Source organism: Thalassophryne amazonica, chromosome 10 (genome assembly GCF_902500255.1).
Source record: "Thalassophryne amazonica chromosome 10, fThaAma1.1, whole genome shotgun sequence".
Lineage (NCBI taxonomy): Eukaryota > Metazoa > Chordata > Actinopteri > Batrachoidiformes > Batrachoididae > Thalassophryne > Thalassophryne amazonica.
The window spans coordinates 28,690,753-28,834,931 of record NC_047112.1 but is presented as its reverse complement, the minus strand read 5'-3'; the positions used below and the strand labels follow the sequence as shown (position 1 = coordinate 28,834,931).

General features: G+C 41.2%; 3 protein-coding genes across 7 annotated transcripts; 2 read left to right on the top strand and 1 right to left on the bottom strand.

Annotated features, from left to right (window-relative positions):
• Positions 1 to 9,333: 9,333 nt before the first annotated feature.
• Positions 9,334 to 11,388, bottom strand: xcr1a.1 (chemokine (C motif) receptor 1a, duplicate 1). Its single transcript, XM_034179661.1, has 2 exons — positions 11,257 to 11,388; positions 9,334 to 10,992 (listed from the first exon to the last, which is right to left on the bottom strand). The coding sequence occupies exon 2, from the start codon at positions 10,971 to 10,973 to the stop codon at positions 9,963 to 9,965; it is 1,011 nt and encodes a 336-aa protein (XP_034035552.1). The 5' UTR covers positions 10,974 to 10,992; positions 11,257 to 11,388; the 3' UTR covers positions 9,334 to 9,962.
• A 6,703-nt stretch (positions 11,389 to 18,091) lies between these two features.
• fyco1a (FYVE and coiled-coil domain autophagy adaptor 1a) lies at positions 18,092 to 58,877 on the top strand. 5 transcript variants are annotated; one of them, XM_034179647.1, is made up of 18 exons: positions 18,092 to 18,148; positions 24,024 to 24,135; positions 24,904 to 25,010; positions 25,329 to 25,454; positions 26,305 to 26,411; positions 34,211 to 34,354; positions 36,081 to 36,174; positions 36,316 to 38,799; positions 40,330 to 40,422; positions 42,268 to 42,386; positions 42,472 to 42,639; positions 45,401 to 45,553; positions 45,738 to 45,976; positions 50,038 to 50,191; positions 54,098 to 54,169; positions 54,246 to 54,456; positions 58,167 to 58,276; positions 58,406 to 58,877. In XM_034179647.1, exons 2-18 carry the CDS (start codon positions 24,075 to 24,077, stop codon positions 58,479 to 58,481), a joined length of 4,518 nt encoding a protein of 1,505 aa, XP_034035538.1. In that variant the 5' UTR covers positions 18,092 to 18,148; positions 24,024 to 24,074; the 3' UTR covers positions 58,482 to 58,877. The 5 variants fall into 5 exon arrangements, with proteins under 5 accessions (XP_034035538.1, XP_034035542.1, XP_034035541.1 ...); XM_034179650.1 differs by having other exon boundaries at positions 18,094 to 18,148; positions 24,057 to 24,135; XM_034179649.1 differs by having other exon boundaries at positions 18,094 to 18,148; positions 24,005 to 24,135.
• A 9,618-nt stretch (positions 58,878 to 68,495) lies between these two features.
• ghrhrl (growth hormone releasing hormone receptor, like) lies at positions 68,496 to 135,082 on the top strand. Its single transcript, XM_034179659.1, has 13 exons — positions 68,496 to 68,608; positions 107,751 to 107,856; positions 111,278 to 111,385; positions 116,236 to 116,327; positions 118,130 to 118,233; positions 121,646 to 121,778; positions 121,928 to 122,081; positions 126,407 to 126,467; positions 126,745 to 126,814; positions 127,134 to 127,225; positions 130,371 to 130,500; positions 132,808 to 132,849; positions 134,467 to 135,082. Exons 1-13 carry the CDS (start codon positions 68,555 to 68,557, stop codon positions 134,566 to 134,568), a joined length of 1,248 nt encoding a protein of 415 aa, XP_034035550.1. The 5' UTR covers positions 68,496 to 68,554; the 3' UTR covers positions 134,569 to 135,082.
• The last annotated feature ends 9,097 nt before the right edge of the window (positions 135,083 to 144,179 follow it).

Sequence of the window (144,179 nt, the reverse complement as noted above, 5' to 3'; positions counted from 1 at the left end):
TGTCTTTCATTACAAAATCTCCTTTAACAGTGGAATGTCCGGATAAACTGCTGATCCCGAACTCTTCTGAAAGTTCTCTGTTCTCTCACGATGTCCTGGGTCAACAGAGGCTTAAATTTGGAGGTTTTCAGCTCAAAACAGGCTGACAACGGTGGCTCGGAGTGCGGCGCGATGTCCCACTCCGTGGGAAGTCCTTAAAGCGACAGTAACACTCCATAATCTCTCATCAGCCGTTAAAATTTTCACCGAAAACCAGCTGAATTTCTCGAATGGTGTCCACTTCGATGTGCCTTACAGGTTCTGAAAAAATTTTGATCAAGCAAAGCGCCAGTCTCTCAGGAAGTTGTCAGACAAAGGGATTCTGACGGGAGGGGTGGACCACTCCTCACTCAAAGCCTACCCACAGGCGAATGACGTAACCGACAGGCGTGAAAAAACTCACGCATGCGCACGAGGGTTCAAGGTTGGCTGATGTAATCGCACGTGATTCAAATCCATATAGTTTTTGAAAAAAATAAAAAGGTACGTTACTTTTCTCACAGACCTCGTATAATAATAACACTGATGATAATAACAATAATAATGGTATGTGTTGGGAAAGTGTAGGAACACGGACCCACAACAGGGGGCGCAAATGAACGGACAATGGAATAGGTCAAATAACAACACTTTACTGTTGCGAACGTGCACAACAAAAACAACAAATTACAACAATGGACAAAGTTCAATTCACAAAGGTGTCGTGTGGGCAGGCTCGAAGATAGGAGACGCCTCTCCAAAGTAGAACCGGAACCACACGGTTTCCTCCGCCACAGGACCCCGGGAATACTGGAGCCGCCAAGTTCCGAACTCCCAGGTGGCCACTGCCTCCGCGTGTCGGACCTGGTACTGCTGGCGAGGAACAAGAACACAATTAAACGTGGGCGCGTTTGCACCCAGCAACCTGCACGGCAGGGAAGCTACCTCCACCTCTCGTTGGAGAAAAAAGTCTGCAATCACTCACAAAAATCACAAAGGTTACTGTCAAGCAGTCAGCTGAGATTATTACCTTCCAGGTAGAACGATATCTCGGCGATGAGGTGGAGATGCCGTCCTGCTGATATACACCAGTGATAATTGCCGTCAGCTGTCTCAGGTGATGGGTGACAGCTGTTACCGAGGCAGCTCCTGTGGGGCGGCGGCGCCCTCTGGTGCCTGGAGCCCGCACTCCAGGCAGGGCGCCCTCTGGTGGTGGTGGGCCAGCAGTACCTCCTCTTCAGCGGCCCACACAACAGGTATGTATATGATAACAAGAACCTAAACAATTTATAAATACATTTAGACAATAAATTAACATTAAGAAATTACATAATTAACAGGAAATAAAACGCTTGAGTTGGTCTTTGAAAAACTGTTGAGGTCTAAGTATCTATTATCTGGAAATCGTTTGGTTCCCCAGGGCTCCATGTTGGGACCAAAATGATTTAATTTATATATCAATGATTTTGGTTTGATATTAACAAATTGTCACTAAATTGGTCTAAAATGAAAATGATGTTATTTGGAAATCATAAAAAGGATGTGCATATACAGTTAAATATACTTGGGGTAAACACAGCATGTGTGAAAGAGAACAAGTTGTTTGGTGTGATTATTGATGATAGAATTAACTGGAAAGCTCATATTCAACATATTCAAAAGAAAACATCCAAAAGTATTGCAGTATTAAATAAGGCAAAGAACATTTTTGATGGCAAATCACTACATACGAGGGCTGTCAATAAAGTATAGGTCCTTTTATTTTTATTTTTCAAAACTATATGGATTTCATTCATATGTTTTTACGTCAGACATGCTTGAACCCTCGTGTGCATACGTGAGTTTTTCCACGCCTGTCGGTGACGTTATTCGCCTGTGAGCACTCCTTGTGGGAGGAGTCGTCCAGCCCCTCGTCGGAATTTCTTTGTCTGAGAAGTTGCTGAGAGACTGGCGCTTTGTTTGATAAAAATTTTTTCTAAACCTGTGAGACACATCGAAGTGGACACAGTTCAAAAAATTAAGCTGGTTTTCGGTGAAAACTTTAACGGCTGATGAGAGATTTTGAGGTGATACTGTCGCTTTAAGGACTTCCCACGGAGCGAGACGTCGCGCAGCGCTCCCAGGCGCCGTCGTCAGCCTGTTTCAAGCTGAAAACCTCCACATTTCAGGCTCTATTGATCCAGGACGTCGTGAGAGAACAGAGAAGTTTCAGAAGAAGTCGGTTTCAGCATTTTATCCGGATATTCCACTGTTAAAGGAGATTTTTTTTAATGAAAGACGTGCGGACGGCGCGGTGTAGCGGCACAGGAAAAACACCTCCGTGTTGATAACCATTTGTAAAATCCAGGCGGCTTTTGATGGCTTTCAGTGGAGTGAGTATATGAGAAATTGTTTAACAGCTGGACATGTTCCAACTTGTCCTTAAGGCTTCCAACAGAGGTGTTTTTCCTGTGGCGGAGCGTCGCAGCGGCTGCGAGCCGACGCTGCAATCCGTCCGCACGTCTTTCATTAAAAAAATCTCCTTTAACAGTGGAATATCCGGATAAAACGCTGAAACCGACTTCTTCTGAAACTTCTCTGTTCTCTCATGAAGATTTTCACCGAAAACCAGCTTAATTTTTCGAACCGTGTCCACGTCGATGTGCCTCACAGGTTTAGAAAAAATTTTGATCAAACAAAGCGCCAGTCTCTCAGCAACTTCTCAGACAAAGGAATTCCGACGAGGGGCTGGACGACTCCTCCCACAAGGAGTGCTCAAAGGCGAATGACGTCACCAACAGGCGTGTAAAAACTCACGCATGCACACGAGGGTTCAAGCATGTCTGACGTAAAAACATATGAATGAAATCCATATAGTTTTTGAAAAAAATAAAAGGACCTATACTTTATTGACAGACCTCGTACTCTGCATTGTGCTTTGATTACACCTTACTTGACCTACTGCTGAAGTCTGGGGCAATAACTATAAAACTACAGTGCAACCATTATTCAACCTTCAAAAAAGAGCATTAAGAATAATTCACAATGCAGGGTATCGGGATCATACCAATCCATTGTTCATTAAATCGAAGATATTAAAACTTTATGATATGATTTCATTCAAGACTGTTCAATTGATGTATAAAGCGAAAAATAAGCAAGTACCATTTAGAATTCAAGAATATTTTACGCAAAGAGAAGGAATGTATAATTTAAGGGGTTTGCATCATTTTAAAATTGCTGGCACTAGGACAACCAGGAAATGCTTCTGTGTCTCCATTTGTGGTCCTAAAAAATGGAATAATCTACCTGAGAAACTCAAGCGATGTCCACATAATATCAACCGGTTTAAATATTTATACAAAGAAATGGTATTCTCCAGATATGTATTAGATGAAAGTGGTTGAGTTGTGTTGTAAGAAGGTGTTATACTTGAACCTTTTCTACTGAATTATGTAGATGGTAACCAGCTTGTACTGGGAGCTTTTTGGGAAATATTTGTTTTCTTTTAATTTTAATTATGAGCTGCTGTTGTTCAGATTTTGTTTAGAAATTAACATTTATGAACAGGCACATATGCCTGATTTGATTTGACTTCATGGAGGGGTGTAGGCGTTGATAAGCTTTGCTTCGCCTTCGCCTTTAGACACCCATGGATCCCCACGGGCAATGTGCTATGTATTATTATTATTATTATTATTATTATTATGCTTTGTCATGCTCTGCCCCATGCCTAGTTTATGCCATGATTTTGTCCCTTGTTTGCTTTCTTGTTCACTTATCCACTGTCTTTGATCATCTGTTTGTTTTACTTTTGTCATATGTTGAATTATCTGTTTATGGTACTTTTGCCACATGTGAATTCCATTCTAGAAAAGTATTGTTGATCACTTTTCAGTTCTTACATTTGTTTCCTGGTTTAATTATTTGTTCCTTCATGTTGGGTCTTCTTCATTTTATTTCTTATTTATTAGGCCTTGGATTTTGTCCGTCTTTGGTTTTGGTGTTTTCTTTTTATCACTGTAGTTTTAGGTTCATCTTCTTGTCAGGTCCTGTTTACTTTGCATTTGTCAAACTGCACTATCTTGCACCAGCTTCCATCCATCCATCCATCCATCCATCCATCCATTTTCTTCCGCTTCATCCGAGGTTGGGTCGCGGGGACAGCAGCTCAAGCAAAGCCGACCAGACCTCCTGATCCACACACACCTCCCACAGCTCTTCCAGGGGAACCCAGAGGCGTTCCCAAGCCAGCTGAGTCCCTCCAACGTGTCCTGGGTCTTCCCTGGGACCTCCTCCCAATGCCCTATGGGACGTGCTTGGAACACCTGTCCAGCGAGGCGTCCAGGGGGCATCCAAAAAAGATGCCCGAGCCACCTCAGCTGGCTCCTTTCGACGTGGAGGAGCCGCGGCTCGACTCCGAACCCCTCCTGAGTGACCGAGCTCCTCACCCTATCTCTAAGGGTGCACCCAGCCACCCTGTGGAGGAAACTCATCTCGGCCTCTTGTACTCACGATCTTGTTCTTTCGGTCATGAGCCAAATCTCATGACCATAGGTGAGGGTCGGAACGTAGATCAATCGGTAAATCGAGAGCTTTGCCCCCTGCACCAGCTTCCCTCATCTTCATTGTAATTCTGTGCTCTATTTTACTGCACTCTCTTGCTTCCTGCCTTCCCTCATCTTTGATTCATCCAGCGACGCCCCCTTTCTGAATGTTCTCCACACCTGTGTCTAGTTTTCCCTAATTACCACCAGTGTATTTAAACCCTGCTTAAATTTTGTTTTCTGCCAGTTCGTTTTACCTTTTTGTTTGCCTTCCAGCCTCCTTTCATAGCATTGTCGTGTTTATTTTATTGCCTGGCAGTGTTTGATCCTGCATTGTTTTTTGACCTTGGTTTTGTCACTGCTCATGAACTCTACCGACCTGTGATTTTGAACCTTGCTTGCTGTATGACCTCGTCTCTGCCCACCGATCCCCTGTACCTCTGCCTTGTTGACTGCCTACCTGTGTACAGCACCATTGCCTGTGTTTCCTGGATAAAACCCTTCGAAAAATCCTACACCTGCTTTCGAGAGTCTGCATTTGTGACCACCTCCTGTTTGTGCCACGTCACCCTTGCTGCTTGACAATATGGACATATTAAAGTGCAGGGTTTTTACTTTATGGCTCAGATAGTAATGAAGAATATCTATGTGGTCTAAGTTAATTATATTTTATTCATTTATTTTGAACAGTGAAAACACATCTCCATAAACGTTATTCTATTTAAATATTTTAGCTGTTTTGTGAAATATTTGGGAAAATTTAGCAGATGATTGCTGCAATAACAGAAAACTACAATTCCTGTTACAACAAAAACATTATTTATTTTACAGCAAAGCTTGAACAAGAGTAAAATATCACATGCAGAATGTGATTTGATATTTTTGCAAGCAGCTAATATTTCAAACCAGAAATTTATTTCACAGTATTGATATATTCACATCATATTAGAAAACTACAAGTCACATTGCTGAAATGTTTTAAACCAGTTTTTTAAAATAATAATAATAATAATAATAATAAAAACACTTATCCATCATACACTCAACAAAAATATAAACGCAACACTTTTGGTTTTGCTCCCATTTTGTATGAGATGAACTCAAAGATCTAAAACTTTTTCCACATACACAATATCACCATTTCCCTCAAATACTGTTCACAAACCAGTCTAAATCTGTGATAGTGAGCACTTCTCCTTTGCTGAGATAATCCATCCCACCTCACAGGTGTGCCATATCAAGATGCTGATTAGACACCATGATTAGTGCACAGGTGTGCCTTAGACTGCCCACAATAAAAGGCCACTCTGAAAGGTGCAGTTTTATCACACAGCACAATGCCACAGATGTCGCAAGATTTGAGGGAGCGTGGAGTTGGCATGCTGACAGCAGGAATGTCAACCAGAGATGTTGCTCGTGTATTGAATGTTCATTTCTCTACCATAAGCCATCTCCAAAGGCGTTTCAGAGAATTTGGCAGTACATCCAACCAGCCTCAAAACCGCAGACCACGTGTAACCACACCAGCCCAGGACCTCCACATCCAGCATGTTCACCTCCAAGATCGTCTGAGACCAGCCACTTGGACAGCTGCTGAAACAATCGGTTTGCATAACCAAAGAATTTCTGCACAAACTGTCAGAAACCGTCTCAGGGAAGCTCATCTGCATGCTCGTCGTCCTCATCGGGGTCTCGACCTGACTCCAGTTCGTCGTCGTAACCGACTTGAGTGGGCAAATGCTCACATTCGCTGGCGTTTGGCACGTTGGACAGGTGTTCTCTTCACGGATGAATCCCGATTCACACTGTTTATGGCAGATGGCAGACAGCGTGTGTGGCGTCGTGTGGGTGAGCGGTTTTCTGATGTCAATGTTGTGGATCAAGTGGCCCATGGTGGCGGTGGAGTTATGGTATGGACAGGCATCTGTTATGGACGAAGAACACAGGTGCATTTTATTGATGGCATTTTGAATGCACAGAGATACCGTGACGAGATCCTGAGGCCCATTGTTGTGCCATACATCCAAGAACATCACCTCATGTTGCAGCAGGATAATGCACGGCCCCATGTTGCAAGGATCTGTACACAATTCTTGGAAGCTGAAAATGTCCCAGTTCTTGCATGGCCGGCATACTCACCGGACATGTCACCCATTGAGCATGTTTGGGATGTTCTGGACCGGCGTATACGACAGCGTGTACCAGTTCCTGCCAATATCCAGCAACTTCGCACAGCCATTGAAGAGGAGTGGATCAACATTCCACAGGCCACAATTGACAACCTGATCAACTCTATGCGAAGGAGATGTGTTGCACTGCATGAGGCAAATGGTGGTCACACCAGATACTGACTGGTATCCCCCCCCCCAATAAAACAAAACTGCACCTTTCAGAGTGGCCTTTTATTGTGGGCAGTCTAAGGCACACCTGTGCACTAATCATGGTGTCTAATCAGCATCTTGATATGGCACACCTGTGAGGTGGGATGGATTATCTCAGCAAAGGAGAAGTGCTCACTATCACAGATTTAGACTGGTTTGTGAACAATATTTGAGGGAAATGGTGATATTGTGTATGTGGAAAAAGTTTTAGATCTTTGAGTTCATCTCATACAAAATGGGAGCAAAACCAAAAGTGTTGCGTTTATATTTTTGTTGCGTGTTTATTCTCTGGTACTGGATGAAACCAAGATTCTAAATGTATCATCCAGAAATTTGCAGACATCCTTTGAAAACTTATCTTCAAATGCAAAAATTTACACTGCATTACGAATGTATATGTTCCATTTACAACCCAAATTTACGATATTTTTCTACACATTAACAATATATTAGGATTTTGTATGGAATTAACCAAATAAATCATATTACTATACAGTCAGGTCTTTTCATGTTAATAAAATGCTGAGCATTGTACTTTACAGGTTTACAGCCCAATGAATGATTCCACACAAAAAAATAAAAATAAAATAAAATACCAGGGTGTAACAATCAGCAAACATTGAAGTGATGAGCATGATAGTCTTGTTAAAAAAAATGGGAAAGTTCACCCAAAAGAATTTTGTGAAGTTAAATTAAAGAGTTGTCACATATAATGTATTTGGATTAGTCTTTTAATGCTCTTGATGGTAAATTATTTCACATTTAGCTTCTACTTTATTTTTTCCACAGTACTGTGCACACAAATTTCAATAATTTGCATCGATCAAATTGGTTTACCCAGACGTGCACTATATTAATATAGTTAAGCATTATAAATAGGGTTCGGTAATAAAACAACCATGTTAACATTCCACAATAAAATTTACATTGATAACGATTATAAGCTTCAGACATTTATACTGGGTATGTGCAGATCTAACAGCCAATTATAGAGGACAAAATAAATGTGTGACTAACATCTGCAGTTGTTAGAGTTTATTACTGCAAGTGTTGCCTGAGCTACAAAATAAATGGCTAGAAACAGCTATTGACACACAGGAAGAGATAAACTGCAACTAGCCAGTGATACAGAATATAACCCTGAAAGAAAACTTGCGTCAGGAGATAAAACTGATGAATTTTTTTATATATGTAAAAAGAAAGTTGATCTAACTAGGGGTTACAGTTGCTCTGGTATTTATAGCCAGATAATAAAATAAAGACACAGAAATGCCGTTGTGGGAGAGAACATTTCTACACTGAAGCCACAATCAACCAAAACAACAGCAATAATAATAGGCAGCACGGTGGCTTAGTGGTTAGCACTGTTGCCTCACAGAAAGAAGATCGTGGGTTTGATTCCCACCTGTGGCCTTTCTTTGTGGCATTTACATGTTCTCCTTGTGTTTGTGTGGGTTTTGTCCAGGTGCTTCGGCTTCCTCCCACAACCAAAGACATGCAGGTTAGGTGGACTGGAAACTTTAAATTGTCCGGAGGTGTGCATACGTGTGTGAATGTGGTTGTGTTGGGATAGGCTCCAGACATCCCCCCACCCCACCCCCACCGTGACCCTGAACTGGAGTAAGTGTGTATTGAAAATGGATGGATGGATAACCTATATTAGAATAGCCAAGTGGCTGCTGTGTGCGTGTGTACGGCTTCAATCACAGACAAACTGGGGAGAGCTGACATTTGTCATTTGGTATGTTTATGAATTTTGGATCAAGAATGAATGCTGCGAAAATGGAAAGTTGATAGGACTAATATTTTTGGAGAAATTAGTAAAATTAACAACAGTGTTGTTAGTGTTGTAGCAACATGCTAGTAATAATAATAATAATAATGATAATAATAATAATTTAATAATTATGTAGTATGTTATAATCTTGCTTTTCAGAAGAAAATACAATAAAAGATAAAAGTGTAACTTTAACTTTCTAGTTTCTTCAGGTTTCAGTTCTCAGGATAGCCTTCAAACTGGCAACATTATTAAATTATATATATTCATATATACCATTATTGATCAGATATTAATTCATTTTCTATATTCCACTTGAGGGTCACAGGAAGAGCTGGAGCCTATCCCAGCAGTCACTGGGCAAGAGGCGGGGTACACCCTGGACAGGATGCAAGTCTGTCGCAGGATTGTTACCTAATATTTAACCACAGCTTTATGAGATGTATTTTTCATTTGTTATAATCAGAAATTGCAAGTTGTTAGTTTGCATCAAATGTGCAAAATCACATTTGCAATGTAATAAATACTTTACCAACAATAAAATTATGTGTAATTTTTTGTAATATGCCATAAACTACACTGCAAATTATTTGGTTCTTATCTAAAAAAAAAAAAACCTTAGAGAGATGTTAGATATTTATCTTGTTTTAAGAGCCAATTTCTTATTTTCAGTGTTCAACATGCTTATTTCTAGATTTAACAGTCTTAATTCAAGAATCTTGTCAAGTGAAATGATCTTGCTACATGGACAGATAATTTGACTTGTTTTGAGTACCTTTTCCCTCAGATTTAGGGTTTCTATCTTGTTTTTAGACACCCCTTTTTTGTAAAGGTACTTTATAATAACTCGACTTCAGCAAAAAGTAATTTTTTTCCCTAATCAAAACAGAATACACCTTTAATGATTTAGTTTACACACCCACACCAATATATATAGCAAGACAAACAAATCAGCACCTCCAGTCACCGAATCTGCGTGTCCTTGGAAGCGAGAGCAAGCCGAAGCACCCGGAGGGAATCCACCCAAACACGAGAACATGAAAAGTCCACACAAAAAGGGCATGCTGGAAAGCAATCCCACAACCATCTTGCTGTGAAGCAATCTTGGTAACCACTAAGCCGCCCTTATTATTGGTCAATATGGAAAAAGTATTGTGATGATATTTTTCCCATATGGCCCAGTCCTAACCATAAGTATCAATATAACATTGAACTCCATTTGTGAATGGTAGAAAATTAATTGTGAAATATAAACGACAACTAATACAATGACCCCTGTGAGATGAGGTGTTGCATCCTCATTTGTTCTTTTTCCACCGGAGCTGGACGACTAGACACTCGTTTCAACAGTAACTTCAAATGACTTCTAAACTTGACACCGACAAATGCATAAAAAATGGGGTTCAGGCAGCAGTGTGAGAAAGCAACGAGTCGGCACAAATGGAAAGCATACTCGATTTGGTTACTTGTCTCGCATGCTTCAAATGGTGGGACCACATGTTTAGCCAACATCTTCAGAAAGATGATTACATTATACGGGATCCATCCCAGGAAAAACACAGCTACGATGCAGAATATTAGCTTCACCGCTCTCTTCCTCCTCTGAGATCTTGTTCTTGTGATTTTTAGCAATATTTGGATGTAGCAGAAAGCCATCACTGCAAAAGCAGCCAAGAAGAAAACATTCTGCTGGCATACACCGATAGTCTCCCACAGGATGTCTTCATACTCACAACCCTTGTCTATTTCATTGGTGTGGCGGATTTCGGTGATAGAGGAGTACAACAGAGAGGGGACGGCTGCTCCAGCACTGACTATCCACAGAGCAAGAGACACAAGAATCCCACATCTGACTCTCAGTGTGCTGAGCTCAGAGAGGGGATGAACAATAGCCAGATACCTGTAGATTGTCATGATGCTCAGGAAGAGAACGCTGCTATAAAACCCAGTGAAGAATACAAAAGTCACAGCCTTGCAGAGGGACTCTGGAAATATCCAACCCCATATGTGGTAAATTGCCCAGAAGGGGAGACCGGTGGTGAAGATGAGGTCAGAAATGGCCAGGTTGAGGATGAAAATGTTGGTGACAGACTTGAGGTTTTCATATAATGCCAGGATGATGAGGACCAGAATGTTCCCCATGAGGCTCAGAGTGATCACAACAGACAAGAAAAAAGGAATGACAATGGATCCAAACCGGGCCACCTCGTCTGAATCGCACATGTCATCAGTATCATCATAAAGGTAATCGGGATTCGATGAGTTGTTCATTTTTTTGTTCAACTGTGACCTAAAAATAAAACATAACAGTTGTTAGCTTACATGTAATATGTTCCATCCTACACATTAGGTTTCTTTGTTTGTTTGCTTTGCATTTGTTTTATTCTTGCAAGCAAACAACTGAGACAAGATGCAAAATAAAACAATAAAATTCATGTTAAAATGTCATACTGCCTGAGAACACAGTTACATCATTGGACGATATGGTAATGTACATTTAGAACTGGACTTCCATAATAGCAAAAAGTGGTTGTAATACTGGAAAATAACCTACCTTGTTTTTGTCAGATTGATGCTGAATGTGACACCATTCAAAAACCAATGGTGGAAATTCCCAGTTTTCAAAAATACCCTGTAGGTATGTGTACTTAAACGATGCGAAAAGAAGAAGTGCTTATTGGTTCCACTTTCTCTTAACCTGAAAAAAAAAATGGCTCCATATCACTATCATCTCAACGCAGCAGTACAGGAAATGCAACCACACCTACAAGTCAGGAAAAACTTGCTGTTTTTTAATGAAGCCACTCCTCATAAGACTTTTTAGTGCTGAGGATGTCAAATGTGTCAGGTTTAGCTTTGCCTCATTTTATGTAACCCTAACCTTTAAGATTTATGTAATTTTGTTTGAATTGCCTAATAATTATGTTACCTATGCCATTTATCTTGTATAGGTAACATAATTATTATGCAATTCAGACAATATACTTTATGTATTTTAAATAAATACTGTCATTACTGTTGATTCAGAGTAATTATATTTTATTAATACTAAATACATAAAGCTGAGGATTATGCATTTCAAATAAATAGGATTTATTACAGTAATGAATATGCATCATGTAAGGTTTATATGGTAGGTTTGTATTAAAATTATCTAAAAAAAAAGTAAACAGGAATTTGTCATGTAATAAAATTACATACGAGGTCTGTCAATAAAGTAACGGTCCTTTTTATTTTTTTCGAAAACTATATGGATTTCATTCATATGTTTTTACGTCAGACATGCTTGAACCCTCGTGCGCATGCGTGAGTTTTTCCACGCCTGTCGGTGACGTCATTCGCCTGTGAGCACTCCTTGTGGGAGGAGTCGTCCAGCCCCTCGTCGGAATTCCTTTGTCTGAGAAGTTGCTGAGAGACTGGCGCTTTGTTTGGTCAAAATGTTTTCTAAACCTGTGAGGCACATCGAAGTGGACACGGTTCGAAAAATTAAGCTGGTTTTCAGTGAAAATTTTAACGGCTGATGAGAGATTTTGAGGTGATACTGTCGCTTTAAGGACTTTCCACAGAGCGGGACGTCACGCAGCGCTCCCAGGCGCCGTCGTCAGCCTGTTTCAAGCTGAAAACCTCCACATTTCAGGCTCTATTGATCCAGGACGTCGTGAGAGAACAGAGAAGTTTCAGAAGAAGTCGGTTTCAGCATTTTATCCGGATATTCCACTGTTAAAGGAGATTTTTTTAATGAAAGATGTGCGGACGGGTCCGCGCGTCGGGACGCAGCCCGCGCGGTGCGGCGGCACAGGAAAAACACCTCCGTGTTGATAACCATTTGTAAAATCCAGGCGGCTTTTGATGGCTTTCAGTGGAGTGAGTATATGAGAAATTGTTTAACAGCTGGACATGTTCCAACTTGTTCTTAAGGCTTCCAACAGAGGTGTTTTTCCTGTGGCGGAGCGTCACAGCGGCTGCGAGCCGATGCTGCAATCCGCGACGTCACCGACAGGTGTGAAAAAACTCACGCATGCGCACGAGGGTTCAAGCATGTCTGACGTAAAAACATATGAATGAAATCCATATAGTTTTTGAAAAAAATAAAAAGGACGTATACTTTATTGACAGACCTCGTAAATCTTAAACGTTAGGATTAAATATTTCTGTGTGTACATCTGCCCACACAGTGTGATTTCTGGCCTTTTCAGATGAAAGATTAGCATTGTGAAAGAAACGTGGTGGTGTCGTTGGTTGTTGCCCTGAAGTGACCTGACTCTGCTTCACCTCGTTGAATGGCGCGTTCCATCTTTATTTATTTAAAAAACATTTTTTTGTCATTTTTTTCCAGAAAGAAACAAAACACCAGCACAACTAAAAAGAACAGGAATATGCGGTACAACTCGGACATTCATGAACATCCAATCCCAACATACAAACCACAGGCCACACAAAATTAACACACACACACACACACACACATTCACACACACACACACACACACACACACACACACACACACACACACACACACACACACACACACACACACACACACACACACACCCATGAAAATCAGCTCAATCAGGTCCAAAGGTTTTCAATGATCCAAGATAGGCGATACAAGGTTGCCACAGTTTTAGAAACCCAACAGCCCTCCCTCTGAGTCTAAACTTGATTTTTTTTCTTCAGGTTTTTTTAAACAGATCTTGCAACCATAAAGAAATGGATGGGGGACATGGAGCGTTACAGGATAATAATATTCTGCGTTGTGCTAGCAATGAGGTAAAGGTAATTACATCCACCTGGTAGTTAGTAAAAGACACAGTGGGGACTCCAAAAACATGAGAGATAACATCAAAAAGCGAAATCCAATATGGTAGAAGTTTGGGACACAGAAAAAACATATGACTTAAATCACAGGGAGAGGAGTTACATCTGTCACACAGATCAGAAACACTGGAATAAATTTTAGATCATTTGTTTGGACTTTGATACGTGCAGCCTGTGTACTACTTTAAATTGAATAAGGTAAAGTCTTGCACAAGATGATGACGTACAAATTCCGTGTACGGCCTTATCCCAGAAACCTTCCCTGAACTCCAGACCCAACTCTTGTTCCCAATTACAGATCATTTTATTGACTGGATGATTGTCCATTGAAAGAACAAGATTATATATCCATGACATAAGAGCTTTCTTACACAGTAAAGTTTGCAGAGCAAAATAAACTCTGCCCGGACTACATTTGTTCCCACTCCAAACAGAGTTAAATAAACTCTATCACAGTGTTAAATCAACTCTACCATTCTGTGAATGACTCTTATTGCAGTTGAAAAACTTGATTTCACAAGACGATAGAGCTGATTTCACTGTAATAAGTTCAGCGAGGTCTTCCCAAGGATGTTTAGGGGGCTGAGTGGGGAACTCCGGATAAATAGTAGCTAGTTTCAGTTTGTACAGGGGTCAAAAGTTAGAGTTGCTCCAATTTTGTTTAAAGGTGATTCAGATTATTGGTTGAGTTAAAAGGGTTTCAAAAAGAAATAGTTTGCACCATGTATCATGCGTAGCTATCACGTTACGGGGTAACATATGTCACATGTCATAGAATTCAATAGACGTCAATATTATTTGACCTTTACTTTAGAGACCAAGCATTCAACACAGTCCAAACTATTCCATTTATTAATCCAAGTAGCTCAATCAACAGTTTGCACAATTTTTTACTAAAATTGGAGCAACTTTAACTTTTGACCCCTGTACAAACTGAAAATGACCTTTGTCACCATTCTTAAGGTTTTTACCCCATAACTCCATAACATTCAGTCATAGATAGTCCAAACTATACCTTTTTGGAATCTTTATGATCAGACAAATAATGTGGCATAGTTTCTGTCTTCTCCCAGGCAGGAATACAGTGTGGGGCTCTCCTCATGTCTTCTCCCAGCCTGGGAGAACCGCATGCACGGACTGATTGATCGTGCACATAACAATCCGGACTATGCACTAGAATCATTGTTGCCACATCAGAATGTTATCAGGGTTTTTTTTAAGAAGTAAACTGCGCTGTTCTTGTCTTTAACATTTCAGGAGAGCGAAAGTATAATGACTTGGAAGATTAGTGAGGGTTTTTTTCTGCTGTTTTTCATGTAAGAACTTGAATCTTCCAGATCCGGAGTGTATGTTTTTTTAAGCCACTGCATCACTTTAATAGTCTCTAGTGCGACCTCACCCAGATCATTTTTGGAATTAGGCTACAGACAGCTGAATAATGTTTACAGCCAGGGCTCTGAAACACTTTATGCTTTAATTCCACATGCGATTCAATTCCCACTTATGCTCACTCATGTTAAATAAGCCTTAACTTCCATGTAATTGAACATTTTATTTCAAAATGACAATTTAGATCCTGCTAAATGTTTTAGTTCTTTATGCCACGTTTAATGCTGCAGCTGCTGATTCTTTTCATTATTACTCTGATTTTTTTCAGAATGAATTTAGTGTCTAAAATGTCAAATATTTGACTTTATGATGTTTCATCCATGAAATGGTCCAAAAATATAAAGAGAACTGAATTGGCAATGATCTAAATGGAAGGAAAGCAAAAATCCTGTTTAACATTTTTTTTTCTGAGAGGAGTTTAATTAATTAACTACAGACTGTAGTTATTAATTACATTTTTAAATAATGGTGGTGGTATTTATTTATTAATTTAAAATTTTATATTTATTTCTTGTCATGTTCGGTGCCATTGTTAATGCAAAATTATTTATATCCAGCCATTTTCAAAACATGAATAAATTATTATTAAATAATAACTCAGTATTAATTTAATATTGAGTATTGAGAAGTTATTTTGGAAATAAAGGGAAGTGCACTGACAAATTCTGAATTAGTGTTCATTTCGGGAAGGCGGGGGGCACAACAAATCATTTGTGCTTAGGGCACCCAAATGGCTAGCACCGGCCCTGTTTCTTAGTGACCTCCGCCAACAAAGTTGGTGATGGTTATCTTTTTCCTCCTGGTTGTTTGTGTGTGAACAGCCTGGAGCCCCCAATTTTTTCTATATCGTTACAATTTTTTTTTTAAACTGAAGATTGATATCCTGATAGACAAGAACTGATTCAATTTTCAAGGTCACAGGTCAAAGGGCAATGTCAGGAAAAATCTTGGAAAATGGGAAAAATCCCTATCTTTAACACTGAATGAATTTTCAAAAATTCATAACTCTGTTAAAAAAGATCAAATTTCTTCCATATTTGAGAATGTTATGTAGGATGGTATCCTTTATTGACTGACAAAGATAGATCCAGATCTGATCCAGATGACAGATTATGTGGCCATTTAATACACATTTTACATTATATCGTAATCAAATATGCCCCAGTCACTCTCATATTTGAAAGTGAGGCGCAGACTGTCACTCACTATCACCTGACAAAGGTTGGTCCAGATCTGGTCCAGATTGTATATTTTGTGGACATTTGAATTTAATATTGAAAAGCCCATTTGGTGTACATTTTGCAGTATGTTTCATTCAAAAGTGCCTTAATCACTCTCATTTGTGACAACGAGGTGCAAACTGGCACTGTCTATGAATAGACTAAGTTTGATCTGCATCTAATCTGTATTGATATTTGATTTTAACATTGAAAAGCCCCTTTGATCTATTTGTATTATGTTTTAGCTTATGAAAAGCTACTTCTAACAGGACTTGACCTTTGAAATTTTTCCAAGGTAAAAATTATTGGAATTGGGAACTAGTGTTGGTGTAGGTTTACACTCTACAAGCATGGTGCTTTAGTTTGTTTTTTATTTTATTTTTAATAAATTTGAAAAAAAAACTTTTTCATGTTGTCATTATGGGGTATTGTGAGTAGAGTTTTGTTTTACTTCATTTTGGGATAAGGTTGTGACATAAAATGTGGAAAAAGTTAAGTGCTCTGAATCTTTTCCGGATGCACTGTAAAAAAGGTTTTCGGTCTGCCATCTTGGATTTTAACTACTCATTCTCTTTTCAAAGTGCATAGTACTTAGCCTTGAGCTGATCCAAATGCTGATCAAAATCAGTGTGCGCGGATCAAAGAGAATTAATGCGTAAACCGTGGCCATGCACTGCAGTTTGGACACTGTCCAGCTTGGATGACAAACTTTCAAAAGAAGGCTTAAAGTCAGTGGACAGTGCAGCTCTGTGGTCTTCCAGCAGAAGAGTAATCTCCGCCATAGTTACAACTGCAGCAAGCGGTGAAGTTTCTCTGTCTCCTTCAGACTTACTTTTAGCAGTCACAAAATGTCTTTGTCATGGTATTATGAAATTATTTCATGATTATATCTTGAAATTTGGGGTGACGCGGGGAGGGGGGTTATGGGTTGGATTAAGTTTATGGGGTAAGGTTAAAAATAGTGAACTAAACTTGACCACATCATGCATTTCGTGACTGTATCATGAACAAAGGTCCAAGATCGGGCTGTGCACAATGGCATAACACAAAACTACCCATATGAACCACTTTCCTTCTTTTCAGACTCATTATTTTGGGTGAATCACTCAGTAAATGGGTAATTTCTGTGCCCGCCATTGCTGTTGCTTTTAGCGGAAAATGTTACTTCACGATTTTCACACCAAAAAAATTGTAGCGCATCCATGAAGTCCACATCTGGCACACTGATCATGTGACCTGCATAGCTACGTGGTCTCCATCCTTGGGAGACAGTCCTTGGACAACTTAAAAGATGAGTAACCTTGACCTATTTTAAGTGGTCATAAGGTCACACTCTTTCATTCATTACATCCATTATCTCTGTTGTCGCAATGTTACATTTACACGGTGTAATCTCAGGATAATGAACTGGACATTGATGGTACCTGACCTTGGCCTATTTTCAGGAAATTTGCTGATCCTCGACCATGTGAAAGCATGTCTGAAACGCACACATTCACTAACTGGAAAATGGCGCCACAATGACATCACGCTGTCTTCCTGTCCTAGAAAAATTGCAGTGTATTTATGGAAATACAGGCCACTGAATAGACATGGCGCAATTACTGAGAAGTGACACAATGTGGAATATTTAACATTTATATAATATTGCAGATAAATCTGTCTATCTATCTATCTATCTATCTATCTATCTATCTATCTATCTATCTATCTATCTATCTATCTATCTATCTATCTATCTATCTATCTATCTATCTATCTATCTATCTATCGTAATCTGATTTCAGCGTCACGTGAGTATTAATCAATATGAAATTATTTTTTTTAGCTATTTTTGACTGTTTATTCTGCTACGTTAATCAAACTACGTGATTTATTCATCCCGCCTACTAACTTTGTTACCATTCGATCTAATAGCAAATGCCGTCAACTCATTGGTCAACGTTATGTCACTCACAGGTAACAAGTTTGTGTGTGATCCCAACAGGGCTGTGATGGATTTGTGACTTTCTGTAAAAGTATGTGAAACTTATCTTTATTTTGTGATTATTAAATTAAGTTGAAACATATGAGGCTAAAGTTTTTCTAAGCTATTGTCTGCAGATGATGTCACGGCCATGACCAGTCGTTGACGCTAAATAATCACTGGTATTTGAGAGCAAAAAAGTTTGCTTGCGCTAGTTGTTTAAGCTTGCTAGCTAATGTTTATAACACTGAAGCTAATGTTTACAACACTGAAGCTAATGTTTATGAGGCCACATTTACACAGTTTTATATATTATTCAGGCTGTATTTAAGAGTTAGATCAGTAAACTTTAACGTCATTATTGAGGCGCATTAAAGGACCATACTATCCCATTTTTTCTGTTTTAACGCAGGATTTAAATAAGAAGGAAACTCGAGAGTTAATCCTAACTTTTGACCTTGAAATTTGTCAGTGGCCTTCTGTACATAAACACCATGATTTCCATCTTTCTCGTACGATAATTCCAGCGGTTTCATATTGGATTCCGTTACACTCATTGGGCCTCATGTATCAATGTTGCGCACTTGTGGCGTAAATTTACGGCGTAAACTTGAAATACACCAAAGTTGCCGTGACATGTATCAAGCAGTGCGCACCTGCCCATTTCTGGCGTACGCCTGACGTGATCTTGATAAATGCGGCGGGTGGAAACGATCGTAATTATAATAAACACGCCCATAAATATTCAGACTCTGCTTCAGACACACCCTCATTTTACGACATAGAAGCCGGAAAGACGGCAATGAAAAAGAACTCCACCAATCATGATGCGCAGCGTTGCATCAATTGTTTTGTAGTATATAATCAAAAAAGTGTTACAGTGGTCTCTCATTAATCACTGGAGTTACGTTCTAAAAAATAGCCCGTAATACGCGAAACCGCGACGTAGTCAGTGTTATTTTTTACAATTATTATAGACGTTTCAAAGCTGTAAAACCCCGCACTACACAGTTTATACACTTTCTCAATCAGGCATGAACATTTTCTCACTTTTCTCTTGTGTGTAAACACTCTCAAAGTTCAAACCTTAGTAGAAAAATAAGACCAACCTGTTTTCAGGCCCAAACATTTGTTTGAGAAATAAAAATAGAACATTTTCCTATAAATAATTATGATGGCATTTAGAACTAACGAATTAATTTTAACGATCAACGAACGAGGTCGGACACATAAGAAATTATTAATAGTGACTGACCAGTATGTCACAGATCGGGCCTCTGCGTCCTGACGCTGCGCCTTTTCCCCCTCACATCTGGCTGCAGCAGGTGTTTGTTTCCGAGTGACAAACACAGTTATGAGTAGTTGTTGGCGCTCTTTTTTCTTCTGGGCAACAAGATTCTTATGAATCTTATGAATGGCGTACACCCCATATACGCTCAAATATCGCCGTACGCAACGTTGATACATGAGGCCCATTGGATGCAATGTAGCAGTGTGAAAAAGGAGTATAGCTATTTTGTAAAAGTTAACCAAATAGATGAAATGTCTTTGAAAACTGTTAGTTTTTGCGTTATGGTGTAAAGTCCATATAACATCAACAGACAGAGAAATCTCCTTAGGGTGGTGTTATGTGTATGTAATTGGCAGAAGTTATATTATTAGAAATCATTTTCCAAAACATACAACTGGAATGATGATTAAATTTGATTTTGTTACTTTCAGACTAGACCCTCATGATATGAGGAAAACCTGCGATGTGCAATATCACTATCCAATATTATGATGACAGTATGTTTGCGATTAAATGAACCAACATAATTGCTGTTCCATTTCCCCTGAGACACCACAGTTCGACCAAAACACAAATGTAGAACTTCTACCGGCTTTCCATTCTACTCACTCAGCACTTCAGGTTCAAATCTCATGTCAGGTCATGGGTTGTGCACATAAAATGATTTTTCTTATTCATTGTGCCTTATAGGCACTCTTTTGTAATGTATTTTTTGTGTATGCTTATATTGCAATGACAGTAAAAATGTGATTAATTGTGCAGCACTATTCAAGACTGTCATGTGGTTCAGTTCATGCTGATATTCTATGAAAATCTGCTTTTTGATACTTTTGACCTTTTTAAGGTTGGAAATCCATATTATCACCAATTAATTTGTTGGGGATTACTAGTTAAAAATATTATTATGCTAGATTATTTAATCATTTTTTATTATTATTATTATTATTATTATTATTATTATTATTTTACTGTGGAGTGGTCCACCCTAGTGAGTGCAGAGCCATTGCAGGGGTGGATGTAAAGTGTGGTTGAATCGATATATACTGTAGCTGATGTCATCAAACATTTATTCCAATAAAATGACATGGCTTCCTCCCACATCCAAAGACATGCAGGTTAGGTGGATTGGAAACTATAAATTGTCCTTAGGTGTGGGTGCAGGTGTGAGTGTATTTGTTTGTCTACAACCCCTGGCAGTAATTATGGAATCACCGGCCTCGGAGGATGTTCATTCAGTTGTTTAATTTTGTAGAAAAAAAGCAGATCACAGACATGACACAAAACTAAAGTCATTTCAAATGGCAACTTTCTGGCTTTAAGAAACACTATAAGAAATCAGGAAAAAAAAATTGTGGCAGTCAGTAACGGTTACTTTTTTAGACCAAGCAGAGGGAAAAAATATGGACTCACTCAATTCTGAGGAAAAAATTATGGAATCACCCTGTAAATTTTCATGCCCAAAACTAACACCTGCATCAAATCAGATCTGCTCGTTAGTCTGCATCTAAAAAGGAGTGATCACAGCTTGGAGAGCTGTTGCACCAAGTGGACTGACATGAATCATGGCTCCAACACGAGATATGTCAATTGAAACAAAGGAGAGGATTATCAAACTCTTAAAAGGGTAAATCATCACGCAATTTTGCAAAAGATGTTGGTTGTTCACAGTCAGCTGTGTCTAAACTCTGGACCAAATATAAACAACATGGGAAGGTTGTTAAAGGCAAACATACTGGTAGACCATGGAAGACATCAAAGTGTCAAGACAGAAAACTTAAAGCAATATGTCTCAAAAATCGAAAATGCACAACAAAACAAATGAGGAACGAATGGGAGGAAACTGGAGTCAACGTCTGTGACCGAACTGTAAGAAACCACCTAAAGGAAATGGGATTTACATACAGAAAAGCTAAACGAAATCCATCATTAACACCTAAACAGAAAAAAACAAGGTTACAATGGGCTAAGGAAAAGCAATCGTGGACTGTGGATGACTGGATGAAAGTCATATTCAGTGATGAATCGCGAATCTGCATTGGGCAAGGTGATGATGCTGGAACTTTTGTTTGGTGCCGCTCCAATGAGATTTATAAAGATGACTGCCTGAAGAGAACATGTAAATTTCCACAGTCATTGATGATATGGGGCTGCATATCAGGTAAAGGCACTGGGGAGATGGCTGTCATTGCATCATCAATAAATGCACAAGTTTACGTTGATATTTTGGACACTTTTCTTATCCCATCAATTGAAAGGATGTTTGGGGATGATGAAATCATTTTTCAAGATGATAATGCATCTTGCCATAGAGCAAAAACTGTGAAAACATTCCTTGCAAAAAGACACATAGGGTCAATGTCATGGCCTGCAAATAGTCCGGTTCTTAATCCAATTGAAAATCTTTGGTGGAAGTTGAAGAAAATGGTCCTTGACAAGGCTCCAACCTGCAAAGCTGATCTGGCAACAGCAATCAGAGAAAGTTGGAGCCAGATTGATGAAGAGTACTGTTTGTCACTCATTAAGTCCATGCCTCAGAGACTGCAAGCTGTTATAAAAGCCAGAGGTGGTGCAACAAAATACTAGTGATGTGTTGGAGCGTTTTTGTTTTTCATGATTCCATAATTTTTTCCTTAGAATTGAGTGATTCCATATTTTTTTCCCTCTGCTTGGTCTGAAAAAGTAACCGTTACTGACTGCCACAATTTTTTTTTCCTGATTTCTTATAGTGTTTCTTAAAGCCAGAAAGTTGCCATTTGAAATTACTTTAGTTTTGTGTCATGTCTGTGATCTGCTTTTTTTCTACAAAATTAAAACAACTGAATGAACATCCTCCGAGGCCGGTGATTCCATAATTTTTGCCAGGGGTTGTATATGTGGCCCTGTGACAGACTGGCGTCCTGTCCAGGGTGTACCCTGCCTCATGCTCTATGACTGCTGGGATAGACTCCAGCTCCTCGTGACCCTTAACTGGCGTAAGCGGTTGAGGGTGAGTGAGTGAGTAAATGTACAAATAAGATTTTTGACAAGAACTACTCTTAAGTTTGATAGTATATTATATTAATGTTTTTGTTTTTAAATGTTGCTAACATTTGACAAATATGAAATTATCCTAATGTACAGGCAGGCCATCAGTGTTTTTGGGAGGAGGTTGGCGAAAGGCAGAATTTCAGAACGACGGGTTTTACTGAAGTTGATAGAGTGGAGCGTTGAAAGGGTGTCCTGTTCATGCGTTGGAATCCAGTAAATTCATGTTGGAAACTTGAAAAAACATAATGTTCAATAATTAAGTGTTTTGACTTGCACACAAATAGACCAGGGTAGTCATATAAGTTCTGCCTTTCCCTCTGTGGTGAGCAGAGGTGTGGATTTGTCCTCTGCCCTCATCCATTAGCTGGCTGTGATAACACATATTGAACATTGGTCAGCTAAAACTTGTTGAGAAACCATTTGTATTGACATTACATGGTCTCCTAAATACATACGCGTGTTAAATTGTTCATGCAAGAGTAATAAAATGGGACTTAACAGCAGCTGTCACACTCAAGTGGCATTACATTGCAAGAATAATATTTGTGAAGAACTGAATTTCAGGTTTGTGATCTTTTAGTAGTATTGAAGTGTAACATATATTTTAAGTAGTGGGGTTTTATAATATTTTCAGGTTTGTTTTTTAGCACTACAGAATCATGTGTTGGCTTTTAAAAGTTGGTGGTTTTCCGTCAACCGTACTGAGTAATGTGAAGCGTCGTTTGTTTCATAGTGATATGTTGTCTGGATTTTCTCACTCGTAATTATTATTATTATTATTATTATTTTTATTTTTTTTATATTTTTTGGGGGGGTGGGGGGTTAAGCAGTTTGTGCACTTGCTTCCAAAGCAGAAGGTTCTCTGTTTAAGCTCATATGTGTTCATTCTTCATGTAATGTGAAGTTGCATCAGGAAGAGCATCCAGCATGCCACATCAACATGCAGATCCATATCAGATTTGCTGTGTTGAGAAGCTGAAAGGACTTTTCTCAGTGTCATCTTATTACTCTGGCACAATGCAGATAAATAAATAAGTTTTAAAATTCTATTAATCCCTATTGACACAGTCACAAAGTAGAGTAAGTTCTTTCAGCTTCTTCCTTTTTGCTCGGGATCAGCACAGCAGATCCAACACAAATCTCGAGTGTTGGTTTGGCAAATGTTTTATGTTCGATGCCCTTCCTGACGCAACTTCACATTGCATGGAGAATGGACAGGGATGGTCTTGAACTAGGAACCTTCTGATTTCAAAGTATGCGTACTAACCTCTTGACCACTACAATGATATTGGTGATGTGATTTGTTTTGTACATTCTTGATAGCAAGAAAAGAGTGAAATGTTACACTTGTACGCATTCCAAGGATACATGGATTTATCAGTATCTGGTGACGTGCTCAGATAACACATCTCTCTAATTTTAGTAGTCGAGGTCTCTTAGGAGAGAACAGACAGTGGATTTGCTGGCAACATGTTCAAAATTACACTGGACGAGGTTCCCGACATGCAAAAGAAATCGTAGTGTACATTAGACATACAACTGAGTGGCCATGAGAGTGTGTTGGTACATTCTTGTTAATCTTTTGTTCAGACTTTCTCTGATTCAGCAGACTCGATGTGACCGTGTGACCTCTGGTTGCTAGGGAGACAGCAGTGGGGCCATGGCTGCTGGGTCAACAGTCAGAGAGAGCCAACTCCAGAGGATTATCCGAGATTTGCTTGGTACGCCAGATTTGTGTGTGTGCTTGCATGTGTATGAGTTTGTGAGTTGACACCCAGCAGACAGTTCATGGTTGCAGTGTTGTGGCTGAAGAGAAGAGAATGGAAAATCAGGAAGATATGTCATGATGCCTTTTGGTCTCTGGATCAAGTCTGAGAATAGAGTCTTTTTACCTGGAACCACCTCAGATCTCCTGGTAAAATCTTTTGCGAAAGACTTTGTGTCTCTGTAATATTGGTGTGGTGAAAGCAGAGAGCATCTTTCAGCATGCAGCAAGACCAACAGTGTGTGCTGAGAGTGCACCAATCACAACTGTCCTTCCAGTTTTTAAGATGGATACGAGGCAAGTGGCTAATATGCAAACTGACCAAGATGGTGGATTATAGCAGTGGAATACATGGGAAAAGGTTTGATGATTACACACAAGGACTCTGAGTGTGTGGAGGCTGTTTGTGTGCGTTTGTCTGTGTGTATGAGATCAAACATGCAGGAAGAGCTGAAAATAACAGTGACATTTTGTGTGAGTATACCTTCTTAAATTATTATAAAGACAGTTTTCTTCCTCACTTCTTATTTGTTTCTTGCTGATTTTGTCTAAATGAATTCTCATTTTTTGTTTCACCTAAAATACTTTATAATTGCTTTTGTATGGCTACAGAATATGTAACATTTTTAAATGAATTATGCCTGGCAGATTTAATTTGGTTACCCAATAAGTGTTGTAATTGCTCCTCTTTGAATAATTTTGAACTTTGTTCTCTGAATTGCAGATGCTGTTGGAGAGCTTGTAAAGGAGTACAAGGAAAGTGGGGAGCCCATTACAGATGACAGCACCAACTTGCACAAATTCGCCTACAAACTGGAATATCTGCTGCAGGTGTTATTTTGTTCATCACATGCAAACAAATTGATTTGCAAATAAGATATTTTCAAGCTCCAGCAAAATGAATCAGTGAAATATATGCAAGCTATAGGACTCTCCATAATCAGTAGTTTATTTTATTTGTTGACTAAATGATGAAACCATTACAAATTCATAAGTATTAGTTACATTATAGATGATAAATTCAGATTATTGGTTCAAAAATATACAGCTATTAAATAAATTCCCATTGTTTCTTTGTTTTTCAATTAGTATCATCTCTCAGATATGACATATTAATGGTTTCCCATTTGAAATGTGTTCATCTATCAGTTTGACCAGAAGGAGAAGACCACATTTCTTGGCCCAAGGAAAGACTATTGGGATTACTTCAGTGACTGTCTGGCAAAGATCAAAGGAGCAAATGATGGGATTCGTTTTGTTAAATCTATTGCTGAGGTATGGATATCATTTTCCTTTCTTAATGACACAGCAATCGTACCACAAACCGGGGGGTGCATAACAAAAAACAAAGTACATAATACAGTGTATTCCAAAATGGAGTAAATTCATTTTTTCTCTCAAAATTGTACTCACAACACCCCATAATGACATGAAAAAATGTTTTTGGAAATTTTTACAAATTTATTAAAAATAAAAAAACTAAGAAATTGCATGTACCTAAGTATTCACATCCTTTGCTTAATACTTTGTTGATGCACCTTTGGCAGAAATTACAGCCTCAAGCTTGGTGCATCTATCTTTAGGCAGTTTTGCCCATTCCTCTTTGCAGCACCTCTCAAGCTCCATCAGGTTGCGTGGGGAGCATCGATGCACAGCCATTTTCAGATCTCTCCTTAGATGTTCAATCGGATTCAGATCTGGGCTCTTGGCTGGGCCACTCAAGGACATTCACAGAGTTGTCCTGAAGCCACTCCTTTGATATCTTGGCTGTGTGCTTAGGGTCATTGTCCTGCTGAAAGAGGAACCTGTGATGTTTCACCCTGAGTCGTCATAACAGATCTGAGATGGATCTGAATGTTCATTTGGCATGAGTTTTATGCCGGATGCAACGCTACATTACATGTACATACATTACATACATCTTGAATGATTTATGATAAGGAGAAAATTTGGCTCAAAGTGGCTCTGTTCCCCAGAATGTCCTTTTTTTGGGGCCCTTAAAGGTCGAGAAGGAAAGCATTAATTTTGAAGAAAATTTGGATTTTGTCAAATGCTAATGTCATCTACCGCTGGGCCAAAAACTATTTTCATTTGTGTTTAACAAACTATTACTATGTGTTTGTAGCTCAAGACCTCTTTGGGAAAGGGACGAGCATTTATTCGCTACTCCCTTGTACACCAGCGGCTAGCTGACACACTGCAACAGTGCCTTTTGAACCAGAGGGTCACCAGGTAAAATTTTGAACCCATGCCTTTAGGACAGCAACTTCTGCATTTTTATTCATGTTGTTTATATGCATATGAAGATTAGTATAAACCATGAATCACTTTTTTAAAGCTAAATCCTGGTTAATTGGGATGACAGCCTAAGTTTATAAAGTACATTTGGGTCCATCTGTATTTTTGCATCAAATTACAATAGAACTTAAAACAAATCATGTATGAAGTAAATTTAATATTACTATTGCATGCCACACCAACGTTTCACATTTTCAAAAATTGGTTTGTTTCTTGGTTAATTCTACAAACAAGCAGTGTAAGATGACATGACACTGAATTTGCAAAGCACTTTTTTTTTCTTTTCTTTTTTTTACTGAAGGCAAATCAAGAAATTCTGTTTAAGATCGAGATTAGAACCTGTTTTTGTTTGTCCAAACATAATGTGTTGGCTATACAGCATAGATTTCCAAACTATTCACACAATTTTTTAACCAAACAAATTAAATTTTAATTTTTCTGTGAATTCATAGCCATGTTGTCAGTGGTGGAATGCAAACGCTGCAGCAGATTGTTTCCCTGCAAACAAATTTTTTATGGAAGTAGGCGAGAACAGTAATGCTATTAAAGTTAAGTGCTCTGAGAGAAGGAAGTCATAATGAAAGGTGAATGAACTAAATAAACGGATGTTCAACATGTGGTCTGAATCCAGACTACACATAGGTTACTGCTATGTTATGATTTGGTGTTTGCTTTACCTCCTCAATAAAGCTGGTATGTAAGTGCGTCAATGCTTTAAAAATAGAGGGGAAAAAAGTGAATTTCTTATTTGTTTTATGGCAGAAAATTTTACTGTCAGTCGATCCCAAACATTTTGAAAGCCTTGCTCTACAGTACTTGGCCAGGGTCCTCAATCCCTAAGTTCCTCCTGGTATGTGGTTGAGCACCTTGCATAGCAGCACCCTGACATCGATGTGTGAATGGGTGAATATGAGGCATCACTGTAAAGCACTTTGACCATGAAATAACTATACAAATACAGTACATTTACCATTAAATAAACAAGTCTGCTTAAGTAGCAATACTGTTCCACTTCAAATTGGAGACTGTTATTTCACTGTCATTCTTCTCCTCGTCATTATTACTATCATTCTCTAAGTGAAGACCCACTTTTATTCTCTGGTTTTTAACCCCGCGTGAGTTGTGTGGTCCTTTGTTTTATTGTTTTTGTTTTTAATTAGGCAGATTTTATTGGTTTTATCTTTTGTATGCTGTATGTATTTATTTATTTATCTTGCATATTCTACTTATTTTTATTGTTAATTTTCTTAGTTTTAACTTATTGCGGTTTTGTCTATCGTGACTCTGTGTGCAGCACTTTGGAATGTTTTTGTTGTTAAATGTGCTATATAAATAAAGTGAATTGGATAAGTATTTATTATAATAGCTCTGTTCTATTTCATTCCTCCTGACCGCCAGAGGGCGGTGCTTTAGCACCTGGATAACTACATGTGCGCAGCACAGAGGTCGAGAATATATACCAACAAAGTCACACCATTGAATGTGACCTGGGTGACGTCACTGGTTGTCTTTATATACCAGACGCACCCAGCACTCACTTCTTTTCTACATTCTCGCATTCTTAGAGGTTGAGAACGCATTTAGCTGCGATTGCCGCTCTTGCTTGTAGCCTCGCAACCCACCTTCGGTTGGAGCTACGTGCACTGCACACGTCCTCCAGAGGCTGCGAGACACGGCTTCACCGTTTTTTGTATTCTTTGACGCCTGTCGTGAGTACACCTTCCTAAACGCCGGGTGCGCGCCTTGCCGCTGCCCTGCTGGATATTTTCCTCTGTGCACATTAGCTATGTTGTTTCGATGAAAGCTGGCTATTTGTTTAGTTGTGTCGCTAACCCCGTTAACTACGTGGTAGTGTGTGTATCAGAACCAGTATAGTGTACTGTGTTGGGCTTGCCGTGAGTGTTTTCCACTCCTTGAAGTACTTTGTCTGCACTGCCGCCATTTGCTAAGTTTAACAGCTCCGCTAGCAGCTAGTGTTGTCGTCGTTGCTCTAAGTGACTTAGCACTTGGGCTGTGAGTTTTTTCGGCTGTGTGCATCGTGTTATTACTGTGGCTGTGAGTGTTTCACGCTCCGGGCCTTGTATTAGCTTTTACACTGTGAGTGTTTCAAGCGCTGTGCCTCGTGCCGAGTCTGCGGCTGGAGTGCTTCACGCTCCGTGCCTCGTGTCGAGTCTGCGGCTGGAGTGCTTCACGCTCCGTGCCTCGTGTCGAGTCTGCGGCTGGAGTGCTTCACGCTCCGTGCCTCGTGTCAAGCCGACGGCTGTGAGTGCTTCACGCTCCGTGCCTCGTGTCGAGTCTGCGGCTGTGAGTGCTTCACGCTCCATGCCTCGTGTCGAGTCTGCGGCTGTGAGTGCTTCACGCTCCGTGCCTCGTGTCGAGTCTGCGGCTGTGAGTGCTTCACGCTCCGTGCCTCGTGTTACTATTTCCACTGCGTGTGATTCACGCTTTGTCTTTCCATTTGTAACCATCAGGGCTTGCGTTAGCCATCTGCACGCAGTCCACAATGTTGACAGGGCCTTTGTTGCATGGCTGTAGTACCTGTTTGGCTCCCTTGAGCCCAGATGATGGACATATGTTTTGCCCCTCCTGTCTTGGGATCGGACACCTGAGGGAAGCCCTGACTGGCGATGCCTGCCTTAATTGTGCCTGCATGCCACTGGCAGAGAGATCTGCTAGACTTGCGGCATTGGAAAGTGGAATATCTAGTGCGACTTTGGCCTCCAGCCCCAGGAAGGACCCAAAGCACCGTAAACGCCCACATGCAGGAGCCCCTTCTGCTAAGAAGGTTACTCATGACCATGCTTTGGCTGAAAAGGTCGAAACGTTGACTTCTGAGTTTGCTCAGATTAAGTCCTTGCTTCTGAATCTACAGCCTAAGGATGCAGTGACAGTTCCTGCTGTCCCTAATGAGGCTGATCAGACCAATGTAGTTACTCAGCAGGAGGACGATGTCGTGTCTATTGCTGCAATTGATTCCTTGTACATGACAAGTGATATAAACTGTGTGGAGGATGAGGATGAGAGGAGTCTTTCTCCAAGCCATTCATTAGTGGGCTCTCATACCTCTGAGGCAGAGTCCATGCCGCAAACCGAACCTGGACTATCCTTTGTCAAGCAAGCTGTTCAGTTGGCTTTATCCAGGCTTGGGGTCGGAACCACCACTTCAAGTGCCTTTTTCAAAGTCACTCAGAAGCCTGAGTTCAACGTTCCAGTTTCACAACCATATATCGAGGAGCTCCACCGATGTTGGGCGGACCCCAAATCATTGACCCATCTATCACAGGACTGCAGAGCCCTTAGCTCTATGTGTGATTCAGCGCAGTATGGTCTGAACCGTATGCCCGCCGTTGACAGCATTATTGCGAACCTGGTTGTGGCTCCAGCTGATGCTGCTCGGCCGGATGCCTGCTGCCCACGCCCTCAGTGTAGGGTCACTGATGACCTCCTCACCAAAAGCTATGACATAGCTGCTCGCATCGGTTGCCTAGGCAACTCACTGTCCCATTTAGCCCTTGCCCTCTCAAAGTCTTTGAGGGAGGCAGAGGTTGATGATGCTACGCAAAGTCTTAGTGATGCCTCACTCCAAACCTTTGCTTATATGTCCAGAGAGCTTGGCAGACTGATGTCAACCCTTACCATCACTAGATGTCAGGTGTGGTTTGCGCAGTCCCCCCTTTCCGAATCCTGCAGAGGCACACTCCGTTCGCTGCCGGTTCTTCCAGGCCAAGTATTTGGACCTGCGGCCCAACAAACTTTAGAGCGTGATGTCGAGGCTAGTAAATCTCGGCAACAGTTTGTTGACCTACACCGGTCTTCCAGACCTCAGCCAGTCAGACGTGCTACAGCTTTTCACTCTACATCCAGGCTTCCACCGACTCCCAGAGCTGCACGTGCTTTTGCAGTTGAGGGCCAGCTCTCCCAGCAGCCTGCCTTTCGTGAGCCTACGGGCAGACCCCCGAGAACTGAACGGTTTCGCAGAGCTTCCAGTAATCGCGCCCAGAGGTCCTCAGGGATGCGAGGCAGAGGTGGTCGGGTCTGACTGCCAATGTTTGGCCCCCAGCCGTTTTTCACGAAATCAACTCAGCCACTGGGAGGCTCAAGTTCAAGACCCATGGGTCATTTCAACCTTGTTCGAAGGTTACAGAATTCAGTTCGGATGTCGTCCTCCAAAGTTCAATGGGGTGAGGATGACTGTTGTTTCCAACTCGGTGCAGTCTGCTGCCCTACAACGGGAGATTTTGGAACTCCTGGAGAAGGGGGCCATAGAGCCAGTTCACAGATCAGACCAGCTCAGGGGGTTCTATTCAATTTACTTCCTTGTTCCAAAGAAGGATAGCGGCTTTCGTCCTATCCTCGATCTCCGACGTCTGAATCGTTATATCAAAGTGCTGCAGTTTCACATGCTCCGCACAGTAGACGTCCTTCAAACTATCACACCAGGAGACTGGTTCACAAGTGTCGACTTAAAAGACGCCTATTTCCATGTGCCAGTGGCGCCTCATCACAGGCAGTTTCTCCGCTTTGCTCTCGAAGGTCAGGCATACCAGTTCAGGATGCTTCCTTTCGGCCTCTCTCTTGCCCCTCGTACATTTACCAGATGTATGGCTGCAGCACTAGCCCCGCTGCAAGCTCTTGGATTAAGAATCCTACCCTACTTAGACGATTGGCTTGTCTGCGCTCCGACTCAGGAGCAGGCGCACAACGACACAGCTCTTCTACTGAACCATGTCTCTCATTTAGGACTCACAGTGAACTTTGCAAAGAGTTCTCTTGTTCCCAGTCAACAAACGACCTTCATCGGCATTTCCATCAACTCCCTGACTATGACTGCATCGCCATCCCCGCAGAGAGTGGACGATGTAATTTGTCTCGTCTCACACATTCAACGGGCTGTGATGCTGCCTTTTGGTTTGCTGCTCCGTTTGATGGGCAAATTGACTGCAGTGTCGCTAATGGTACCTTTGGGACTTCTGTTCTTACGTCCCCTACAGATTTGGATCAACAACCTAGGCCTCAACTCGAAGTTGCATCAGCACAGGCTTGTACGACTCTCCAACCAGTGCCTTCTGCACCTCAAACCCTGGGGGAACGTGGACTTCATCTGCAAGGGTGTCCCTCTAGGCTCTGTTCCTTCTCGCCGAGAGGTGGTTGTTACAGATACATCACTCAAAGGTTGGGGGGCCGTGTGGAATCACAGGATGGTGAGGGGTGTCTGGAGTCCCCAGGAGAGACTCCAACACATAAACATGCTGGAGCTTCGCGCTGTGCGACTGGCTCTCAGGCATTTCCTCCCAGCCCTGAGAGGAAGACATGTTCTTGTCCGGTCGGACAACACGTCAACAGTCTATCACATAATCCATCAGGGGGGCACCAGGTCCAATCACTCATTGGCAGAAACTCGGAAGCTTCTCTTATGGGCGTTGCCTCGCCTTCAGAGTGTCAGAGCAGTTCATCTGCCCGGTGTACAGAACAGCGCAGCGGATTTACTCTCCAGACAGAAACCACCACCGGGAGAGTGGAGACTGAACCCGATTGTGGTCCAAATGATCTGGCAGAAATATGGTGCAGCGGAAGTGGACCTTTTCGCTTCAAGCACCTCGACACATTGCCCACGATGGTACTCCCTCTTGGAACCAGACAGCCCGCTGGGGCAGGATGCATTGGCTCACCTGTGGCCGGGTTGCCTCCTTTATGCCTTCCCTCCTCTCCCGCTGCTGATGTTGACACTGCACAGGATAGATCAGAGCAGCCACAGGGTGCTGCTGGTTGCTCCATTCTGGCCTGGGAGGATTTGGTTTCCCATGATTTACAAACTCCTCGAGGGAGAACCTTGGGCTCTCCCGGAGAGGAAGGATTTGTTGTCACAGCTACAGGGGAGGATTTGGCACCCTCACCCAGAACGCCTTCAACTGTATGTGTGGCCGTTGAGGGGCCAGACTCCTTGTTAAGTTCTTGTGACCAGGCTGTTGTTCAGACTATCCTTAATTCACGTGCTGCTTCTACCAGGGCTTTGTATGACAACAGATGGAAGCTGTTTGCGCGGTGGTGTGAGAAACAAAAGTTAGACCCGGAGCATTGCCCTGTGCCTATTCTCCTCAAATATTTACAAGAACTGCTGGAGAAAGGACTTTCTGTCGCTACCTTGAAGGTTTATGTTGCTGCAATCTCTGCCCGGCACGTTTACGTTGATGGCCGGTCAGTGGGTTCACACCTCTTAGTGTGTCGTTTTTTTGAAAGTTGCTCTACTTTTGCGGCCTCCAAGTCTTGCACGCGTACCTTCATGGGACCGTCCTCTAGTCCTGGAAGGTTTAAGCTTATCCCCTTTCGAACCAGTTGAAAATGCTGATCTTAAATGGGTGTCAGTGAAGACTGCCTTTCTACTTGCACTGTCTTCGGCTAAGGGGGTGGGAGAGCTCCATGCCCTATCAGTCACTGGGGACTGTTTGCAATGGAATTCTGACGGATCTGGGGTTACGCTGTGGCCTAATCTGTCCTTTTTACCCAAGAGAATTTCAACTTTTCATGTTAACCAGCCAGTTTCCTTGGCTGTGTATGTCCCGCATTCTGATCCAGGATTATCTGTTTCAGGTTCCCTGTGTCCTGTCCGAATGTTGAAGCAGTACATTAGTGCGACTGCCGGGATCCGGAAAACGGATGCCCTGTTTGTGTGTTACGGTGATCACAAAAGAGGCTGTGCTGTCTCAACACAGCGACTCTCACATTGGGTCGTGGATGCCATTTTAAAAGTATACAGGACAAGAGGTCTTCAGCCTCCTAAGGTTACGTGCCATTCCACCAGAGGGGTGTCCACCTCCTGGGCTGCACTGAGAGGTGTCCCTTTGAGTGATATTTGTGCTGCTGCTACGTGGGCTTCGTCCTGTACCTTCGCCTGCTATTACAGACTGAATGTGGCCGCTCCTCCTGCGGTGACTTTGGCGGTGTTGTCTGCCTCCACTCCCCACTGCTGATGCGAGGTGAGTGTGACTCTTCGTGACCTTGTTGGTATTAAGTCATCCAGGTGCTAAAGCACCGCCCTCTGGCGGTCAGGAGGAATGAAATAGAACGAGAGTTACGAATGTAACTACGGTTCTATGAATTCCGGATGACCGCCAGAGTTGCTTGTCACTCAGAGTCTTGCGAGTTCATTCCGAAAAGAAGCGAGCGCTGGGTGTGTCTGGTATATAAAGACAACCAGTGACGTCACCCAGGTCACATTCAATGGTGTGACTTGTTGGTATATATTCTCGACCTCTGTGCTGCGCACATGTAGTTATCCAGGTGCTAAAGCACCGCCCTCTGGCGGTCATCCGGAATTCATAGAACCGTAGTTACATTCGTAACTCTCGTTCACTGTTTATGCATCCATACACATTACAGCATAAAACTCACCTTACAGGAAATGCTGCTAAACGACACAATACTGCACAAAATGATCAATACTGCTTAAATTGCACATCTGCACTTCCTCTAAACTGTACATTCCTTAAATAGTGTATATAATACATTCGTCACTCTAATAATGTGTATTTTATAATGTATTTTTTTAAATCGTCTGACATAAACCTTCTATGTGCAAATTTTCTAGGTAGAATGAACAGAGTAAGAATTTCATTGTGTGGTATAACTGCCTGTTTTTACTGTGCATGTGACAATAAAAAACTCTTAAGTTAACGTAATGTTTTAACTATTATTCTTATTTTGCATTCTGTTTCTTCACTCTTCTCTCCCCTTAGTGACTGGTACTATGCAAGAAGCCCCTTCTTGAAACCCCACCTCAGTGTTGACATCATCAGTCACCTGTACGAGCTAAATGAGGTCCAGTTTGATGTGGCCTCCAGAGGTCATGACCTTGATGCTTCCTGGCCCACCTTTGCAAGGTTAAGCAAACAAAACAAGTCTTGAAATCATGTAAAGTAGGATGGGAACAAAGGTCAATGAACTAATTACAAATTAATTTAAATCAGTCATCTTCATTAGTGTCTGAAGCTATACAGTGAGGAAAATAAGTATTTGAACACCCTGCGATTTTGCAAGTTCTCCCACTTAGAAATCATGGAGGGGTCTGAAATTTTTATCTTAGGTGCATGTCCACTGTGAGAGACATAATCTAACAAAAAAAATCTGGAAATCACAATGTATGATTTTTTTTAATAATTTATTTGTATGTTACTGCTGCAAATAAGTATTTGATCACCTACCAACCAGGAAGAATTCTGGCTCACACAGACCTGTTAATTGTTCTTTAAGAAGCCCTCTTATTCTGCACTCTTTACCTGTATTAATTGCACCTGTTTGAACTTGTTACCTGTATTAATTGCACCTGTTCACACAATCAATCACACTCCAACATGTCCACCATAGCCAAGACCAAAGAGCTGTCTAAGAACACCAGGGAGAAAACTGTAGACCTGCACAAGGCTAGGATGGACTACAAGACAACAGGCAAGCAGCTTGGTAGAAGACAACAACTGTTATGATTATTTATTAGAAAGTGGAAGAAACACAAGATGACTGTCAATCTCTCTCGGTCTGGGATTCCACGCAAGATCTCACTTTGTGGGGTAAGGATGATTCTGAGAAAGTTCAGAACTACACAGGAGGACCTGGTCAATGACCTGAAGAGAGCTGGGACCACAGTCACAAAGATTACATTAGTAACACAGGATGCTGTCATGGTTTAAAATCCTGCAGGGCAGCAAGGTCCCCCTGCTCAAGCCAGCACATGTCCAGGCCTGTTTGAAGTTCACCAGTGACCATCTGGATGATCCAGAGGAGGCATGGGAGAAGGTCATGTGGTCAGATGAGACCAGAATAGAGCTTTTTGGAATCACCTCCACTTACCATGTTTAGAGGATGAGAACAACCCCAAGAAAACCATCCCAACCGTGAAGCATGGGGGTGGAAACATCATACTCTGGGGGTGCTCTTCTGCAAAGGGGACAGGATGACTGCACTGTATTGAAGGGAGGATGGATGGGGTCATGTATTGTGAGATTTTGGCAAACAACCTCCTTCCCTCAGTAAGAGCATTGAAGATGGGTCATGGCTGGGTCTTCCAGCATGACAATGACCCCAAACACACAGCCAGGGCAACTAAGGAGGGGCTTTGTAAGAAGCATTTCAAGGTCCTGGAGTGGCCTGGCCAGTCTCCAGACCTGAACTCAATAGAAAATCTTTGGAGGGAGCTGAAACTCCAAACCTGAAAGATTTTGAGAAGATGTGTATGGAGGAGTGGATCAAAATCCCTGCTGCAGTGTGTGAAAACCTGGTAAAAAACTACAGGAAACATTTGACCTCTGTAATTGCAAACAAAGGCTACTGTACCAAATAATTAACATTGATTTTCACAGGTGTTCAAATACTTATTTGCAGCAGTAACATACAAATAAATTATTTAAAAAATCATACATTCTGATTTCTCTCTTTTTTTTTTTAAGAGTATGTCTCTCACAGTGGAGAAGCACCTAAGATGAAAATTTCAGACCCCTCCATGATTTCTAAGTGGGAGAACTTGCAAAATCGCAGAGTGTTCAAATACTTATTTTCCTCACTGTAAGTGTATGATTGAGTTTGTTGGACTGTAGTCTCTTTTCTGATCAACAGGAGGACACTGGGAATTGCAAGCTCACCTGCTCACATGTGGAAAGCACCCAGTCGCTGTTCAAGTATAAACAGTCTGGCCAGCTCCTACTCACAGGTAATGCTCAGTCATCTCTTGTGATAATTGCTTGAAGCTGTTTTGTAATTTGTGTTATTTGTTTTTGTTCAGTTTCATGATGTTCATCAACTCTTCCTTTATAATTTCTCTCTCCCACTGCTTCCTTTTGTAACACTTTAGCAAGCGCCTGAGTTTCCCGGTAGTCCTGACTATGGTCAGGGCCTTCTGAATGACCTGAATGGATCTCTACCTGCTTGCAGTGAAGATGTGAGTGCAGTAGAAGACCTTCGCATGGAGCTTGATCAGTCAGAGCTGAAGCAGCGAGAGCTCTTAGATAGGATGCAGCAGCTAGGTGAGGAGGCTGCTGAGCTCAGAGGAGTAGTTGTGGAGTTGCAGAGGCAGCTGGATATATCCCTTGCTGCTCAAGAGGAGAAACAGGGTTTGCAAGGAGACCTCAGAGCTCTTAAACAAAGAGAAGAGATGTTAAACAGGGAGCTTGAAGCAGTTAAGACTCGAGAAGCTGTCAGAGAGGCTGAACATCACGTCTTGCAGGAAAAACTGTCGGCTGCTGAGGGAAAAAACGTTGACCTGTTGGCAAAACTTGATGGGGTTCTGAATGAGAAGGGCCAGCAGGCAGCCAGAGACTTTGATTCTGCTCATATGATACACGAGCTGTTGGACAAGTTGAAAGAAGCAGAGAAAGGGAAGATTGAAGTTGTGGCTGAGTTGGAGGAGAAGAAAAGACAGGTAGAAAAGTTAGTGGAGGAGCTGAAAGTTAGGGAGGCAACTGCAAGTGAAAGGGAAAAAAGGCTTGAAGCATCAGTTGCATCTTCTTCTGAGGAAAAGGTCAAGCTGGAGGCAAAATTGGAGGAGCGGCATAGTGCCTTTGATAACCTGCAGGGGGCCCTGACACTGCGAGAGAAGGAAGCCAGCAGTCTACAAAAGCAGCTTCAGGACTGCCAAAGATCTTTAGAAGAGAAAGAAGAAGAGCTGCTGGAGGTGAAGAAAAGAGCAGAAAAGGATGTTGGTGATTTTAAGGAGTGTTCAGAAGCCGAGGTTGCAGCCCTTAAGGAGCAGCTTAATAAGAAAGAAGCAGAGCTGACTTTCAGCTGCCAGACACTACAACAGCTAGAAGCCAGGAACCAAAGCCTGACCACAGAGATGGACACACTAACCACTAACATTAATGACATGGAGGCTAAAGCCAAAGAACAGGCCTTAAAGACAGAACACTACAAACTAGAGTGTGCCAATCTAATGGAGCTAAATGAGAAGCTGTTGACTACCGTGAAGAGTAATGAGGAGCTGATGAAGGAGATGGCAGAAAACAAAGCATTAATTGAGTCTGAATTAGTAGCTGCAAGGGCTTCTGAGAAACGACTTCGAGGCCAGCTGGATGATACCAAGATGACAGTGAATGACAAAGAGACAAAGTTGCGTGAGGAGAACCTCAACTTGGATGAGACTCTGCAACGTGCTGTCATGTCTGCAGAGCTCTCAGAGGCTACATCAAAGCGGCTGGAACAGGAGAATCAGAGTCTTAGAGAAGAGCAGAACACTGTGAAAGGAGCACTTAACCACATGCACGCAGAACTGAAGAGTGTTCATGTGCAGATTGAAGAGCTGGAGAAGAATCTTGGAGTGTCTCATAGGAATGAAACCAGTCTTCAAGAACAGCTCAAAGCCAAAGAGGCTCAACTAGAGACTGAAGGGAAAATTTTAGTGGAGCTCCAGTCCAGGGTAAATGCTTTGGAGACAAAAGAGAAGGAACTTGAAAAAGCCAAGGCCCACATTGAAGCAACTTGTGCTAGACAGACAGAAATAATTGAAAGGGTTACAGCAGAGAAGCAAACAATAGAGAAATCTCAGTTGGAGAGAAACACTATGCAAGCCAAGGAGAAGGAGGAAGTTACTAGCAAACTGGCTGTGCTTGAGGCACAGTTGGAGATGAGCATGAAAAATGTGCAGAGGCTCCAAGATGAGATTCTAGATCTCAGGGTGCAAGTAGAGAAGTCTAAGGAGGAGAACTTAAAATGCCAAGCACAGCTTCAGATGTCTGAAGCCCAGAGAGATGAGCTCAGGACTCTAACTGAGCAGCTTAAAGCTCAGGCAGAAGAACTTAATGAGAAGCATGTAAGAGAGCTTTTAGAAAGGAAACACAGAGAAGATGCTCTGATCAAAGAACATGACGAAGAAGCATTTGTTCGAGCTGAGCTCTCTATCTCTGAGGCTGTCATGCGATCGGAGCTGTCCAGCCTTAAGGTTGAAAATGACAGGTTGGCTCTTGAGAACAGTGAGACACGTGAAGGTCTGCACCGAGCTAACACTGAAATGGCCGAATTGGGAATGAACATCTGTGCACTGATTGCAGAAAAGGAGCAGACCAAAAATCACAGAGCAGAAGATGCGACCAGGATCAAAGTGCTGGAGAAAGAGGTGGAGCGACTAGAAGATTCCATTATGGGGCTACAGATGGAGAATACAAAACTAAGAGAAGAACTGACACAGAGCGAGAAGCTTCCTGGAAGTATACTGGAACTTCAGGAGCAATTGGAAAAGGCTAACAACCAAGTCAAGACCCTAAGGGACTCTAGCCGAGAGGAGATAAAGGCCTTCAAGTTTCAAATGAGCTCAGAGAGCATGACTCAGCAAAACCAAATAAAGGTGAGTTTAGCTAGGCTCTGCGAGTAATGTGTTGTAGAGGTTCTTCATTTTCACACAGTGATTTGGTATTATATAACACCTAAATAGATCCTTGTCATTTGATTGGTGGTTTGTATGTCACATATTAGTCATTTGTCCCATTTGTAGTTTTGTTCAATTTACCGTGCAGTTTTGGTTCCATACGTTTTGCACTATTGCACGCCACAACTGCTTTAACATAAAAACATGACATGCAGCAGTCAAGCATTGACAGGCTGCGCGCTCACACTAACACTCTCACAACCTTTGACAGGTCGACGGCGCTTAGTTTAAAAACAAACTTGGCGGGGTTTGTTTTGGTGACAGATGATGATTTGAATGAGCTTATTAACGGTGCGCATTCTTCCAATACAAAAAAACTAAATTAAAAAATCCATTACGCCATAAGCCATCTGGTCTCATTTGCAGTATTCACAGGGACGTCTCTAGCTGAAGTAGAAGTGTTGTCGGACGAAGAGCTCAACAAATTTGTCATGATTTTTCACTGAACTGAGGAAAGCAGACGGCAGTCTGTAATTTTAGATTGGATTGTTTTTTAACTATCTGACTGCTTTTGGAAGTTGATTGAGAACAATTTTGGATTGGATTGCTATTTAAAGTTCGTGTTGGACTGTTTGGAACCTCTTGACCTCAAAGGACCAGTGACGCACACCAAATATAAGTCCCTTTTCTCATATTTATAAATTCGTTTGTAATTCTCCAAATTCGACTTCGTTTGTATGGAGTCAATCAAAAAATAATGTTGTTGTTTTACCAGGCAGTTCTAGAGAGCCTAGTCAGATATGGCATGACTGCCTGGTACGGCAACCTCTCTGTACAACTTAAAACAAATCTTAACAGACAAATTGACAATGCAATGAAGATAATTGGGAAGAAACAATATCAGTCCCTCAGTTCACTCTACGAAGAGTCTGTTCTGAAAGCAGCTCAGAGGATACTGACGGATACAGCTCATGTCCTCCATACAGAGTACACTCTCCTTCCCTCTGGGAGAAGGTATAGAGTCCCTCGGAGCAGACTGAATAGACTCAAAAACTCATTTGTCCCCATGTCTATCAAATTGCTAAACAATAATGTCTAAAACCGGAATTGTGCAACACTTATGGTGTTTCTCTTGATTTCCTGTCATGTTAATTTGTTATAGATGGGGCTGTGTTTGTATTTGTATTTGTTTGTTTTCCTTCTGTGAAGGCACTTAGCATGAGTCCAAGACAAATTTCCCTAAGGGGATAATAAAGTATCGTATCGTATCGTAAATTAATAAAATTTCAAATGCCAAGGATCTATTTTAGGTGAATTTATGAAGAATCTATTTTCAGTGAAAGATGAAATGTTCCATTCATCGAGGTCTCATTGAATGGAACATTTCATCTTTCACCTAATAAAGTATTCTTACCATTGCAATCATAAACATTCACTATTTGTATTATATTGCCTTTTCTGGTTTGATGGTATAATTATTTCTACTCTTCTTTTACTCTCACTTTTCAGAATGTCACTGAACAACTAGCTAAAGTGAAAGCACAACTGCAGGAAGAGAGGAAGAATGCATCCATTTTACAGGCCAAAGTTTCTGAGCTGCAGGTCTGTGTCCTTTGAATATCAAATGGCATACGATGGTGGTAGAATATACAGTATTGCCAGATGTCTCTGGTATCTGAATCTGCAATGTGAAAATGCAGTATGTCTAAAGCATATACTGCGAAGGCAAACCTAAACATAGATATTTGGATGCAGCAGAGTGCAGTTATATATACACACACATCCCAAACCATACTTGATCTATTAATGGATACCGATTGAAAGTGTAAAAGTCTGTAGGCAGGCAGAAAGAGACTGCCTGAGGGTGGAAGTCTGTTTGACTTGCAACTTGGCTAAAGCCAAGGTTAAAATCCTCTCGCAGGCATTGGAGGAGACTCTGTGCGTGCGTGCGTGTGTGTGTGCGTGTGTGTGGGACTGGAGTTTTAGATTAGGCATGCCATTGTGTATGGTTGCAAAATACTACAATAATAACTGCAACTGTATAGGGAACTGAATACCAAATGTTGGCATTTAGTCGCAACTGAATACTTGATATTGACTTTGAAAATCACCTTTCTGAATTTTAAAAATTATTTTAAAAAGTTAAAAGATATGTAAATTGGGGGAAAAAATTGTTATAGTCGGGATTGATGTTCACAGTTTTGTGAGCAGAGCTTCCAAAATTGTCTTGGCGGATTGTGTTAAAACATGTTAATATCAATTGTTAAGGGCCCCTTTACACATAACAGGAAGTTGGGCAAAAAAGCAGGAACCGGCGGAAAAACCACAATAAAAAATTACTTCGACAACCATAAAAACTTCCACCTGCTGTCACGAGGGACACACGGTCGTACAGGCTTGAACTAGTGTGCCTAGATAGAGACAGTGTCACCTCAGCACGTGGCGCCATTTTGGTTCCAGCTGTGCCACCAAGACACCCAGACAACCCAGGAGAAGTTATGGGCTTACATGGCTGTGATTGGAGAAATTGTGCACAGTGCAAGTTTTGCATTTTGCATCACTACTCTTAGCTTCATAGTGGAGTAGAACAGAGAAGGATTTTCTTTCACCAAAACAGATCATATCCAGGCTTGCATCTCAGATGTACCTTCTGGCAAAACTTTCAGGTCTTCTTTTTAAGAAAATCCTCCTCAATACCACTTCATCATGAAGATGGATACTGGTGATACTCGTGGCCTTTTTGTGTGGAGTTTGCATGTTCTCTCCGTCTTTGCGTGGGTTTCCTCTGGGTGCTCCGGTTTCCTCCCACATCCAAAGGCAAGTGGGTTAGGTGGATTGGAATCTTTTGTCCATAGGTGTGCGAGTAGGTGTAAATGTGTTTGTTTGTGTGTTTGTGGCCCTGCGTCAGACTGGCGTCCTGTCCTGGGTGTACCCCGCCATACGCTCTATGACTGCTGGGATAGGCTCCAGCCCCCCGCGACTCTTGATTGGACTAAGCAGTTGAAGATGAGTGTGTGTATATATTATCATGCTGTGCAAATGCTGCGAACACGATCAACTGCCAGTGCGACCTCATCTTGACCACCATTAGAATGGGTTACAGGTGCGAGCAGCACACAAATGTAGAGTGCATGTGCTGTGCTCGAATGGTTGTAGCGACAGCTGTACTAGACGTTTGATGCAGCTCCAATTTTTCACAAGCGGCATGTGGTTCTTCCTTCATGCGCCAGTCGGCTTCAATGGTGTTATGTGTGAAGGGGCCCTTAAGAACTTACAGCATGAGAATTTGACTTATATTGTAGCTTTGCCAACATCAAAATGGCTAACCTTTTATGAAATGAAAATAGAATGATGGTTTGAATTACTTAAATGTATTTAAACTGTATAACACCTATTTTTGCATTGATAGATCTTTTTAATGTATACCATCTCATTTTTATAAAGTAGGCTGGAAATGAGCAGTACTTACAGCTAACTGTCAAGAAAGATGCTCAGATCGCAAAGTCAGAAGCCACCATTCGTGAGAGTGAGAGTGAGATTCAGCAACTAAAAGACTCACTAAAAAGGTACAGTCATGTTCAGTCACATTATGATTGAGAGAAAAGAATCGTTATCCACTGGTATATTTGCTCTGTATCTACCTTTTTGCAGTGCTGAAAATTCACATTCTGATGCCCAAATGCTCTATGAGGAACTGAAGCAGAAACTTGAGACATTAGAAGCTGACAGGAAAAGCCAGTACCTCAAGATGTCAGCAGAGATTGATGACCTCAGCAGCATAAAGACCAACCTCGAAGAGCGACTCATTGAGCTTATAAAGTATGGCCTGTCTGTCATTTGGTAATGGAAATCTGCCAGTAATCTAGATAATATACAGACTGAAGTTTATTTCTCAGAATGTCCCAGCTTTGCACATTTGTTGATCATTGCAGATTTTACTCAACAAACTTTTTTTCAGGTGACTCTTAGAGAAACTGCACTTTTTAAGTATTGTAACATTATTTGTTACGGCTCCAGCAGCTCCATCAAGGGACCCCAAATTTCCTGCTGGAGCTGTTGCCCTTGTGACCCAGTCCCAGATAAGTGGTTGAAGATGAGTGAGTGTATTTGTTATGGCATTAGGTATTTTTGGTAATTTCTATAAACTAGGTATAAAGACTCATTGGTATAAAGACAGTATGGGCTATGGATTGACCTGACTGACCTTTCCAGGGTAGTTCTGAAGTTCAACAAAGAGTGTGCAGCATTTGGTCCAAGTTGAGTTGAAAATCAAATTCCTCAACATTGACCTTTGCCAAAATGAATTCTTTAAGGGTGATTTTGGGGTCAACCTTCACTGACATTGCAAGTTTGGTTGAACTCAGCAAAAGCACCTGAGAGGAGATGACCAACAAACAAACAGCCAGACATGACCTTACCCCTAATGAAGACCTTTGGCAAATTTGATCTTGCTGGGCCCATATGTGCGCTACGTTTGGTGCAAATTACAGTGAAATGGACAAATTTTGACCTTTGAAGCCAATGAGCTTGACACCAGTGGTTGTCCTTTAGAAAATTATAAATTACATGTGCAGACTTAGAATCCACCTCCACGTCTGCAAGTTTGTTGCAAATTGGAGTAAAAAAAAAAAATTGACCTTTGATCCCAGTGACAATGACCTCAGTGATTGACCTTTGGCAAATTTGACCTCACTCGGGCAATAACAGAACCCACCTCCATATGTGTATCAAGTTTGGTGCAAGTTGGAATGAAAACTTAAATTTGGACCTTGACCCCAGTGATTGACCTTTGGAAAATTTGATCTTAGCAATTCCAGAATCCACCTACATACAGTGAGGAAAATATGTATTTGAACACCCTGCGGTTTTGCAAGTTCTCCCACTTAGAAATCATGCAGGGGTCTGAAATTTTCATCTTAGGTGCATGTCCACTGTGAGAGATATAATAAAAAAAATAAATAAATACGGAAATCACAGTGTATGATTTTTTTTTTAATAATTTATTTGTATGTTACTGCTGCAAATAAGTATTTGAACACCTACCAACCAGCAAGAATTCTGGCTCACACAGACCTGTTCATTTTCTTTAAGAAGCCCTCTTATTCTGCACTCTTTACCTGTATTAATTGCACCTGTTTGAACTTGTTACCTGTATAAAAGACACCTGTTCACACACTCAATCAATCACACTCCAACCTGTCCACCATAGCCAAAACCAAAGAGCTGTCTAAGGACACCAGGGACAAAACTGTAGACCTGCACAAGGCTGGGGTGGATTACAGGACAACAGGCAAGCAGCTTGGTAGAAGACAACAACTGTTATGATTATTTATTAGAAAGTGGAAGAAACACAAGATGACTCAATCTCCCTCGGTCTGGGATTCCATGCAAGATCTCACTTTGTGGGGTAAGAATGATTCTGAGAAAGCTCAGAACGACACAGGAGGACCTGGTCAATGACCTGAAGAGAGCTGGGACCACAGTCACAATGATTACATTAGTAACACATGATGCTGTCATGGTTTAAAATCCTGTAGGGCAGCAAGGTCCCCCTGCTCAAGCCAGTACATGTCCAGGCCCGTTTGAAGTTCACCAGTGACCATTTGGATGATCCAGAGGAGGCATGGGAGAAGGTCATGTGGTCAGATGAGACCAGAATAGAGCTTTTTGGAATCACCTCCACTTACCATGTTTAGAGGATGAGAACAACCCCAAGAAAACCATCCAAACCATGAAGCATGGGGTGGAAACATCATACTCTGGGGGTGCTCTTCTGCAAAGGGGACAGGACGACTGCACCATATTGAAGGGAGGATGGATGGGGTCATGTATTGCGAGATTTTGGCAAACAACTGCCTTTCCTCAGTAAGAGTATTGAAGATAGGTCATGGCTGGGTCTTCCAGCATGACAATGACCCCAAACACACAGCCAGGGCAACTAAGGCTAACACTGATTTTCACAGGTGTTCAAATACATATTTGCAGCAGTAACATACAAATAAATTATTAAAAAAAATCATACATTGTGATTTCCGGATTTTTAAAAAAAAAATTTTTAGATTATATCTCTCACAGTGGACATGCACCTAAGATGAAAATTTCAGACCCCTCCATGATTTCTAAGTGGGACAACTTGCAAAATCGCAGGGTGTTCAAATACTTATTTTCCTCACTGTACTAGTTGCTGCAATGCTGTAGGTGCACTTAGAAGTGGTGGCCTAAAGGTTAGAGAAAGGGCATTGTGAGCAGAGGTTTGAGCCCTTGACATAGAAAAAGAAAAAAGAATGAATGTTGTTCATTCATTCTTTTTTCTTTCAACATTAAATTGCCCTGAGCAAAAACCAAGTTGTTCCCAGTGTGCAACTGAATATATTTGCATGACAGTCATTTTTTAATCTATGTTGTAGAGGTGTATGAGTCCACTGTACACAGTATTATGTGTTGATCGAACTTGTTTTACAGTGTCCAAATGCAGAATAATAAGTTCAAATCCTGCCACAGAGCAGGAAATGAGACAGAACCAAGTGATATAAAATATACATGAATGTTTCTTTTATTTCTTTATGTGGCATTCCATCAGAGACAAGGATGCTCTGTGGCAGAAGTCTGACGCTCTGGAGTTTGAGCAGAAACTTCGAGCAGAGGAGCGCTGGTGGATGGTAGATCAGGAGTCCACTCACTGCTATGGATGTCAGGGCCAGTTTTCCTTTTGGCTGCGCAGACATCACTGCAGGTACTCGTACAGTCTGCACTGGGACCTGCTGCAAACTATTCTTTTCAAGGCTGAACACGTTTGGTTATCAGATTTGTACATCATGCATGCTGTCACTCATAATGTAAGATATCAGAAATAGATACAGGAGCTTAAGCGCCTCTTGTATTTTTTCAGTTTATTCATTGTGTTTGTTGAATTTTAGGCTTTGCGGTCGTATTTTCTGCTACTATTGTAGCAACAACTTTGTGATGACCAGGCAAAGTGGGAAGAAGGAGCGCTGCTGTAAGGTGTGCTACAGTCAGCACAGAGCCGTGGTGGAGAGGTTCACGGTGGCAGAGCTGACTCCTGCGGACACTCAGCCTCCACCGCCACACGGACCCGGACCTGGACCTCAGACCTTTCCTGAGCCAGCCCCGTACAAACCCACTCCAAGCGTAACAGGTAAGAGACCTACCAAGGAAGAGAAACAACTCTTTCATGCACACACGACTTAAGTATGCTTGATGATTTTACATTTAGTTTCTCTGCAGGTTTCCACATGAACTTCGTAATTCATTGACAACTTTAAACTCAACAGTGTTTTAGTTGGCCTTTTCTCATGGTCAGAAACACTACTGTGTTTTACCAAAAAATTAAAAGGGAACTTCCAAGCAGAAGTGAAAGTTTCATTGTCATGTAAACCAGCAACAGAAACATTTATTGTAAATGCCCTTCTCTAATTAGGTAGAAGAGAAAAATTCCTCTTTGGGTCTAACTGAACCCTGCTGTGTCTGTCTGTCTGTGCACTGATTTACAGCGTGTCTTTCTACTTTCATTTCTCATTCCTACATATTTGACCAGTTAAAAGATTAACATACACAGTTATAAATACCTTTAGTTGTAATGTTTCATTCTGCATTATTTCACACGTTTGTTAAACAAAGTAAAATAGACCAATCTTCAGTGTGGTTCAGTTTTAGGCATACTAGATTATTGATAATTCATTGTGTTGTGACCTTCGTTGGATTATATGAAAATCTAATTCGAAATAACCAAACATTTCTAAATTAATACAATCAAAATACATTTTTTCCCCATTTCTTTCATAAAGCTGATCAGTTATCAAATTATAAACCTCTTTTTCAAATAAAAACACAACAAAAACAACAGCAACTTTGTTGTACAGATGTACAGCATCTGTATGCAAACACAGATGCTGATCATCACTCAACAACAAAACAATTAATGACAACTTCACTTAAATTATATCACCTAAAAAAAGGTATGTAGTTTTCATCCATTTGTTATAACCTCTTACTCCCAGCAGTCACTGGGTGACAAGTGGGATACACCCAAGACAGGACACCAGTATCTCACAGGGCTGCATATAGAGAGGCAAACACATTCACACTTGCACCCACATCTACGGACAGTTTAAAGTTTGACCTAGATACTATACACTGTATTAGTATTAGTAACTGGACAAACCCTGCATGATGTCACCCAATGCTGGCCCTAACCAATTTGGGGCCCTAGGCAAAATTTTTAATTGCGCCCCCCCACCCATATATACACGCACACACACACACTGATCCACTGTCGATTTTGCACGTTTTCCCACCTACAAAGAATGGAGAGGTCTGTAATTTTTATCGTAGGTACACTTCAACTGCGAGAGACAGAATCTAAAGAAAATTCAGAAAATCACATTGTATGATTTTTAAATAATGAATTAGCATTTTATTGCATCAAGTAAGTATTTCATACAATAAAACAGACCTTAATATTTAGTAGAAACCTTTGTTTGCAGTTACAGAAGTCAGACATTTCCTGTAGTTCTTGACCAAGTTTGCACATACTGCAACAGGGATTTTATATTAGGGTTGTCACGGTACATATTTGTGTTTTAGATGGCATGGTTCGGTAGGAGTTTGGTTTTTATACGAGGTCTGTGAGAAAAGTATCGTACCTTTTTATTTTTTTCAAAAACTATATGGATTTGATTCATATGTTTTTACATCAGCCAAGCTTGAACCTTCGTGCGCATGCATGAGTTTTTCCACGCCTGTCGGTTGCGTCATTCGCCTGTGAGCACGCCTTGTGGGAGGAGTGGTCCAGCCCCCTCGTCGGATTTTCATTGTCAGGAAATGGCGGAATGATTTGGGCTTTTTTCCATCAGAATTTTTTCAGAAACTGTTAGAGACAAGCAGCTGGGACATGCCCAGCTGTCCACAATTTATCTTATACTCACTGGGCTGGTAATCATTGAAAGCCGAGATAGGCATGTCCCCACTTGTCCCCTGGCACTCCGAAATGGAGGTGTTCCTTTGTCTCGCTTGATCAGCGAATCGGTCCTGACGCGCGAAGTCTCCGCGCGGCTTTCCATGACAAAATCTCTTGTTAAAAGTGAAATCTGCCGGAAAATGGCTGATGTCCAGCTCTTGTGATAACCAGAGAAATTGCTCACGATGGTCCCGGCTCCACACAGCAATCCGTTTAGAAATGATGTGGTATTTTCTGCCTCTCGATGGCGGCTTGGAGCGCGGCGCGCCGTGTGCCATTGTGGGGTGTCCTTAAAGCTGTAGTAACAGTCCTTATTCTCTGTGAAGCCTGTAAAATTTTCACCAAAAGCCAGATAAGTTTTTCGAATGGTTTCCAGCTGCCTGTCTCTAACAGTTTCTGAAAAAATTCTGATGGAAAAAAAGCCCAAATCATTCCGCCATTTCCTGACAATGAAAATCGCACGAGGGGGCTGGACCACTCCTCCCACAAGGCATGCTCACAGGCGAATGACGCAACCGACAGGCGTGGAAAAACTCACGCATGCGCACGAAGGTTCAAGCTTGGCTGACGTAAAAACATATGAATCAAATCCACACAGAAAGGCCGGGAATCGATCTCACGACCTTCTTGCTGTGAGGCACCAGTGCTAACCAGTAATCTACTGTGCCACCGAGTCGCTCACTTCAACTGTCTGGTTCGCTGATCACCTCAGACACACAGACCACTGCCCGAGGGGTCTGCCACGCATCCTGCACAGAGCATGAAACTAGAGTGACACACACAGTCTTTATAAATGAGATGAAATGTCAGTGACTTGCGGAAACAAATAAGCATGTGTTTATAAGCTCTGAGAACAAAGAGACGAGCCGAAATACGACACCTTCTAAAGTTCTATCTAATCTAATCATACTGTGCGGCGTTGTTCCGTGTATCCTGTGTGCAGTTCTGTGCACAGAACCGTCGCGTTTATGCCATAGGGATCAGTGCATAGGGATCCCTGGTTCTCAAGACCAGACATCTAAGTGGCTCTACTCTACTCTTCTATTCTGCTCTTCTTTTTTTTTTTTTAGATATTTAGATATACCTTAGTATACACTAGTATAGTTCTACCTTAGGTCTCTGCCCAGAAGAGTGCAGAACAGAACAGCTAAGATACTTCGTAGAACGCTCAAACTCTCAGGCCTCTGGTAGAGGACCCAAATTTGAGGAACACACATACCACCCTCTCTGAGGAAGGGTTGAGATTTATATATGTGTAGGTTTTCATTATTCTTCAAATTTTAGACATGAGTAAAATACTGTATCCAGCAGGGGTGTCTCAAGCTATATTATTAACTCCCTTACATGTAGTGCACATTGCTAAATTCTGTCACACTGGGTCAATGGACACATCGTTGTTGTTGTTGTTTAACTGATGGGAAGCAGAGCATGTAGCTGAGTGGATAAGGACCAGGCCTGCCAATATGTAGACCTGGCATTGAATCCCACTCATGCTACCTGTCTCTGTCCTTGGACTAGACACTTACTCTACTTTGTCTCAGCCCACCCAGCTGTAAATAGATACCGGCCTCGGATGCAGAAGTAACCTGCTTTGGATTGGCGTCACGTCCAGGGAGACTCATAGCCTCTCATCTGTTTGATGCTGTGGAACCTGGAGATAAGCATCGGCACCAACTGGCCCCGGGGCCTATATAGGACTTACTACTGATGGGACAACCACTTTATTCGGGAACTTATACCTGAGTTATCGTATGCATGCTTTTCACTGGAGGATGAGGCAATTTTTGAAATAATTGGCCTTTTTTTTTTTTTTGGTCTTTGCCACACTTTTTAGTGCATCAGATAGATTACATGGGTGGATGACTGTTTAAAAAAAGCAGTGATTTTTGAGGTGCTAGTTGTGGCACCACTGTTATTAGTTTTCACCAACAAGACAGAGTTGTTAGTGATCAATCAAAATAGTAATTTAACAGACTTGTATCATTTATGAAAGACAAAATATTTTTTGCTGAAGTTGTCTGTCAACAGAAATATTAACATGTACACTATAAAAGAGATCAAGTACGTTTTTAAAATCACAGTAGCACAGTATAAATGCTACTGTACCGTATGTTTTGACCACTAGATAATTGTTCTTGACGGAATTGCAAACTGTTTAATTTGCAGCATTCAGAAGAAGATCAAAGTTGTTGCTCTTGTTTAGTCATTTCAGGAAATTTGTACATTCAGTCTCTTTTCAGTTTCAGAATCAAGCAACATATCTGATGATAGTCCTTTTGACTTTATCACCGAAGAGGAAGTGAATGATGTCTATGACAGCGAAACCATTTCACACAATATAGGAGGCACCACAGAGGGAGAAGAAGATCAAAGGTCTCCAGGAGCACAGGACACGTGAGTGGGAAATACATTTGGGTGCAAAGCACACCTCTGGGGATTCAATTCACTTCATTTATACAGCACCAAATCACAACATAAGTCTTCTCAAGGCACTTCATATGAGTAAGGTCGAACCTTACCCACCCCCTGAGCAAGTGCTTTGACAGCAGTTGTAAGGAAAAACTCCCTCAGATGTTTTTGATTACAAGAAGAAACCTCGAGCAGATGAGAACCTCTAGGGTGACCATCTGTTTTGGCCATACCAACATGAAACAAGCGCAAGAAAGAATTGTCAGACATGCACAGACATGAATGTTGTAGCTCAGGAACCATATCCGTATACAGTCCATTGGTCGCAACAACAAATGATCAAAAACATTGATCACATTGTACGTTCAAAAACCACACGTCGGACTCATGTTTCCAGAAGCAAAACGTAATCAGATGCTTTTTTTTCAAACTTAATTTACAAAAACTCTCGATGGGAGACATCAAAGTTAAAAAAAAAAAAAATTACAAGACAGCTCTGTGGTGTTTGCACAGGCACAAGAATATCAAACAGGTTTGATTTTCATCTGACCATACAATCGGCGATCAGGAGATGTTAAACGCAGCTTGTTACTCCATGTATACTAAACGATGCAGGACGTGCGATTAACCTGAAACTCGGTGCGATCCAAAAAATTCTCACATGAATGAAAAATCAGCTGAAAAAGGGCCAAAACTCGCACTGGCACCAGTAGTTGGCAGTGTTCTATTTGACACCGGTTATATCAGAGATATCATTACAACTTGGCTTTTTTTTTTTGAAAATGGCTGTTTTTATTTTTTTACAAGTAAAAAATGGCATATTTTCAAAAGCACATTTATCTGTAAACACCGACACACGACACACCTCACATTAACGTGTTGGTTTACATAGAATTAATCAACCAATCAGTGTAGCGGAGGCACATTTTCCCCATACTGCCATCTGTCTGTGTTTGTTACAAAACTTCAGAATTAGTGCATTATTCAACATTAAAAGATATGTTATATCTTAACTTTACACAAATGACAGAATTGACATTAATGGAGTTATTCTATCAGTATTCATTTTATTTATACACCAAACCATAAGTCAGCATGACTTTATTTTCCAAGACCTTGGCCTGATGGCAGCGCTGTGATTGGTTAGAGTTGAGCTTTCTGGCTTCTCTCAGTTGTGTCTGTGCTGGAAGCCGTGTAGTAAACTGGAGCTTCCACCAGGTGGCAGGACGCTGAAAAACAAAAGTGCTGACTCATTGCTAGGGTCTGTTGTCGCTTTTGATGCTTCCAAAAGTGATTGCGGTGTTAAAACTTAAAATCAGCTTGTTAGTAGTTGCAATTATATTGGAGACAATACTGGAATTTATCGGTAATTGATTATCTGTAACTTCCAATACATTTTTGGGTGGTTTATCATTTTATCTTTATTGAAGATAACTTTTCAGTTATCTGATTATCTGTTATCGAGTTCATTTTTTGGTTATCTGTGCCCACCACTGCTGACTGCTCACATTGTACGTTCAAAAACCACACGTCGGACTTGCGTTTCCAGAAGCAAAATGTAAACAGAAGCTTTTTTTCAAACTTTATTTACATTTCTTATTTTTACAAAAACTCTCAATGGGAGACATCAAAGTTTTAAAAAAAATACAAGACTTTACATGAGTTGAAGAAAGGGGGGAAAAAGAAACAGATGCTGCTCTCCCAAAGAGATGATCACTGTTTATGCTCTCTCCATTTCCGCATCGGTGTTTGCACATGCACAGTGTGAGAGGTTGGACGCTTGTAGAGCTTCAGCAGTGGGATACCCTCACGACGGCCGACCAGAATATCAAACAGGTTTGATTTTCATCCGACCATACGATTGCCGATCAGGAGGTGGTCGTTAGAGGTTAAACGCAGCTCGTTACTCCATGTATACTACACGATGCAGGACGCGCAATTAAGCTGAAACTCAGCGTGATCCAAAAAATTCTTGCACGAGTGAAAAATCAGCTAAAAGAGGGCCAAAACTCAGACAGTGTAAGCCCAGCTTAAGCACTGAGCGTCTGGGCATCAGCAGATCATGGCAGTGTTCTATTTATTTTGACACCGGTTATATCAAAAGGTTATCTAATTACAACTTTTTTTTTTTTTTTGAAAATGCTTTATATATATATATATATATATATATATATATATATAAATGGCATATTTTACAAAAGCACATTTATCTGTAAACACCAACACACAACACACCTCACATTAACATGTTGGTTTACATAGAATGAGTCAACCAATCAGTGTTTGCAGAGGCACATTTTACCTATAATCTCTTTGGCATTTGTCTGTGTTTGTTACAAAACTTCAGAATTAGTGCATTATTCAACATTAAAAGATATATGTTATATTTTAACTTTGTACAAATGACAGAATTGACATTAATGGAGTTATTCTATCAGTATTAATTTTATTTATAAACCAAACCATAAGTCAGCACTGCTTTATTTTCCAAGACCTCCGCCTCATGACAACACTGTTATTGAGTTGAGAGTTGAGCTTCGCTGCTCCTCTCAACTGCGTTGCTGCTGGAAGCTATGTAATAAACAGGAGCTTCCAGCAGAGGGCAGGACACTCAAAGACAGAAGTGCTGACTCATTGTTTGGGTCTGTGGTCGCCTTTGATGCTACCAGAAGCAATCGTGGTGTTAAAACTCAAATTCAGCTTGTTAGTAGTTGCAAGTGTACTGGAGACAATACTGGAAGTTATTGGTTATCTGTAGCTTCGATAAATTAAATTTTTGGGTTGTTTATCGGTTTAGCTTTATAAAAGATAACTTTTCAGTTAGCTGATTATCTGTATCTAATTTTTTGGTTAGCTGTGCCCACCACTGATTGGCCCAGGTCCTGGTTGTCAGTTGCCCACCTCTTCATCATCAGCTTGACCTTGGACCTTTATCACCTTCTTTAAAGGACTGTTTATTAATTTTGATGTTTGAGGCCAAAATAAAGATTGCCAGATCAGCCACCAGAATCCTGGCACCAGAGGTGTCCAACATTCTGGCAGAAGGATGAGCCTTTTACAACTGCTCAGAGTGGCTGCCCCAGTGGGACTGCAGTGTCATTTTTCAGGGATGAGGTGTAGGTTTGGATGAAAACATGGCTTAGTTAGTCTAGCCTACCAACGTTCGGGGCACTCATCAGGTGACAGTCTTTGGTTTCTTCAACTAAATCCTACGGGAACGTACAAGATGTCTGTGGACAGTTTGCAAATGGGCACCTCTGTAGATCCTGCAGTTCTGTGGAAATATCCAGTGTCTTCCCAGGAGATAACCATCGATCTCCTTAGCTACATTGCCAGTATTGGAGTGTCATGGAGTATTGCTGCTCTGGACGCTAAAACCAACATCCTGCAACTGGTAGCCCTGGCGTTGTGTGAAATCTAACGGCACTATGACATGAATAATGAACATGGTAAATACAACATTGTGCACGACTTTGAACTCATTTTTCCCACAACTTCATCTGCTGTTGTAATAGGGCCCAATGTGAAGAAAAACATTCTAATAATATTCAGCATAATTTAAAAAGTGAACAGTAAAAAGAGTGGAATGGAGAAAATTATATAAATCCTGCAAAAACACTGATGTAGTTTATGAATCTTGGATAAAATATATGTGCAATTCATTTCAGATACTTTGTCCAGATGATTAAATATTGCACCAACATTTTTGACAGACTGTAACTCTTTTGGCAGCAATGGGAGCAGGCATTTTATTTTTATTATATTTATTTATTGGTATTATAAAGATTACTGATTATGAGAATCACTTTGTTCTGTGTCCGTGTAATCCATTGCTATTTGTGAGCCACTTGTATTGAAAAGAGGATATGTGTGTTGTAATGGATTTTGCAGAGCTACAGAAGAAGAACTTGTTCCTACTGTTCAGGATTCAGAGATTAACCTTCTGAAGTCAGGAGACGTCACGTGAGTCTTTACCTGAATGTGTGTAATTGATCAGTGACACTCTTGCTGTATTAAAATGACTGTTCTGCCCTTGCAGCATGGCTGTGCCTCTCAATATTGATGATATTTCTGAGTTTGGTGAGACTTCCAGAGAGCTCTTTATCAAATCCAGCTGTTACAGTGTCATAACGATTGCTGTTGGCGAATGTGGGCAGACCATCAGGTGGATGTTTTCCTCAGAGCCAAAGAGCATTGCCTTTAGTGTGGTTTACCGTCAGTCTGCTGACTCTCAGGTGGAGCAGTCAAAGGTAAATATCACACATTGTGTTACTGCTACCAGATTACTTCATGCAAATGATGGTGTGTTTGGGATGATATGCATTATTTGGGTTTTGCCAAACATGGTGTTTGACGTCAAAAGATGAACTTTGTTTTTATTAGGACATACAGTATAATCTTCTTTGTTACTTTTCCTCTTTTACTTTTCATCTATATCCGAGCAAACATTTTTATTTATTTATTCACCTCTGATTAGATTAGATTAGATAGAACTTTATTAATCCCTTGGGAAGACTTTCTCAGGGAAATTATGGTTCCAGCAGCATTGTGTCGCAGCACACAGGGTAAGAAGCACACAGAGTATCAAAAGTGCAAGTAAATTAATACAGACCGCGAAAGCGGGGCCTCACGATCCTTCTGACTCTTTGGGTTTTACGCAGCAGGTGTCAGAAAAGTTACCACAGGGATAACTGGCTTGTGGTGGCCAAGCGTTCATAGCGACGTTGTTTTTTAATCCTTTGATGTCGCCTTTTGTCATTGTGAAGCAGAATTCACCAAGCGTTGGATTCTTTACACACTAATAAGGAACGTGAGCTGGTTTTAGACCGTCGTGAGGCAGGTTAGTTTCACCCTACTGATGATATGTTGTTTCAATAGTAATCCTGCTCAGTACGAGAGGACCCGCAGATTCAGACATTTGGTGTATGTGCTTGGCTGAGGAGCCAATGGTGCTCCTCTCCTGCCTCGCACCTCAGGCCACTGGTGACACCTACAGTTGTGCTCAAAAGTTTACATACCCTGGCAGAAGTTTAGTTTTTTTGCCATTTTTCAGAGAATATGAATCATACTTACCTCTTACCTTGTGTGTGCTTTTTATATGTGTTCATGTACCGGGCCGGCTTATGTGTGTGTTTGTGTGTGTCGTTTGTCGTCATGAGGCCGGTCATGGTTTGCTCAGCCCTGCTGTTGACCTAAGGCAGGACATACATCTGGAGCTGGTCCCCGGGCGCCTAAAGGTGACTTCTGCTCCTAACTGGTAATTAGGATGGGTTAAATGCAGTAAACACATTTCATTGTGCAGGGAACATGTTCCTTTGTGCATATGACAATAAAATTCTTTTGAATCCTTTTGAATCCTTTGAATAACACAAAAACTTTTTTCACTCACGGTTAGTGGTTGGGTGAAGCCCAACCAGGGCTGTCAAACAACCAGGTTTACTCTTTTTAAATCATAATGACAAGAGAACTACCCAAATGACGCTGATCCAACGTTTACATACCCCTGTTCTTAATACCGTGTGTTGCCCCCTTTAACATCAATGACAGCTTGGAGTCTTTTGTGGTAGTTGTGGACGAGGCTCTCTGATGGTAAAGCTGCCACTGAATATGTCTTGGACTTTATTTACATTAATTACAAAGAAATTCAAACAGTATGGCACTTTATGGTAAATCTGCATGGAGTAGACGTTACGCAAAAACTGAGTGACTGTGCAAGATGGAGAAGAGTGAGGAAAGCCACCAAGACACCCAGACAACCCAGGATAAATTATGGGCTTATGTGGCTGTGATTGGAGAAATTGTGCACAGTGCAAGTTTTGCATTTTGCATCACTACTCTTAGCTTCATAGTGGAGTAGAGCGTAGAAGGATTTTCTTTCACCAAAACAGATCAAATCCAGGCTTGCATCTCAGAAGTACCTTCTGGCAATTTGTAGCTAAACTTTCAGATCTTCTTTTTAAGAAAATCCTCCTCAATACCACTTCATCATGAAGATGGATAACTGGTGATACAAAATGCAAATCTTGCACTGTGCAAAATTTCTCCAATCACAGCCATGGAAGCCTATAACTTCTTCTGGGTTGTCTGGGTGTCTTGGTGGCTTTCCTCACTCTTCTCCTTCTTGCACAGTCACTCAGTTTTTGAGAACTGTCTACTCCATGCAGATTTACCATAGAGTGCCATACTGTTTGTATTTCTTTGTAATTGATGTAAATAAAGTCCAAGATATATTCAGTGGCAGCTTTACCATCAGACAGCCTCGTCCACAACTACCACAAAAGACTCCAAGCTGTCGTTGATGTTAAAGAGGCAATACACAGTATTAAGAACAGGGGTATGTAAACTTTTGATCAGGTTCATTTGGGTAGTTTTTGTTGTCATTATGATTTAAAAAGAGTAAACACTGTTGTTTGCCAATAAATGGCTTCACCCAACCACTAACCATGAGTGAAAAAAAAGTTTTGTGTTATTTCTCATATTCTCTGATAAATGGCCAAAAAAAAAAAATAATAATCTGCAAGGGTATGTAAACCTTTGAGCACAACTGTATTGATGTGATGAAGTATTTTGCCGCCAACTTTCTGTGCTGCCGCGGTGAGCTTTAGGATAAGAGAGCAGAGCGGGTGCAGATCTGCGTCAGTGTTTGGTGCAAGTCTAATGCCGTCAGCTTGCAGCCGGGTTCCCAGAATGTTGCAGATGTCCGGGTTAAGATGCCACAAGCTTGCAGATGACCCGGTTGGGTTCCCGATGATGGCGAAATTTTGAACAGTCCAAAATTTTGTTCACAATTAGCCCGATGATCCTTCCACTCCAGATGGTGGGTGGCAATCTCCAGAATCACGTTTTGGATTGTGGTGGAGTTGGTGATTGTCCCGTGAGTTTGCCGTTTTGCAGTTTTTTTTCTATCTGGAAGCCAACTTCAATCTAATGGGATGCATGTGGACAGAGGGTTTTAGGGCATGCTGGTGCTTCACAAACTAAAAACAGTTTTCTTTTCAGTAATTAGATGACTTCTGAAACCAGTTTTTTTTTTAAGTTCATCATATTAATGTAGGCATTCATATCATGCCGGCATCTTTGTAGAGATTTGTTTTTACTTTGATATTAGATGTATTTATTTATTTTTAAGTTAGTGCCAGGTCACATTAGACCTGTTCCTGGTGTGTGTTGGACTCTGCCAGGGCCGCCCCTCGTCGCCAGTCCTGTTCGTGATTTTTACAGAACAGAATTGGGAAGCACAGTCAAGGACCAGAAGGTGTCCGGTTTGGTGACCTCAGATTTGCATCTCTGCGTTTTGCAGATGATGTGGTTCTGTTGGCTTCATCAGACTGTGACCTCCAGTGCTCACCGAGCAGGTTTGAGGCCAAGTCTGAAGCAACTGGGATAAAGAACGACACATCTAATTCTGAGACCATGATCCTCTGTCGGAAAATGGTGGAATGTTCACGTATCTCGGGGGTAACTTGGGGCATGACTGCACTCTGAATCTGCCGCCATTTTGCAGATGCTGTGCCATCATGGTAAAGAAAGAGCTGTGCCATTTGGCCAGATTCTCCATTTACAAGTCGATTTACCCTCCTGTCATCATGAACTTTGAGTAATGACCAAAAGAACAAGGTCATGGATACAACAGGAGGAAATGAGATTGACTAGTGAGATATGCTTCAGCTCTCCAGCGACCCTTTATTGCAGGGGTCTCCAAACTATTCCAGAGAGGGCCGAGAGGGTGTAGGTTTTCTTTGCAGCCACTGACTCCAGCAGGTGATTTCACTGATTAACATCACTTGGAGCAGGTGGGATAAGTTCATCAGTGAAATCACCTGCTGGAGTCAGTGGCTGCAAAGAAAACCTGCACCCTCTCGGCCCTCTCTGGAATAGTTTGGAGATCACTGCTTTATTGGAATAAGCAGGTATAGCTTATACCTCATGTGGAATTGCTAAGGTGTGATTCTTTTCTTAGGTTCTGATTCCTCTGACCCGTTGCAACTCCCACGAAGAGAAAATTCAGGGCCAACTCAAAGTACGACATCCTGGCCTCTACACACTCATCTTTGACAACTCCTTCTCGCGGTAAGATGTCCTGTGATCTTCTTCTGGCTCCTTCATATGAACAGTTTATTGTTGACAAAGGTTTTGTTTTGGTCTTTGCTGCCACTGCTACGAATGTGTGTCACAGTGCAGTCACATCTTTTTCAACAGGTTTATCTCAAAGAAAGTCTTCTACTGTCTGACCATGGAGAACCCCATCATCTATGATGGAAGTGACCTTTCCTGAAGCAGATCTGCCATCACAGTATCAGATCAGTGACTGTCATTTGGTGGTTTCTACAGTTTCCTGGTTTTTCTCCCCAACACGTTTTATCTTTGCTCTCATTGATTTCTCTTTAGTATCTGCTCCATTCACCTTTTAAGGTATCTTTATGTTTTAACGCTGTTTTCTTTCCCCACTCTCTCAGCTTTTGGAGTACCAGTATAGGAAAAAGACTTTTTTATTCATATTTTATTGTGTGCTGAAAACACTATGTTGTGGTCAGTCTTTTACCAGGTGTTTCAGTTTGAGAATGTGCAGTTTTGTTATTTCTGTTTGAGTTTTAACATTGGAGACAGCTCTCTGGCATTAAAACTAAAATTTGATAAATAAGGTGAAACGTGACAATCACTTATATGCAAAGACTATTTTGTAATGACCCCAAAAATTAATTTTCTCTTTACTGGATTATTTTATAAAGTTGCATCTATTTTTTCATCAAAGCTGAAGGCTTTACGTGCAATTATTTTTATGAGTAAATTGAAGGGTACTTATGAGAGTGCAAACCTCTGCTGAAGCCCAGAACAGGTGTGCAGTTCTAGAAGTTACACTTACTTTAAAATATACTTTTTCAAGGAGGTAAACAGAAAAAGAACCCAATAGAGTCCAAAACGCTCGGGTGGGTTGCAGGGAAGTGAAGTGTAGCGGAACCGGGGCAACGAAACATTAGAATCTGTCCAGAAATAACTGCAAAACAGAACCTTACAGGGCAGGAATGTGGCACAATCGTCAGAATGAACTACAGCTGTGCCAACAATAAACAGGACAAGACACAGTGACAGAGTAGAAGGTTAAATACCAACAAAACCCAAGTGAGTACATTATAAACCCAGCCAGGAATAAATGCATAACATTAGTCACACATGAGGAACCCGCACAGAGAATGACAGGATCAGTGCTCTGAAACCAGCATAAGTCAAAAGTGACTGAGGTATGAAACAAAGGAACCCCTCCCCAAAGAAAACCACAACATTTAACAGACAGGATATATGCAAAGGACACGGGTTGGATTATGACAGTAATTTCAGTTGTAACACATATATTACTTTGTCCAATCTGATGGGATTTGTCAGCTGATCCTCCACCACACTGAGCAGTTATGTTTGAATATGAGTTGACAAAACATTATTTTCATTTTCCAAAAAGGAAATTTTAGACGGTTCCTGTGTATGAATTTGTTCAAACCGTATGTAGAAGGCTAGTCCAAACAACGAGGATGTGGGTGAGGCTAATGCTACTCAATGCCATGTCTCTCTCTCTCTCTACGTCTCATCGTGCTCAATAATTCTCACCAACCTTCAGAGAGCCCAGTCAAGTTAGGCACAACATACACCAAAAACAAAAAAATAAATTCATGTAAATAAATTCCAATATATCAGCACACAAAGCCTTTATGGTACAGGTTAAAAGAGACAGTATGGTGGTTTCTTTTTGGCAGTCCTGAAATGATCCAAAACATCTTTCTTGTACAGTTCACTTTCTATAGTCCAGACCAGAGGCAGAACAGTAACTAGTAACTGACGTGGAACAAATAATGTTCCTATACATGCACTATGTGCAGATCCCAGGGGTTAGATGCAAAACTGACCTCCAGTGGCTGCACACCCAAATTATATTTATTTTTGAAACAAATATAAACAAGTAAAATAATCCTGCTTTTTTTGTAACCATGTGTATTTCACTTTAATTCACAGTGCAGATTAGCACAAACTGCCAGGGATTTGTTTCCATATAGTGTTGCTCCTAAATATTCACATAGTCACATAGTTTACTTTTCTTGATGTCATATTAGGGGGAAATAAAGCTTCTTTTTACAGTTTTTAAAATGGTATTCTTTAATGTCAAATAAAAAACAAATCTCAGTTAAGTCATCACTTTTACACCCAGTCGGCTTTAGACAAGTGGAGATGAGGGGAACTATTCACAAATCCCTGACTATCCACCAAAGTTCACAGAAATCAGTTAATAAAACGCAGTAATTGTTTTTATTGAATTTAGATGATGTTGTACAGATTTGTTTTCACTTTGAGATTGAAGGACTTTTTTATTCCTAAATATTCTGAAATGACTATATGTACATTCATATGCTTAACTTTTTGCTTTACTGGTTATAATATTGTGTAGTGTTAATTCTAGGCACAAGGTTACTTAAAGCTACACTGTGTAGGATTTAGTATCATCTAGTGGTGAGGTTGCAGGTTGCATTACTGTGTCACAGGTCACAGTTTTGTTTTTGTTCACATTTGTGTTTCTTTGGGATGAGGATTTGTGCTCCCGTACCTTCTCTTGTGATAAACAATATGTTTGATCCTCCATTTCACAAAAATGAGGGTTCTCAAACACGTTAGCCTATGTTAGTAAGCAGCAGACAGCATATAGTCTGTATCAACATGGCAACCTACATTAGCCCCCTCATGTCGATATGAAGGCTCATTGTAAGGTTATGAAACCACATTGATTCTTTGGTGCAGGTAAGGGCCCCTTCACACATAGTGCGAAGTTTGGACAAAGTGCACACTTAGTGCGCATGACGCAGGAATCCTGTGCAAACTGTGTGATGTCGTCCCTGCCTCCAATGCCTCTTACACCTGTTGCTACAACTATTTGCACACACAAGCACCTGAAAGACAAAGTGTGCGCCGTGCGAACCCATCGCATCCTCTCGTGGCAGGTGTCAGCCAAATTCCAGGTGACATACAGAAACACCTAACACCACTCGCATAGCACTTAGAAAATGTGTGGTCAGTCGCACTCTTGGCACAATAACAGACTGCAGGCAATCACTGTCATACTGCTGTGAAGTTCCCCGTGAGTGTGACTTGCAAACACACACTGACACGTGGGTGTGTGTGCTTCACTTACGGGAGGCGTGGCTTGTACATTGTGGACATTCCATCTAGACAACACCTACAGTGTTTGGACAGTCATGGACTAACAACTGTCCAATGTGAGGCGTGTGTGTCTGACTGCTGTATTTACATGGACATAAATAAAAAAATATATTTCCGTGGTGGCAACAAGCCGCAGCAAGCGAGCACGCACGGAGCAGACACTGACAGCCCCCCAGGTTGAAATGGACGGTCAGATCAGAACACGCAGCGGGTGATCTGACAGTCACGTCACCCACGTGAGCTCTCTTTCACATGACGCGGTGTCTGTGCTGTGGCCCGCCATCCACAAAACATGCGTGTCGGGCAGAATACGCATGCGGCCGACTGGCCGCACCTGACCAGTAGATGTGGACGTTAGAGCACATTGCTTCTTATTCATGTCATTTCATGACTGTATGTCTGTGACCATGGGTCATCACCAGAACAGACAGATCATATTTGTATTGCTCACTTGATAAATGCGGTGTTTTTATATGGTGTGTGATTTAATTTTTTTTTTTTTTTTTTGTAATACTTCCATGTCCTTCCCGCAGCTTTCAAAGAACAGCTCCATAGCTTAATGGTAAAGTCTCTGACTGATAATCAGAGCTTTTGAAAGGCTTGAGTTTGCATCCCGGGTGGTGTGGGGTTTTTTTTTCGTCTTTTTTTTTTTTTTTATTCCACATAAGTGGCATGATGTCGTTCCACACGTACCAGCTGGTTTTTATTTCTTCCACATATGCGGTGCCATGTGGTGCACCTCGCACTGTTTCTGCTTGACGGACACCGGCGCATGCACAAACCCTGTGTGAGAGTTTGTGCACGCCTGCCCGTCAGCGCAATGTTTCGTGCGTAAATTTCAAACTGTTTTGCGCTGTTTCCCGGTTTTCATCCAAACGCCGTCCAAAATTCGCACTATGTGTGAAGGGACCATAAACCTTGTTTCCTCCACCAAGGACATAATAAAATGACCTGCGTTTATTTGTCTGTCTGTTTGTCTGTCTGTCATTTAGCAGGATTATGTCAAAGCTGCTGCATGGAGTTTGATGAAATTTGCACCACAGATAAATATTAGATCAAGGAAGAACCCATTCAATTTTGGAGTTGATCTGGATTCACATCTGGATTCTGGATCAAGTTTCATTTTATATAGGCTTTGAAAGATTACTGTTAGCAGGATTATGTCAAAACTACTACACAGATTTTGATAAGATTTTCAACACTGATACATGTTAGGGCATGGAAGACTCCATTAAATTTTGGAGGTGATCTGGATCCAAATCTGGATTATTTCACATTATATTTTCACATTATATACACTCTGAAGGATTACGTCAAAACTACTTCATGATTTCTCACCAAATTTTCACCACAGCTAGATATTAAGCCATGGAAGATTCTTCTGAATTTTGGAGGTAATCCGGATCCGGATTCTGGATCAAGATTTCACTTTATGTACGCTTTGACGGATTATGTCAAAACTTCTTCATGGATTCTCACCAAATTTGGACCACAGATAGATATTAGGGCATGAAAGACACCACTGAATTTTGGAGGTGATCCGGATCCGGATTGGCAGACGTGAGAAATCTCTGATTGCTGTTGTTATGAATGCTGTCACCTTTTTCACAGTCAGGTGTCCGTCTACAGTACATGCTGCACAGAGGCCATTTTCGAGAATGTAACGGTTATATAAAAATGAAATTAAATAATCTAATCACAAACATCCATATTTTTATATCAATATAAAATCTACTAACATGTATATATTGTTGCTGCAAAATGCCGTTGTCTATGGATGCAAAATATTTTTTGACAATTTGGGTGCATCGTTTCTTGAAATTGTACATTTGACAATCATAGCTTTCAAACATTTTTTGTCAATATATTATTGGTAAATAGCCAAGCAACCATAAATCACTTAGAAATGTCATCAGCAAGAGTTATATTATGGTGAAATGTTACGAAAATGCAAAATTCTATTTAGGGTGGCATGATTTGTCCATAGTAACTTTTTAATGGTCAACTCGACTGTTTGGTAGAGCATATTGATATCTACTACATTATACTGAAAAATGTGTGGATATTAAAGGATTAAAAGAAAATTCACAGTATCTGATAAGGATACGTTTTTCAGCTGCAAAAAATCTTTGCCGGTTTCACCTGAAAAGAGACATATAATTGGTGTTAAACAAATGATAGGATGTTAAACAAGTGATAAGGTTTTCAGGGACAGTAGTTTTAGGTATATGCTAGTATACTAAATACTTCAAACAACATCAAAACTGTTTGGGATAATTTTGAAAACTGCTGACACTTTTTTCTGTAAATTGGCACCCTTTATTGTGAAAAAGTCATATATTCCATTTGTGCTAATAAACGGCCTTAAATCCTACACACTGTAGCTTTAAATCCCAATCTCATATTTTTAACACTCATCTGACATGATATTTAGTAAGATTGAATCTCTTTGTGTTGTGTCTTTGGACTGCTTTTCGTTTGTTCTCTTTGATCAAACAGATCTACAATTTGTGTGTTCTTTATTGTTTATGATTTTCATAGCAATAAGAAAATTGAGTTTGATCAATTTTGCACTACTTAATGAAGGGCTTACCTCATTTATGTATAGGTACAGTGCATCTGGAAAATATTCACAGCGCTTCACTTTTTTCACATTTTGTTATGTTTTAGATTCTAAAATGGAGTAAATTATTTTTTTCCCTCAAAATTCTACTCACAATGAAGACATGAAAAAAGTTTATTTTTTAAATTTTTGCAAATTTATTAATAAACAAAAATTACAAATCACATGTACATAAATATTCACACCCTTTGGTGATGTCTTAAGCACTCCACCGTGGTGCTAAAGACTTTGGCACAATAATGTCGCTTTTCTTACTTCAGGTACACTGTTCTGTCAGTGACTGTCTGACACTGACATAGATGGTCCACACATTTACGTAGATACAGTGTAAAATCTTTGACTGACAGAGCTCAGTAAAGCAGGCAGATTGAAACTCTGCAGGTAAAACTTAGCTGGTAATCACAGAACTGCGTTTGTGTTGGATTCTTCATCCATGTTGCCAGAGTGCATAAAAGTTTCTGTCGCCATTCCAACCACTAGGAGCAGTGGGCAGTCGCAGTCCGGTGGCCGGGGACCAACTCCAGATGTAGAGACTCTGCCTTATTCAGGGGTAGAGAAAAGAATAGACCCTAAATAAGCATGTTTTTGATCAAGCACCTTGGTGACAGTGATAAGGAAAAATTCCCCCTGCTGTTTTCTCAGGAAGGAACCTCAAGTAGACCAGATTCAGAGGGGTGATCCAATGCTAAGGCCATTCGACCAAATAACAGAGACAAGAAAACAAAAATAAAAACTAACAAAACAAACAGGATGCAAACAACACAGTCAGGTTGAACAACACGAGACGTTCATGTCGGGTCAATCCAGAGAAGTCCAGAAAGTTGATGCTTCTGCCCAACTTGTTTCTGTGTTGCCCCAGTTATCATTGTCATAAGCATGGCACGGGTCACACCCCATCCATTCGTTCAGCATGCAAATCCAGAACTTCTTGGTCGTGGAACCTCGTCTCAGCAGTCGTACCTCAGACAGAGAGAAATCAGTGGAATCAATCCAGCAGAACTAACAGCACCTAAAACATTAAGTTTTGCTAGTAATAAATTAAAAGAGAAGCAGAGAGGGTAGTAATGTGGTCATCAACAGCTGGCCCTCTGCTTCACTAACAGACCCAGAATTTAGGCAAAACGGGCTGAGACCTGCTCCATTATTAACCCATTTTTCCCCACTGGCAACAATTGTTGCTGAAGTGTATCACTTTCATTTTCCACTCACAATAAAAAAATCTCAAAGGTACTATGCAGTTTTTTCACTTAGAAAAAAGAGGGCATAAATGGGTTAATACCACAGTTTAAAAGGAAAGGGAAAATGGTTAGACAGTACGTATGTTAGCCAAATGAAACAGAAAAACACGTTTATTTAACTCAAATGATTCATCTATCAAAACTGATTTGGTTAATTAGTTAATTAGTGGTTAATCAATTTTGTGAGCATAAAATATAATAAGCATTTCTCAATGTGAGATATCAAAGCAGCAAGGCAGGTAGCACCAGGACCCTGAAGACTGTGGTTGTGAGACTGATGACTGAATGTCTTTGGTACTAGGTCTCTATGGAGAGTCCTTGAGTACTGCTGGAATGACTTTGTGTCAAACAAGCACTTGCTTAGAGAGACTAAGATGAAGAGTGTCGCTTGTATTGTGCAGGAGCGTCAGCTTCGATATTTGCTTGACTCAGCTCGCAGGTGTATGAGTGATGAGGATCCCAGTAGCTGGAGAAGGCCAAGGGGACACTCACGCTTTACCTGGCTGTGGCAGATAGATTGTTATTCTAGAGATGTGGGACTGGTTGCCTGCCTGGGTGGTTGCAATCCAGGACCCAAGGCTATTCTGTGGTGTCATGGATGCAGCGAAGTGCAGCACCAGTGCACACTTCAAAACAAAGCATTGAGTCTGTTGTGGTTAGGGGTTCAGGTAGAGCTGAACCAAACAGGCAATGGACCCAAACACTGGGAGCAATGACGAGAACGGGAATGAAAAAAAGATTTATTTACAATAAATGTGCAACAGAAGTAAATAACTGAATGAGGGAGCCTGGAGCGTGAAGACAGGGCCCACTCCGGGCGGTGGAAGCCGGGAGCTGCAGTGCAAATGGAACCAGGCTTGTGGAGTAGGAACTGGTTGGAATTCAGGACAGGTAACGGAACCAGGTGGCCGCAAACAGAGCCGAAGATGGAGGTATGTTCTGAGGAGACAAGGGTGAGTGAATGCACTCGTAACGCAGGAGGCTCAATAGCAGAAAATACTGAGTTCAGCACTGTTGCTTAGTTCAGGATTGTTCACAGGTCAGAGGTCAGTAATGCAATAAAGCAGCAGTGCGACTATGATACAGTTCAGTTTAGCTGGAGTTCAGCTTCAGGAATGACTTGAATGTTCTTGTTAGGTCAGCACTCAGTTCAATACAGTTCAGAAACAAGCAGAAGAAATTCACAGGCAGGAGCTTGAATACAGTAGAACGGGATCTCAGGAAAACAGATGAACAGGAACTTAGCTGGTGGAGGCAGAGCAGGGCGCTAACTTTTTGGTTAGCTCTGCCCACCACGGCATGTCCTTTGACCCAATGTCGCCAACTGAATGGTCCCCCTTAAGAAATTGGTCTGCCCTGCCTTTACTGTGCATGCGTCATTTCACAGCGTCAGCAGTGATTCACTGATTATCACCTCTTTTCTGCTGAAAACTGCACTCCAGTCATCTATCTCAGTGATAGATATCTGAAGCTTTTGTACAGCAATCATTTCCACATAAATTCAGCATTACTTCATCATAAAAGGCGGAGGACCAATCAGAGCGCGGCAGCAGCATGTCTGAGTCTAATGTGCAGCTGCTGCGCCTATGTCATTTCAGAGCATCAGTATACAAATAATGAATGTTTATGAGTTTAATGGTACGAATATTTCATGAGGTGAAAGCTGGAACAAACCATTCAACGAGGCGAAGCCAAGTTCCATTCATACCATTGAAAGAATGTAAAAACATTCATCATTTGTTTTATATAACAGCTAAAACAGATCCTTGTCATCTGATATTTTATTAATTTATAAACGACAGAAAAGGGATTTACATTTTGGTTTTCCACTGCTGCTAAAGTCCAACACGAACTTTAAATAGGAGTCCAAATTATGACATGTAGTCCGGTGATGCTGTGCACTGACTTCATGCTTCCAAAAAAAAAAAAAAAAAAGACTTTGGGTAGTTCCTCAGTCCAGCCAAAAATCACATCAGCTTTTCATCTGAACAGCTCTTAATGCATCCAGACGGCTTACAGCGGAGTGGATTTTGTACTAGCACTGTCAGTTTGCTCAATCAAATTGTTGTCCTGTGCGCGCGCTCACACACATTTTGTTACCTTTCCAGCTAGGCTGACCCCTGTGGGCTCCCGGTCTTAAGAGACAGACCAGCACATAGTAACAGGATGCAAGATGGAAAGTTGGACAGCGTCCACTGAGAGTCACAACCAAGTGTCGGGAATAGTGTACAGGAACATCTGTGCTGCATAAAGATGAGAAATCATCAAGGCCCGAATGACAGGCCTTGAGGGACCTCAAATTCAAGAAAGACAAGCAGCTGCTGGCCAACCAACCAGACACAGTGGTGGTTGATAAAGACTGCAGTTGTAATTGATGTGGGAATTGCTCCAGACAGCCACATCAGAAAGAAGGAGCAAGAGAAAATTAAGGACAGGGGCTGAAGGAACAACTGGGCAGTGCAGTCTCATTTGAGGGCGAGCGCTAAAGGGATAAAATATGATGCAATTTTTCTACATCCAGAGAGGCCCTCATCTGGCCCTATCAGAAATATGCAACTTTCTCTGAGTTTTTGGGCAAATTACATGGCAAACAAAGTGACAATGCAAAGAAAAAGTGACAATTTATAAAATCATTCATTCATTTTCTATAACCACATATTCCAATTAAGGATCACAGGGGAGCTGGAACCTATTACAATGGACAATGGGCAAGAGGCGGGGCTAAATTTATACCCTACAATTTTTGAGCAGTCATAAAATTGGGTGAAGATGAAATCACAGCAACAGGCAACTTTAAATGGAAAACAAACCACATTCTAAAATATGCCCCTTTAAAATGTTTTTAAAATATTTTTGAATTTTTTGGCTGCCACAAAAAAATACTAATAAATTAATCAATTAATTAAAAAAAAACATAATTTGAGGCTCTGGTGTCAAGTCAAAGGAGACAAGAAAATGAGCTGGTATCTGCTTTCAAAATAAAAGTTTCAAGTTTATTGATCATAAAAAAACTAAAATTTACTTCAACACATTTTTTCAGCATTATTATATCTGAAGACACTTTAAACAAAACAACTAAATCAATTAAAACAATGACTTCATCAGGTGCATTTTATACTTCTTATTTAAGTGAAATATTTTATTTTGAAAAGTGTTCCTTCGACGTGCTACACATTTTGGCTTTTAATTTACACAGAGAAAGATGCGCGCGGACGTCGTGCAGCAGCCTCATTGAGAAAAGCCGCCGCTCCGTGGACGTGGACGCGTGTCTGCTTCTGTAGTCATAAAATGATCAGTTTTAGCATCTACGGGATTTTTATTGTACTCTGTTTGGCTCCAACTGTGAGTGACTGACTTTAATATATATATATATATATATATATATATATATATAAAGGATTGTTTAATTTTTTTTAAAATGCCCAGTAACAAACTTTATTTATTTATTTATGTATGTATGTATTTATTTATTTATTGCAGGGAATGAGTTTTTGTCGGAAAATAGAAAAAAAAAAATCCATAAATATCACAGATTTACCCCATCGTGATAAAAAACGATATGAATGACAGTAAAAATGTATAATTCAAACAGGTTCGCCTGATTTCGTCCAGGTCTGCATTTGAAAAAGTGATGCTCCGCGGGTTTTGATCCAGAACCTGCAGTGACAGTGTACAGCTCGCATTTTTCTACATGTACTGCATGGAAGTGGTGGAATATGTCTCACAAATTAATTTGCTGCTATTGAAGAAGCACACATGACTTTCTGGAGCATCTGATAATTGATTGATCATTAATTGATCATTAATCATAAATTCTAACATATGGTAGAAGATTGTGAGATTGAAGCATCAGTGTGTTATGCTTGTGATCTTCATCATGGCAAACACAAGAAGATAGATAATGCTTTTATTTGTCTGTTATAGACAGATTTAAAACCTGTTTGGAAGAAAATCAAAAGCGTCTGCATATATGCAAAATTTAGGGCTGCTGTCTTTATTTTCATTGATATATGTTGATTATTTTTTTTAATTCATCAATTAATTTGCTCAGTAGCCATTGTCTTAAAAGTAGTAATCCTGTCTGACCAACAATGAGTGTGTGTGTGTGTGTGTGTGTGTGTGTGTGTGTGTGTGTGTGTGTGTGTGTGTGTGTGTGTGTGTGTGTGTGTGTGTGTGTGTGTGTGTGTGTGTGTGTGTGTGTGTGTGTGTGTGTGTGTGTGTGTGTGTGTGTGTAATATAATATAATATATACATATTTATATCTATATTATAATAGCCAAGTGGCCTCTGTGTGTATGTGGCTTCAATCATGGAGAAACCTGAGAGAGCTGACATTTGCTCTTTGGTATGCTTATGTATTTTGGGTCAAGGATGAACACTGTGAAAACAGAAAGTTGATAGGACAAATATTTTTGGAGAAATGAGCACTATTGGCTAACAACAGTGAACAATGGATATTGTGCAATGCACCATGGGAGTTTGGGGTTTTAAATGTTATTGTGGTTCAGGTTAGTTTAACAGTGTTCAGTGTTATTGATTTATTGTGTTTTTGTAGTTCAATTGGTTTAGACAGTTTAGTTAAGTGTCAAGCTGCTGGTACCATGAGTCAGTTGCCAATACCATGAGCGAAAACTGTAGTGTGTTTGATGTCTTTTGCCACCGTCTCTGTTTGTGGGTATGTAAGAATAGAATGCAGAAAACACAAAAAGCTCTGTGTGTGTGCATCCGTATAACCACGATCGCGGACAGACTGGGGAGAGCTGACATTTACTGTTTGGTATGCTTATGTATTTTGGGTCAAGAATGAATGGCGCCAAAACAGAATGTTGATAGGGCTAATATTTTGGGAGAAATATTACAACAACAACAACACTGAACAATGGACATTGATAACTATATTCTGGACTCACACGCCATTCCAGCAGGAGGCGGTAAATGATCTTTTTTAAAGTGTGAGTGCGTGTGTGATTTTATTTAGTAAGTTCAATGTAAGTACATAATATAATTGTAAATACATTAAAATACATGGATTACACAAGAAACTGAAAACACTTATTTCCATTGTGGTCCATTTAAAAATCAAATGACAAAATAGATGTAGTAATAAAATAATAATAATAATAATGTATATGCTAACAAGAACCTAAACAGTTTATACGAGGTCTGTCAATAAAGTATAGGTCCTTTTTATTTTTTTCAAAAACTATATGGATTTCATTCATATGTTTTTACGTCAGACATGCTTGAACCCTCGTGCGCATGCGTGAGTTTTTCCACGCCTGTCGGTGACATCATTCGCCTGTGAGCACTCCTTGTGGGAGGAGTTGTCCAGACCCTCGTCGAAATTCCTTTGTCTGAGAAGTTGCTGAGAGACTGGCGCTTTGTTTGATCAAAATTTTTTCTAAACCTGTGAGGCACATCGAAGTGGACACGGTTCGAAAAAATAAGCTGGTTTTCGGTGAAAATTTTAACGGCTGATGAGAGATTTTGAGGTGATACTGTCGCTTTAAGGACTTCCCACGGTGCGAGATGTCGCGCAGCGCTCTCAGGCGCCGTCGTCAGCCTGTTTCAAGCTGAAAACCTCCACATTTCAGGCTCTATTGATCCAGGATGTCGTGAGAGAACAGAGAAGTTTCAGAAGAAGTCGGTTTCAGCATTTTATCCGGATATTCCACTGTTAAAGGAGATTTTTTTTTAATGAAAGACGTGCGGACGGATTGCAGCGTCGGCTCGCAGCCGCTGCGACGCTCCGCCACAGGAAAAACACCTCCGTTGGAAGCCTTAAGGACAAGTTGGAACATGTCCAGCTGTTAAACAATTTTTCATATACTCACTCCACTGAAAGCCATCAAAAGCCGCCAGGATTTTACAAATGGTTATCAACACGGAGGTGTTTTTCCTGTGCCGCCGCACCGCGCCGGCTGCGTCCCGACGCGCGGACCCGTCCGCACTTCTTTCATTAAAAAATCTCCTTTAACAGTGGAATATCCGGATAAAATGCTGAAACCGACTTCTGAAACTTCTCTGTTCTCTCACGACGTCCTGGATCAATAGAGCCTGAAATGTGGAGGTTTTCAGCTTGAAACAGGCTGACGACGGCGCCTGGGAGTGCTGCACGACGTCTCGCACCGTGGGAAGTCCTTAAAGCGACAGTATCACCTCAAAATCTCTCATCAGCCGTTAAAATTTTCACCGAAAACCAGCTTAATTTTTCGAACCGTGTCCACTTCGATGTGCCTTACAGGTTTAGAAAAAATTTTGATCAAACAAAGCGCCAGTCTCTCAGCAACTTCTCAGACAAAGGAATTCCGACGAGGGGCTGGACGACTCCTCCCACAAGGAGTGCTCACAGGCGAATAATGTCACCGACAGGCGTGGAAAAACTCACGCATGCGCACGAGGGTTCAAGCATGTCTGACGTAAAAACATATGAATGAAATCCATATAGTTTTTGAAAAAAATAAAAAGGACCTATACTTTATTGACAGCCCTCGTAAATACATTAAGACAATAAGTTAACATGTTGCATTCATTTTCTAAAAAAATGTTGAGGTCTAAGGTTCTAAAAACATTCTGGACTCTGGATGTTCTGCGAGCAATAGACTCAGACACCACTATGGTTTTCGTGTTGTTAGATCTCAGTCTAACAACTCCATCTGCACTGGAATCCAGCAGAGCAGACACCAGCCTCCAGCAAGGCTAAACATCACATTTGTCAGGGCTGGAGAGAAGCCCCAGTCACAGCGAAAAGTCCCAACTGGGCTACTGTCTTCAGCGCGTGACTGACAGCTGAAGGTGGACCTGGGGAGGCAGTTGAAAATCCCAGAGCACATCACCAGCACAACACTCAGGCCAGACATGGTCTTAACATCCGAGAGCTCAAGGCAGGTGGTGCTGGTGGAACTAACTGTCCCCTGGGAAAACCGCATTGAGGAGGCACACGAGAGGAAGAAGGCAAAGTACCTGGAACTGGTGGAGGCCTGCAGGCGGAATGGGTGGAGGGCCCGATGTAAGCCAATTGAGGTCGGCTGCAGGGGATTCCCAGGACAGAGCCTGCAACGGACACTCAGGCTTCTTGGGATTAGAGGGTTACAGGAGAGGAAAGCCATCAAGAACATCAGCGAGGCAGCGGAGAGAGCCTCAAGGTGGCTGTGGATTAAGAGGGGCGACACATGGGGTAGTGTGCTGCTTGGACACAAGTCGGGGTCTGATCAACCCCGGCTGGGTTGCCCAGGCGAGGGTGTCTGATGATCTAAGACCCGAAACACCCTGTGACCCTGGGTTCATCACTGAGGATGTGTCCAAGCTGCACCTTTATAGGTGTTTCTATTAACAACAATGCTGTGTTTGACACCGTGGATCATCATATTTTACTTGATAGGTTGGACAATCTTTTTGGGATTACTGGAAGTGCCCTTGCCTGGTTGACATCATATCTGTCCAGTCGTTCTCAATGTGTTTTGTATACAACACTACCTCTAACCTTAGTGACATGAGATTTGGGGTTCCACAGGGAACTGTTTTAGGCTCCTTACTTTTCTCCCTCGTATGTAGCACCCCTTGGGCGTATACTGCAGAGTTTTGGGATTGCCTTTCATTGTTACGCTGATGATACTCAGTTGTACATGCCGATAACTGCGGGAAATGTCACTCCAATAAAATCCCTGGAGGACTGTCTTCTATCAGTGAGAAGTTGGATGTCTAGTAACTTCCTACTTTTAAACTTTGATAAGACTGAAATGATGCTTCTTGGTCCAGCGAGACATCAGCATCAGTTTGACCAGCTCGAGCTCGGCCTGGGTTCATGTGTCATACATCATACGGACAAAATGAGGAACCTTGGGGTCATTTTTGATCCCGCGCTGTCTTTTGACCTCCACATCAGGGATGTTACTAGGACTGCTTTTTTCCATCTGCGAAATATAGCGAGGATCCGCCCCATCCTGTCTATGGCTGATGTTGAGACCCTGATTAATGCTTTTGTTTCTTCTAGACTAGATTATTGTAATGTTCTGTTTTCAGGGTTACCGCAGTCCAGCGTTAGGGGTCTTCAGCTGGTTCAGAACGCTGCCGCAAGAATGTTGACACATAGCAGAACATCTGAACATATCACACCCATTTTGGCATCCTTGCAGTGGCTCCCTGTCTCTGTGAGAGCAGATTTTAAGGTTTTGTTATTGACTTATAAAGTTGTTCATGGACTGGCGCCATCTTATCTGGCTGATCTGGTGGAACTCTACGTGCCGGCCCGGGCTTTACGGTTGCAGGATGCGGGACTTCTCTGTGTTCCCAGGGTGAAGAAGTCAGCAGGTCAAAGAGCCTTTTCGTATCATGCACCCACCCTGTGGAACAGACTTCCTGCGGCCGTGAGGCAGTCAGAGTCCGTGGACATTTTTAAGTCAAGACTGAAAACCCATTTTTATTCTCTTTCTTATGAATAGTTTTTATTTTATCTGTTTTATTGTTTACTTCTGCTTTTAATGATGTATTTATGTATTTAAATCAATTCATTAAATTAATTAATTAAATTAAGGTTCTAAAAACATTCTGGACTCACACACTATTCCAACTCATTATACACACTTAATTTCTTTCTTCCCCTGAACTGTCTTGGGTGCTTTTGTTGACAAAAGCTTTACTGACCTTGACTTTGCGGATGATGCTATGATCTTTGCAGAGTCAATAGATACTCTGATTGCAGCACTTGAGAAGTTGAGTGAGGAAGCAGAGTGTTGTGATTTTCCTGATCAAGTCTAAAATTTGAGGCTTTTAACAGCTTCCTGACTCAGCCACCCGAAGTGCATCTGTATGTGATGAAAGTGTTGAACTTGTGGAGACATTCATTTATCTTGGCAGTGGCATTCATGTCTCCGGGCCCGCGGCTTTTAAAGATTAAGAGGCTCCAGGGAAGAGTTTATGGAGTCATGAGGTCACTGGACAGAGGTGCTTGGTGATAAAGATAACGATCAACTTTATTTATCCCGAAGGAAATTATTTTGCCAGATACAGAAAGTGTTAGTAGTTAAACACAAAGAAGCCGACTAGATTAAAAGTACCAAAAGTACCAAAAGCAAGTGTAGAATAGTGCCTAAAATGATAAAATAAAGTTCAATAAGTACAGTGGGTGGTGTTGTCCAGGATGCTGAGCAGCTTCCTCAGCATCCTCCTTTCTGACTCCTTCACCATAGACTCCTGCTCAACCCCTAGGACAGAGCCAGCTCTCCCAATGAGCTTGTTGAGCCTGTTCATGTCAGCTGCCTTCAGCCTGCTCCCCCAGCACACTACAGCATAGAAGATGACAATGGAGACCACCGAGTGATAAAACATCTGCAACATATTTCTGCAGACATTGAAAGAGCTCCAGACATTGATGATGCCGATATCTTTGCAGGTGAACGAAGGTCCAAGTCTTTAGGGTCCTGGTGCTGGTATGGTTGTGAGACCTAGATGCTAACCAGTGACCTAATGTGACGACTGGATGTCTTTGGTACTAGGTCTCTTTGGAGGATACCTGAGTACTGCTGGAATGACTTTGTATCAAATGAGTGGTTACTACTAGATGAGGCATTGTGTGGGAGCATCAGCTTCAACATTTTGGCCATTTGGCCCATTTCTTGGTGCATGATCCAGCACGCAGCTGTCTGAGTGCTGACAACCCCAGAAGCTGGAGAAGACCAAGGAGATGCCTATGTTTCACCTGGCTGCAGCAGACGGATGGTTATTTGGGCCCTGGGTGGTTGCCATCCAGCGCCCACAGCAGTTCTATGGTGCCATGTATGTGACAAAGCACTGCACAAGCACGTCAGACTTGATTTGACTTGTGGAGGTCAAACATCCATCTCGTTTGTGGTGTGCTCTGGAAATGTCGTTCCTCAATGACTCATCACTGACTGACTATCATTTACATTTGCTGTCATAAGCTTTTACTAAGTTTTACATATGTGGAGTGTGTGTGTGTGTGTGTGTGTATTTATGCATTCTCTTATGTGTATGCAGGTATATGAGGATGGATGTTAGCACGCTGGATTGATTTAGAAATCGAGCGGCAAGCAAAGAGTGCACAGAAGAAACAAGACTTTGAATTCTGTGGTGATTAAGAATAAATTGCTTTTGTGCAGGCTGTCTAGTTTTTATGCAACTATTTGTATTAGCTTTTGTTATCCAAAAAAAAAAAAAAATTGATTTATTACCATCATAGTCAGTATACAAACCCAACCCAACCAAAAATACAAAGTTTTACATGCATTTGTCGAAATCAAACCACCTCACACAAACAATGCCATGTTGCATAAAGACACTTTAATCTGTCTTTTGAAATCAGTGGCATTTATGTCCAAAATGACAGATATTTTTAAATGATTAGTACCAGCATATTTGACAGACTATTTTAGTTTATTACAACCCCTGGCAAAAATTATGGAATCACCGGCCTCGGAGGATGTTCATTCAGTTGTTTAATTTTGTAGAAAAAAAGCAGATCACAGACATGACACAAAACTAAAGTAATTTCAAATGGCAACGTTCTGGCTTTAAGAAACACTATAAGAAATCAGGAAAACAAATTGTGGCAGTCAGTAACATTACTTTTTTAGACCAAGCAGAGGAAAAAAATATGGAATCACTCAATTCTGAGGAAAACATTATGGATGTTGTGTGTTGGGGGGATTTGGCTGGACATTTTGGTGTTCTTTTCTTTTCTTTGCTCTCCAGGTGGTATGCAAACTGGTTTTTGTCTGTGGAGAAGGTGCTGGCAGAAGAGTCCTTCACCCTCATCAACGTGATATGCAGCACCTGTGGATGATGCTCACGTGCAACCTTAAAGACTTTCAGCTGAAGCAGATAATGAGATGGCGTTATGCATTTAAGCCATGTGTGATTCAGGCAGAATTGCTGGGAACTACTGTTATGTGTCGACACGGGTTGAGGAGCGGACCTGCGTCTGACTGAATCCAGCGCTAAAATAACCAGAAAGCGGTTCCAATAACAAAACAATTTATTTTCCCCCTTTTGTGCAATACTTGGTGTACAAACATAAAGCGCGTCTGTCTGGCGGAGTGAAGGACGGCGTGCTCTCCAGTGCCTAAAGGGATCGAAGCCCGGCGCCTCTGGACCCACGTTCACCACCAAACACCCCCCAGGTGGACACGACAAACCGACTCTGTGAAGGATAGAGAAGGTGAGGTAAGTCAGCAGCTACAACTAATATCCTTCAAAGGCACACACTATCAACAACACATTCAGGTCTGAATTTAAGCTTTATGTAAGTGAGCAGCTTCTCACAACAGGTGGAGGATCATCTGTCTGCACGCCACGGCCGTGAGAAGCAAGCTGCACAACTCTCATCAATATTCACATATACTGCGTAACAAAATACCAAATTACTGTTAACAATTATTCAGACAATCAAATCACCTCTGATGTGTGCTGACAGCATGTGTCCCTCACCCGTCCTCCTTCACAGGCACGATGTGTCAAACCCAGGCGCGGTCCTCAGCGTCTCACAAACGAACATCACAAGGTCGAGTTCCCGGCAATTCTGCCTGAATCACACATGGCTTAAATGCATAACGCCATCTCTTTATCTGCTTCAGCTGAAAGTCTTTAAGGTTGCACGTGAGCATCATCCACAGGTGCTGCATATCACGTTGATGAGGGTGAAGGACTCTTCTGCCAGCACCTTCTCCACAGACAATAAATCAGTTTGCATACCCCCTGGAGAGCAAAGAAAAGAAAAGAACACCAAAATGTCCAGCCAAACCCCCCCCCCCCCCCCCCCCCAACACACAACAATGGAATCATGAAAAACAAAAGAACACTCCAACACATCACTAGTATTTTATTGCACCACCTCTGGCTTTTATAACAGCTTGCAGTCTCTGAGGCATGGACTTAATGAGTGACAAACAGTACTCTTCATCAATCTGGCTCCAACTTTCTCTAATTACTGTTGCCAGATCAGCTTTGCAGGTTGGAGCCTTGTCATGGACCATTTTCTTCAACTTCCACCAAAGATTTTCAATTGGATTAAGATCCGGACTATTTCCAGGCCATGACATTGACCCTATGTGTCTTTTTGCAAGGAATGTTTTCACAGTTTTTGCTCTATGGCAAGATGCATTATCATCTTGAAAAATGATTTCATCATCCCCAAACATCCTTTCAATTGATGGGATAAGAAAAGTGTCCAAAATATCAACATAAACTTGTGCATTTATTGATGATGTAATGACAGCCATCTCCCCGGTGCCTTTACCTGACATGCAGCCCCATATCATCAATGACTGAAAATTTACATGTTCTCTTCAGGCAGTCATCTTTATAAATCTCATTGGAACGGCACCAAACAAAAGTTCCAGCATCATCACCTTGCCCAATGCAGATTCGAGATTCATCACTGAATATGACTTTCATCCAGTCATCCACAGTCCACGATTGCTTTTCCTTAGTCCATTGTAACCTTGTTTTTTTCTGTTTAGGTGTTAATGATGGCTTTCGTTTAGCTTTTCTGTATGTAAATCCCATTTCCTTTAGGCGGTTTCTTACAGTTCGGTCACAGACGTGGACTCCAGTTTCCTCCCATTTGTTCCTCATTTGTTTTGTGCATTTTTGATTTTTGAGACATATTGCTTTAAGTTTTCTGTCTTGACGCTTTGATGTCTTCCTTGGTCTACCAGTATGTTTGCCTTTAACAACCTTCCTATGTTGTTTGTATTTGGTCCAGTGTTTAGACACAGCTGACTGTGAACAACCAACATCTTTTGCAACATTGCGTGATGATTTACCCTCTTTTAAGAGTTTGATAATCCTCTTCTTTGTTTCAGTTGACATCTCTCGTGTTGGAGCCATGAGTCATGTCAGTCCACTTGGTGCAACAGCTCTCCAAGGTGTGATCACTCCTTTTTAGATGCAGACTAACGAGCAGATCTGATTTGATGCAGGTGTTAGTTTTGCGCATGAAAATTTACAGGGTGATTCCATAATTTATTCCTCAGAATTGAGTGAGTCCATATTTTTTCCCTCTGCTTGGTCTAAAAAAGTAACCGTTACTGACTGCCACAAATTTTTTTCTTGATTTCTTATAGTGTTTCTTAAAGCCAGAAAGTTGCCATTTGAAATGACTTTAGTTTTGTGTCATGTCTGTGATCTGCTTTTTTTCTACAAAATTAAACAACTAAATGAACATCCTCCGAGGCCGGTGATTCCATAATTTTTGCCAGGGGTTGTATACTTGAATGCGTATTTGCTCAAGGTTCATGCAAATTACGTGAATCAACTTATTTTAAACTTTTTTTTTTAAATTGTTTAAATCATTCTCTTAGCACATTGTATGAATGAATGAATGAATGAATTTATTCAGCATACAGACTCAACAATAACAGCAAACTCATAAATAGGACAGTTTAACAGTGAACGTGACCGAAAAGGTGTGGGCAGAAGCAAAAGCTTATAAACGCCCATCCCTTTTACCACAAAAGTAAAATATATAAACACACACACACACATACACACACACACATATATATATATATATATATATATATACTCAACAAAAATATAAACGCAACACTTTTGGTTTTGCTCCCATTTTGTATGAGATGAACTCAAAGATCTAAAACGTTTTCCACATACACAATATCACCATTTCCCTCAAATATTGTTCACAAACCAGTCGAAATCTGTGATAGTGAGCACTTCTCCTTTGCTGAGATAATCCATCCCACCTCACAGGTGTGCCATATCAAGATGCTGATTAGACACCACGATTAGTGCACAGGTGTGCCTTAGACTGCCCACAATAAAAGGCCACTCTGAAAGGTGCAGTTTTATCACACAGCACAATGCCACAGATGACGCAAGATTTGAGGGAGCGTGCAATTGGCATGCTGACAGCAGGAATGTCAACCAGAGCTGTTGCTCGTGTATTAAATGTTCATTTCTCTACCATAAGCCGTCTCCAAAGTCGTTTCAGAGAATTTGGCAGTACATCCAACCAGCCTCACAACCGCAGACCACGTGTAACCACACCAGCCCAGGACCTCCACATCCAGCATGTTCACCTCCAAGATCGTCTGAGACCAGCCACTCGGACAGCTGCTGAAACAATCGGTTTGCATAACCAAAGAATTTCTGCACAAACTGTCAGAATCCGTCTCAGGGAAGCTCATCTGCATGCTCGTCGTCCTTATCGGGGTCTCGACCTGACTCCAGTTCGTCGTCGTAACCGACTTGAGTGGGCAAATGCTCACATTCGCTGGCGTTTGGCACGTTGGAGAGGTGTTCTCTTCACGGATGATGCGAAGGAGATGTGTTGCACTCCATGAAGCAAATGGTGGTCACACCAGATACTGACTGGTATCCCCCCCCAATAAAACAAAACTGCACCTTTCAGAGTGGCCTTTTATTGTGGACAGTCTAAGGCACACCTGTGCACTAATCATGGTGTCTAATCAGCATCTTGATATGGCACACCTGTGAGGTGGGATGGATTATCTCAGCAAAGGAGAAGTGCTCACTATCACAGATTTCGACTGGTTTGTGAACAATATTTGAGGGAAATGGTGATATTGTGTATGTGGAAAAAGTTTTAGATCTTTGAGTTCATCTCATACAAAATGGGAGCAAAACCAAAAGTGTTGCATTTATATTTACATACACACACACATACTTACAACAGCAAATGCCAGCACAGACAGTATAAATTAATCAATTAAAAAAAAAAATCCAAACACAACCAGACAAACACTGTGCACAATCCCCAAAAACCAACAAAAATCTATAAACCTATTCGTCAGATTATAAAAAGTAATTATATTGTTCTTATAGAGCCTTTTAAGTGCAAGTGAAACTGAGCACTTGTCCTTTGCGATTATCACTTTATTTACTTTCCACACGTTGTCTCATCCAGTGTTGGTGAATAAACCTGTGAACATGAGGCAAATGGTCAGTGTGTCGATCAGCGGTGGCTGCCATCGACTGGGAACAGAGCAGACACTCATCACTGTTTTGCACTTCATTTTGTTTTCATTCTGTGTTCTTTCTGTCGGTGTTTTGGACTCCTGAGAGACTGAGAATTACAGTGAACAGGTCCATAAAACCATACATGGTACAAAATACAAAGGCTGATCTAATCTCAATGTGCAGAGGTGAAGTATTTACAATAAATAGACACTAAGAATGAAAAGGACAATGTTCTAAAAATGGGAAACAAGGTTCTAAATGTTTCAATCCATTGGAATGGCATGTGTCAGACGTTACCAATTCCTCAGATCAATGGTAAATGGACTGCATTTATATAGTGCTTTTTCCATCTGCATCAGATGCTCAAAGCGCTTTACAATAATGCCTAACATTCACCCCATGTGAGGATGGTGCCATACAAGGTACTCATTATACACCGGGAGCAGCTAGGGGGTTAATGACCTTGCCCAAGGGCCCTTAATGATTTTCTGGTCAAGCTGGGATTTGAACCGAGGATCCTCTGGTCTCAAGCCCAATGCTTAATCACTAGACCATCACCTCCATGTTTCTCAGATGTTTTCACATTGCAAGCTCAAGTGTCATAATTTCAGTTGTAACGCCAAACTCTGTGTCTAGCAACCAGGAAAACAGTTGAATTGACACTGTTTTCTGTAGACCATCAATTTTTTCCCCCACAAAAACATGATCGGGAGCTGATAAAGGACTTGGAAAAAAATGGAACAAAAGCAGAATCAATAATATTATCGATATAGATAAAATATTATTAATTCCCTTCCTTAATGTTACATCCACCCAGCGATCCATTTGTTATACCCCCTTACTCCAATTAAGGGTCACGGTGGGGTTGGAGCCCATCCCAGCAGTCATAGGGCATGAGGCAGGGTACACCCTGGACAGGACACCAGTCTGTCGCCGGGCATCCTTAATGATAACGATGTATAATGCTCATTTCACAATGATTAAGAAAATTGCTTAGTTGCAAGATCTAGTATACAAATAATGAAAGTTTATAAATGCAATGGTAAGAATATTTGCATGATTTAAAAGACTGAACATACCGTTCATCAAGGTGTCAGCCATGAATAGTATGTTCACTTTGTTCACATCATTTTGGAATACTTTAAAATACTACTACCTCGGACAATAATAATATGGCACCCCTGGGAGAAGCCCTCAGTCTCATTACAAGCAAATCTTTGGGAAAACAGCATTTTGTCTGTTATTTCGCTGTTTAAGATGGTGTTATAGTGAACTGGCCATTCTGGTTGACTGATTTCTGCTTTGGTCTCTGTTTGAGATCCTGTTTGGAAAAATTGCATTACTTTAGGCTTGGCAGATGACGATGGGGCATGCATTCTAGACAGGAGCAAAGAAGCTGCAGTGAGCATTAGGGGGATTCATCCATAGATGGATGGATGGACAAGGACATATTGAGATCCAGACTGTGCCTATGGGGACCATCATGTGGACAAAACTTCTAAATGTCCTATCTGGTCTGGCATCAGTACAATCACTGACTTGCTAATAATTGTCATTCATTTTACTGGGAATCTGCTCTTCACCTCTTGGATGTCTTTTGTGCCATTGGTCATTGTCTATATGTATGTTGCATTATTTCTGTGTCTGCTTGCTTGAGATTTGCTTGTGCTTATTTTTTTTTTTAATTTCCAGTGTTTTGTTCTTGGTAGTGTGGCCAAACCAAATGTTCACCCCATCGAGTCTGGTCTACTTGAAGTTTCTTCCGAAAAAATAATTCCTGAGGGATTTATTTTATTTTATTTTATTTTTTGTCTTCCACTGTTGACACTGTGCTTGCTCAGGGTGTGGGTTTTAAACACTAGCACCTTGGGCAAATGTTGTGATTTGGTGCTGTAAATGAATTCAATTGAATTGAAATGTAAAATTTTAAGGCAGCCTTTGACCTCCCATATTTCTTGGCTCAAGAAGGAAAAAAATGTATTTGTCTTACTTTGTTGTGTCCTGATTTGAGTAAGTGAATATGTTTGTCTATACTTGTCAGCCCTGCGTTAGCCTGCCGGACTGTCCAGGTTGTTCCCTGCTTCTCACCCAATGACCACTGGGATAGGTCCAGCCTCCCCCACCCACCCACCCGACCCTTATTGGAACCCCCGGCCCATTCGATGGACGTTCAGGAGCCGGCGCACTGTCCAAGCCGGCTCCCCGTCAATGATCCGGGCAGGAGGCGGCGCCGGACCGGGAGCACAGAGGGGTGAGGTGTGGTGAAGTTTGATCCTGGAAACATGGAAGACCGGGTGGATCCGCAGTGAAGCTGGGAGCTGGAGCTTCACTGCGGCAGGGCTGAGGACTTTGAGGATACGGAAGGGGCCGATGAACCTGTCCATCAATTTTGGAGACTGTACTTGCAGGGGGATGTCCTTCGTTGACAACCACACCTCCTGCCCGGGCTGGTATGCAGGGGTCAGGGACCGCCGGCGGTCTGCATGGGTCTTGGCCCTCGTCCGGGCTTTCAACAAGGCAGAACGGGCGGTGCGCCACACCCGACGGCACCTCCAAAGATGGGCCCGGACCGAGGGCACACCGACCTCTCCCTCCACCACGGGAAATAATGGGGGCTGGTACCCCAAACACACCTCAAATGGGGAGAGGCCGGTGGCAGAAGACACCTGGCTGTTATGCGCATACTCGATCCAGGCCAGGTGGTTGCTCCAGGCCGTCGGGTGCGCGGATGTTACGCAGCGGAGGGTCTGTTCCAGTTCCTGGTTGGCCCGCTCTGCCTGTCCGTTCGTCTGTGGATGGTACCCGGACGAGAGGCTCACGGTGGCCCCCAGTTCCCTGCAGAAGCTCCTCCAGACGTGTGAGGAGAACTGGGGACCACGGTCAGAGACGATATCGGTGGGTATCCCATGCAGACGGACGACGTGGTGGACCAGGAGGTCTGCTGTCTCCTGGGCTGTTGGGAGCTTCGGGAGGGCCACGAAGTGGGCCGCCTTGGAGAATCGGTCCACTATCGTGAAGATGGTGGTGTTGCCCTGGGACGGCGGGAGGCCCGTGACGAAATCCAGGCCGATGTGGGACCAGGGGCGATGAGGCACCGGTAATGGCTGGAGAAGGCCTTGGGACCTTTTATGGTCTGCCTTGCCCCTGGCACAGGTGGTGCAGGCCTGTATATACTCCCGGACGTCGGCCTCCATAGACGCCCACCAGAAGCGCTGCCGGACAACTGCCACGGTCCTTCGCACCCCTGGATGACAGGAGAGCTTGGAACCATGACAGAAGTCCAAGACTGCAGCTCTGGCCTCTGGTGGGACGTATAAACGGTTCTTCGGACCTGTTCCTGGGTCCGGGCTCCGTGCCAGGGCCTCCCGGACGATCTTCTCCACGTCCCAGGTGAGGGTGGCCACGATAGTGGACTCCGGCAGGATGGGCTCCGGTGGATCCGACAGTGCAGTTTTGACCTCCTCTTTGTGTACCCAGGACTGGCTGACACCCAGCACAAACAACCAGATCATTTGCAGCGTGAAACCTTTGTTGATCCGGGACCTCGTCTGACTTTCACAAAAAGGCAGAAGATGTGGACATCAGCACTTTTTCCGGCACATTCCACCGTTACAGGAGTTTTTTCATGGAAAAAGAAGCCGAGGGACACGCCACGGAGCCATTCATTACGCGGGACAAAACCACCTCGGTGTTGGTCTCACAGGACGGCTTAAAGGTGGATTTCAGACGGATTCCGGTTGCTTTCCAGTCGCTCTCCCCACTGCCTTTACCTGACATGCAGCCCCATATCATCAATGACTGTGGAAATTTACATGTTCTCTTCAGGCAGTCATCTTTATAAATCTCATTGGAAGGGCACCAAACATAAGTTCCAGCATCATCACCTTTCCCAATGCAGATTCGAGATTCATCACTGAATATGACTTTCATCCAGTCATCCACAGTCCACGATTGCTTTTTCTTAGCCCATTGTAACCTTGTTTTTTCTGTTTAGGTGTTAATGATGGCTTTCGTTTAGCTTTTCTGTATGTAAATCCCATTTCCTTTAGGCGGTTTCTTACAGTTCGGTCACAGACATTGACTCCAGTTTCCTCCCATTCGTTCCTCATTTGTTTTGTTGTACATTTTTCGATTTTTGAGACATATTGCTTTAAGTTTTCTGTCTTGACGCTTTGATGTCTTCGTTGGTCTACCAGTATGTTTGCCTTTAACAACCTTCCCATGTTGTTTGTATTTGGTCCAGAGTTTAGACACAGCTGACTGTGAACAACCAACATCTTTTGCAACATTGTGTGATGATTTACCCTCTTTTAAGAGTTTGATAATCCTCTCCTTTGTTTCAATTGACATCTCTCGTGTTGGAGCCATGATTCATGTCAGTCCACTTGGTGCAACAGCTCTCCAAGGTGTGATCACTCCTTTTGAGATGCAGACTAATGAGCAGATCTGATTTGATGCAGGTGTTAGTTTTGGGGATGAAAATTTACAGGGTGATTCCATAATTTATTCCTCAGAATTGAGTGAGTCCATATTTTTTCCCTCTGCTTGGTCTAAAAAGTAACCGTTACTGACTGCCACAATCTTTTTTTCTTGATTTCTTATAGTGTTTCTTAAAGCCAGAAAGTTGCCATTTGAAATGACTTTAGTTATGTATTATGTCTGTGATCTTCTTTTTTTCTACAAAATTAAACAACTGAATGAACATCCTCCGAGGCCGGTGATTCCATAATTATTGCCAGGGGTTGTATAAGTTAAACAAAAAAGAGCAGGCAGAACGGGTGTAATATTTCCAGATATTTTTATAGCATAAGATTATAAAGTCATAAATTTGCAAGAAAAAGAGATGGCTTACATGTAAATTAATCAATAAACGAAATAAATAAACTTACTCAGCTACGCTGTCCAGATCGAGATCAAGATAATGAAGTGCCATGATGCACTGAAGGGTCTGTCACCAGAGGTTCTCTTGGCAGGAATCTCTTTTTGTGTTGCCAGGACTTTTTATTTTTCTTGTGCTGTGCAAATTTACAGATATTAAATGAAATTGTTGCAGCTGTAGATCCCCTCCAAAATGCAGTGGAGTCTTCCATCTCCTAATATCTATATGTTGTGCAAATTTGGTGAGAATACAGGAAGTAGTTTTGACATAATCCTTCAAAGGCTATATAAAGTGAAACCTTGTGTTGTGTGGGCTGCTGAAGAGGGGGTACTGCTGGCCCACCACCACCAGAGGGCGCCCTGCCTGGAGTGCGGGCTCCAGGCACCAGAGGGCGCCGCCGCCTCACGTGAGCAGCTACGGTGACAGCTGTCACCCATCACCTGAGACAGCTGACGGCAATCATCTGTGGGGTATATCAGCAGGACGGCACCTCCACCTCATTGCCGAGATATCGTTTCTACCAGAGAGGTAACGTATCGAAGCTACGGAGTGTATCTTTTTGGATTGTGCTAGTTTGTGGATTACTGTTCCAACGAGAGGTGGAGGTAACTTCCCTGCTGTTCGGAGTCCTGGGTGCAAACGCGCCCCCATCTAACTGTCCTATGTTCCTCGCCAGCAGTACCAGGTCCGACACGCGGAGGCAGTGGCCACCTGGGAGTTCGGGACTTGGCGGCTCCAGTATTCCCGGGGTCCTGTGGCGGAGGAAGCCGTGTGGTTCCGGTCTTACCTTGGAGAGGCGTCTCCTATCTTCGAGCCTGCCCACACGACACTTTTGTGAATTGACTGTTGTCCATTGCTGTGATTGGTTGTATTCGTTGTGCACATTCACAACAGTAAAGCTTTGTTATTTTGACTTACTCCATTGTCCGTTCATTTGCGCCCCCTGTTGTGGGTCCGTGTTCCTACACTTTCCCAACACCTTGATCCAGAATCTGGATCTGGATCACCTCCAAAATTTAATGGAGTCTTCCATGGCCTAATGTCTTTCTGTGGTGAAGATTTTGTCAAAATCCCTCCTGTCCTGTGCACCAACAGCATTTCCTGTATATTCGTTTTGTGCATTGTTTTGTAATTTGTGTCTGGTACAAAATACAAAGGCTGATCTAATCTCAATGTAAAGAGGTGAAGTATTTACAATAAATAGACAGTAAGAATGAAAAGGACAATGTTCTAAAAATGGGAAACAAGGTTCTAAATGTTTCAATCCATTGGAATGGCATGTGTCAGACGTTACCAATTCCTCAGATCAATGGTAAATGGACTGCATTTATATAGTGCTTTTTCCATCTGCATCAGATGCTCAAAGCGCTTTACAATAATGCCTAACATTCACCCCATGTGAGGATGGTGCCATACAAGGTACTCATTATACACCGGGAGCAGCTAGGGGGTTAATGACCTTGCCCAAGGGCCCTTAATGATTTTCTGCTCAAGCTGGGATTTGAACTGAGGATCCTCTGGTCTCAAGCCCAATGCTTAACCACTAGACCATCACCTCCATGTTTCACAGATGTTTTCACATTGCAAGCTCAAGTGTCATAATTTTAGTTGTAACGCCAAACTCTGTGTCTAGCAACCAGGAAAACAGTTGAATTGACACTGTTTTCTGTAGACCATCAATTTTTTCCCCCACAAAAACATGATCGGGAGCTGATAAAGGACTTGGAAAAAATTGGAACAAAAGCAGAATCAATAATATTATCAATATAGATAAAATATTATCAATTCCCTTCCTTAATGTTACATCCACCCAGCGATCCATTTGTTATACCCCCTTACTCCAGTTAAGGGTCACGGCGCTGTGATGTGATCCACTGACTTGATCTGTTCACTTCTTTACTCCACTTGATGAGCTCCACATCATGTTGGTGATTAGATCGCGCCATGTAACACATTTGTGCGTGAAAGATTTTTTTGAACATTTCAAATTCTCTGCGCGCAATAGCACACACCGGCGCCCCTCTCGCGTTCAGTCTGCACGCGTTAAAGACGAGTTTACTCTCCTGCACGACACAGGTCGTGCTAGAGCGTGAATCAAAGTCATGCTCGTGTCACTGCACCTTCAATGTTTCATGGCAGCTGTTTTAGTTGTGCACTTTTAACTCACATGCATATTTTTTTCCTGCTTGCTCTTCACACTCGTATGTTTGTGGATCTGTATCTGCATGCATGTCCCACCGAATTACTGCAGGACGATTTTCCAAATTCACATTTTCTGCAAGAGGCGTCCTTTATCATGTATCCCTCGCTCGCCTTTCATTTGTAACACAGGTAATTGCTGAGCGAATTGCTCGCTAAGACCCGTCATCAGCTTATTAGCATTGCATTAGGAACAAGCAGACCTGGCAGATTTTGCTTTGGATCTGCTGTGGCGACCCTGAATGAAAACAAGGGAGCAGCTGAAGGGACTTACTAGTTAACAAAAACAAACCAAGAATGAGGAACATTTATTTTTTATCAACTGTCAGAACATTGTGTTGAATTGTTTTCTGCATAATGTGCACTTTGTGTTTACCGACGACGTAGCTCATAGAGTGGTTGATTATTATCTTCCAGAAAAATAAGTGCTGGTATTTTTCTGAGACTCTGTTCTGTTTTTATATTGGTGTTTCCAAGCAGGTTAGAGGATGCAGCATCTGCCAGTTTTGTATTACATGTTTTTCAAAAGCTTTTCAACCTACCATCCTTGGTTCTCAAGACCAGGCACCTAAGTGGATCTACTCTACTCTTTTCTACTCTTCTATTTTACTCTTCCTTTTTAGATATTTAGATATACCTTAGTACGAAGTCTGTCAATAAAGTAACGGTCCTTTTTATTTTTTTCAAAAACTATATGGATTTCATTCATATGTCTGACGTAAAAACATATGAATGAAATCCATATAGTTTTTGAAAAAATAAAAAGGACCGTTACTTTATTTACAGACTTTGTGTTATGTGTCGGACGCAGCTCGGAGAACCGACCAGCGTTTGAAGGACCCAGTATGAAATAAGCAGAGCACGGTTCAAAGGCTAACTGAATTTAATACATAACAGTGATAATATAATAACAGAAGGTGCGGCCTGGCGTGGTGCGCTCCAGCAGCGCTAACGGTCCGGAGCCAGAAGCTGTTTCGGACCCAAGGACCCCGCCGACACCCCCCAGGTGGCCGCAACAACCGAGTCTCAGGAAGTGTGCTGACGAGCGTGAGACCTCACCCCCTCCTCTTTCACAGACTGTGCATCAAACCTGGACGTTCTCAGCATCCGCTGCTGATGAGATGGCTCCCGAGACGACGATCTCACCCGTCTGGTCACAAGGTCGAGTCTCTGGCAAATACACACTGTGCACTCCAGTCTTAAATGCCAACATGTTCCAATCCATCCAGATGCACCACAGCTGTGAGTCCTGACGAGTCGCAGGTGATCAGGGTGAGGTCCTGACAGCCTCAGCAACACAGCCACTCAGTCCCAAACGCAAGCCACCTGGGAGGAAAACCAAAAAACAGAAACAAACCGGCAGCCAGGCCCCCCCAGCCATATAACACTTTGTATACTGTCATAGTTCCACCTTAGAAATGGAATACGAGGTCTGTTAGAAAAGTATCCGACCTTATTATTTTTTTCAAAAACCATATGGATTTGAATCACGTGTGATTGCGTCAGCCAAGCTTGAACCCTCGTGCGCATGCATGAGTTTTTTCATGCCTGTCGGTTGCTTCATTCGCCTGTGAGCAGGCTTTGAGTGAGGTGTGGTCTACCCCTCTCTTCTATTTTTTATTGCGAATAAATGTCTGAATGATTTGGATCTTTGCTGCATCAATTTTTTTTCCAGAAACTGTAAGAGACCTCCAGGTGGACACCGTTCGAAAAATTAATATGGCTTTCAGGGACGATTTTATGGGGATTAAACAGATTAAGGAGTGTTACTGCCCCTTTAAGGACGGCCCACAACTGCTGAGAGCGCGGTGCGCTGCCAGCGCTGATGGACAGGCTGACACCCCGCACAAACAACCAGATCATTTCCAGCGTGAAAGCTTTGTTGATCCGGGACCTCGTCTGACTTTCACTAAAAGGCAGAAGATGTGGACATCAGCACTTTTTCCGGCACATTCCACCGTTACAGGAGTTTTTTTTCCATGGAAAAAGAAGCCGAGGGACACGCCACGGAGCCATTCATTACGCGGGACAAAACCACCTCAGTGTTGGTCTCACAGGACGGCTTAAAGGTGGATTTCAGACGGATTCCGGTTGCTTTCCAGTCACTCTCCCCACTGCCTTTACCTGACATGCAGCCCCATATCATCAATGACTGTGGAAATTTACATGTTCTCTTCAGGCAGTCATCTTTATAAATCTCATTGGAAGGGCACCAAACAAAAGTTCCAGCATCATCACCTTTCCCAATGCAGATTCGAGATTCATCACTGAATATGACTTTCATCCAGTCATCCACAGTCCACGATTGCTTTTTCTTAGCCCATTGTAGCCTTGTTTTTTCTGTTTAGGTGTTAATGATGGCTTTCGTTTAGCTTTTCTGTATGTAAATCCCATTTCCTTTAGGCGGTTTCTTACAGTTCGGTCACAGACGTTGACTCCAGTTTCCTCCCATTCATTCCTCATTTGTTTTGTTGTGCATTTTCGATTTTTGAGACATATTGCTTTAAGTTTTCTGTCTTGACGCTTTGATGTCTTCCTTGGTCTACCAGTATGTTTGCCTTTAACAACCTTCCCATGTTTGTATTTGGTCCAGAGTTTAGACACAGCTGACTGTGAACAACCAACATCTTTTGCAACATTGTGTGATGATTTACCCTCTTTTAAGCGTTTGATAATCCTCTCCTTTGTTTCAATTGACATCTCTCGTGTTGGAGCCATGATTCATGTCAGTCCACTTGGTGCAACAGCTCTCCAAGGTGTGATCACTCCTTTTTAGATGCAGACTAACGAGCAGATCTGATTTGATGCAGGTGTTAGTTTTGGGGATGAAAATTTACAGGGTGATTCCATAATTTATTCCTCAGAATTGAGTGAGTCCATATTTTTTTCCCTCTGCTTGGTCTAAAAAAGTAACCGTTACTGACTGCCACAATCTTTTTTTCTTGATTTCTTATAGTGTTTCTTAAAGCCAGAAAGTTGCCATTTGAAATGACTTTAGTTTTGTATTGTGTCTGTGATCTGCTTTTTTTCTACAAAATTAAACAACTGAATGAACATCCTCCGAGGCCGGTGATTCCATAATTATTGCCAGGGGTTGTATAAGTTAAACAAAAAAGAGCAGACAGAACGGGTGTAATATTTCCAGATATTTTTATAGCATAAGATTATAAAGTCATAAATTTGCAAGAAAAAAAAGATGGCTTACATGTAAATTAATCAATAAACTAAATAAATAAACTTACTCAGCTATGCTGTCCAGATCGAGATCAAGATAATGAAGTGCCATGATGCACTGAAGGGTCTGTCACCAGAGGTTCTCTTGGCAGGAATCTCTTTTTGTGTTGCCAGGACTTTTTATTTTGCTTGTGCTGTGCAAATTTACAGATATTAAATGAAATTGTTGCAGCTGTAGATCCCCTCCAAAATGCAGTGGAGTCTTCCATCTCCTAATATCTATCTGTTGTGCAAATTTGGTGAGAATACAGGAAGTAATTTTGACGTAATCCTTCAAAGGCTATATAAAGTGAAACCTTGATCCAGAATCTGGATCTGGATCACCTCCAAAATTTAATGGAGTCTTCTATGGCCTAATGTCTTTCTGTGGTGAAGATTTTGTCAAAATCCTTCCTGTCCTGTGCACCAACAGCATTTCCTGTATATTTGTTTTGTGCATTGTTTTGTAATTTGTGTCTGTAGCATGGCCCAAGCAGAGGGTCACCCCTTTGAGTCTGGTCTGCTTGAGGTTTCTTCCTCAGAGGGAGTTTTTCCTTACCACTGTTGCTCTGGGAGTTAGTAAGGTACAGACCTTACTTATGTGAAGCACCTTGAGGCAACTCTGTGGTGATTTGGTGCTATATAAATGAAAATAAATTGAAATTGAAAATCCGTGCAGTAGTTTTGAGGTCTTCCTGCCAACAAATAGACAGACAGACAAATAAACGCTGATGAGTGTATTGCCTCCTTGGTGAACGTAATAAAGTCAATATTCTAACTGACTTAACACAAATAACATTAGAAGAAATGAAATGCAGGTATGTGCAGTTGATTGAAAATGTCTTTCCACGGTGTATGTAAACATTTGTCCACAACAGCGTCTTGACTCCCTGCTGATGTCCACCAAGTGGTGTCTATATTCCTCATTCAGGATAATACTGACGTTCTTTTGTCCTTCTCTACCACATGAGTAATAGAGTTTATCTCTGTCCAGTCTTTTCTCCCCTGCTCACGTACCGCATCCTTTTTGGTATCTCTGAAAGTTCTTTCCTTATCCCTGTCACGGTTCTGATATTCTAAGATGAGAAAAGATTGATTCACTACTCTTCTCTTGCTGTCTCTGCTGACCTACTGATTTTTCATATCCTCTGACGGTTGGTGATTTGTGTTGCTTCAGGAGAACGCCATCATCAAACCAAAATCTAAGCACACTGTTTCCACTGGAACTTTCAGCAAAGGCATTTAGAGGCTGAGTTGCACTCAAAACATTGACTAATTGGATTAAATTTCCATCTAATAAATATATGTAGTCCCAACTAAATTAAATTAAATTATCTTGTATGGATGTGCTTTTTTCGAGTTGGGGCTACATATATTTATTAGATGGAAATCCTGCTCATAACTGAATTGAGTTCATCCAATGAGTCTTTTTTGTTGTTGTTGTTAGTGTGCCAGCTGTGGTGTGTAACATTTGTCCTTTCTCATCGAAGCTTGGGTCTGGGCATGGCAGGGGAAAAGGGTCTTCCTACACTTTTTTTTTTTTTTTTTAAACTGAAATGGTAGTGACCCGAATCAACTTTAAGACTCTACACATTGCACATTTAAATATCTATATTATAATAGCCAAGTGGCCTGTGTGTGCATGTGTGTGTATGGCTTCGATGACGGAGAAACTGGGGAGAGAGCTAACATTTGCCGTTTGGTATGCTTATGTATTTTGGGTCAAAGATGAACGCTGCAAAACCGGAAAGTTGATAGGAGTAATATTTTTCCAGAAATTAGCGTTATTAGCGAATAACAGTGAACAATGGACATTGTGCTGCAATGCACCATGGAAGTTCGAGGTTTTGGAATTTTAAATGATTTTATTGTGGTTCATATTCGTTTAACAGTGTTGTTAGTGTTATTGATCAATTGTGTTTTTGTAGCTTAATTGATTTAGTCAGTTTAGTTAAGTGTCATGTTGCTGTTGCCATGAGTGAGAAGTGTAATGTGTTTGATGTCTTCTGCCCCGTCTCTGTTTGTGGGTGTGTAAACATCAAAGCCCCTATAGGTAAAATGCAGAAAAGACAAAAAACTCTTCATGCGTGTGTGTGTGTGTGTGTGTGTGTGTATAACTTCGATCACGGACAAACTGGGGAAAGCATACCAAACTGCCGTTTGGTATGCTTATGTATTTTGGGTCAAGGATGAACGCTGCCAAAACGGAATGTTGACAGGACTAATATTTTTTAGAGAAACTACAGATATTAGCTAACCACGCTGAACAATGGACATTGATAATTACATTCTGAACTCACACGCCACTCCAGCAGAGGGCGATAAATCATCTATGTATTAAAAGCGTGCATGCGTGCGTGCGTACATGATTTTATTTAGTAAGTTCTTTGTAACTACTCAATATAAATACATTAAAAATACATGGATGACACAAGAAGCTGAAAACACTTATTTCCATTGTGGTCCACTTAAAAATCAAATGACAAAATAGATGTAATAATAAAGTAATAATAATAATAACAATAATAATGATGATGATAACAATAGTGTGTATATGATAATAACAGCCTAACCAATTTATAAAAAATTAAGACAGTAAATTAACATAAAAAATACGTACTTAACAGGAAATAAAAGGGCTGAGTTTCTCTTCTAAAAACTGTTGAGGTCTAAGGATTTAAAAACGTTCCGGACTCACACGCCGTTCCAACTCATCATAGAAACTTTGCTTAATTTATTATCACCCTTGAAAAATGCCATCTGCGTATTTTATAAACATTAATTCAATTCAATTATATTTATTTATATAGCGCCAAATCACAACAAACAGTTGCCCCAAGGCGCTTTATATTGTAAGGCAAGGCCATACAATAATTACGTAAAAACCCCAACGGTCAGAACGACCCCGTGAGCAAGCACTTGGCGACAGTGGGAAGGAAAAACTCCCTTTTAACAGGAAGAAACCTCCAGCAGAACCAGGCTCAGGGAGGGGCAGTCTTGTGCTGGGACTGTTTGGGGCTGAGGGAGAGAACCAAGAAAAAGACATGCTGTGGAGGGGAGCAGAGATCAATCACTAATGATTAAATGCAGAGTGGTGCATACAGAGCAAAAAGAGAAAGAAACAGTGCATCATGGGAACCCCCCAGCAGTCTAAGTCTATAGCAGCATAACTAAGGGATGGTTCAGGGTCACCTGATCCAGCCCTAACTATAAGCTTTAGCAAAAAGGAAAGTTTTAAGCCTAATCTTAAAAGTAGAGAGGGTGTCTGTTTCCCTGATCTGAATTGGGAGCTGGTTCCAGAGGAGAGGAGCCTGAAAGCTGAAGGCTCTGCCTCCCATTCTACTCTTACAAACCCTAGGAACTACAAGTAAGCCTGCAGTCTGAGAGCGAAGCGCCCTATTGGGGTGATATGGTACTATGAGGTCCCTAAGATAAGATGGGACCTGATTATTCAAAACCTTATAAGTAAGAAGAAGAATTTTAAATTCTATTCTAGAATTAACAAGAAGCCAATGAAGAGAGGCCAGTATGGGTGAGATATGCTCTCTCCTTCTAGTCCCCGTTAGTACTCTAGCTGCAGCATTTTTTTTTTTTTTAGAATAGAATAGAATTTATTTCAGCAACAACACAGCAGCATAAAGACAACATATCAAACAAATCAAAAAAACAAGACCAAATTAAACACCGTGTGCCTGAAAAGGGGGTGGGAAGAAGCAAAGCTTATAAATTACCCACCCCTCATACCCCATCCCAAAAGTCCAAGTCCAACATATACTCAACAAAAATATAAACGCAACACTTTTGGTTTTGCTCCCATTTTGTATGAGATGAACTCAAAGATCTAAAACTTTTTCCACATACACAATATCACCATTTCCCTCAAATATTGTTCACAAACCAGTCTAAATCTGTGATAGTGAGCACTTCTCCTTTGCTGAGATAATCCATCCCACCTCACAGGTGTGCCATATCAAGATGCTGATTAGACACCATGATTAGTGCACAGGTGTGCCTTAGACTGTCCACAATAAAAGGCCACTCTGAAAGGTGCAGTTTTGTTTTATTGTGGGGGGGATACCAGTCAGTATCTGGTATGACCACCATTTGCCTCATGCAGTGCAACACATCTTCTTCGCACAGAGTTGATCAGGTTGTCAATTGTGGCCTGTGGAATGTTGGTCCACTCCTCTTCAATGGCTGTGCAAAGTTGCGACGACGAACTGGAGTCAGGTCGAGACCCCGATGAGGACGACGAGCATGCAGATGAGCTTCCCTGAGACGGTTTCTGACAGTTTGTGCAGAAATTCTTTGGTTATGCAAACCGATTGTTTCAGCAGCTGTCCGAGTGGCTGGTCTCAGACGATCTTGGAGGTGAACATGCTGGATGTGGAGGTCCTGGGCTGGTGTGGTTACACGTGGTCTGCCGTTGTGAGGCTGGTTGGATGTACTGCCAAATTCTCTGAAACGCCTTTGGAGACGGCTTATGGTAGAGAAATGAACATTCAATACACGAGCAACAGCTCTGGTTGACATTCCTGCTGTCAGCATGCCAATTGCACGCTCCCTCAAATCTTGCGACATCTGTGGCATTGTGCTGTGTGATAAAACTGCACCTTTCAGAGTGGCCTTTTATTGTGGGCAGTCTAAGGCACACCTGTGCACTAATCATGGTGTCTAATCAGCATCTTGGTATGGCACACCTGTGAGGTGGGATGGATTATCTCAGCAAAGGAGAAGTGCTCACTATCACAGATTTAGACTGGTTTGTGAACAATATTTGAGGGAAATGGTGATATTGTGTATGCGGAAAAAGTTTTAGATCTTTGAGTTCATCTCATACAAAATGGGAGCAAAACCAAAAGCGTTGCGTTTATATTTTTGTTGAGTGTATAATTACACTTATGCTCACACTCCTATATATACAAATAAGCAAATTAAATACATACATCCACAAATTTATACATCTTTTTTTTTTTTTTTATGATTTTCTTTATATCCAGAAATTATTAATTTCTTATAATGTTTCTTAAAACAGACAAAAGAACTACATAATCTAATTTCCACAGGACATTTGTTCCAAATCTTCACCCCTTTAACTGAAACACAAAAACCCTTGACATTAGTACGTACGGGAGGCTTCTTAAAAACCATGCATCCTCGTAAACTGTATTCAGATTTCCTGATCTTGAACAGGCTCTGGACATAAAGTGTCAAGGCCTGGTTATTAGCTTTGTACAAAGTTTGTATGGTGATATAATCCACTAAATCTCTAAATTTCAGTAAATTTAAAGTCATAAACAGAGAATGCGTTGGCTCAAGATGAGGTTTATTACAGATGATTCTGATGGCATGTTTTTGTAAAAGAAATACATGATTGGTATTTGATTTGTAAGTATTACCCCAGAGTTCGATACAGTATGTCATGTATGGTACAATTAAAGAATAATATAATCTAAGTAGCCCATCCTGGGACAATATGTCCTTGACCCTGTACATGATAGCGATAGATTTTGACATTTTAAATTTTATATAATTTATATGAGGTTTCCAGCTGAGTTTATTGTCAATTATAACACCTAGAAATTTGTTCTCAGTTACTATCTGTATTTCCATATTGTTAATGGTTACACTTTTACATTTAGGCACAAATTTATTTCCAAAAATCATACATTTGGTTTTCCCAAGATGAAGTGACAATTTATTAGCATCAAACCAAGCCTTAAATTTATCCAGTTCGTTTACCACCGTGTCAAGAAGCTGTTCAAGATTATCACCACTGCAAAATACAGTTGTGTCATCTGCAAAAAGAACACACCTCAGTACCCGTGACACATAACATATATCATTTATATATAAAATAAATAACAAAGGACCTAAGACTGAACCCTGGGGCACCCCACACGTAATTTCCCGAAGTTCGGAATCAATGTTATTGTATTGAACATACTGATACCGACCATGTAAATAACTATTTATCCAGTCATATGCTAATCCTCTGATTCCATATTTCTGTAATTTAGTTAGCAATATTTCATGATTTACAGTGTCAAACGCTTTCTGTAAATCAAAAAAAATACCTACTGTATATTGCTTGTTATCGACTGCAGTCGCTATATTTTCCACGAAATCCATCAATGCATGTGAAGTAGTCCTAGATTTTCTAAATCCATATTTTTCTTCACAGAGTATCTCATACTTTAGTAAGTAATTATCCAGTCTTTTTACAAAATTTTTTTCTAGTATTTTAGAAAATTGGGGTAAAAGTGAAATAGGTCTATAATTTGAAAAAGTGTGTTTGTCACCAGTTTTAAACAAAGGTATTACTTTGGCTATCTTCATCTGTGAAGGGAATTTACCAAAACTTAATGATATATTACAAATATAAGTAAAAGGTTTTACTATACAATCAATGATTTTTTTTCAACAAAGCCATATCCAAATTATTGAAGTCCTTTGATTTCTTACTTTTAGAATTCTGCACCAGATCAATTATTTCTTTTTCATTTGTTCCACCAACAAACATTGACACAGATTTATTAAATGTTATCTTATTTTCAAAAGATTTAACGCTCAATGAATCAATATTACTGGCAAGATTTTTTCCTACATTGACAAAATATTCATTAAAATGGTCAGCAATAGTCTCATTATCTTCTATCACAGTATTATTGGAAAGAAAAAAGAAGGATAATCTCTACCATTTTTGTTCTTTTTTATTACTTCATTTAAAATATTCCATGTATTTTTTATATTATTCTTATTTTTAACAAGTAAGTCACTATAATATCTTTTCTTACTAAATCTCATAATATGAATTAATTTATTCTTATATATTTTATATTTACTTTCAGCTTCCTTTGATCTCGATTTTATAAATTGTTTATACAGTAAGTTCTTCTTTTTACATGCCCTCTGAAGACCCTTTGTTATCCATGGTTTATTGCTGTATCGGTTAGTATATATCTTGTTAACAAGAGGACAGTGTTTATCGTATAACTTAGAAATGATAGAAATAAAACCATCATAAGATTCATCAACATCATCAACATAAACATCATTACAATTCTGGCATAACAAATCCACCCTTAAATTATCAACAGTTATTGGTGTGACATTTCTACTCAATCTATTACAATCCTTTTGAAACACTCGATCATGTGATGCAAAAACAGTAAATACTGGCAGGTGATCACTAATATCATTTACCAGCAATCCCGCACTGAGATTACCAGATATGACATTAGTTAAAATATTGTCAATAAGGGTTGTTGAATTCACAGTTATTCTACTTAGATGAATGATGGTCGGAAATACTCCCAAACAATATAAAGAATTTATAAATGAAGTGGTTTGTGGATGATTGTGAGGATTTAGAAAATCGATATTAAAATCACCACAGATAAATAAATGTGAATTCTTATTTATTTTGTTGTACATTCCCATAATTACTTGTTCAAAAGTATCAATATTTGCTCCGGGAGCTCTGTATAAACAACTAACAACCGTATTTTTTGAATTTATGGATGTAATTTTAACCGTAACACATTCCATGATATTATCAACTGTGAATGACATATTGTGAACTAATTTACAGTTGTAATCAGACCTTACATATAATGCCACACCCCCGCCTCTTCTCTTCTGTCGATTTACCTGAAACAATTGATAACCTTCCAACTGTACAAGATCTTGATTGACATCAGTTAACCATGTTTCTGATATAGCGATCACTGAAAAACTTTTTCTAAAGGTATCTAAACAATCATTTATCCTTGAAAAATTCAGAGAAAGACTTCTACTATTAAAATGTATTATTGAAAAATCTCCATCTTAATTTTATAATCATTAAATTGTTCTTCTGTAAAATAATTACATTGTCGCTCGATATTGTCACTAAAAAAGAATCTGGATCTGATTCAGGTTCAAAATGGCGAGAGGCAGGATGACTATAATTAAATGTTTCCAACAGAGCTCCTTGGCAGAAATAACTGATTATTAACCGTGTTCATTATATTATATACAGATTTTCCTCCATCATCACAATCAACCAGTACATTTCTTTATGTATTACTTCACAACTTACATCAGTTAAACTTACTAAGATCATGTTCATCTTTAATCCATAAGGTTTTAGCTTCTTCAGGTGTTCCATTTAATTTAATATAAACTTTACAGTTAAATGTCCATGTAGCCTGTATCTTGTTTTGTTTTCCTTAAAAATCGTGCCTGTCTTGCTAAATCTGAATTTTCTTGGTCAAGTATTCATTTATATATACATTCGTTCCTTTTAATTCTTTGCTTGTTTTAGAATTGCAAACTTCTGTTTCCTGTTTGTAAGCCTCAATAATATGACTTTAGGTTGATTTTGACCTCTCCGCGGTTAAAGGTGACTACTATCGATATCATTAGGGTTTATTAAAATTCTTTGTCCTTCAAAGTGAAATCACCTGTTCCTCTACAGAGAGGTTGTCCATTTCAGAGGGCTCCCTTCCTGAAGCCACCGCTCTTGCATAACTTCGAGGCTTAATGTCCAAACCTGTAATGAGAAGGTCATTTGACCTAGTCTGTTGTTCAAGTTCTGCAATTTGATTTTCCATAAGTTTTAATGATTTGTCTTTCTCTTCATTTTCCTTTTGTAATTCAACAACTTGTTTTGTTAATTCCAATATTTTTTGTTGTTGTTGTGAAATAATTTCAGTTTGATCAGCCACTTCTTTAATGGGCTTCATTGTGCTGACATCTCATTTAACATTTTTCTAATGTCCTCAAGTTCTTCCTCCATAAACACAGTACCCTTTTTTGGAGCCATAGCTGACGGGTCCTGAAGGCGAACCTACGACACCGACAGCAGGAGGTCCAACAAGCAGCAGCCGCAGATTTAGTAGGCCTCAAAACAGGCCGACGCGGTATAAGCACCGCTCGAGGCAAGTCGACAAAAGACCACTGCAAATCTCCCAGCAGCAGCAGAAGTAGCAGCGGTCTCAATGGATCTGATGGCAGCTGACGAATGCCGACGATGGTATCCAGCAGCAGCAACACGACGGATCCAACCGCCCCTGAGATGGTTGATGCATGCTAACAGCAGCGTCTCAGGCAAGCGTCGACCGCAACCCACCAGCCGTACTGCAGCCGCAGATCTTACAGGTCACAAAGGCGAGCTACTGGACTTCGACAGCAGTGTTCCAATCATTACAATAGCCGCAGAACTTACTTAGAGTTTTTCGCTGGTGGTCACAATACCGTTCTAACAGCAGAGCTAACTTTGAAGATGGACAAGAAGCCCTGTGAGCGTGAGCAGGAAGCCCGTGACGTGAGCAGGAGGGTGGAGTCTGAGCAGGAGCGCTTGATTGAAGATCGAGTGTTTTGAATTAACTGAAGGCTTTTCAGGGAACTTTTAGGACAACCTGATAATAATGAATTACATAGTCCAGCCTAGAGAAATAAATGCATGAATTAGTTTTTCAGCATCACTCTGAGACAAGACCTTTCTAATTTTAGAGATATTGCGTAAATGCAAAAAAGCAGTCCTACATATTTGTTTAATATGCGCTTTGAATGACATATCCTGATCAAAAATGACTCCAAGATTTCTCACAGTATTACTAGAGGTCAAGGATCTGGTTAGACACCATGTTTCTAAGATTTGTGGGGCCAAGTACAATAACTTCAGTTTTATCTGAGTTTAAAAGCAGGAAATTAGAGGTCATCCATGTCTTTATGTCTGTAAGACAATCCTGCAGTTTAGCTAATTGGTGTGTGTCCTCTGGCTTCATGGATAGATAAAGCTGGGTATCATCTGCGTAACAATGAAAATTTAAGCAATGCCGTCTAATAATACTGCCTAAGGGAAACATGTATAAAGTGAATAAATTGGTCCTAGCACAGAACCTTGTGTAACTCCATAATTACCTTAGTCTGTGAAGAAGATTCCCCCATTTACATAAACAAATTGTAATCTATTAGATAAATAGATTCAAACCCACCGCAGCGCAGTGCCTTTTAATACCTATGGCATGCTCTAATCTCTGTAATAAAAATTGTTTATGGTCAACAGTATCAAAGCAGCACTGAGGTCTAACAGAACAAGCACAGAGATGAGTCCACTGTCTGAGGCCATAAGAAGATCATTTGTACCTTCACTAATGCGGTTTCTGTACTATGATGAATTTCTAAAACCTGACTGAAACTCTTCAAAATGACCATTCCTCTGCAGATGATCAGTTAGCTGTTTTACAACTACCCTTTCAAGAATTTTGAAGAGAAAAGGAAGGTTGGAGATTGGCCTATAATTAGCTAAGATAGCTGGGTCAAGTGATGGCTTTTTAAGTAATGGTTTAATTACTGCCACCTTAAAAGCCTGTGGTACATAGCCAACTAATAAAGATAGATTGATCATATTTAAGATTGAAGCATTAAATAATGGTAGGGCTTCCTCGAGCAGCCTGGTAGGAATGGGGTCTAATAGACATGTTGATGGTTTGGATGAAGTAACTAATGAAAATAACTCAGACAGAACAATCTGAGAGAAAGAGTCTAACCAATACCGGCATCACTGAAAGCAGCCCAAAGATAACGATACATCTTTGGGATGGTTATGAGTAATTTTTTCTCTAATAGTTAAAATTTTATTAGCAAAGAAAGTCATGAAGTCATTACTAGTTAAACTTAAAGGAATACTCGGCTCAATAGAGCTCTGACTCTTTGTCAGCCTGGCTACAGTGCTGAAAAGAAACCTGGGGTTGTTCTTATTTTCTTCAATTAGTGATGAGTAGTAAGATGTCCTAGCTTTACGGAGGGCTTTTTTATAGAGCAACAGACTCTTTTTCCAGGCTAAGTGAAGATCTTCTAAATTAGTGAGACGCCATTTTCCTCTCCAACTTACGGGTTATTCTGCTTTAAGCTGCGAGTTTGTGAGTTATACCACGGAGTCAGGCAACTTCTGATTTAAAGCTCTCTTTTTCAGAGGAGCTACAGCATCCAAGTTGTCTTCAATGAGGATGTAAAACTATTGACGAGATACTCTATCTCACTTACAGAGTTTAGGTAGCTACTCTGCACTGTGTTGGTATATGGCATTAGAGAACATAAAGAAGGAATCATATCCTTAAACCTAGTTACAGCGCTTTCTGAAAGACTTCTAGTGTAATGAAACTTATTCCCCACTGCTGAGTAGTCCATCAGAGTAAATGTAAATGTTATTAAGAAATGATCAGACAGAAGGGAGTTTTCAGGGAATACTGTTAAGTCTTCAATTTCCATACCATAAGTCAGACCAAGATCTAAGATATGATTAAAGTGGTGGGTGGACTCATTTACATTTTGAGCAAAGCCAATTGAGTCTAATAATAGATTAAATGCAGTGTTGAGGCTGTCATTCTCAGCATCTGTGTGGATGTTAAAATCGCCCACTATAATTATCTTATCTGAGCTAAGCACTAAGTCAGACACAAGGTCTGAAAATTCACAGAGAAACTCACAGTAACGACCAGGAGGGACAATAGATAACAACAAATAAAACTGGTTTTTGGGACTTCCAATTTGGATGGACAAGACTAAGAGTCAAGCTTTCAAATGAATTAAAGCTCTGTCTGGGTTTTTGATTAATTAATAAGCTGGAATGGAAGATTGCTGCTAATCCTCCGCCTCGGCCCGTGCTACGAGCGTTCTGGCAGTTAGTGTGACTCGGGGGTGTTGACTCATTTAAACTAACATATTCATCCTGCTGTAACCAGGTTTCTGTAAGGCAGAATAAATCAATATGTTGATCAATTATTATATCATTTACTAACAGGGACTTAGAAGAGAGAGACCTAATGTTTAATAGACCACATTTAACTGTTTTAGTCTGTGGTGCAGTTGAAGGTGCTATATTATTTTTTCTTTTTGAGTTTTTATGCTTAAATAGATTTTTGCTGGTTATTGGTGGTCTGGGAGCAGGCACCGTCTCTACGGGGATGGGGTAATGAGGGGATGGCAGGGGGAGAGAAGCTGCAGAGAGGTGTGTAACACTACAACTCTGCTTCCTGGTCCCAACCCTGGATAGTCACGGTTTGGAGAATTTCAGAAAATTGGCCAGATTTCTAGAAATGAGAGCTGCTCCATCCAAAGTGGGATGGATGCCGTCTCTCCTAACAAGACCAGGTTTTCCCCAGAAGCTTTGCCAATTATCTATGAAGCCCACCTCATTTTTTGGACACCACTCAGACAGCCAGCAATTCAAGGATCTACGCTAGTTTTTATTAAGTTTGCAGTCTCATTTTTCTTTCCCTATTTTGTCACTGTGTCGCAGTATTTTCTCATTGTGAATTAATTTCAATCCAAAAAAAAAAAAACCCAGACTGCGAGTAGCTGCGAGAAATACTGTAAGTAGCAGAATGGAAATCATTCTGAGAAAAATCCAAGTAGTTTTGGAGATGAGGCAATTGGCAGGATTACAGGTAACTACAGCGCTTCCTTTTCATCTGCATGTTCCTTCTGATTGTGTCACATTCAGACACACAATCACAGGCGTTTGTGCTGACATTATGTTGTGTTTTAACTCTGTACCATTACACCGCAGAATATCCAGACAACAGTGGGCTTGCAGACCCATGATATCACTTAATTAATTTGAGAAAAAGCTATTAATATTCCCTTTGTTTTGTGGGAAAATCTAATTCTGAAAGGCTGTTGGATTTACACCTTGACTTCTCATTAAAGTAGTAAGTTGATGACAAAAGCCAGTGATAGCATTTATGCAAATTTCATCAGTCTCATTTTGCTCATATATAAGAAACTGAAAGCAGGAATTCTTATCAGTGCATGTGCTCTGCCAAGGTGGCTGATAGGACGACACAACAACAACGCCTTAGAGCCAAGAGAAAGTACTATAGCAGAAGCAAAATTCTAATCCCAAATGCAGGCATAGAACACACAGATAACACAGATGAGCAGCACGGTGGCTTAGTGGTTACCACTGGTGCCTCACAGCAAGAAGGTTGTGGGATCGATTCCTAGCCGTTCTGTATGGAGTTTGCATGTTCTCCCCGTGTCTGTGTGGGTTTCCTCCGGTTTCCTCCCACAATCAAAAACCATGCTGATGTAGGGTCTGTTCCTTTCTCTGCCCCTGACCAAGGCAGGGCGTCGGACTGTGGCTGCACACTGCCCCCTAGTGGTTGGATTGTGTCTGGGTTAAATGCAGAGGACAAGTGTCATTGTATGTATGTGTATATGTGCAATGACAATAAAGTTTCTATTCTGTTCTAACAGTTTGGAACTAAAATGACATGACCAACAAGATGATGCGATATTGTAAAAGAATTTGAGAAACCCTTCTTGTTTGCGCGTGTGTGTGTGTGTGTGTGTGTGTGTGTGTGTGTGTGTGTTTCCAACACATTTACTGCATGCATGTAGTTTCCTCCCAGAATTGCCTTTAAGAGGTCTGTCTTTGTAAAGGTCAAACTCATTGGGTTCAAAGGTAAACATTTTGGGTTGTCGGACTCTTTGTTCCCCTGCTCCTCCCGGGTATTTCAGTTATGGTGTCACATGTTATTTTTGTTTTTTTTTTTCTTTTTTCTTTTAGACATCACAAACTGTTATGGAGACAAGTTTAACAAGCTTTAACTTTCAAGCATTTGAGTGGGGAAATTTATTTTATATTTTTAATCAGAAAAATGTGTTCTACAGTGAATTTGTCAATATACTTCTGCAACAGTTTTTCCATCCATTTATTATGCAAGAAACTTGGGTGTGTTTCTTGACTCCATGCCTAATCCATGCCTTTATTTCATCACGGCTGGATTACTGCTACCCGCTACCCTCTACCTTGGCCTTCCTCGGTCTCTACTAACACGTCTGAAGATCCAAAATGCTGCTGCGAGACTGCTGACTAGAAGTAAGAAGTGGGAACATATCACCCCATCCAGGCCTGGGCTGGCCACTGACTATATTTCTGACCTTGTTCAGTCACACTCAGTCCCCAGGTCCCTCAGAACCTCAGGCAAAGGTCTTCTTCATGTGCTGCGTTCACGGCTCAAACAAAGAGGTGACAGAGCCTTTGTTGTCACCTCCTCATAACTGTGGAATCAGTTGCTTTCAGATGTCAGATCCCCCCGCCGCCTCCATTTCTGCCTTTAAATCCAGACTAAAAACCCACCTGTATTCTTTGGCCTTTCCAGGCCTCTTGTGGGGGCCGCTGAAGAGGAGGTACTGCTGGCCCACCACCACAAGATGGCGCCCTGCTTGAAGTGCGGGCTTCAAGCACGAGAGGGCGTCGGAGCGACTGGGAGTGACAGCTGTCACTCATCATCCGTACTAGCTGTCACTCATCCACTACTCAACACCACCACCATAAAGGCCGGACTGCAACTCCACCTCCCCGCCAAGAAATCAGCTACTATTCAGGTAACATTCTCTGCTGTACTTAACACTGACTAATAGTCTGAACTTCTTTGCAGCCGTTTTCCTGTGGGTGTTGCCTTATCTGTGGGATTGGCGTTTGGTGTGATCAGCGACGGCTTCGCTTCACACCCCAACCAGATAAGTGGTTAGACAGGAGCTGCACGAGTGTGTGATTGGAGGTGGAGGGTTTTCCTTCCTTACTGTATACAGACTGGGATTACTGAGTGTGCGAACTCACACTCATCAGTACTGTTTCTGTTCTCTGCCAGCAGTACCGGGTCTGACTGCTGAAGACAGCAGCCACCTGGGGCGCAGGGCTTGGCGGCTCCAGTGTTCTTCAGCTCCGTTGGTGGTGGAAGCTGTGTGGGATCCGGCTCTTCTCTTGCCAGGCGTCTTCTATCGTCAAGCCTGCCCACACGTCACTTTGTGTATAATTGACAGTCCACCATATTGTTATTGTCTGTACGTCGTTGTGCGATTCACAACATTAAATTGTTACTTTTGGCTTATCCATTGTCCGTTCATTAACGCCCCCTGTTGTGGGTCCGTGTCACGACACTTTCACAACACCTCTAATCTTTCCATTTATTTTGTGTATTTTAATGTTATTATGTTTATGATCTATTTTATGTTTTTATTTGTTTTACATTTTTATCTACTTTTTGTACAATACTTTAGTCAGTGGAAGCTGTGTTTTAATTTGATATATATATATATATATATATATATATATATATATATATATATATATAAAATGGCATGCCAAACATGAAAATATGAGAATTTGGACATTGGAAACCTTGAATATATTTTAATAAACCTTGAGAATATGTACGTTTCTAAATCTAAGTACAAGTTGGTAAATTCCATACTTTGCATAGAAATATTTCTACACACTGTTTGAGCACAAATATGTACAAGCGGCTAATAAATGAGGCGCCCAGGACTGAACAGCAGGAGAATCAGAGACTATTTGAAATCTGAAGGCAAGACGAGATGAAGTGAATCCGGCGTGCCCACAGACACACAGGGAGACACCACCAGAGTGAAAAGTGAAACCAAAACACTGCTCATGAGAACAGTGAATGAGAAGAAGATAGAACAGCATCACACATAAGGAAAAAGAAAGCACAACCATCACACAAAGACAAGACCCATGCAATGAAAACCAAAACTCAAATCATGGCTGAAGTATAAAACCAACAGACAGGCCCACAGACCACATTTTTGATGTGCTATTGCTTCCCCACGTGATATCTTCACATCTTTCACTTGCTTTCAGTTTTTGCTTTGGACCAAGAAATACACTATGTATCATAAAAGTATAACCCCAAATCAGGAAAAGTTGGAAGGGTGTGGAAAATGCAAATTAAAAAAATGCCCTGCAATGATACTTTTATTTACTTTAAATAAATGGACTGCATTATATAGCACTTTCCCATCTGAATCAGAAGCACAACGTGTTTTACAATGATGCCTCACATTCACTCATTGACCCATTGTGACTAATAACCATTGTGACTATTATCGGCCAGGTGTTCATCTGTGCATGGCCCAACCTTAATCTGCCTAAACCCCGGCTACTGCTACACACCAATACCCAGATTAAATCCCTTAAACACATGCATATCAGCAATATAAATGTACAATTAAATGTACATGTGCATATGCCTAATTTTGTTTTTGACTATGTATGACTTCATCATATGTCTTCTGCATGATCATTCATACCAATTAATCACAAATATTTTGCTGACCAATTTATGCTGTCGATCATCCAGCCAGCCTTCTTGGCTGTTGAAATCACAAAGAGTTTTTGGACCATATTTTCCTTGACCTTTGACTAAACTACAGTGGAATCTTATCACCTCTAGATATCTACCCAAGTAATATTCCCACCAAAATTGATGAAAATAGGTCCAGCAGATTTTGAGTTATCTTGTGTGTAGTCACACACACGCTATTTAAACAATACCCTGCTATCGCTCCACTGCCAGTGCGTAGGGTCGTAATAATAAGTGGACATGTTATGTCCAGGAAAGAAGAAACCTCCACGTGACTGACTCACTCATCCGATTCCCAAGAATTCAGTTAGATTTAGGCATTTTACTTTTTAAATGTTTTCACTCATGCCAGTGGATATTGTGATAGAGTGTCTGTCACTTTACACTCAAACTTGTCAATAAGAGAAGCGAGAAACACCAACCTCAGTACACACCTTGTCTCTGACACTACCACTTGTGGCTGTTTATACATAGGATTATATCAGGGGTGGGAATGAAGGGCCAAGATAGTGCAGGTTTTCGACACTTCTGATCCCCTCAGCAGGTGATTTCACAGATGATCGAGGCTTTAAAGGGGAGCTCCAGGATTTTACAACATATGCTTTATTTTGTAGACATTTTGGGCTTCATCTTTTCAGCCAGGACAAAAAACAAAATTATCAGTGTATTATTAATTTAGAAAGGAACATTCTCGCAGGTCTAATTGGCTAATTAACGTAACGGCATGGGGCAAGCTAGAAACACTTGCAATAAACTGATTCTTTTAGTGTTTCCCAAGTCTTGGTTCACCTGAGTTAATTATCTGCGAGTGGAGCAGGGAGAGTTAGAAAACATGTAGATCAGGTTCTCTCCAGGAGCAGGGTTGGAGACACCTGTTCTGTGACATCAGGGCTGTAGCTGCGGCTTTGCATTATCGATTAGAGTTCTAGTCACAGTTTCTGTCTTCACTCTGTCCCCTGCTTAAATGTATTTAAAGGCATCCCCAAGAAAAGCAATTTTTAATACATTTGGAATTGTATGTCTTGTATTTAAAACTATGGAGAATACACCTATTTTTCCGTCCCACCTCTAGGCTTTGTCAAGCCTGCACCCTGAGTGCGAGTACATTTTCCAGCTGGAGAGAGAGGAGCACCTCTGCCTTCAGTACATTGCAGAACATGAAAACAGAAGTGCAGAAGGTTTGTCAAACCAAGCAGCACGCCCACCACAGCAACAGCTTATCTCCGTTCTGATTTTTTTATTATATACTGTCAGATGGCATCAACAGTTGCATAGGCAGATATAGTACAGATATGTAACTCACTCATCTTCAACCGCTTATCCAGGATCAGGTCACAGGGGCAACAGCTTCAGCAGGGGACCCCAGACTTCCATCTACCAGGCCACATTAACCACCTCTGACTGGGGGATCCCAAGGTGTTCCCAGGCCAGTGTGGAGATATAATCTCTCCATCTAGTCCTGGGTCTTCCACAGGGTCTCCTCCCAGAAGGATATATCTGCAACACCTCCCTAAGGAGGCACTCTGGGGGCATCCTTAAGAGATGCCTGAACCACCTCAGCTGGCTATGTTTCAACGCGAAGGAGCAGCGGCTCTACTCCGAGCTCCCCACGGATGACGAGTTTCTTACACTATCTCTAAGCGAGACACCAGCCACCCTCCTAAGGAAGCCCAATTCAGCCGCTTGTACCCATGATCTAGTTCTTTCGGTCATGACCCTGACTGGTATCGAAAGTTTCGCCTTTTGACTCAGCTCCCTTTTCGTCACAACAGAACGGCAGAGCGAATGCAATACCGCCCCTGCTGTGCCGATTCTCCACTCAATCTCATGCTCCATTACCCCCTCATTCGTGAACAAGACCCCGAGGTACTTGAACTCCTTCACTTGGGGCAAGACCTCATTTCATCGGTTTCCTGCTGAGAATCATGGCCTCAGATTTAGAGGTGCTGATCCTCCTCTCAGCCGCTTCACACTCAGCTGTTGAATCGATCCAATGAGTGTTGGAGGTCACAGGCCGATGAAGCCAACAGGACCACATCATCTGCAAGCAGCAGCAATGAGACCCTGAGCCCACCAAACCGGAAACCCTCCTCCCCCTGACTACGCCTCAATATCCTATCCATGAATATCACAATCAGGACTGGCAACAAGGTGCAGCCCTGGTGGAGGCCAACCTCCACCAGAAACAAGTCCAACTTACTGCTGAACACCTGAACACAGCTCTCACTTTGTGAGTACAGAGATTGGATGGCCCTGAGAAGGGATCCCCTCACTCCACACTTCCCTGCCACAGTATCTCCCGAGGTACCTGATCATACGCCTTCTCCAAGTCCACAAAACACATGTAGACTAGATGGGCATACTCCCAGGCCCCCTCCAGGGTCCTTGTGAGAGTGAAGAGCTGGTCTGTTGTTTCACGACCAGGATGGAACCCACATTGTTCCTTTTCAATCTGAGGTTCGACTATCAGCCAAACCCTCATTTCCAGCAACCCTGGAGTAGACTTTACCAGGGAGGCTGAGTAGTGTGATGCCCCTGCAGTTGGCACACACTCTCTGGTCCCTTTTTTTAAATATGGGGACCACCAGCCCAGTTTGCCACTCCTTAGGCACCGTCAACAGACCTCAATGCACAGATATGTAATTCATGTCATAATGATAAACTGCCTACTTATACGGTGCTTCCTCATTCTTAAATATACCTTGTAGATGTGTGTGACTTCAATAACGCAAACATTTTACCATCCTATGCTCCATTTTATTCACTTTTCATTCATTCATTGATTTTGAATGCGAACACTGCAATTGGCTAACTTGCGAATTGACGTTATTGGATGGGGCAATAAGATGCCTTTTGTTGCCACTAAACATATATATATATATACACACACACTCAACAAAAATATAAACGCAACACTTTTGGTTTTGCTCCCATTTTGTATGAGATGAACTCAAAGATCTAAAACTTTTTCCACATACACAATATCACCATTTCCCTCAAATATTGTTCACAAACCAGTTTAAATCTGTGATAGTGAGCACTTCTCCTTTGCTGAGATAATCCATCCCACCTCACAGGTGTGCCATATCAAGATGCTGATTAGACACCATGATTAGTGCACAGGTGTGCCTTAGACTGCCCACAATAAAAGGCCACTCTGAAAGGTGCAGTTTTATCACACAGCACAATGCCACAGATGTCGCAAGATTTGAGGGAGCGTGCAATTGGCATGCTGACAGCAGGAATGTCAACCAGAGCTGTTGCTTGTGTATTGAATGTTCATTTCTCTACCATAAGCCATCTCCAAAGGTGTTTCAGAGAATTTGGCAGTACATCCAACCAGCCTCACAACCGCAGACCACGTGTAACCACACCAGCCCAGGACCTCCACATCCAGCATGTTCACCTCCAAGATCGTCTGAGACCAGCCACTCGGACAGCTGCTGAAACAATCGGTTTGCATAACCAAAGAATTTCTGCACAAACTGTCAGAAACCGTCTCAGGGAAGCTCATCTGCATGCTCGTCGTCCTCATCGGGGTCTCGACCTGACTCCAGTTCGTCGTCGTAACCGACTTGAGTGGGCAAATGCTCACATTCGCTGGCATTTGGCATGTTGGAGAGGTGTTCTCTTCACGAATGAATCCCAGTTCACACTGTTCAGGGCAGATGGCAGACAGCGTGTGTGGCGTCGTGTGGGTGAGCGTGTTTTGATGTCAATGTTGTGGCTCGAGTGGCCCATGGTGGCGGTGGGGTTATGGTATGGGCAGGCGTCTATTATGGATGAAGAACACAGGTGCATTTTATTGATGGCATTTTGAATACACAGAGATACCGTGACGAGATCCTGAGGCCCATTGTTGTGCCATACATCCAAGAACATGAGCTCATGTTGCAGCAGGATAATGCACGGCCCCATGTTGCAAGGATCTGTAGACAATTCTTGGAAGCTGAAAATGTCCCAGTTCTTGCATGGCCGGCATACTCACCGGACATGTCACCCATTGAGCATGTTTGGGATGCTCTGGACCGGCGTATACGACAGCGTGTACCAGTTCCTGCCAATATCCAGCAACTTCGCACAGCCATTGAAGAGGAGTGGACCAACATTCCACAGGCCACAATTGACAACCTGATCAACTCTATGCGAAGGAGATGTGTTGCACTGCATGAGGCAAATGGTGGTCACACCAGATACTGACTGGTATCCCCCCCCCAATAAAACAAAACTGCACCTTTCAGAGTGGCCTTTTATTGTGGGCAGTCTAAGGCACACCTGTGCACTAATCATGGTGTCTAATCAGCATCTTGATATGGCACACCTGTGAGGTGGGATGGATTATCTCAGCACAGGAGAAGTGCTCACTATCACAGATTTAGACTGGTTTGTGAACAATATTTGAGGGAAATGGTGATATTGTGTATGTGGAAAAAGTTTTAGATCTTTGAGTTCATCTCATACAAAATGGGAGCAAAACCAAAAGTGTTGCGTTTATATTTTTTTGGAGTGTATTTATTATATTTATTCATTTGTTTGTGACAGTTTCTCACTCTAAAGTTTTTTTTTTGTGTCTCATTTTCCTTCCTGACCTCTGCAAAGGTTGTCAGCCTTTCTGGGATGCAGTGGTCTGCTGGCCTCACGCTGGCCTTGGGGAAACCATTCAGAGAGCGTGTCCGGACGTCTTCTCACTCTTCAGAAATGGCACAGGTGCACGCACATGCTGAAGGAGAAGACAATGTTTCCAGTTCGAGACAACAATCAGAAGAATGTTTGCCATCAGTATGTCACATTTACCAATACAATGACAGTAAAACACGGTATTGATAGTTTCTCTACTGCTATACTACAGTTGGAGCAGGATGGTGGTTGTTGGTCCTGCTAGGCTGACACACCCATACCATGATCTTCACAAAGTCTCTCGGAGATACAGTTAAGCATCTTGATGAAATTTTGGATCAGTCTTTCTTTTGATGAACAAATAAAAAAATATTCTGCTGGATTCATTTCTATGGTTAATGCAGAAATTTTTATTGATGCGTTCATGTGATCCAGAATTGATTACTATAATGTTTTATTTTGGACCTACCGCTTAGACACATTGCCTTCAAATAACCCACAATATGGCTGCTTGAATTTGAACAGTAAACGAGATTTGAAAGAGTATAAATCTGAATGGAACTGTGTACATTGGCTGAAATAACAACAAATGAAGTTGGTTGAGCGAGATGCGGACTCACACACTTAGTTCCACGCACAGAAAAATTTTTGGCACAGTCACTGTGTTCATTCGATGCACATGCACCAAAAGTCCAGCTATGAAATTTCTTGGTACAATGACATGTACGTTACACCTCTAGTGTCCAGTGATGGCGGTGTAAACTCAGAAAACACAAGGCAAACACAATGGTCGGCAATAGAAGGTAAAACATAGAGAAATAATGCATGAAGCTAAGCATTGGAGCTTGAGGGTCTGGCACTGGAGGGAGGGGCCATGAACGTTTAAATGGTGAATCAATAAATAGTGACTTAACAATAAACAAGGAAATGAGTGCGCACATGAAGAGGAAGTGTGATTACCCATGAAAAGCCACAGAAATACACTAAAATTCCAGTTTGTGGCTTCACCTACCATCAGTTTGTGACTTTTTACAGCTTTTTTATGACAGTGTTGTTCAGTCTGTGGCTTTTTCTCCTATGGGCAGATTTTTTATTTTTTTTGCCATTTCCGGATTGTTTTGTGCCATTTCCAGTATGTGGCTTTGCCTATCATCGGTTTGTGGGTTTTACGGCTTTTTACGACAATGTTGTTGTGTGTTGGGGGGTGTGGCTGGACATTTTGGTGTTCTTTTCTTTTCTTTGCTCTCCAGGTGGCATGGAAACTGATTTGTCTGTGGAAAAGGTGCTGACTGAAGAGTCCTTCACCCTCATCAACATCATGTGCAGCACCTGGGGATGGTGCTCACACCCTCATCAACATCATGTGCAGCACCTGTGGATGGTGCTCACATGCAACCTTAAAGACTTTCAGCTGAAGCAGATAATTAGATGGCGTTCTGCATTTAAGCCATGTGTGATTCCAGCAGAATTGCCGGGAACTCGACCTTGTGATGTTAGTTTGTGAGACGCTGAGGACCGTGCCTGGGTTTGACACATCAAGCCTGTGAGGCAGGAAGGGTGAGGGACACATGCTGTCAGCACACATCAGAGGTGATTAATTGTTTGACTACTCGTTGATAGTAACTTGGTATTTTGTTACGCAGTATATTTGAATTGAGATGAGAATTGTGCAGCTTGCTTCTCACTGCTGTGGCGTGCGGACGAGTGATCCTCCACCTGTTGTGAGAAGCTGCTCATTTGCATAAAGTTTAAAATACAGACCTGAATGTGTTGCTGATAGTGTGTGTCTTTTGAAGGATATTAGTTGTAACTGCTGACTTACCTCACTTCTTCTATCCTTCGCAGAGAGTCGGTTTGTCGTGTCCACCTGGGGGGTGTTTGGCGATAATAGTGAGTCCAGAAGCGCCGGGCTTCGATCCTTTTGGGCGCTGGAGAGCGTGCCAGCCTTCACTCCACCAGAACGACGCTGTTTTAGTTTTCTACAATTTATTATGCACCAGAGGGTGAATTAATAAATAGTTTTTGTTATTGGAACCGCTTTCTGGTTATTTTGGCGCTGGGTTCCGTCAGACGCAGGTCCGCTCCTCAACCCGCGTCGACACATAACAGTAGTTCCCGGCCATTCCATAATGGACCCAGCGGCAGAGGCGGTTCCTTTCGCCGAAAAAGTTCAAGAACACTTGGAGAAAATATGGGAGCAATTGCCGCATCTCCTAAGCCAAATTGGGCCAGCGGACGCCCGTGTTGCGGAGCCTGCAGCGCAAGCCGTTCTGCTTCCTGCTGCTCCAGCTGCGGCACCATCGATACTGGTGCAGATAACTCCATCTCCCAGAGATTCGGCGTCCGAACTGATTGTTTGTCGTCCGGAGCCTTATGCGGGAGACGTTGAAGCCTGTGCTTCATTTCTGATGCAATGTTCTCTGGTGACGTATCTCCAGGTGTTCTGGGACAGGCAAAATAACACACACAAAAAAATGGGTTAATGTTTTGTTTTCTTTGAATAGGGGTTATAATTTGTTTGGGGAGTCAGAGGCGTGTCTGGTGGAGTGAACGTTAGGCGGTTAGAAGCCCATCTGGGCTCACTTGATCGTTATTTTTTATGTGTTTTTAGGTATTTTCTGTTTGGGTTTTTGGGTCGTTTTATTTTGTTGTTTTTTATTTCCCTACATCCCTAACCCCAACCTCACTTGCCCCAAGACCGTTCGTCTTGTGGGTTGTGGGGTGGTGCAGGTTGGTCATGCTGAGCGTTCTCAGAAGACCTCTGCACCTAGGGGGGGGGGGGGGGTGTTAGGGGCGTTTTTCTTGGTTTGGTTAGGGCCCGGTTCCACTCCAGCCTCGGTGAGCCTTTGAACCGTTCGTCATTGGTGTTGCCGGGGTGTGGTGCAGCGGGAACATACCTCAGTCGGAGGGGTGGGCCGATCTGTTGCCGTTCGCCTTTTCGGTAGTTCCACCCCTCCCGAGAGGCTGGGGTATGGTCGAGTTGGGGCACCGGACGTATTTCCGGTTTTCCGCTGCGCCTTGGGGTTGGGGCTGGGTTAGTTTTTTCCTGTTCCCTTCCCCGGCTTTATGTTTTGAGCCGTTCGCCAAAATTGGGCCGCCGAGGGGCTCTGGGAGGGTCCTGGGGTCTTTCGGGGTGCCGGGGAAGGTAACAGGGTTTACGGTTGTTTTATGTGCCCCTGGGGTTGTTTTAGGTAGTCCTCCGGGGGTTGGATTTTGATTTTGTTTTGTTTCCTTCCGGGTTCCACCTCCAGGGTTGATGGGACGGTCCTCTGGGGGGGAATTGGCTTGTGGGGCCGACTAGCCAGGTGTGGCCGGGTCTGGGGTTCCGGGGTTGTGGGGAGGGTGCCTCCTGGGGTTTGATGGTATGGTCCTCTGGGGGGCGCCGTTTGCTCCATGTACACCTGGGGACCTTTGTGGGATTCCGGTTCTGGCTATTCCTCCTGGAACCGGCGGTAAAGGCCTTCTGGGGGGGGGGGGGGGGGGGGGGGGTTGGGCTCTGCAGGCTGTTCTGGGGGGGTTGTTTGTTATTTTTCTTTTATGCATTTATGTTTGTATTGTGTTTGAGGGGCTGTGTTGGGTTTTTGCGTTTGGGAGTTTTTCTTTTCTTCCCGGGGTTAGATGGGACGGTCCCCTGGGGAGGTTTTGGGTGGGTTTTATGTTTTTTCTTGTGTGTTGGATTATTCTGGGGACTGTTTTGGGGTTTTTTGTTGATGCCAGCCGGCCTTCCAGCTGCGGTGCCCTGTCCTGCTGTCTGTGGTGGACCTTGGGAGCGTTGTGCTGTCTGCTTCCTGACGAGGACTCCGGCGGGAGGTGCTGTTCTCGGGCCTGGTCTGTTTGGTCGCCGGGAGGCTTCCCGTTAAAGGGGGGATACTGTTGTGTGTTGGGGGGTGTGGCTGGACATTTTGGTGTTCTTTTCTTTTCTTTGCTCTCCAGGTGGCATGGAAGCTGATTTGTCTGTGGAAAAGGTGCTGACTGAAGAGTCCTTCACCCTCATCAACATCATGTGCAGCACCTGTGGATGGTGCTCACACCCTCATCAACATCATGTGCAGCACCTGTGGATGGTTCTCACATGCAACCTTAAAGACTTTCAGCTGAAGCAGATAATTAGATGGCGTTCTGCATTTAAGCCATGTGTGATTCAAGCAGAATTGCTGGGAACTCGACCTTGTGATGTTCATTTGTGAGACGCTGAGGACCGCGCCTGGGTTTGACACATCGAGCCTGTGAGGCAGGAAGGGTGAGGGACACATGCTGTCAGCACACATCAGAGGTGATTAATTGTTTGACTACTCGTTGATAGTAACTTGGTATTTTGTTACACAGTGTATTTGAATTGAGATGAGAATTGTGCAGCTTGCTTCTCACTGCTGTGGCGTGCGGACGAGTGATCCTCCACCTGTTGTGAGAAGCTGGTCATTTGCATAAAGTTTAAAATACAGACCTGAATGTGTTGCTGATAGTGTGTGTCTTTTGAAGGATATTAGTTGTAACTGCTGACTTACCTCACTTCTTCTATCCTTCGCAGAGAGTCGGTTTGTCGTGTCCACCTGGGGGGTGTTTGGCGATAATAGTGAGTCCAGAATCGCCGGGCTTCGATCCTTTTGGGCGCTGGAGAGCGTGCCAGCCTTCACTCCACCAGAACGACGCTGTTTTAGTTTTCTACACTTTATTATGCACCAGAGGGTGAATTAATAAATTGTTTTTGTTATTGGAACCGCTTTCTGGTTATTTTGGTGCTGGGTTCCGTCAGACGCAGGTCCGCTCCTCAACCCGCGTCGACACATAACAAATGTTGTGCCATGCAGCGGCACAAAGCTCATATTAGTGATAGGATGATTTGTACATTCAGGCCAAATACAAACAAAATATATGGATGATGGGTACTACTACTGTTTGTTCTTGACTGATTTATTTAACTCCTTAACCTTTCACCTCAGGGTTCGTGAGCCGAAATTGCACCAGTGTTGGTTGGTCCATGCCCCTCCCGCCGTACCACATTGCATGCAGTGTTGATGATGACATTCCTGAGGTGAGACTTGGGGGATCTGAGACAGAGGAACACTTGTTAGCTTTTAGTTGCAACAACAGAAGCATGGATCTCCTCCTCACACAGTGTCTTTAGGGAAATCTGGTTGACTTTGGCCACAGGCGTGTTCAGGGATATTCACGTGTCTGAGTCCTTGGTCTTTGAAATCAGGAGACATTGTGGGAAGGGCTTATAGAGTCATGAGGTTGCTGGACAGGGGTGTTTGGCAATTTCAATGTCTTTGTAGTAAAATGAAGGGTCCTGGTGCTTCCTGTCTCACATTATGCTTGTCAGACTTGGATGCCAACCAGTGATTTAAGGCAGTGAGTAGATATCTTTCATACTTGGTCTCTTCGGAGGATCCTTGAGTACTACTGGAATGACTTTGTGTCAAATGAACTGTGACTTAGAGAAACTCAGATGAGGAGTATCACTTTGACCTCAGTTTAGATTGGGGTTGGCAATCTGGCTTGAGTGAGATTTGTGCTGAATCCAACTCGAGCTGGATAGGTTCCAGACACATCTCTTTCAGTTTGAGCCAGATTGAGTTTGGATCCATGTAGGATGCTTGAGCCTGATTGCCAACCCCAGTCTGAACGGGGCCTTCCATGTTGAGAAAATGTCATCTGCTATAGGAATGCTTGGATGGACTGGTAAGGTTCAACAACATGAGTCAGAGACCAGAAGTTAAAAGTGAAGGTAACTTCACTGCGAGATTGCTGAACTACAGAAGAGGTTGAGATGGTTAACAGATGTACAATAATAATAAAGTCCTCAGGTAGCTTCTTCACCTCAGGAGGGGGACCAGAGACACACTGGCCTCAGGATCTTAGACAGCGTTCAAATGCTTAACTTGAAACTGGTGACACATGACAAAGTTCACACAGTCCCAGGTGCAGATGACAAACTCTAATTTAAGTAACTCATGATGTAAGAAGACAATTAGACAAAGGTGTACGTGGTTACGGGGGCGGGGCCAGGAAGACAGCAGGCTGAGAGGGAGAGGGATTTTGGACATCTAGCATGTTTCTCGAGACAAAATCCACCTTGCAGGTACCTTCCCTGTTAAGGACCCATGGCTGGAGAAGGACAAGGAGATGCCCACGACAGATGGATCTTTTAGAGATGTAAATGGACTGCATTTATATAGTGCTTTTCCATCTGCATCAGACGCTCAAAGCGCTTTACAATTATGCCTCACATTCACCCCGATGTCAGGGTGCTGCTACACTCACACTGGGAGCAATAGGGGATTAAAGGCCTTGCCCAAGGGCCCTGAGTGATTTTCCAGTCAGGCGGGGATTTGAATCCATGATCTTCTGGACTCGAGCCCAACACCTTAACCACTAGACCATCACCTCCCCTTGTGGAGATGGACAGTCATCTGCCTGGGTGGTTGCCATCCAGGACTCAAGATAGTTCTATAGTGTGGCTACAGTGATGCCCCCTCTGACCCAATACTGCACAGACCACACGTTAAAGATATTACAAAACGAGAGGTGCGAAATTTGTAGATACCAGTCCCAATATTTCTGTCAGTTTTCTTTTACATTTTCAAACTGAATTCTGTACTCTGTTTCGTCCACTCTTACATCATTCCCTTTATACTCCGACTCAAAACATGGGGGAAATAAAGCTTTTTAGCAATTACGGTGCCATCATCTCTCCAGTGCAGTTGAATTTCATGCTTACCTGCAATTTTTGACACATTACATTCATTTTGAAGCCTGACAATCATAGGAAAAGTTTTTATATTTGAGCATCTTTGAGTCCTTGTAAACTTTTCTTTGTGTTTCTTATGTCAGACTGAGCAGTCGTACTTTGCAACAATAAAGCTGATATACACCATCGGACACAGCATCTCTCTTGTGGTGCTGGCTGCTGCTGTCTTCATCCTTTTGCTCTTCAGGTATGAACAGAATTTAAAATAGTCTCGAGGCAGTCCAGACAAATATTAATTCTTTTCATCCCTCTTACAAGGTTTTTCCCCATAAACCTCATAGCTTAAGAAGATGCAAAATTTGAATATGGAGAAATCCTTTTATATATTTATTTTTCTTTTTATTTAACTATTCATTATTCTTTATTTTATTGAAAGACCATGCGTCATGGTAAAACATAAGCCTGTGTACACATTTTATATTTGCAGTAAGTGAATATACACACATATTCAACTCTATTCCATTCTGAGTGAGTTAGTCCATCTCAAACAGATTGTGTTGACAATAATTAAAAAAAAATATAATGCAGTGCTAAAATGCCTTCAGCCCTATGAGCATTGTGTTCTTTATACAACCCCTGGCAAAAATTATGGAATCACCGGCCTCGGAGGATGTTCATTCAGTTGTTTAATTTGTAGAAAAAAAGCAGATCACAGACATGACACAAAACTAAAGTCATTTCAAATGGCAACTTTCTGGCTTTAAGAAACACTATAAGAAATAAAAAAAAAAGATTGTGGCAGTCAGTAACGGTTACTTTTTTAGACCAAGCAGAGGAAAAAAATAAGGAATCACTCAATTCTGAGGAAAAAATTATGGAATCACCCTGTAAATTTCCATGCCCAAAACTAACACCTCCATCAAATCAGATCTGCTCATTAGTTTGTATCTAAAAAGGAGTGATCACACCTTGGAGAGCTGTTGCACCAAGTGGACTGACATGAATCATGGCTCCAACACGAGAGATGTCAATTGAAACAAAGGAGAGGATTATCAAACTCTTAAAAGAGAGTAAATCATCACGCAATGTTGCAAAAGAGGTTGGTTATTCACAGTCAGCTGTATCTAAACTCTGGACCAAATACAAACAACATGGGAAGGTTGTTAAAGGCAAACATACTGGTAGACCAAAGAAGACATCAAAGCGTCAAGACAGAAAACTTAAAGCAATATGTCTCAAAAATCGAAAAATACACAACAAAACAAATGAGGAACGAATGGGAGGAAACTGGAGTCAACGTCTGTGACCGAACTGTAAGAAACCGCCTAAAGGAAATGGGATTTACATACAGAAAAGCTAAACGAAAGCCGTCATTAACACCTAAACAGAAAAAAAACAAGGTTACAATGGGCTAAGGAAAAGCAATTGTGGACTGTGGATGACTGGATGAAAGTCATATTCAGTGATGACTCTCGAATCTGCATTGGGCAAGGTGATGATGCTGGAACTTTTGTTTGGTGCCGTTCCAATGAGATTTATAAAGATGACTGCCTGAAGAGAACATGTAAATTTCCACAGTCATTGATGATATGGGGCTGCATGTCAGGTAAAGGCACTGGGGAGATGGCTGTCATTACATCATCAATAAATGCACAAGTTTACGTTGATATTTTGGACAATTGAAAGGATGTTTGGGGATGATGAAATCATTTTTCAAGATGATAATTCATCTTGCCATAGAGCAAAAACTGTGAAAACATTCCTTGCAAAAAGACACATAGGGTCAATGTCATGGCATAGGGTCAATGTCAATGAGCAGATCTGATTTGATGGAGGTGTTAGTTTGGGGGATGGAAATTTACAGGGTGATTCCATAATTTTTTCCTCAGAATTGAGTGATTCCATATTTTTTTCCTCTGCTTGGTCTAAAAAAGTAACCGTTACTGACTGCCACAATCTTTTTTTCTTGATTTCTTATAGTGTTTCTTAAAGCCAGAAAGTTGCCATTTGAAATGACTTTAGTTTTGTGTCATGTCTGTGATCTGCTTTTTTTCTACAAAATTAAACAACTGAATGAACATCCTCCGAGGCCGGTGATTCCATAATTTTTGCCAGGGGTTGTAATTTACAGTTGTTTAATTAATTATTAATTATTGATTCTTTCATTTGTCCTGCCGCAGTCAGTAAGCCAGACATTGCAAATCCTTTGTCCACACCACAGTTGTTCTGTTGAGATCACTAAGCCGCCACCGCTTCTTCTCCAAGCCTTCATGGTTATACTTTTGCAAAATCGAATAAACTTGCATGGCTTTCTTGTAGACCGAAAGGAGAAGAAAAACAAAACAAAACAACAAAAACATACACACACGCTGGATGTTGACCACACAATAGAGGTGGGCGGATCGATCCTAATATCAATACCAACGCTGATATTGATATTGAACGATCCTCGTGTAAAAAGATTGATACTCAAGCTTTTTCTCTCTCCCGCACTGACTGCTGCACACGCAGATTCATCAAAGTCTACTCTCTGTAAGAGCAGTGCTGCACTATGTCACACAACACGGAGCGGTGCACCCTTGTATCGTGGTTTGTCAGCCCTCTACCTCAGGAGATTTTGTTTTAAGTTGTGTTGAGTGATATTTTTTTTTTTTTAAATGTTGATTGTGATAATAAAGTATTTTATTGTCACGTACAATGTTTGGTGAATTTCTATCCTAGGTCTTTTGGATCCTTTGGATCTATGAAGCTTAAATATGAAAAAGTATCGGTATCGATATCGGCGATACTGGGCCTGTATTTACTTAGTATCAGATCAATACCAAAATTCCCGGTATCGCCCACCTCTACCACGCAATGCATTTTGGGTCAATTTTTTGCCTCTACACGATCAGCAGAATTGCCTCAAAACTTGTGACATCTGTGGCATTGTGCTGTATGATAAAAGTTCACATTTCAGAGAGAGGACTTTTATTGTGACCAGTCCCAGTCATATCTGTGCAATAATCATATGGTTCAATGGTAAATAAATAAATGGACTTCATTTATATAGCACTTTTCCATCTGCATCAGATGCTCAAAGTGCTTTACAGTAATGCCTCACATTCACCCCGATGTCAGGCTGCGGCCATGCAAGGCGCTCACGGCACACCGGGAGCAACTAGGGGATTAAGGACCTTGCCCAAGAGCCCTTAGTGATTTTTCCAGCCAGGCTGGGATTTGAACAGAGGATCCTCTGGTCTCAAGCCCAACGCTTAACCACTAGACCATCACCTCCCCTAATCAGCATCTTGATATCCCAGGATGATCTAGTCAAAGCTGAAGTGCTTTGTTTTTAACAAACTTGTGAACAAAATTTGAGAGAAGTAAACCTTTTTTGTGCATGAAAGAAATCTCTGATCATTTACTTCTATATGCATGAAAAATGAAAAAAGTATTTCATTTATATTTCTGTTGAGTATAGATCATGTTGCTGATTTGTTGATACAATTATTCTATAATGAAGCCTGAAGTATATCAGTTTCAGATAATATAGAAAATGAAAATGCATTGTAAATTTCCGTAACTGCTCAAATCTTTGCAGACGACTGTACAATGTATCTATGTGCTGGTTAATGCATTGTATAAATTTACATATAGATTGTGTGTTTCTTTAACAGGAGGCTGCGTTGTGCGAGGAACTACATTCACATTCAGCTCTTCGTTACGTTTATTCTGAAGGCTGTGTCAGTTTTTATAAAGGATGCTACTTTATTTTCAAATGATGACACCAACCACTGCACCCTTTCCACAGTAAGATAATGACACTGAACACCAGAGGTTGTTGACTCTATTAAGAAATTCCTCTGGGCAGATTTCTCTTTCCTCATATATATTTGGGAATCTTGTTTTACATATTAATCACTTCTTTTTTTATTCATTCTCTCTTCTTTTTTGTCCAGTTTGCCTGTAAGGCTTCTGTTGTCTTCTGTCATTACTGTGTAATGGCTAATTTCTTCTGGCTCCTGGTGGAGGCGCTCTACCTAAACTCCCTGCTGCTCTCCTGTATGCGTCATAGTCATCGGTGTCTGTGGGGCTTCGGCATGTTGGGATGGGGTGAGCACGGCGTTTCTCAGCATCTCATGGAGTTACACATGAAGCCTTCCGATTGTGAAGTTGGGTGGAGGTTATGTCTTCACCCGTGTTTGTTTATTTGTGTGTGAACAGCCTGTAACCCACAATTTTTCATATATCGTTGCCAATCGGGATTAATGTCCTAATAGGCAAGAACTGATTCAGTTTTCAAGGTTATAGATCAAAGGTCAAAGTCAGGAAATTTTGAGAAAAGTCACAGTGGAAAAACAGGCCTAGAATCTGAAGAACTTCTCTCACACAGGACTAAAACAGTTTTCATAAAGCACAACATGGGCGTAACAAAAGCGGACCTTATTTCGCAAATTCCCTTATTGGTCTCCGTGGGCATTTAGGGATGGTCCCACCCACCCCCCGCCCATAACCTGCACGATAACGGGACATATGATTTATATTGTAACCTGAAACCGGTTTCGCCGACCGAACTGCCCCCCTAAAAATCGGCTCCGCCAATGACGCGGTGTCGCAGACCGAACGGTCCCCCTAAAAATCGTCCCCTCCCATGACGCAGTTCACAGATTAACACCTCGTTTCTGCTTCAAACTGCACTCCAGTCATCATCTATCTCAGCGACAGATATCTGAAGCTTTTGTACAACAATCATTTCCACATAAATTCAGCATTATTTCATCATAAAATGTGGCGGAAGCGATCAGAGCGCCGCGGTTAAACGAGCTGCTAGCTGATGCATTGGTCATTTCAAAGCGTCATGGAATTTTGTTGAGTTTCTGCTTAAAACTGACTTTAGAATGATTCAAGAGCTTTTACTTTTATCATCTGATGGTTAATAATCACATTAATCCATTTGATTGCTTTGGGTGAAGAGACTCTGTCTCAGACGTGCTGCTGTGGTTCGAAATGACACATGCGCAGATGCAACAGGCGGACAGATTTTTAGGGGCGGACCGTTTGCGACACCGGTTCATCCCAGTTCAACATGCGACATGCACATTCAAACAAATAACAGACTAAAAATATAGCAAACAAAGAATATAATAATTTAAGTAAAATAATTACTTAATACCAACACAAATAGCAAAGAAAACAAAATAACAAAATGATCGATAAACACACTAATATATCTAATACTGTGCAAAAAGTAGACACACCCAGACAACCCAAAAGAGGTTACAGGCTTCTGTGGCTGTGATTGTGCACGTTTTGTATTTTGTATCCTCAGTTATACAGCTGCATGATGAAGTGGTATACAGGAGGATTTTCTGAAAAAAGAAGACCTGAAATTTCAGCTACAATTTGCCAGAAGGTACATCTGAGATATAAGCCTAGATTTGATGTTTTGGTGAAAGAAAATCCATCTTATTATTTTTATAAAGTCACAGCTCTTGTGGGTGACTTCAAAGAACTGTGACTACCACACAGACTGAATTAAAGTTTGCATCCATGTGTGTGTCACACCTTCACTCCTTGCAGTAATTATGGCAGTAGAAGAAACTGCTGGATGAAAATGTTCAAGTTGATTTCTTGGATGTGCATGCATGCACTGCAAACCCTAATGAGTTAGTACAACTCAGATGGTTTGAAGAAAGTGGTTACCTTAAACTGTTTGAGTTTAGATCACTTAAATAATTTAAGTGTGATTCTCTGGAGTCCTTCAAATCCAGATTAAAAACTCATCTGTTCTCTCCTTCATATGAGGAAGACATTAATATTGTATTTAACTTCTTTCCTCCTCCATTCTAATTTTACTAATAATGTTGCAGGTCTCAGTCTCATCAAATCTAAATTCTGGGACTGTTTTCCCCCTGGTGTGAAATATAGAGGAATATAACAATCAGCATGTCCGTCCGTCCGGCGTCCGGTTCGCTTGTTAGTGTGATATCTCAACAACCAGCTGACCAGTTTAATTCATATTTAGCATAAGCATGTACTTGGGTGATCCCCGACACCAGTCGGTTACGGTGACCTTGGGGTCAATTTCAAGATTCCAGTGAGATATTCAAGATTCCGTCATTACTACCCTTGTTCGCGCGATATCTCAAGAACCACTTAACCAGTTTCATTCATATTTAGCATAAGTGTGTACTTGGGTGATCCCCCCGATACCAGTCAGTTACAGTGACCTTGGGGTCAATTTCAAGGTCACAGTAAGATATTCAAGATTTTGTTATTGTCACCCTTGTTAGTGTAATGTCTCATGAACCACTTGACCAATTTCATTCATATTTAGCATAAGCATGTACGAGGTCTGTGATAAAAGTAACGGACCTTATTATATTTTTCAAAAACCATATGGATTTGAATCACGTGTGATTCCATCAGACATGTTGAACCCTCGTGGGCATGCGAGAGTTTTTTCACGCCTGTCGGTTACGTCATTCGCCTGTGGGCAGTCTTTGAGTGAGGAGTCGCCCACCCTCTCGTCGATTTTTTCATTGTTTAGGAATGGCTCAGAGACTGCTGCTTTGTTTGATCAAAATTTTTTCAAAACTGTAAGACACAACTGAGTGGACACCATTCGATAAATTCAGCTGGTTTTCGGTAAAATTTTAACGGCTGATGAGAGATTTTGGTCTGGTAGTGTCGCTTTAAGGACGGCCCATGGTGCCTGACGGCGATCTGCGCTTCAAGGTGGCAGCATCTCGCCGTTTCAAGTTGAAAACTTCCACATTTCAGGCTCTGTTGACCCAGTAAGTCGTCAGAGAACAGAGAACTTTCAGAAGTCGTTGGCATGAGTTTATTTGGACATTCCATTGTTAACGGACAATTTGTAATGAAAGAACGTGCAGGCAGAGTCGCATGTCGGGCCAGACCCGACCGCGGGGGGTTGCGACAGGAAAAACACCTCCGTTGGAAACCTTAACAGGCAAGTTGGAACATGCCCAAGCTGTTAAACAATTTCTCAGTTACTCACTTGTTGAAAGCCATCAAAAGCCGCCTGAATTTTACAAATGGTTTTCAACACGGAGGTGTTTTTCCTGTCGCGGCGCACACAGATTTGCCAAGTCGTCACGGAAACGACTCGGCGAATTTGCGCGCACGTCTTTCATTAAAAAATGTCCTTAAACAGTGGAATGTCCACATAAAGTCCTCATGCCGGCCTCTTCTGAATCTTCTCTGTTCTCTCACGACGTCCTGGGTGAATTAAGCCTTAAATTAGGATGTTTTCAGGTCGAAACAGGCCGACGACGGCGCCTGGAAACACTGTGCGACGTCCCGCTCCGTGGGAAGTCCTTACAGCGACAGAAACACCCCATAATCTTTCATCAGCCGTTAAACTTTTCACCGAAAACCAGCTTAATTTCTCGAATAGTGTCCACTCGGATATTCCTCACAGGTCCAGAAAAAATGTTGATAAAGCAACGCGCGCCGTCCGCAGCGGCTATTCAGACAAAGAGATTCCGACGGGCGGGGTGGAGCACTCCTCACTCAAGGCCTGCCCACAGGCGAATGACGTCACCGACACGCGTGAAAAAACTCACGCATGTGCACGAGGGTTCAAGCATGTCTGACGTAAAAACATATGAATCAAATCCATTTATTTTTTGAAAAAAATAAAAAGGACCGCTTTTTTCATCACAGACCTCGTACTTGGGTGATCCCCGACACCAGTCAGTTACAGTGACCTTGGGGTCAATTTCAAGATTCCAGTGAGATATTCAAGATTCCATCATTACTACCCTTGTTTGCACGATATCTCAAGAACCACTTAACCAATTTCATTCATATTTAGCATAAGTGTGTACTTGGGTGATCCCCCGACACCAGTCGGTTACGGTGATCTTGGCGTCAGTTCCAGATCACAATAAGATATTCAAGATTTTGTTATTGTCATCCTTGTTAGTGTAATATCTCATGAACCACTTGACCGATTTCATTCATATTTAGCATAAGCATGTACTTGGGTGATCCCCCGATACCAGTCAGTTACAGTGACCTTGGGGTCAATTTCCATGTCACAGTAAGATATTCAAGATTTTGTTATTGTCACCCTTGTTAGTGTAATATCTCATGAACCACTTGACTGATTTCATTCATATTTAGCATAAGTGTGTGCTTGGCTGATCCCCCGACACTTTGTATTACTGATTTTGTCAAAATAACACTTTGCCAATTGAACTCACCTCCAAAACATTCAATTCCAGTTTTGGCTGAGTGGCTTACAGTAGGTACATATACTGTAGGATCTGTGATATAGTTTAAACTGTGAATTTGTGTTGCTCCTTGATGACGTGCCATAATTTTATTAACATTTAAGCAGCAGATCTTGAGCCGACACTGATAGATTTTGCTCGGATGTCACTGATTTTGTTTTTTCTGGCCCTCCACAGGTGTACCTGTCCTGTTTATCATCCTGTGGATCGGGTCCAAGGTGTATTTTGAGAATGAAGAGTTTGTATCAACAACCACATCGATTATCACTCTAGCCATTACTGAATATCTCACACATGTAGTTCTACAATGTCATTGAATAATTAATGACATATATCATAAATCATACATTAATGACAATGAAACCTGAGTCAGTAAACTGAGGTAATGTGCTTTATCTTTTAAACAAACACAATCTGTACTCAAATGAACTAAAGGAATGTGCATTTTACACTCACCTGATTCTCCAAAACTGCTCCTTCTGGCTGGATAAAGTGCAAAATGTCTTCTCATGCAGATGTTGGGACATCAACGAGGACTCTCCGTATTGGTGGATCATAAAGGGGCCGATACTTGTCTCTATAGTGGTAAATGTTGCCATAATGCGCAATCATTATAACAGAATGTAAATTTTGCTTGCTGATTAAGAATATTTATGCAAATGATGTGGTTATCGTCTATCAAGTGAGGTTTCTGTGACGTATTAAGTAATTTAAACTTCAAACAGACCTTTGGTGAGCACTAGAATAGACACAAAAAGTCAGTGACACACCTGAACACTTGTGTTGTTGCCATGACATTCAACCAACCTAAATTAACGTGTTGTTGTGACATTTGGAGTGACAAACTTGAACTTTTAAATGATTAATGTTTACAATTTTATTTTTTATTTTTTTATCTCAACAGGTCAATTTTATGCTCTTTGTGAACATCATCAGAATTCTGATACAGAAGCTGAATCCTCGTCTGATCCAGTTCAATAACTCATCTCAGTACAGGTATTTGTTTCGCTGCAGAGACGGACATAATCTCTGAGTGGGCGCCTTCAGGATTCGTACACCGTCTCCTGTCACACTGTGAAATGAGCTTTCAATACAAAACCATATGAAGCCATTTTTTAAATAAATATCACATTTTTATATGTTACATTTCATGGCATTGCTAACAAATTACAATGATTCAACAGAATTTCACACATTCACAGATTTATTTATTTATTTATTTTCATATTTACCTCCACTAGTGAAGGTGGGGGGGGTTTGCCCCGTTTGTTTGTTTGTTTGTTTGTTTGTTTGTTTGTTTGTTTGTTTATTTGTTTGATTGTGAACAGCCTGTAACCCACATTTTTTGATATTTCATTACATTTTTTTGACAGTGAATTCATATCCCGATAGGCAAGAACTGATTCAGTTTTCAAGCTCAAAGGTCAAACTCCGGAAAAATCTTCGAAAATTGGAAACAATCCTTTTCTTTTAATATCCAATGACTATTCAAAATTTGTAACTCTGTCAAAAAAGATTCTTTCATTTTTGATGTAGGATGGTATCCTTTATCGACTGACAAAGTTTGATCCAGATCTGATCCAGATTACAGATTATGTGGCCATTTAAATTTAACATTGTAAACCCCATTTAATGTATATTTTACATTATATCTTAATCAAACATGCCTCAATCACTCTCATATTTGAGAGTGAGGTGCAGACTGACACTCACTATCACCTGACAAAGTTTGATCCAGATCTGATCCGGATTACAGATTTTGTGGCCATTTAAATTTAACATTGAAAACCCCATTTTATGTATATTTTACATTATATCTTAAACAGATATACCCCAATCACTGTCATATTTGGAAGTGAGGTGCAGACTGACACTCACTATCACCTGACAAAGTTTGATCCAGATCTGGTCTGGATTATAGATTTTGTGGCCATTTAAATTTAACATTGAAAACCCCTTTTAATGTATATTTTACATTATATCTTAAACAGATGTACACCAATCACTGTCATATTTGAAAGTGAGGTGCAGACTGACACTCACTATCACCTGACAAAGTTTGATCCAGATCTGGTCTGGATTATATATTTTGTGGCCATTTAAATTTAACATTGAAAACCTCATTTAATGTATGTTTTACATTATATCTTACTCACGCATACCCCAATCACACTCATATTTGAAAGTGAGGTGCAGACTGCCACTCACTATCACCTGACAAAGTCTGATCCAGATCTGGTCTGGATTATAGATTTTGTGGCCATTTAAATTTAACATTGAAAACCCCATTTAATGTATATTTTACATTATATCTTAAACAGATGTACCCCAATCACTGTCATATTTGAAAGTGAGGTGCAGACTAACACTCACTATCACCTGACAAAGTTTGATCCAGATCTGGTGTGGATTATAGATTTTGTGGCCATTTAAATTTAACATTGAAAACCCCATTTAATGTATATTTTACATTATATCTTACTCAAGCATACCCCAATCACTCTCATATTTGAAAGTGAGGTGCAGAATGCCACTGACTATTGCCTGACAAAGTTTGATCCAAATTTGATCTGGATTATAGGTTTTGTGGACATTTAAATTTAACATTGACAACCCCATTTAATGTATATTTTACATTATATCTTCATCAAACGTATCCCAGTCACTCTCATATTTGAGAGTGAGGTGCAGACTGGGACTCACTATCGCCTGACAAAGTTTGATCCGGATTTGATCTGGATTATAGGTTTTGTGGACATTTAAATTTAACATTGACAACCCCATTTAATGTATATTTTACATTATATCTTAAACAGATGTACCCCAATCACTGTCATATTTGAAAGTGAGGTGCAGACTCACACTCACTATCACCTGACAAAGTTTGATCCAGATCTGGTCTGGATTATAGATTTTGTGGCCATTTAAATTTAACATTGAAAACCCCATTTAATGTATATTTTACATTATATCTTACTCAAGCATACCCCAATCACTCTCATATTTGAAAGTGAGGTGCAGAATGCCACTGACTATCGCCTGACAAAGTTTGATCCAAATTTGATCTGGATTATAGGTTTTGTGGACATTTAAATTTAACATTGACAACCCCATTTAATGTATATTTTACATTATATCTTCATCAAACGTATCCCAATCACTCTCATATTTGAGAGTGAGGTGCAGACTGGGACTCACTATCGCCTGACAAAGTTTGATCCGGATTTGATCTGGATTATAGGTTTTGTGGACATTTAAATTTAACATTGACAACCCCATTTAATGTATATTTTACATTATATCTTAAACAGATGTACCCCAATCACTGTCATATTTGAAAGTGAGGTGCAGACTGGGACTCACTATCGCCTGACAAAGTTTGATCCGGATTTGTTCCAGATTGTGGATATTTTGGACATTTGAATTTAATATTGAAAAGCCCATTTGGTGTACATTTTATATTTCAATCAAAAGTGCCTCAATCACTCTCATTTTTTTCTGTTATGGATTTACTTGCACCACTAATATTGAATGGAAGTTCCTTCCAAAGATAACCAATGTTCTGTGAAAATGATCTGAAAAAAATTGAGAAACCAAAAAGTTGAGGGCCAGTGTCGGTCTTTCATAGATTAATTGTTAAATATTTAGGTTTTTCTGTCTTGTTTTGTTTCAGTCTGATTGTTTGAGATACATGGGGAACATGTTTATGTGCAACTGTATAACAAATAAATCACTAACTCCTCAGTTTTGCCACGTCTGGGCCTGACATCCTGGACAGCTTGTCAGAATTTCCAATTAAAATCAACGTACTAATTAGGAGACAGTGTTCCACCACATCAAGCATATGCAGATCTGATACACCAAAGACAAGTGAAGTGAGGGTTGACTTTATTACACCACCTACATTTAGTATGTACCCCCACGTACATGTAGACCTCTTACTATGCACCTGTTACATCCTTTTCATTCATAAACAGACCCATGTGCAGAATGATGCACACGTATCCTCTCCAGTGACAACTGATGATTAGTGTGTCTGTGTGTATCATTATGTCAGCAGCAGCAGCAGCAGCACACAGATGAGATATCAACTCCCCTGTTTGTCCTCACCTCATGCATCTTATTTTCTTCTGTGTAATAGGCGCTTGACGAAGTCCACCCTGCTCCTTATCCCGCTGTTTGGAACCCACTACATGATCTTCAATTTTCTGCCTGACTACTTCAATGTCAGCCTGCGCCTCTGCATCGAGCTCTGCTTGGGATCCTTCCAGGTACACACACGATGAAAGTGCTGATGTTTATAACAGCACTATATTGTGCATATGTGCACACCTGGAAAACACTGTAAATGCATTCATTTTCCATACCTGTGTACTCCAATCAGGGTCATGGGGTTGGGGAGAGAGGGGGTGGGACTGGAGCCTATCACAGCAGTCATAGGGTGAGAGGCAGGGTACACCATGGCAGGATGCCGGTCTGTCACATGGCCACATATAGACTGCATTTATATAGCACTTTTCCATCTGCATCAGATGCTCAACGCGCTTTACAATAATGCCTCACATTCACCCCGATGTCAGGGTGCTGCCATACAAGGCGCTCACTACACACCGGGAGGCACTAGGGGATTAAGGACCTTGCCCAAAGGCCCTTATTGATTTTCCAGTCAGGCTGGGATTTGAACCAAGGATCTGACCTCAAGCCCAACGCTTAACCACTAGACCATCACCTCCTCTTAAAATTTCAAGTTCACCTAAACTGCATGTCTTTGGAGGTGGGAGGAAGCCGGAGCACCTGGAGGACAACCACGCAAACATGGGGGAGAACATGCAAACTCCACACAGAAAGGGCCAGGCAGAAAGCGATCCCACGACCTTCTTGCAGAATCATGAAATGTGCATTTTGTATGTCAGATTTTTTTAAAAGATATTTCAACTTAACTAGAGAAGTCTTGTGGCATTAACTCAGTTGAAAGTTGAAATAACTTAAAGTTAAAATAAAAAGTTAAAAGTTTAAATAACTTAAAAACATCTATGCAAATTGTTAGATCAGTTGTCCTTGTTGAGACAGCAGTTCCTTTTTTTTTAGAGTGTAGAGTTGTCAAAAACAAACAAAAAAACAAAGTGAATTGTTTTTGTGAAGGCTCTCAGTTGTCCAGGTGGTTTCCATAGTAGAGAAGCTTGAATCTTCAACTGGACTGGGTTGCTTCGTGAGGACGTTTCACTTCTAATCTAAACCTAACCACCTAACCACGTTATTTAGCAGGAGTAGGGGAAAAAACTACAGAGGATCTTCAGACAGCACAAAATCCCAGTTTACTTTAAATCTGTTAACACTTTGAGACAGAAATTAGTTCACCCTAAGGACAGGATCCCTAGTTACACACAGAGCAATGTAGTGTATTCTATCAGATGTCAGGAAAACTGTAACGAACACTACATAGGTGAGACTAAGCAGCCGTTGCACAAAAGGCTATACCAGTACTGCAGAGCGGGCACCGGTGGACCTCAGTCTGAAGTTCATCTCCAACTTAAAGACACTAACCACATGTTTGAGGACAAGGAAGTTAAAATCTTAGCCAGAGAAAAGAAATGGTTTGAGAGGGGCGTGAAGGAGGCATTGTATATGAAGCAGTTGAAACCCAATTTTAGACCGGGGAGGGGTCTGAGACATGCTTTGTCCCCTGTTTACAATGGGGTACTCAGGTCAAAGCACTTTCAGTCTTTTTTTCATGATAATGAGTCATTCACGTCATCAGGGGAGTCATCAGGAGAGGCGTCAGTCCCATTGTTAGGAGGGACAGCTACCCTGTCATTAGCAGGGTGCTAACTAGAACACAATAGGTGCTAATTAGAGCAATTGTTAGTCACTAGCCAATAGCAGTCTCATGGTAGGAGGGGTCTGGTTAGATTTAAAACTCCAGCTTTTGCTGGCTTCTGTTATTCTTCTGTACAAGAGTCAAGACAGAAGTCAGACTACCAGAGCAAGAAATTTAGCTGAGGAAGCTTCTGTGATTAGAAGCGAAACGTCCTTGCGTCAAGCAACCCAGTCCAGTCTAAGCGAATTAGTCTAATGGTCAAATTGTGACACTGATGCGACATTGAGAGTTCCCAGAATTCACAGTTATACTTCCACCAGATGTAGCTACAAACAAAATCTATTTATTATGTCAGACACTAAGTACTCGGACTTACATGTACAAATACAGGAGGTCATTGCACAGCTGTTCCGAACAAAATCCTAACAGAGACATCCACAAAACACTTCTGGTTTCAGAGCTGTCTATCAGAGGCAGACCAATGATACGCTTAAGTTAATTTTATTAAGGTTGTTAATGTTGTTGCCCATCCAGTAAGGCCTTTTTATTGCTGGACATCTACACATAGCCTGGATCCACTTTGTTTTTGCTGAAACACTGTGGTGTTGGCATGACTTTTTTCTTTTTTGTAGTTAATGAACAAATGAATGCTTTTACTTTTTTTTTTTTTTTTTTTTTTTTTTTTTAGCTTTTGCATTATCCATTCTAACACACAGGTATTTCTTGTAGCTGTAAATAATGAAGCTTGTGTCTCTTTCAGGGGCTTCTTGTTGCAGTCCTCTATTGCTTTCTCAACAAAGAGGTCAGTCACACAAACACTCACCACCACGATACTTAAACTGTCCCAATTCAGCGGCACCACTCTTCTAAGGCTGCATTCGTTTGACACATATGCCTAAAACAATGTGTTTTTATAAGCTTAAAATGAGGCCTTCATGTCTACATGTGATCGAATCTCCTCATCAAAGTTGCCATGTTGCACCACCTTGTTGACACACTAACCCAAGAGAGACATACTCCACCTTTCACATATTTTTGAAAATGTAAGAAAATGTCAAAATGTCAAATGGAGGATCATACATATTGCTCCTCAATGTCATGGTCTGTCCCTTGTCTGGGCCTGTGTTATGGTTTGCCCCCTGTCTGTGTCCGCTTTCCCGCCTATTGATCTAATGTCTGGCCCTGGTGTTGCAGACCGAATGGTCCCCCCTAAAAAAATATATCCGCCCTGCCTTCACTGTGCATGTGTCATTAGCCGCGGTTCACTGATTATCACCTCATTTCTGCTTCAAACTGCACTCCAGTCATCATCTATCTCAGCGACAGATATCTGAAGCTTTTGTGCAACAATAATTTCCACATAAATTCAGCATTATTTCATAATAAAAGGAGAAGGAAGTGATCAGAGCGCCGCGGCTACACAAGCTGCTAGCTGATACGTTCACTGCGCGTCGGTCATTTCAAAGCATCATCAAGTTTCGCCTCGTTTCTGCTTAAAACTGACTTTAGAATGATTTAAGAGGTTTTACCTTGCCATCTGATGGTTAATAATCCCATTAATCCATTTGATCACTTTGGGTGACGAGACTGTGTCGTAGAAAGGCGGAAGAGCGCCGAAATGATGCATGCGCAGTGGAGGCAGACCAGACCAATTTTTAGGGGGGACCCTTCGGCCTGTGACACCGGTCTTTGATTATCTGTTTGTTATACTTTAGTCACTTGTTGAATTCCGTCTTAGTTTTGTTTTGTTTTCCTAGTTTGATTCTCTGTTCTCTTTGTGTGGGTTTTTTATTTGGCCTTTGGGTTTGCTCATCTTTGTTTTAGGTATTTTATTTTGATCACTGTTGGTTTTTGGGTGGTGTTACTGTCACAAATCCTTCTTGCCTCTGCTCCTGTCAGTCACGCCCCATCTGTCACTGACCCCCCTTGTCTCCTGTCTTCTCTCTTCTACGTCTCATCTGACCACGTCCCCTTTCCTGAATATTCACTGCACCTGTCTCTCATCACCCTCTGATTTCCGGCTGTGTAGTTAAACCTTGGGTGTTGTGTTTGTTCCTGCCAGTTCGTTGTGCTTTTTTCTTTGTGCTCTGCCTTCCTTCTAGCCTTTGTATAATTATCATCTCCATAGTTTCATCATTGTTCTTCTGTCTAGCAGTGTTTGACCCTGCTTTGTTCTTGGACCTTGCTCTTGTCTCAGCCTTTAAACTTTGTCTCTCTGTGTTTTTGAAATTTGCTTGTTTTTTGGGCCATGTGTCTGCTTAAAGACTGTTTATTACCGCCGCCTGGCTGTCTGTCAAACTGTGTATCGAACCTCTGCCTGATTTTGAGAGAGGGTTAGGGTTAGTGAACTTCATCGCATAAAATTTTAGATGATAGCAACAGAGAAATAAAGTCCTTATTGTATGTTTTTGTGTGACAGGTTCAGAAAGAGGTTCAGATGCAGTGGGTGAGATGGCAGGAAAGAAGCTTCGGGGTCGTGTCGCCTGCTGTCAAGGGCAGCCAGATGGACACGCCATTCTAGTGCCACCCTGACACGCCTACATCCTCTACGACCACCGCAGAACAGATCTGAAAAAATATTTCCTGTGTCAGTTATCATCTTTAATGGGTTGTGCAGAGAGGTGTACCGCTATGAACCGCTGCAGCCTGAGAGCCTATGACAGCAACCACTGCTGGGAAAGTGAAGGTAGCTTTATTAGGTGAGATTCCTGGTGAGGAATCAATCACTATCCTGCCATTGTAGGGTAGATTAGAAGCACGGGTTGAAAGCACTGATTACTTTTGTGAATTCAAACAACTTCACACAATCAGCATGTGAAATGTGACATATCAAGATTTTACTCTGTAGCAACTTCATTTCATTGCATTACTTTTTTATTGTGCATGATTTTCAGGTTGCAAAAGCAGCTTTTGATCAATTCCAAAGTACACTCAACAAAAATATAAATGCACCACTTTTGGTTTTGCTCCCATTTTGTATGAGATGAACTCAAAGATCTAAAACTTTTTCCACATACACAATATCACCATTTCCCTCAAATATTGTTCACAAACCAGTCTAAATCTGTGATAGTGAGCACTTCTCCTTTGTTGAGATAATCCATCCCACCTCACAGGTGTGCCATATCAAGATGCTGATTATACACCATGATTAGTGCACAGGTGTGCCTTAGACTGCCCACAATAAAAGGCCACTCTGAAAGGTGCAGTTTTGTTTTATTGGGGAGGGGGGATACCAGTCAGTATCTGGTTTGACCACCATTTGCCTCATGCAGTGCAACACCAAAAGTGTTGCGTTTATATTTTTGTTGAGTGTATGTATATATATATATATACAACCCCTGGCAATAATTATGGAATCACCAGCCTCGGAGGATGTTCATTCAGTTTTGTAGAAAAAAAGCAGATCACAGACATGACACAAAACAAAAGTAATTTCAAATGGCAACTTTCTGGCTTTAAGAAACACTATAAGAAATCAGGAAAAAAAATTGTGGCAGTCAGTAACGGTTACTTTTTTAGACCAAGCGGAGGGAAAAAATATGGAATCACCCTGTAAATTTTCATCCCCAAAACTAACACCTGCATCAAATCAGATCTGCTCGTTAGTCTGCATCTAAAAAGGAGTGATCACACCTTGGAGAGGTGTTGCACCAAGTGGACTGACATGAATCATGGCTCCAACACGAGAGATGTCAATTGAAACAAAGGAGAGGATTATCAAACTCTTAAAAGAGGGTAAATCATCACGCAATGTTGCAAACGATGTTGGTTGTTCACAGTCAGCTGTGTCTAAACTCTGGACCAAATACAAACAACATGGGAAGGTTGTTAAAGGCAAACATACTGGTAGACCAAAGAAGACATCAAAGCATCAAGACAGAAAAAAAATATGTCTCAAAAATCGAAAATGCACAACAAAACAAATGAGGAACGAATGGGAGGAAACTGGAGTCAATGTCTGTGACCGAACTGTAAGAAACCGCCTAAAGGAAATGGGATTTACATACAGAAAAGCTAAACGAAAGCCATCATTAATACCTAAACAGAAAAAAAACAAGACATGACTGGATGAAAGTCATATTCAGTGATGAATCTTGAATCTGCATTGGGCAAGGTGATGATGCTGGAACTTTTGTTTGGTGCCGTTCCAATGAGATTTATAAAGATGACTGCCTGAAGAGAACATGTAAATTTCCACAGTCATTGATGATATGGGGCTGCATGTCAGGTAAAGGCACTGGGGAGATGGCTGTCATTACATCATCAATAAATGCACAAGTTTACGTTGATATTTTGGACACTTTTCTTATCCCATCAATTGAAAGGATGTTTGGGGATGATGAAATCATTTTTCAAGATGATAATACATCTTGCCATAGAGCAAAAACTGTGAAAACATTCCTTGCAAAAAGACACATAGGGTCAATGTCATGGCCTGCAAATAGTCCGGATCTTAATCCAATTGAAAATCTTTGGTGGAAGTTGAAGAAAATGGTCCATGACAAGGCTCCAACCTGCAAAGCTGATCTGGCAACAGCAATCAGAGAAAGTTGGAGCCAGATTGATGAAGAGTACTGTTTGTCACTCATTAAGTCCATGCCTCAGAGACTGCAAGCTGTTATAAAAGCCAGAGGTGGTGCAACAAAATACTAGTGATGTGTTGGAGCGTTCTTTTGTTTTTCATGATTCCATAATTTTTTCCTCAGAATTGAGTGATTCCATATTTTTTTCCCTCTGCTTGGTCTGAAAAAGTAACCGTTACTGACTGCCACAATTTTTTTTTCTTGATTTCTTATAGTGTTTCTTAAAGCCAGAAAGTTGCCATTTGAAATGACTTAAGTTTTGTGTCATGTCTGTGATCTGCTTTTTTTCTACAAAATTAAACAACTGAATGAACATCCTCCGAGGCCGGTGATCCCATAATTTTTGCCAGGGGTTGTATATATATATATATATATATATATATATATATATATATATATATATATATATATATATATATATATATATATATATATATATATATACACACACACACCAATTAAACAACTCCAGATTATAAAAAAGACAATGCTCATGCAGCCAAGGGTACTTTAGCACTGTGTTATATGTTTATGTTTTCTACCAGCAACCAAGTGTGTTTTATTCTGTGATGTAATGTGGAGTCCTCCACACTTGTAAAAGACATCTGCATCTCCTCTGTTATATACAGTTCGGCACAGGACTGGATAACACAAACAATACATCGTGATCATGTTCAGAAACCATCTCAGTGTAACCACTGTAATTATATTTGGCACTTTGAACTGCTTGATAATATAAACTATGACGAAACTTGGTGTTTATAGTAATTCCAACACTGGTGTTTGATGACTCTATTAAAAAAAACCTTGTAGAATTGCCATTTATGTTTGCCAATTCAAAATTATGTGTTATAACGTCATATTATTATTATTTCTTCAAATATAATGGACTATACTATTTACAGCCCTGTTACAGTGAGAATTAAGTGTAAATGAATTGTGTTTTCCTGAATATACAACCATGATTAGACCGTTAAATGTTGTCACTGTTTTTGATGTTGGTGCTTTTCTGGTTTTGTCTTTTCGGGATGTTTTAGTACTTTGTAACAGATTCCTGTAAGATAAATCTGAACTGTTTTGGCCAAACTTCATTGTGACTCTAAAAGTCTTTTTGTAACAGTAGATAACAAATATTAACAGCTATAAAACATGATAACGCATAAGCTTTGAAAATAGTATTTTCTACAATATTGATAGTCTTTAGTGTAATTCAGAATGGTATATTTTTATTTTGCTTCATAAGAAAAAAGACAAAATTGATTCTTAAAAGCAATGTGAACCTTGTCCTTGTTTTTCTTAGCAATAAACATACTATATTCTCATTGTAGGATCAATATTCTAATTTATTAAAGTATTTTGTCTGATTATTTATTCATTAATTAAATCACACAGTGTCTGTGAGTATTTTTAATGTTCTAATTTTAGAGTTGGACTTATTTTTGGAATTATTGCTCTGTACCTGAACCATGTCCAATGATGAGCAAAATGTTTGATTTCATGATCCACTGGATAATTAACAAATCAGTGTTAAATCAAATTGTTGGGTTCAACACTTTATCCAGAAGTCACGTAGTTAAATTTACAGGAGACATGTATTTATTTCACTTTTCTGACTGATGCCAAACCGGATTCTCAAAAGTACATATGGAAAAGATTGTGTCCTTTAATGTGGGCCACTTGGATTGTTGTCCTTTCAGCTGCTCCCATTTGTTTGGGCTTGCCACAGTTGATAGAGCCAGATCCGCATAGGTACTTGGCAAAAAAATCCAAGACATTTACAAAGGTTTAAATGGGATCTTTTTTTATTCTTGTCATCACACTATAATGATATAATTATATATACAGTGCATCTGGAAAGTATTTACAGCACTGCACGTTCCCCCCTTTTTTATGTTACAGCCTTATTCCAACATGGGTGAAATTAATTTTTTTCCCACAAAATTCTACACACAATACCCCATAATGACAATGTGAAAAACACTTTTTTTAGGTTCAAAATTCTCTGGTCTGATGAGACAAAGACTAAACTCTTTGGCGTGTATGCCAGGCACCACTGCAGTGAAGCATGGTGGCGGTAACTTTTTTCATGTTGTCATTATGGGGTATTGTGAGTAGAATTTTGAGGGGACAAATTAATTTACTCCATCTTGGTATAAGGCTGTAACATAACAAAATGTGGAAACAGTGAAGCGCTGTGAATACTTTCTGGGTGGATTGTATATAATTTCTAACTAATGTGCTACCTGTATGCCTCTGCAACATTACAGAAATTCATACAAATTATGTCATTATAAAAACACTGACTTCTATTCATTACATTAAAACATTGGTTAAAGATAAAAAATGTTTAGGAATAAATTATCATTTCTTCCTGCTGCCTTTCAAAATGTAAATTGTAATATTATGTTGTTATTTGTAGTAATATTTCTTTTGCATCCTTTTCCTATAATTTCTCAGGTATATCATTTTTATTTTTCTGTGTTCAAATAGAGACTTCATTCATTCATTCAAAGAGATTCCAGAAAGTGCCAACAAAGTGTAGGTTTTCTTTACCACCTCTTGGAACTTTCCGAAATCACTTGGGGTTGGTAATCCAGATTGCTTTCCAACTGCACCATAAGCGAACATAAGCATCAAAAATTATCATGATTAAAAAGGAAAAAGCTTTTCAAATTGTGTTCCTATACCTTCAGTGTCTCCAGTCATGTTGCTACGATCAAGGACACTGGTGTCAGTCATCCTTGCTGTTGCTGGCCTCGGAGTCTTCACCTCCCAACCCACCTCCGGCACTGTCCAGGACCACTGTCGGTTGGGAGATAGGTCGGTCTCGCAGGTTGCCATCGAGCGCCTCAAAGAAGAGACTAGATATCCTGTTTCTTCCTTCACCTTGTTGTACTTGGCCTTGAGGGTTTTTTTTAATCTTGCCAAGTACTGACTTCTGTCTTCTCATACCCATGAGTTGCTGGTGTGCCAGTGATGTCCTCGAATACTTTCTGATTCTGATACATCCCACCCAAACTGTTTAATGTTTCCTCATCTTTGAACATTGATATGAGATGTTTTGTCTTTTCCATTGACCAGAACAAACTTGAAGTGGATTTTTTTGTGGATATCACCAACTACTACCAAAGACAAACAAGACACCATTCAAAGTTGGGAAACATTAGCTTCGAAATTTGGCAGGAGTTTGCGCACATGACCCTGCGAACCCGGAAGTACGACATCATGATACCTGAGCTAGCCAGATTTAAGATATATTTTTGTTCACACCTCTGTGAGTCCGGCTCAAATCAGGCTGGACAAAAAATACTCTGGTTTAAATGCAAATTGCACCGCTCAGATTCAGAAACTGGAGCACCGCGCTTGTAGAGCGCAAACCTCCGCCAACACTAGTTTCCAATTCCACAAATTTTTAAAATTTCAAGGTCAAAGTCCTGTTAGAAGTGGCTTTTCATAAGCTAAAATATAAAATATAGACCAAAAGGGCTTTTCAATGTTAAAATCAAATATCCGCTAAATCCGCAATACAGATCGGATGTGGATCAGAGTGCCAGTTTGCACCTCACTGTCACAAATGAGAGTGATTGAGGCACTTTTGATTGAGATATAATGTAAAATGTACACCAATGGACTTTTCAATATAAAATTAAAATGTCCACAAAATCTACAATCTGCATCAGATCCAGATCAAACTTTGTCAAGTGATAGTGAGTGCCAGTCTGCACCTCACTTTCTAATATGAGAGTGAATGAGGCACGTTTGATTAAGATTTATTGTAAAATATACAATATATGGTGTTTTCAACAATAAATTTAAATGACCTCAAAGTCTGTAATCTGGATCAGATCAGGTGTCCCCGACCGAACGGTCCCCCCTAAAAATCGCTCCACGTCTTCACTGCGCATGTGTCATTTCTGTGCATCATTAGCCGCGGTTCACGGATTATCACCTCGCTTCTGCTTCAAACTGCACTCCAGTCATCATCTATCTCAGCAACAGATATCTGAAGCTTTTGTACAACAATCATTTCCACATAAATTCAATACAGAATGTTTCTGACAGGATTACCTCACAGCACCACCCGTCTAACCACAGCGGCTCATAATTAACCACTTGATGTTGCTGTTAAAAGGGTAACTACTTTTTTTTTCTCTTGATGGATCATTAAATGCATTTCTCACAGCCAGCAGAAAGCTGAAGAGATGATCTGCACCCTGATTACAACCTGTAGCATCAATCAACAAGCCGTCATCATCACGGCAGGCAAAACCAGATAAATATTAATCCTTTTTCCACATTTCTGTACGGTGCATTTAGTTTGGATTTATCATGTGCATTTTTTTAAAACTGCTGTGAGCCTGACGCACCAAACAAGAACACCTCACGTGGAACATGTTAATATATTTATAGGTGGTGGTGGGTAAGTGGTTAGTGTGCTTGGGTGCGGTGTGGAAGGTTCTTGGTTCAAAACTCCACCTCTGTAATGTGGTGTGTCAGGAAGGGCATCTGGTGTAAAACACATGCCAACCTTGGATCTACTGTGGTGACCCTGAGTCAGGGGGGAATAAGGGAGCCACTGAAGGTACTTAGTAGGTACATCAAAGTTTATGTGGAATCATCATCGGTTTTCTTTTTGTTTGTGGAGCTTCAATCTTCATATAATCCAAATAGTGGTGCAGCTTAGCTAAAATTAACTTAAAAATTGTTCATTTTGTAATAAAACCATGGAATTTGGCACACATATTCTAATGTTTATTTTCAGATATGGAACCATCCTGGAACTGACCTCTAATAAGCTACAGGGGTCAATAAAGAATTACACCGGGGTAAAAATTTAAAAATGCTCCAATCATGTTTGTCTGATCATAACTATTCCAAAAAGGTATAGTTTGGACTATCTATTACTGAATTCCATGGAGTTATGGGGTAAAAATAGCAAAAATTGTGACAAAGGTCAGTTTCAGTTTGTACAGGGTTCAAAAGTTAAAGTTGCTATAATTTTGGTAAGAAATGATGCAAATTATTGGTTGAGTTAATAGCATTTTAAAAAGGAATACTTTGCACCATCTGTCATACTTAGTTTTCATGTTACGGGGTAACATATGTCAGACATCAAAGAATCCAATGGACATTGACCTTGTTTGACCTTTACTTTGGACATCAAGCATTCAACACAGTCAAAACTATTCCATTTGTTAATCCTTTTATTTCAACCTGTAATTTGCATCACTTTTTACCAAAATTGGTGCAACTTTAACTTTTGACCCCTGTACAAACTGAAAATGATCTTTGTCACCATTTTTGCTGTTTTTACCCCATAACTCCAGAACATTCGGTCATAGATAGTCCAAACTATACCTTTTTGGAATCATTATAATCAGACAAATAATGTGGTATAATTTTCAACATGATTGGAGCATTTTTAAATTTTGACCCCTGTGTAATTCTTTAGTGACCCATGTAGCTCATTAGCAGTCAGCTCCAGGATGGCTCCATATCTGAAAAACAAATATTAGTTAATTTAGAATATGTGTGCCAAATTCCATACTTTTCTCACAAAATGAACAATTGTTTTGCTGTGCCGCCCCACTAAAAGGTTTTTCTGTGTGGCCATCCTGGACAAAAATTAGTTTTCTGAACTGGACAACAGTTGTGTGACTTTCTTTCAGTTTCTGTGATGACTTAAAGAAACAAAACAGAAAAACCCTGTATTTTTCATGGCTGTGTTGTTTTCCAGCCATAGAAAATCCAGTGAAAGGTGCTAATTATCCATTTTTCCGCTGATTTGAATGACCTGTTGTTTTCCACTTGTAGAAAGTCCAGTGAATGATGGAAAAACACATGCGTGTGTTCATTCACACAATATACAGCGCCATCTACAAGCCTGGCATATGTACTACAGCATTTTTTGGTCAGTTTGAGTGTTTTAGTGTGGCTGCAGATAAATCTTGAAATATTGCCGTGTTTTCGGTGTGAAGAGCTCCGAACTCCCCCTGCCTTCACTGCGTATGCGCCATTTTGGAGCGTCGGGAGCGATTCACCGATTATCGCCTTGTTTCTGCTTAAAACTGCACTCCAGTCACCATCTATCTCAGCAACAGATATCTGAAGCTTTAGTAGAATTATTTCCACATAAAAGACGGGGGAGTGATCACAGTGTGACAGCAGCACGTCTGAACATGCACTGACACGAGCATGCCTGAGACTCACACAGTAGCACGCACATCGTTGTGACGATCCCACCCGCTGTGTTCGCAGCTGGACACCGTTCTTTGTTCTACCAGCTGCTACGCGCTCTGCGCTGGACACTGAGTATATAAAATAATTATTTTGTGGCAGATTAATCATTTTTTTTCCCGCAAGTTGGCCATTGAAAACAGCTCTAATCACATCCTAAATCACAGAGGAGGCTGCAGCGCGCATAACTACCTGCAGAAAGCATTTTGAGCCATCTTAAAAGGTAGTTATTTGTCATGTTTACATTGTCATGGCTTGATAAAACAGCTGTGTTCTTTCCTTCTTGTCTGCAGCTGTTAAAGTATATTTATAACAGATTTAACTTCTATATAATCCTCCAGGCGAGCTGCGCTCTGATGCGATTCGCTGATGTCACCACTCGCTCTGTTCACTTCTTCTTTGCTCCACTTGACAAGCTGCACGTAGTGTTGCAGATTAGATCGCGCCACATAGCACGACATTTTTGAACTTTTCAAAATTCTCTGTGCGCAACAGGACGCACCGGCGCCCCTCTCACATCCTGTCTGCACGCGTTAAAGACGAGTTTACTCTCCAGCACGGCACAGGTTGTGCTAGTGCGTGAGTCCAAGGCATGCTCGTGTCAGTGCACCTCGCGACTCTCTCTTTGAGTCTGACTCTCTACACCCAAAGCAATCAAACGGAATACTGTGATTATTAACCATCACATGACAACGTAAAAAACCTCTTAAATCATTCTAAAGTCAATTTTAAGCAGAAACGAGGCGATAATCTGTTAATCGCTGCTAAATGTGCACTGACACTTGCACAACTTTGATCCGCACACTTGCACGCACATCGTCGTGATTATCCCACCCGCTGTGTTCCCAGCTGGACGCCGTGCTTTGTTCCACGCATTGTGCGCTAGACACTGTGTACAGAAAATAATTACTTTGTAGTGGATTAATCATTTTCTGTCTGAGTTAGCTGTTGAAAGCGCCTCGAATCACTTTTGGAATCACAGAGGAGCACTCCAGCTGCTGCTTTTCTCAAGCGCACGTGCTGAATGAGGTGGAGAAAGCATTTGGAGCATCTGTTTACATTTTCATGGCTTGGTAAAACAGTTGCATGCTCATCCCTTCTTGTGTGCAGCTGTAAAAGTATGTTTATGACAGATTTAACATTTCGTTATAATCGTTCAGATGAGCTGCGCGGTGATGTGGTGCGCTGACGCAATCACTCGCACTGTTCACTTCTTTAGTCAACTTGACAAGCTGCACTTAGTATTGGCGAGTAGATCGTGCAGCATTCACTACCACTTCATGTTTGTTGCACAACATTTATGCGTGAA

Excerpts from the sequence above, each read along its gene's own strand:
- xcr1a.1 (XM_034179661.1), bottom strand. The coding sequence starts at position 10,973 with ATGAACAACTCATCGAATCCCGATTACCTTTATGATGATACTGATGAC.
- fyco1a (XM_034179647.1), top strand. The coding sequence starts at position 24,075 with ATGGCTGCTGGGTCAACAGTCAGAGAGAGCCAACTCCAGAGGATTATC. Across the intron at positions 34,355-36,080 it reads TCCTGGCCCACCTTTGCAAG|GAGGACACTGGGAATTGCAA; the intron begins GTTAAGCAAACA and ends TCTGATCAACAG. Across the intron at positions 45,977-50,037 it reads ACCCACTCCAAGCGTAACAG|TTTCAGAATCAAGCAACATA; the intron begins GTAAGAGACCTA and ends GTCTCTTTTCAG.
- ghrhrl (XM_034179659.1), top strand. The coding sequence starts at position 68,555 with ATGATCAGTTTTAGCATCTACGGGATTTTTATTGTACTCTGTTTGGCT. Across the intron at positions 122,082-126,406 it reads CTTCGGCATGTTGGGATGGG|GTGTACCTGTCCTGTTTATC; the intron begins GTGAGCACGGCG and ends GGCCCTCCACAG. Across the intron at positions 126,815-127,133 it reads CGATACTTGTCTCTATAGTG|GTCAATTTTATGCTCTTTGT; the intron begins GTAAATGTTGCC and ends TTATCTCAACAG.